This window comes from Semicossyphus pulcher, unplaced genomic scaffold (assembly GCF_022749685.1).
Source record: "Semicossyphus pulcher isolate SPU_LCO1_2020_fin unplaced genomic scaffold, fSemPul1.0.p SCAF_17, whole genome shotgun sequence".
Lineage (NCBI taxonomy): Eukaryota > Metazoa > Chordata > Actinopteri > Labriformes > Labridae > Semicossyphus > Semicossyphus pulcher.
The window spans coordinates 4,508,808-4,652,986 of record NW_027211681.1 but is presented as its reverse complement, the minus strand read 5'-3'; the positions used below and the strand labels follow the sequence as shown (position 1 = coordinate 4,652,986).

The 144,179-nt window shown below is 43.0% G+C and overlaps 1 protein-coding gene across 6 annotated transcripts; it reads right to left on the bottom strand.

The window, feature by feature from the left end:
- Positions 1-29,367: 29,367 nt before the first annotated feature.
- Positions 29,368-118,097, bottom strand: add3a (adducin 3 (gamma) a). 6 transcript variants are annotated; one of them, XM_069665225.1, is made up of 16 exons: positions 118,082-118,097; positions 63,897-64,140; positions 54,175-54,313; positions 53,380-53,531; positions 52,802-52,882; positions 47,757-47,906; positions 47,310-47,453; positions 45,573-45,671; positions 43,644-43,820; positions 41,944-42,195; positions 41,119-41,223; positions 40,648-40,734; positions 39,811-39,834; positions 38,903-39,026; positions 34,815-34,907; positions 29,368-32,313 (listed from the first exon to the last, which is right to left on the bottom strand). In XM_069665225.1, exons 2-16 carry the CDS (start codon positions 64,089-64,091, stop codon positions 32,063-32,065), a joined length of 2,073 nt encoding a protein of 690 aa, XP_069521326.1. In that variant the 5' UTR covers positions 64,092-64,140; positions 118,082-118,097; the 3' UTR covers positions 29,368-32,062. The 6 variants fall into 6 exon arrangements, with proteins under 6 accessions (XP_069521326.1, XP_069521325.1, XP_069521324.1 ...); XM_069665224.1 differs by lacking the exon at positions 118,082-118,097 and adding an exon at positions 103,367-103,637; XM_069665223.1 differs by lacking the exon at positions 118,082-118,097 and adding an exon at positions 70,035-70,412.
- Between the last annotated feature and the right edge of the window lie 26,082 nt (positions 118,098-144,179).

The following is a 144,179-nucleotide window of genomic DNA, read 5'->3' as shown; positions in this document are numbered from 1 at the left end:
TCTGGGATAAGAGTGTCCATTGTTTGTGGCCTCCCCACAGGTCAAACCAGTCCTCTTCACGCTATCATTCCCATTAAGGTAATTAAAAGGCAACACCCATGTCAAAACAAGGACACAAGCTTAGTCATAAAGCAATGGAGACCCTGCCCAGACTTCCTGAGGAGAGGCAGGGACAGAGGTCAAACATTTTAAATAAGACAAGCTCATCACCACAACAACCGGCAGCTCCTCTGTACGTTAAAGAGGGGAAAGGAATGCTAATGTCTCCTTAATGGCAATAAAATGATGGGCTCCAAAAAGCATTGTCTGATTGTCCATTGATCATCAGTAAAAAATGCAGCTGCAAATAACTTGATTATTATTAAGTGGGTTGATCAATTCTCTTTTACAACTGTTATTCGTGACCAAGTAATCTGATTGGATGAGAGGCATTCCATTATAAGAGTATAACGGCACTGGTACCTTTTACTATATGTATCACTCCTCTTAAAGAGTGATACATCTTAAGGAGTTCTGAATACCTAGTTGGCACTTCTGAGTCACACGGGCTAGCAACTGTAAAACAGACTCTTGTTTCATAGGAAGACAAATAGAAACACAGATAACTGAACACAATCCAAAACACAAAGTCTGCAGTTCAGAGCCAGTCAAAAAATGATACTTTTTGGTGTTTACTGACATATGCTGCTTGAAGAGTCGAGGTCGTGCTGTTGCACTGAATATCAGCACGGCTGTGACTTTCTTTTGCACTTTGGCCTTGTGCCTATGACCAAGTCATAGCAGTGCTGATACGGCACGATCTCGAGTGTGATATTACATAATTGGATAACATATTGAGAGTTTGAACTGAAACATGAGGATGTTAAAACTGACAAACTAAATAATGAAGATCATAATGTGATGCTGCAAACAACTGGATTAGTTCTAAAGAGTGACTAGTTTTCATATAAAAACATGATCTAACTGCATTGTGCCTTGGAGAGAATTCAGAGTGTGTTTTGTTGGAGCCATTTTGCATCATCCCTCAGTCAGCATCATCCATTCAGTCTCTGTGGAGTGAGGACATATTAGAGTACCCGGCAAAATGAAACACTCATATCTTCTGAAAGCAGTTACGTAGGGAAGGGAGACACATTGACACAATAAAAATGCTCGGCTATAATGGGTCTCTATCGCCCGTTATTGCTTCCTCTGAAAACTCACTGACATTTTCCTAAATGCCACCGATTTACATCATTCTCTCAGGACCACTCCAGCTGGTGGTGTTCATGGGTAATTAGGCACCGTCCACCACATGCACCTCCGCACTTGGGGAGGTAGAGTGGGATGAAAAGGGAGGAAGTGGGAGTGACTGATATAGGGAGGTAAAGTGGTTTAAAGAAACGCAGAGATAGTTCAGAGAATATCATCAATAAACATGCGTGGCCCTCCAAAGAGAAACCTTTGTCCTTGCAGCGAGGTGGAGAGATTTGAAGAGTGGCCATTCACACCGTGCTGACTTTTTTACAGCCTGGTATTCCTGCCTGTTTAGCTTACCAAAACACCAGAAGCAGCCTTCTGCTTCCCATTCAGCAAGTTGACCTTTTGACCTCAGCTTATGTGGTTTACACAAGGTGACTGAGCAAAACTATGAACTGTTATTGTAACTAAAGGAATTGCAGGTTTTAGAAAAACACACAGAAACATCTCTTGAATGTAAAATACTGTAATGATGTCAATGATAAGATGCTTATTAAACTACATTATAGAAGGTTATTTTCCATGATAGAAAATAGAGCATGTACGTGTCAGCTGCAGGGTAACACCGCCCTAAATCAACCCTCTCTTTTGTTTCGGCCTCTGTCCACTGGTGTGGTTAACAAGACCTGCATCCTTAACCTTTATGTCCTCTCCTCATCAGCCACAATAGGTATTTGTTCTCCATGGGAGGTCAAGCCTGATCACACAAACACTCAATACATGTTCTGCCTGCTGCCTTTACCCTCCCCAGATCAAATACTGTAATGGTTGGCTTACATGTGAAGCAGCCATGGTGGTTCACAGACACATACATACACAAATGTGCAAATCCCAGGGTGAATTGTCCCAGCGACACAACAAATATCTTCCCCAGTGCTTCAGTTAGGTCTTGTTTACAAAACTCGCTGTGCAAACTGACAGCAAGCTAGCACAGGTGCCCGAGCGTAATCGCTGACTGCTCAAAACACTGTCAATCAGATAAGGGGAACACCCGCTCAAGGAAAATGACTGGGTGAGAGTGACAAAGCATTTTTTTGTGGGAGCCTCTTCAACTGACCTCATGTTGACACCGCGGGCTACGCTACTGTCAGTGTGCTTATTTTCCCAAGGGCCTCTGAGCTGTGTGGCTCTCTGCTTTGTCAGGGCTTTCGAGCCAAGATACTAATCTGTCTTCCATCAAGATTGCAGTCAGGCTTCTCTTTTGTTTGGCTCGCACCGTGCGGCTGCTGGGGGAAAGGCTTCCTGGGTATTATCTCCACTCCAGGATATTCTCAGCCCTTCCTTGTGATACAGTATCAAAACAACACATTATACAGCTGCACCCCGCCTTGTTCCTCAAATCAGAGCTGCTGATGCGGCCACTGCTGCACCTCTCAATCTCAATTCTCACTTCCTGTCTGAAACAGTCTCCCCGGTGCATATTTTTAAAGTCACTTCAAAGCGAGAGAAGACCCCCGAAACACTTAGAGCACTTATTCACTCACAAACGTGCTGATGAAATGACGGTGTGGCTGAAACAGAAACCTGTTAGGCGACAGGCTGGAGTTGCCCCTCCCCAGGCAATTGCCCTTTGGCTCTCGGTGACCATTGTTCCTCTCTGTTCCCAGGCACTGACATCTGGTGACAATGGCCCCAGCGGGAAAGAGGAAAGAGAGCCTGCACAAATACATACACACACAAATACATACACACACACATTAGCAAAATTCAGAGAAACAAACAAACTTGGAGGCATAGAACTGAAACAAAAGTGTAGAAATTTAGGAACGCACACAGAAAAGGAGACAAACTACAACTCTGCACGGACAAGCGTTGAAACCAAAATGATAACACAAATAAACACTCACATTTGAAGCGATAACACAAACACTCCCTCAGGCATGGGAGGGGCGAGATACAGAGTGGACCAGACACACACACACACACACACACATACATACACAGGGGTAGTTTTCTTTAAAAAATGCACAGACAAGTCACATGTGAAAATGCTTATTAAGAGTTTAAGGGATCACACAAACCCAGCACACACACACACACACACACACACACACACACACACACACACATGTTCTCACCCAATTAAAGGGGAAAGTTAGACAGACAGTCAGAGTGGGGGAAACACGCACATCCAGCATGTCCTTTCTCTGCTGTCACTGGAACCAGCATTGACACACCAGTGAGAACATTGATTTCTTCGGGTCTCATACTAACCTGTCATTTATCCACGGGGGGCTCAGACTGCTGTCTCTGAAGCCCCCCACCAGCCCTTACCAGCCACCCGCTCTGTACCCTGTGCCTCTGATGTGGGATGCTGCCAAATTAGCTTGGAGGGCCTTGGGGCTGTGTGTCTCCTCTGCAAATTAGAGAGGGAGACCAGAGATGGAGGGTGTGCACAGGACGGAGAGTGAGAGAGAGATTGCAGGTTCAAAGAGCTAATGACCTGCAGAGGAGGGGAGCAGTAATGGGAGTGGGTTGAGAAATAGGACGAGAAAGAGACATGACCTCATCCCTGTCATTAGTTTAGCCTGAACAGGCCAGAGAGTGGGTCAAATTCTCACATACTGGAAGCTGGTGACGCAGTGATGACCAGCTTTCGTAAACCAACAATAGTACAGGTTAACAAAGTGAACCATCCCCCTCTGCGTCACAACTTAATGCAAACTACGTTACATTTTGGGGGGTGCAATCCTTACTCCAGCCAAGTCAAATTCCCTGCAAATTCTGATTCTGTTTGGAGTGACACAGCCAGTATGATAGCTTCCTCAAAGGTCAAAACGGCCAAGACATTTTGCAATATGTCAAACGCTCAATTCCATTTGTCAAACTAGACAAAAGTTGAAGTCCTGTATGTGAAACCTCCACATGGATCTACTTCAAATTTCAATAATTCTCCCAGTCCCAGGGCTGGTTAAGTATTCATAGGATTTATTAAATAATAAAAATTGACTACATATCTAAAATAATAATCCAGTTAATGACGCATTTTCCTTCACCCAGCAGTGGTTGGTCTGCCAGAGAGGGTAGGCGGAGCTAAGCGGCTGTTTTTCCGCTCTCTGCAAGTGTTGCGAGTAAACAGTTATCTACAAGGGACTACAGATGCGAATTAGCTTAAAGCTATAAATTGGTACGGTGCATCAAATGGTGACATTTATGTTTTAAACTGTACATGGTCCCTTTTAAATAAAATACAATAAATAAATAAAATAAATAAACTATGGCTGAACAAACAAAGAAAAGATCGACGACTACAGATACAACTACAAAAATAAGTGAAAATCCAAAGAAAAAAACAAATTCTACGCTCAGATGAAGGCAAACAGTCTAAAAAGGAAAGCGTCCGTCAGCCAGGAAAATCAAGAGTTACAACCGGAGCCAACCGTGTACGTCACACATGCAACACTGTCTGGATATCTGGGAAGTGTGCTCCTGCAATTACCGTTTATCACCATAGGTGTCGCCAAAGAGAACGAAACTGAGATCTTTGAGATTACAACTTTAAAAAGGTACAAAAAAATCCCCCAAAAGCTGGGAATTGAAGTTTTAAACAGAAAGAACTCAAGTGGAAGCAACACAATTGTCAGGGATTATTTTCAGCAGTGGATTAATACACATTTGGTGCTCTATAGAGATTTATAGCAGCAGGACGGTGTACTTTGAACAGACTAAAAATAAACTACATTGCCCATTTACATTGGGCAGTAGAAACCTTTCAGCCACTGTGACCATACAGATAGATTATGTATATGTAATAGTTTTGGGACAATGTGATTGGTCTGAAGCAAAGTGGAATAAACTGTATTACTGTTTGGCTACAAAGACAATTCTTCTTAGTAAGATACATTTGTTTTTTTTCTTTATGAGACTTGATGAGGAAAAGTCTAGAAAATCCTCAAACCTATGCTTCAAATATTTAGCTACATATTTTAGGGTTATGTTTAGTATTTAATTAGGGACATGGCTTCGCATGATCTGACTCTTGGCTCTGAAGTGGATTTTCTGGAATGCTGTCCGCAAAATGTGTCAACCAGAAGTCTTTGGTGTAGCTTCAAATATAATTTACAGTTGTGGTTGCATAGTCTGCGCATTTAAATACCTCCAAGTGCATTTCTTTGTCTTCCATCCTCAGACGAAGCATTAAACACTGCCAACATTAGCTTATCAGAAAACACTAGGTGCTAACACACAAACATGCTTTTGTCCATGACACACACAAACCCAGACAGGATTACACTCCTCTCATCTTTCTAGCTTTGGGCGAGCAGCCTCAGACCTCTGGAGACGCCACGGTGCGATGATTGTATTCACTCAGAGAAGCTGAAGGGAAGGTGAGAAGAGGAGCCAGAGGAGAGGAAGAAAGCAACAAGGAAACAGAGGAGAGGAGAAGCAGGAGTGGAGATGCTGTGGGAATCCTCCCTCTGTCCTTTTCACACCCGCTTCCTGTTGTCACTGCTCCCATTTCCTGTCCCAGAGGAACTCCTCCACTCCTCTGCTCACACATCCCACAATTCTCTCCTTTGTTTATGTGTGTGTCCCCTCCCTGGGCTGACAAACACTTTCATATTTTGGGGGTGAATACCTGTTGTATTTCTGTCTGAATCCATGTGTAAAAGACAGACAACTCTTAGTTTCAGTTTTAGAAAACGTCTCGCTTTGTTCACAAAAGCCTAAGTTATGTTTGACCCTTAACTTTGACCTTTAATGTTTTCTTGTCAAACGGCCTGGACATCCCCTCTCTATCTTATCTTCCCTTTTCTGTTTATTGTTTTCCAGTAACTTCTTCCTTTCACAGTCCTTCACCTTCCTCCCCCCAGGGTCTGTCTGCGATCCTCCTCCTCTGCCTCCCCTCCTTCTCCCCTCTGTGGTTTTCTGTCTGCTCTGTAAGGCGGGCGAGGGGGGGGAGAGCGTGCAGTCTGGCCCGGGATGCTGCCTGCGAGTGGAGCAGTAACCTTTCTTTAGGTCCTTGCTGATTTCATTATTTTCATTATTGGGAGACTTCCACTGTGGCAATCCCATTAGGATAAGACGGGGCCCAGCAGGAGAGGGCGCGCTGCCTGGGGGTGTCGGGTGTGTGGGTGTGTGTATGAGTTTATGGCGTGGGGGTCCTGCAGGGTAGGAGACTAAACTTAAGCATGACTGCATTAACTAAGAGTTTTAGGGGCTCTAAATTGTAAATGTTCAACTTTAATAACTTTTCATGTTTTTATTCATCAAAATGATTAACCTGGATATGTGATCAGTTAGACAGACCTAACATGTAAGCGTTCAGACAGGCAGCACAGGCTGATACATACGTGGAAAGTTGGCTGACAATTCAAAGACTTTCCATAAATGAGCATCACACATTGTGATAGTGCCTAAATACAATAACAAACAGTTGGAAAAGTAGTGCATTAAACACAAGCATTAAACATATAGCCATCACTGTACGTGCCTTTAACATAAGTTTGACCTGGTGTGCTTTGCCTGTATGTGAATATCTTTGCATCTTGTGCTTTAGTCTTACTTAGTTTTACATTGTAAATGAGTACATATCCATAGTGAAACTCAGCTCATACTAAGCTACAGAGGTGACATATTGCTTGTCTAAGCAGTTATTGGTGGCGCAAAGTATGCCAGCTATAGTTATGGAGAAATGCTACAGAGATTGAAACTGATGTTTAAACCTCACAAATGTCAAGCAGCATTTTGAGAAGGCATACAATAAAACCCACCAACATGGCCCGTTGTGAAGCCGCGGCTTTAGCAGATTGACTAATTGACCACCACCAGTTTGGATTTTTGGAGCCAGAAGTTACCCTAAATTAGACATGAGGTTAGAGCTAAAGACGAGCCAGCATAGCAATCGCTAAGCTATCAGCTAACCCAAGCACTAGCTGACTTATTGGAGCTAGCTAGCTAACCCCAACTTACGAAGCTAGCTAGCTGGTAGGGCAAGCTTAATGTCCAAAAGATAATTGTACAATAAACCAAGAAGTAAGGAAAAAAACAGAAGCTATGTGTGAAAGCTCACACTGCACACTGCTTTTGTACACAGAATACAAAAATAAACACATAAATGTCAATCCATAATGAGCTAGCTAGCTTACCGGGACATTGCTATGCCAGAATGTTACAATTAAAAAAGAAAGTTTTTAGCTATTTACACAGTGGTTTATACTTGTACATCTCTATTCTGAATCACAGGTTGCTGTGGTAGAGACTTGCTATCTCATCTATTTGACTTACTACTTACAGACCTTCAAAAGAGCAGGCCTGTAATCTCCCTCATTCTCCTGTTGCGTCTGGGGGAGAACTTACAACGTTATTAATTAAACACAGAGGTACGTGATATAAAGTCATGTCCTGAAAAGCTCAACACAGCTGCTGCCGAACTAGAGGTCTAATCAGGCAGAGTAATTGAAAACACCTGTGTGGGTGTGCAGGACCTTTAATGGAAATAGCAGCTGAGTCCATTACTCCTAGCTACTCTGTGCCGCTGATTAAGCCCTTTATGAGCAGGTGAAGATCAAGTGTGCTTTTATTTAGTTGTTGTCCATGAATCACTGAAGGCTGGCTCAGTGGCTGAAGCACAAATGTGTATTAATAGAGGCTGTGATAACTGCACAGACACTGGTATAATCACTATTAAAGCTAGTCTCTGTAAAAGCCTCTCCATAAGAAGATGACAGACAACAAGGCACAAATACTTAAAAAATACTTATAAAATGTAGGATTATCTAAAATTGATTAGACTGGTCTGAATGTGCGTGCTCAGGTGTGAGTCACATTAAATTAATGCACTCATCTGTGGCCGTATTACATAGTATAGCCCTGGCCTGTTGTCTGATATATCATGAAGGCCCACTTCCAGGAAGTCCTGTTAATAGAATGAATCCTGCATGCCCAAATTTCCTGGCAGTCTTCTCTAATTCTACACTGAAAGAGAGCAATTTCTAGTGTTTTATAAGACAACTGTAGCACTCTAAACGAAAACCAGAAGCAATATTTATGACCATTGTCTTACAAACTATGCTAATCCCTCACTTGGCTTTCATTTACGGCCACAGCCTTTAGCTCACTTGCGTCTGTGATGAGGCTCAGAGGGAGCAGAGGAGCTGATAGCCAGTGAATCATCATGAAAGTGAGGGGGTGTGAACCTCAGCGGCCTCCTTACAACATCATCATCTGGAGCAGAACTCCCGCCCTGCACTCATCACCCTGACAGCTTTAACGCCCCATTTAGCGCCCTTTTTGTGGTATCTGAGTGTGTGTGTGTGTGTCTGTGTGTGTGTGTGTGTTGGAGAGAGAGGGAGAGAGAGGGTCTAGGAGGAGAGTGAAGGGGGTTTGAAGGGCTTAGGGGTCCCTTTTAAATTGAAGGGAATGTGGGCATATATATACTGCATTCATTCATACATATCAGGCATATACTGCATAGCCACACTGCCACACACACACACACACACGGCCACTATAAAGGCCCATATAGTCCAAACAGACCCCTGCCCTCTAAACTCATTACTGCAGCTGCTAAATCCTTGTAAGCCTGATATGTCAGTGTTATTGTCAGCAGTATAAATGACCTTCCTGCCTTGAATTTGGTATTATAGCGTGCATGGGTCATGCAAGTGATGCTCAGAGAAAATGTATGAACAGTGTTTGCTGTGGTGTTAAATCTAAAATCCAATATTTTGCAGAGTCCAACAAAATGTACGAACAGGATCAAAGGGCTGGAGCAGATAAAAGCTCAATAATGAAATTAAGGTTGAGACTGCAACATGCTGTTGGGTATCCTCTTGGTAACCATGGAGATTAAGATCAAGTGTCACCACTACACATGGAAACGCACATCACGGATGTCTATCCTGAAAACAAACATCCTCATGACCTCTGTTCCACCATCAGCCCTACATGGGGGAACCTGAACTCTTAACTAAATCCAAACTTTAAGTAACAATCTCGAAGGTTTTTATGTAAATAAATGTCTGTTAAGTCCCTATGTATCGCCGAATGAAACACAATGATGACTGAGCCTATGGCCCACTGATGAAAGCCTCTACATTTGCAGTATATAGTATTATTACAGACCGGGTGTCTGTGGCGACCTTCGTGGGAAAAATCCCAAGGGGCGCCCAGCAGTGGTTGGCCTGCCAGAGAGGGTAGGCAGAGCTAAGCGGCTGCTTTTCCGGTCTCCGCAGGTGTTGCGAGTAAACAGTGATCTACTACGGCTGAGCAAACAAAGAAAAGGTCGATGACTACAGATACAACTTCAAAAATAAGTGAAAATCCAAAGAAAAATAAACTAATTTGACGCTCAGATGAAGGTAAACAGTCTAAAAAGGAAAACGACTGTCAGCGAGGAAAAACAAGAGGTAAGTAGCTGGGCAGGCAGGCACTGGAGACAGGGATAACAGGTGTAAGTAAAGGTGTCAGGCAGGCAAAAAGGCTAAACTTGAGTTGGACTTGTGGCACATAGACGAACCATGTATGGCACAGCGATGCAGCAGGGACTGACTGTCAGTGCAGGGTTCTTGTAGGAGCTGGTGATAGCTGGATGGCAAGCAGGTGTGTTGATTACAGATCCAGAGCAGGTGTGTTAAAAGTGACAGAGAAAAAACTAGTGCTAGTTTAAACTATTAACTACTGTGGACTGACTAGCTGACAGTAGATTGGCTTCCATTTGCAGAGTTGTGCACGGTGAGACTTTTTATTTGATTGAATTGAACAAACAAAACAGAAGGAATCTTGTCTTAAAGAGTAACAATCTAAAGATTATAGAAAGACAAATGAATCCCAACCAACAGAATATTAAGCGACTGAAATATTAGCATTCTTGTATTCAACTAGCATGTGTTAGCATAGTACAAACCAGGGTCTTTGACTGGCTTCTACAAATGTCTGAGAGGAGCAGCAATAGTGGCTTGCAGGTAACTCATCCTGCTCCTTTAATCTGCTCATATTCATTCATTTAAATAATTATATGCTAACTTCCTATTATAAAAGGTTAGTTTATTTCCTTAAAGTACACTGGGGTCAGCATAAAGTTGAAACTACCTAAGATTCAGGCTCACACTAACCGTACTGCTGTGACATTATCATGAGCTCTACAAGGTAAGCTACTGATATCAGTGACATCAGTTGTAATAGCGAGTTAACTCATCTCACTTTGTCAATTGGACACTAATATCTATTTTCTAAATGACATGAAATCTTTGAGACTTGGACGTCGTTTCTTCCCCCACTGACCCACAGTGGAAACAGGGTGACCTCAGCAGTTGGCTGTTTGTGGGTAAGTAGGTCCAGGACGAGCCTCCAGCGAGGAGGAGGCCCGGCCAAACAAAAGGAGCCAGAGGGAAAGAGTGGAGGAGAGGGTCCTCCAACCTCTACAGCCAAAACTAGGTCTCCCATTCACTGAGACAATGGGGCTGGATGGGGGTGAGCGAGTGAGTGAATGAGAGAGTGAGTGAGGACTTTATGGGCATATTAAGATCGCTGGTGCCAGGGACGCACATGTATAAATGTTTAAGGCGCGTGTACACGTGTGTGCTCCTCTTTCTTTAAGAGGAACCACTTTATATGAACTACACACACACACACACACACACACACACACACACACATACACTCATAAACACTAACCCAACAGAAGGAGCCCTATCACAGGCTAAATATGTCTCCCTACTGAACATCTGTGCTTTATCTAAAGCAAACGCCTCTCTGCTCCATTCTTCTCCCACTCTTATAGCCCCTGAATGGTGATTTGATGTGTATTGTTCGGGCCTCTGGTCATGAACCCTGCTCTGTGATATTTTACTCCCAGGGAGGTTTTTAAAAAGTGGAATGGGCCTTTAGTATCCCATTTCCATGGCTGATTACATGTCAGATGTCACTATTTTCCACTATTTCATCCTTTATGCTTCCCCCGGACATTAAAATGAGTTATGAGTTAAGCTGCGACTGTCACCGAGGAGGCGTTTCTTTCTTTTTTGCCTTTGCAGCATGTTTGAAATTCAAAGGTATAAAATCGTAATCCACTGCTGCTTGAAAACGACTGTGGTGAGAAGTTATTGCTCCGTTGAATAATTCAAACATCATCTTTCAGGGGGGTGTCTGGTTCTTTATTTACCCCCAAAAAAGTCTGGGCAGAGACAATGAGCTACGTGAACAATTTTGGCGAGTCAATCGGCAACTCCCAGGATAACACAGCCGCTCATTGTGTGCCGGTGTGATGGGAGAGACGGAGGAGAAGACAGACGAGAGAAAAGTTGATATTTCATACTGAGTAAGAGGAGGGGCAGCGCTGCAGAAAATGACCCCTCTTCTTTTTTCTTTCCTCCTCAAGATGGAAAGTGATGATGAAAACAGAGAGGGATGAGATCTCCTCCACCTTGCTTTAAAACTTTATTTCTGCCTCTATCCTGCAAGCTCTCCTTCTTGTGTTTGTGTGTGTAAAGGGGTGTGTAGAAAAGAAACGGAGAAGCTCTCCCCCTCCTCAGACAAAGGGCGCAGATGGCTGGCCCTCCTCAGCTTTGGGGTGGGGTGGTGCGAGCAGACGCCTGCGACCGAGCACCGTGCCCTCCCATGGAGTTCATTTCAGTTCCCCACTGAAAGAGACGGCAGACAGGGGGGCCCTGCTTATAACAAGAAGGGCTTAGAGACCCTGAACTAGCCCCCCCTCAACGCCCCGACGCCCCCTCACCACTGGCCCGTGACCCTTGCTCCTCTCGGGGTCACATGCACAGTTACGAAGGTGGGAGGAATGCCAAAGCAGAGGAGTGGGAGAGAACGAGACAGAGAACACAACCTGACTTTTAAAACACGAGGGCTTAACAATTTGTCTAATCTTACACAAAAAGCTGATTATCTTTGTCATCTGGTTATAACAGAGACTAATCATCGCTCTCTTTTTATAATGGTATAAAAGTCTGAAGAAATGGGTAAAACATCTTCTAAGTTTCTCTTCCTCCCTTTCTCCAACAAGTTCCTTATAAATGACTTAGCTGATTTTGAATAAAAGCCTCTATTTTCAACTTCAGTATGATGGAAACAACGGGGGTAGACAAAACATTACAACATAACCCCTTAATATAGAAGACTGTTTGTTCTGAAGTAACTTTATTACGACAATAAATGGCTTTGTGTCACGTTTTGTTGATAACATTTCTCAGCTTTTAAAGAGCTGTAACTGTTAGCAAAAACACACATTAACAGAACTCCGAACATGTTGAATATCATATGATTTGATGAATCAATGTAAAGAAATAGTTTGACATTTTGTGAAATGTGCTAATATATTGCCATGCAGCAAGTTAGATGAGACAAACTACCCTCTTGTTTGTACACTAAATATGAAGCTAGGTGCGGTTAGCTTAATTTAGCTTCCCTGGCCCAGAACTAGTTCCAGATTATAACTCTCTACTAGACAAAAAAAATGCTGCTTCTTCAAATCAGATAACAGATAAGAAGTACAACATACTTATTATTAAGCTTGAGCTAAGCTAACTTTATGACCCTGCTTCCTGTCTTTATGCTCAGCTAAGCTAACCAACAGCTTGCTAGCTTAAACCTCAAGAAAGAAAACAAGCCTGTTAACCAAAATGTTGAGCTTCCATTATATATATGTGATTACATACATCAAAGTGGTAATTTAAAAGAAATTATGATAAATATAGGCTACTTAAAACTTGAAGAGAACAATGTCAAAGGTTGACCGAGCAAAGGCACAACTGCAAAAGGTTAAACACTAAAATGATGATCAGTCCTTGCCATGTTTACCAAATTCTTTTTAACGATGGCGGAGGTGTTTTTTATGTGTACTCATGTTCATGTTAAAATCATCCAGCCTTAATTTGACCCAGAATACTTTTGGTTGCCTTGTTGTTTTTTTAATTGAACCCACTTGAAATAGCTTTATTTTATTTCAGGATAATTCCCAGGTTATCCTAGCATAACACGCTCTGCTGTTTCATCGTGTCTGATTAGCGGTTAGCCGATCCCGCTCATGTTTTGGCTACACACCAAAACATGTAAACATACATCGTCTACTTTCCCTAAGCGGAGTTTGATTAAGGGCAGCGTTCGATGCCGGATAATCTGCAGGTGATTATCTGCGGTAGAGAGGAGGCACATTCATAATTCCTATGTAATACACAGCACTTAGTCCCTTTGACCCAATGACCCACATCCTGTCTTGTAGAAGTGGGAGCCTATATTGTGATACTGAAAGAGCTTACAATGGCTTATCTGGAGGGACCTCGGGCACAGTGAGGCGCTTGTCAGCCCACTCCTGATCCAAGGGGATTGGACCACAATGTGTGCATTATAATGGGCATTGGGATGGATGTGGGCGCCCTGGCAGCTGTCCCATACACTGTACACAAAGTATAGTAGCAGAGTGTGTGTGATAATGGAGGAAGAAAGGGAGGGAGGGGGGACTGTATGCAAGGCTAAGTGTGTGTGTGTAATAAAGACAGAAAAGGCGGGAGAAAATATGGCTTGCCAGTCAAAGGGGGCATGTGTTGTGTAGCATGCATTGTGTATGTGCCTGCGGGCATGTGTGTTAGTGTGTGTGTGAAGTGTGAGGTATAGAGAGAAACACTAAGTCGTGACTGCCTGTGTGGATTGTATGTTTTCTGTGAACATGTCTAAAAGCTTAAGTGTGCATGTGCGGCCCCTCTCTCTCTCTCTCTCTCTCTGTGTGTGTGTGTGTGTGTGTATACATGCATGATGCTTGTTTAAACCATTCCCCGCTGAGGCGAAAGGAGGACATGCACATACATATTAAACATTTATGCATATGTACACCCAGACGCACATGGTTTGCAATTCTGAGTATGCACTATACAGTATTGGGTCTGTGTGTGTGTGTGTGTGTGTGTGTGTGTGTGTGTGTGTGTGCATATGTGTGTGTTTGTTGTAGAGGAATAAAGGACAGATTGTTGTCAAGGCTGTGTCGTGATAATGTTGTGTGTAATCAGAATGAGGTAGTAGAAGTGCAAAAGAAAAGGGTTTGTGTTGCAGTCGAATAGTGTGTGTGTGTTTGTGTGTGTGTGTGTGTGTGTCACAGTGTAGCATTACAGTGAGTAAGGGTGGAGCCCTCGTCACTAGGCTGGTGAATGGAGGTCAGTGTGACTCTTGAATAGTGGAGAAGAGAGAGAAAACATGACAGATGAATAAACAGCTCCTCTTTCTCTCTCTCTCTCTCCCTCACTCTCTATACTCCTCTATTCCCTCCCCCCTTTTGACTCCATATTACCTCAATGTCGAACAACAGTGTTTGAAAGCAGGTTGGGCTGGAACTGCCCTGTAACCAATAACAGAGGCCTGTTAATTTGCTATCCAAAATTCAACACTGCTATTTTTTTAAAAGATGACTTTTTTGGCCTTTTCCTTTTTAGATAGGACAGTAAAGAGTGACAGGAAATATGAGGAGAAGAGTGGGGGGTAGACATGCACCAAAGAGCCATGAGTCGGAGTCGAACCTGTGTCCAGTGCATCAAGGACATTGCATCTGTAAATGGGGCGCCTGCTCTACTCACTCAGCTATACTGGAGGCCCCAACACTGCTGTTTTCAATGGTCAACTGTTAACAGAGGACAAGCAACTGTCTCAACTGGCTCCATTCGATGCAAAGGAGTAGCGGCTCTACTCCAAGCTCCCTCTGGATGTCTGAGCTCCTTACCCGATCTCTAAGGCTGAGCCCAGACACCCTGCGGAGGAAACTCATTTCGGCCGCTCGTATCCGCAATCTCATTCTTTTGGTCACTACCCAAAGCTCATGACCATAGGTGAGGGCTGGAACGTAGATCGACTGGTAAACTGAGAGCTCCGCCTTACGGGTCAGCTCCTGGATCAAGTACGATGCCTGCAATACTGCTGACGCTGCACCTCACTTGTGAACAAGACCCCGAGATACTTGAACTCCTTCAGTTGAGGTGGTTCGGGCATCTGATTAGGATGCCTCCTGGGCACCTCCCTGTGGAAGTTTTCCGGGCACCTCCAATTGGAAGGAGACCCTGGGGCAGACCCAGAGCCTGTTGGAGGGATTATATATACCACCTGGCCTGGAAAGACTTCAGGATCCCCCAGGAGGAGCTGGAAAATATTGCTAGGGAGAGGGACGTCTGGGCTAACTTGCTTAGCCTGCTGCCACTGCGACCCGACCCCCGACAAACAGAAGAAAATGGATCTATCTAGAATTCTAAAATAAAAGATGTAAAAACTAAATGAAAATCGTCTAAAATATTATGAATTACTTCATTCTGGGAACACGAAAACTTAACCCCCCTAAAACAGGAGCAAGCAGGACTCTTGCGACTCGAATTGTATGGAAATGTGAGAGCTGCTTGCAAAACTAGTCATTAAAGTACAGTAGTATATATTTAAACTCTGACCTATACAAGATTAAAAGACTAAAATCTTGAAAGGCAATTTACAAAAACATAATCAATATTCTGCACACTGCTCTATCTTTCAGGTCATCGCAGTGACGTTGTGTGAATGGGTCAACATCTAAAGTGACCTGCGTGTAACGCGCTGCTCAGCTCTGGTATGAAAGAATGAACAGACATTGTGATTGGTTAAATGTGGGATGAAGGCTTGCGCGTGATCCCACATCAAACAGTGTTTTTGTGTGACAGTGGTGCTAGTCTCATCTGCAAATAGAGATGATTTCCCCTGTGGGGAGCGTGAAATTGGGCAAATTCTGCCATGAATGCGATTACAATAAAATCCCCAGCAAATTAATATTACATGAAAATGTCCTATAATACAAATTTTATACCACAAGTTAATCTTTGACCCTTTGCAGTAGAGAACCCATTAACATTATGGCCTATATTCTTCTTATTCATATTAAAATAGTGATGTCAGCAGTGATATTTCTTGCATCACGCGTCTCTCTGTCAGCTCAACGTCAGAGTAATAAACATGCAAATGCAAGGGGGAGGTAAATTGAATCTGATGCATTAATATTCAGTTTTTAGGGTTTGCCTGTCAAAACGAGACAACTAATATCTGAAAAGCAGCGATCCCAAAACTCATTTTGGTCAACCTCTCAAGTTATTACCACCATTATTTGCTTTGGAGGGAAATATCTATGGGCTGTCTTTTAAGTGATGCATTTAAAAACTGCAGCTATTCCAGAATAGTGTAAACCATTTGTCATCTTTCTGTCACTGTCAGTTTTATTTCTTCATCACACTCTGTCATGAAGCGCCTCGCGTTGCATTCAGGAGCTCAGATTCCTCGAAAGCATAAAGATTCAACTGAGCAGAAAGTTGAACCTGATCTGTTTTCTCCCTTCTTTTAGGGGCCTAAAGCGCTTCTTCACTCTTCTGTCTGCTCCACCTTTCCTCCCCTTCATCCCCTCCATCCTCCTCTCACTCTTTTTCCCCTCTTTCGTGCCTCGGCAGAGAGCTGGTCACCAGGGAGTCGCATTTCTGTCTCTCCCTCCTCCCGTCAAAATCCCCCCTACTGTTTTTGTTGTTTGTTGTTGTTGTTACCCTCCAAATCTCTGCTGGCAGACTACGGAGCGAGCGAGCGAGATAGGCAGACAGAAAGAAATAGACTTCTGCCCCCCCCCAAACCTCACCTCACCATCCCCCCTCTGTTGTTGTCGCCCCTCCAAATCTCTACAGGCCGGCTATAGAAAGATGGAGAGAGATAGAGTGGGAGGTTTGGGAGTCTTCTCAACAGGGGGATAGTTCTCAGGGCGGCAGGAAATTACCCATGTTGTTTTTCAGTAATCCTTTTTTAATATCAGGTTTTGGGACTAGGGGTGCGGGGGGGGGGGATAAGGAGGCAGGAGTGGGGAGAGAGAGCGAGGGAGAAGGAGGGAGACAAAAGAGGGATCCAGGCCAGACAAAACGATCGGCAGCTCCCAGGGGGACGATAGGGTTTCTGTGTGTACATAACACACATCTCAAGTGCTGGAAATGAATAGCATTATGAGACTCACACAGTGCGTCTCTGCTGTCCAGTAATACCACTGATATCCACTGAAATGAAAAACATGAAAGAGCTCAAAAGTTTGTTTTCCAACATTTACAAAGCTCCTTTCACAAGGCTTTGGTTCCAACACGACAAACATCTTTGTATGAAATACAGCCCACAACACGTCCAAATAATCCTGCAGGAAAATCCACTCATTGGCTGAAATTTTAATTATTTTTGGCTTTCTATTTTTGGCACTAATATTTGAGACAAAAGCTTTGCATCTGATTGTTTTGCATGATTTGCCAGGAGTGTTAGAAATCCACTATTTCACCAAGTCCACAGAGAAATATCACCCAACTCTGCAGCGTCTCTGAGCTCCAGTTTGCTTTAGCTTCTGTTGGCTCATTGTTTTGGTCCTTTGCAACACAGACTGCTCTTAGTGATACAAAGTTCAATCATTCTGCTAAATTAAAAAAACTGTCTAAAAAACAAGCTGTAAAGGTAAGTCAAACATCTAACAAGTCATGATCTCAATGTTTCTCTCACAAGTTGTTGAAACCAGAGAAGAAGAGAATGAATGATAGGCATAAATGCGTTAGGCAGTCAGAAATATCCCTCAGTGACTGCTAGCATTGTTCCCTGCCTGCTAGATGTTCAAACAGGCGATTGTTAGCTAACACAGTTGCTATAACAACTTTTTTTGTGTGTCTGATGTGTCTTAGGCCTATTGTGTTCATCTTCCCCCAATGCTAACACAAGCTAAAAAGACATAAAACAAGGATTTATGGTCTCTTCATTAAGATAATACACATTCAAAACAACAATCAACAATGTTAAGCTTGCCAATCAATGCATTCATCCCACAGAGAAATATCACCAGTTTTTCGCAGCTTAATGAAACGTTTTAACATCTTTCAGGTCATTGTTTTGGTGTTACAATGTGCGACTTTCTTGAGGAAGCTGTTTTGGTCTAAAAAGCTCAGATAAACCCATGGCATGCTACCTGGTTAGCACACAATGACACACAGACAAAGCTAGCAGCGAGCTTATGTAGGTAAAGGAAAATGTAGGAGTTAAAAAGCAAAATACTATCTGCTTGTGATGCTCCTTTCTGGATATGTTAACAGGAAGCTAACCGCTAACATGCTAACTTCATCAAGTGAAAAATATCACAATATTGTGTTTGTAGTTCGTTGGACTGTCCCAGTGTAGCAGCAAAGGGCAGTTGTAGCTACTTGAACTTCTCAAGACCTTTTTCCTCCGCTCTAAAGAAATGTAGTTCAACTTCCAAAAAGTCAAAACATCCCCTCAAAGGCACACTTCACTCCATACTTCAGGGCTAGATAAGACTGGTCTCGCACTGATAAGGGGGAGACGGATCTGCCTGCATTCTCAGCCATTAATCAGTGTCACTTAGGGAAATCCAAGCCTCCCATTAGCGCTCCATTGTAGAGATAGAGGCTGACACAAAAGAGGAGGATCAGCCCACAACACACAGCTCACAGTAGCCCGGTTGTACTTTATTGACCCCCTTTATAGCAGATGCACCCCTTTCTTAAGGGAGTGAGGCGTCTGTCTTCCACTCCTCCCCCACCTCCTTTCTTTATCGGGGTGTGGCCGAGAGAGGAGAAGAAATAGAAAAAGAATAGAGAGAAAAAAGCAAACCATACAGTGTCTCTATTAAGGCTTTGTGAGCAAAAATGTACACCCTCCTTCCAGGATGCCTCGTGGCAATGGAATTTGGCGCAGGGATGATATATACCCCCAATGCAACACACACACACACACACACACACACACTCCACATGTGTGCATTATTTGTCTAGCAGGAGTCAGACAAAGCTGGGGTTCCTGGGGGTTGGAGTAGGAAGGGAGAAAGGCGTTTTTCACAAAATCCAATTCATCTTATTAACCCTGTGGGCCCTGCCGGTTTCAAATCTCTGCCACCCGACCAGGTGTAGCTTTGACTTCCTGCCTTATCTGATGCGTCCACCTGAAGGCCCGTAATTGGGGGCAGAGCGTGCAACTTTCCCTTAACTTTTCCCCTTCTGATACATCTCACTTAAGTTCAAGAGTTTAGTAAGTTTGTAGTTCAAGAGGTAGTGTCATAGCCTTCAGGGCAGCAGTCTCTGGAATTCTCTATTCAAATATATGCAGGTCTTGTCTAGATGTCTTACTCCAGGCATCGCACTCACCACACAGTAAACACATCCTTAGTGACCTCTTTTGACTTCATTTCATAAGAAGAAAACAAGAGATTTGTCTCAAAAATGTAGCTTCAAAACAATTCTAATTTGGTTGATCTATAGCAATGACTGTATATAAAGATGGACAACGCGTCTCTGTGTCCACTCGTTACTCTCGTCTCCCAAAAATGCAGCCAAAATACCCCCGAAGCGGACGCTGCCATCTTGTGCATTTGGAGCCAGAGTCTGCGCAGGAGAGAAGATGCTGCACGTCAGCGTATTTAAAAGCAGAACAGCGTCTTGTGTTGATCTGGAGCAGACATTCACAGATATGTAAACTTCAATGACTGTAGTGATTGTTTTAGTTATGTCTCCTCTCACCATTCCTCCTCTACTCTGCTGATTCGGAACAGATCGGCTGCAGGAGCCGTATTGGTCAACAGAGCTGTCAATCAAGGTGTAAAACCCCATTTTTATGGCATCAAAAAACAAATTAAAACTCAACATTAGCCCCTTATACACTGCCAGTTCAAGGCAGGATTATTAGGCCTTTTGACTCATGTCCCATCTGTTAACATGGAGGAGGCGGGCTTTATGACCTATACTGCAGTAAGTCAGCAGGGGGCGCTAGAGAGATTTTAGTTTCACTTTTCAGGAGCTGTCATTTCGTCGTTGTTTTGATACAGTCTATGGTTTATAGTATGAAAAACTCAGATATTCTTTGTATGTCTTGGGTGCAGCTCTGCAAGGCTGCAGGTCTGTTGTTCAAAGGGTCACCAGTGCTGTAATCTGGTAAAGCTAGTGGCCCTGTAGAGCTACAGGCTATTACAGCTTGGTTTTAGTGTCTGTCTCACTTGTATTGCAAACAAGATACAAATATAGGCTAAGAACAGAACAGAACAGCATCTTAAAATATGAGTGCAGTCTAAATGATCAAGTATGCATTTAAAGTTTTGGCTGACTTAGACATCCAGCAGTATTTATTTGTGTACATGGCAGGAGGGACAATGCAGAAGCACTGCCAGCAGAGCTCAGTATTTCCTGTTGAGAGGAATTCATTGCTTCATTTGACAACATTTACCCTCAGTAATGATTGCACATCCACAGAAAACCAAGTGAAAATTTTGGTAAAAATTTCAATCTTGGTTGAAATCGGAACTCGACTGCAAGTCCCAGAACACAACTGAACAGATGTGGCTGCTTATGGGCATGTGAAGGTCGATGACTTGAAAAAACAAGTATGAGGTAAATGTAAGCCATGTAAGGATAGATTGTCCCTTCAAATCTTACCAATCCTAAATGAATCTGGCATCAAACCATCCACATCTAGCCTACTTTAACCCACTCCAGTCAGACCCAGCTGTCTGGCCCAGTTTACCCCGAGTTACTGGCTATGACTTCATCCCGTCTTACTGTAACCTGCCTGACAAAACCAGCACTCTGTCAAACCCAGCCTACATCAGCACACCTCAGACCTTGTCTGTCTCTTCCTTCCTGGATCCCTGGTTTCTGGTGATAAGGAGGTTAAAGGGCGCTGTGTGCGTGTTTGTCAGTGTGTGCGCGGCTGACAAGAGACGATAGATCACAATGAGTAGCCATAGTTCTTCCTTCTTCTGCTGAGGAAGCACAAACACGTCCTTCCATCATCCCCTTTGTAGAGTAACATTGATCCCTGACACAGTTTATAGCAGTTTAAACAAATGACCAGGTCAGGCTGATTCAGGTGATGTGACGTTATAATCAGACGCTGACACGTCTACCGAATGACATATGCTGTAATAATGCTCTGTTTAACCAATAAAATCCATCATATCTGGGTTAGTATCACATTAATCCTGTGTTTCTGAAATATTGAGCAGAAGCCCATGCTTGTACTCTATTGAATCCTTCACAGGCCGAGAGGAAATAGGATGCTATTGATCTCCAATGGAGGATTAGATTTCCAATGGCAAAATGATACAGGTCTCATTCTACAGTGGGCGGAGCGTGTGACAGAGTGGCCTATATATAACCCAGAGCAGGGAGTCAATAGCTGGAGGAACAAATGATACTGTGGCTGAAGGCGATCTATGTTTCTAATTCCTCTCAGCGGTCGCTGTGTTTGTCACATGGATCTCTTAATGTAAGAGAGCATGAAGCAGCACTCCATCTGTTTCCAGGGCTGAAGACAGCGGAGCTGCTGCATGGCTTCTGTTAAAGACCCCTTCATGTACATCACTGCTGGTTAGCTCCAACATGTAGCCAGTGTTCCTGTTTGTTAGTTTGGTGGGTTTTGTCTCTCTGTTATTTAGTAGTGCTGGTGCCTTGTAGCTTTGTCTTTGTAGTTTTGGTAGTAAAACACATTTGAAATGCTTTTTAGAGGACACATACTGCAAACATTTAAGTTGTTATTTGATTTTATGCTGTATATTGCTAGCAGCTAGATTGGTATCATTTGTTAGCATCTGCAAGCAGAGCAATTGTGTTGAAATTTCACTAAAGCAAATTGCCTTTAATAATATACTCTTGTTGCATCAAACTTAAGCTCCTTTTAGCTTCCCCGAGTAGTAGTCTGTTAGCTGATTGTTTTGTTTTCCCAGCTAGCAACTTTGCTGTTTTGGTTAGCGCTCATCATTTTCTTTAGCTTTATTTCACAGCAATTCTACACTATGCTACCTGCCCATGACTGAACATTATAAACACAAAGTTAGCGCCTAGCTATTGAACATTTGTAGCATTTAGCTGCTAAAGAAAGATATATCAAAGTTAGCCGAGACCAAAAACAGGGAGAGTGAAAACTGGATTTGGTACTGATTTTAATTTCGAATTTGGAAACATGACTCACACGTTAGCACTGTTTCAATGCACAAGGATTCAATAGAGTACAAGCGTGGGCTTCTGCTCAATATTTCAGAAACACAGGATTAATGTGATACTAACACAGACATGATGGATTTTATTGGTGAAACAGAGCATCATTACAGCATATTTCATTCGGTAGACGTGTTAGTGTCTAATTATAACGTCACACCACCTGAATCTACCTACCTGATCATTTGTTAATACAGCTATAAACTGTGTTAGCGCTCTCCCCTCATAGCTAGAAGGTTGCTGGTTCAATTCCCGGTTTGGAGATAAGGGGCCTTTCAGTGTGGAGTTTGCATGTTCTCCTCGTGCATGTCCTCCGAGTGCCTCCCAGTCCAAAGACATGCTTGTGAGGTTCATTGGGGACTCTAAATTGCCTGTAGGTGTGAGTGTGAGCATCTCTATGTGTCAGCCCTGATTGACGGGCGAGCAGTCCAGAGCGAACCCCGCCTCTCGCCCAGTGACAGCCGGGATTGGCTCCAGCCCCCCGTGGCTCTGAACAGGATAAGCGGTATAGATAATGGATGCATTGACAGACCTTGAACGAATGCTAAAGCATGCTAGCACATTATCAACTTCATTAGGTAATATTGTGTTACTGCCGTTGTGGCCACTAAATCTTTGAGTCTATAAAGAAATAAAACCACTTTCTGGGAGAAGCAGAGTGAAGCAGATTCAATATTGCACATTGAACCAAGTGCAAGTCAAACATCTGAGCATTTTACTGTCCTGTGCTGAACATGTATACGGACACAATATAGTTAAACGAGCGTTCTTACTATTCACTAAACTTGCTGAAACATTCCCTGTTCAGTTAACCACATCAGATCATCAGAAATTCTGCTGCTGTCATTAAATGTTCAGCTCACCTTGTTGACCGCATTAAAACTTTCCTTGACAGATTCATCATAAGCTTGTAACCATCGGGCCATCATCGAGGACTTCAGTGTGTCACCTGCCCTTGAATGTCGGCGCTTAAAAAATGTCTGTCTCTTTAGTTAGTGATGATAAAACACGATAAGATAACGCTGCTCAGCAGATTTTCTTGTCTTGTCCAGCGGCCTTCGCTGAATTTAAGATCTAACAGACCCTAAGCACAAACTGAATATAATACATCTTCAAGGTTTTTATAGAGCAGTTAATCAATAACAGTGAATCCCAAAACAATCACCTTCCACACACACACACACACACACACACACACACACACACACACACACACACACTGACTTGCACTTTTCACCTGCTCACTGATGTAGGACAGGGTCATTAATATAGCAGCAGCCTCATAATTACAGTGTATGACAGTATGATGACCTCATCACAAGACACTTTGAATGGAGCTCTAATTAGTTAGCTAACCTATTACGACTGTTAGCATCTGACTTTATTAGTTCTGTTCATCACAGGCCAGTGGGACCTTTAACATTGGAGCTCATCTGTGCTTGCAGAAAAAGGTCAATAAAGGTCATAGATCACTGAATATCTCACTAAAGCTGCATTGACTAATATTGGTTTTGTTTTGGCCTTTTTTAGGGCAGTGGAGACGCGCTAAACATCATCATCTTTAAGGTTTGTGTTGCAGACATATATTCATTATGGCCACTAAAGTCCTGTATTCTTTTTCCTTTTAGCTCTGTTTTTGGTCTCAACCACCTCCTGAGGGAAATATGTGGCTTCCTGCTTCCCGCTGTGTCTGTGAATATTACAGCAGCTTTAATTTAGCACTATGACAGGCCTTTGTAGCTAAAGGCATAAAGTAGGGTAGCGCATGGATCAAAGTTTTAATCCACAGTGACAGCCCCGTGCTAAAGACATATTAGCTCTTTTACAGAGATCTGCCTTTGTACTTTTACACTGAACCAAACAATGGGACGTAATATTGCTGTCCCAGTGAGTGATTTTAAAGAGCGTTCCACGGTTACTGAAGCAAAACAGGGGAGACTTAAACAAGCGGCTCAAGCTTTAAATACACACACACACACACACACACACACACACACACACACACACAGCGCTGCTCCATCCTGGCATGTCGATGCCGGCTCAGAGGCAGAACAACTTCGCCCCACCATTCTGCTTTTGTCAATTTAACACAGACGGTGAGGCGTAAAAGAGACGTAACAGTACACTCCATGTAAAAGGGGCCATTTGCTCATGGTAATGCACGTTGCATAAACGTTTCTACAGCAAACAGCTTTAGTCATGTGAAATACCACACAACACAAGGAAGGTAAAGAATGGAAGAAGAACAATTTAAGGCCATTTAAATCATGACCTGTTAACAAGTCTTAACTCTTTTCTCTCTCTCACACAGAAGGCATATTGGATGAACAAAATGTAGCACCAGCTTGTTGTGAGGCTGTGTCTGTGGGTGGGTGGTCTCATGGGGTGTGCATTTGGGCTCAGACCTAACTGACCCCGTATGTTGTTTATCAGTCCTTAATTCATCCCAGTGGCATCTGGGCATCACTGCAGTCTCTTATTGGTGGGGTGTCTAGTCGGGTATGTTTGGGTGGGGCTGCTGCTTCTGTGTGTGTGTGTATGTGTGTGCATGGAGGGGTTTGGGGGTAGCCCTGGAAAAAAAAAGAGGCCTATCATGGTTTCCACACTCCCCTAGTGGAGCATCCATCTGGACGCATGTAGGCTCATTGTTTTGACACTCACAGCGTGGTGCTGTCTGGAGAGGAGAGCAGAGCGGAGCACAAGCCTCTCTTCACCTCCTTAAATGTGCTGAACATGATGCGATGGGACGGATCTGTAAGTAATGTATGAGTGTGTGTATCTGTGTGTTGGTTTGTGGACAGGTCGAAAGAAATCGTAGGTGGTCATTTAAGCTCCGAAAACAGAAAACACACACACAAGGAACAGAGAAGTTACAAAAAACACAAGTTCCTATGGGGACACATAATATGGTTGCGGTGTTCATCACTTTTTAGTGTCCCCTAGTAAACTAGCATTTTGCACTGAGCTTTCTGGGCCACCATAAAGGCATAAAATGGCACATGAAAGTAAAAATAAATCCTGTTATTTAATGTTTAGGACTGTATTTTTCTTACTAATTTGATATGTATAGTACCCTTGTAGTCCGAGTAATATTAACCAATCATGTATCAGCAGGCTGCGGCGTATGCAGGGAAAACAGTCTGTGTGGAGAGCAAAAGCAGTCAGAATGTAATCTGCCGTAATGACATCCTGGCTCCCATCAGTGGTCATCTGACAACGATTTTGTCATGAGCTATTCTAGTTTAGTTATGTTGTTTTACTTTGTCACCTTGTCTCTCGTGTTGGTCCACTTCCTGCCTTTGTGTTTCCCGCTTGTTTGATTGTGTGCCCTGCCCTGATTGTTTTCACCTGCCCTTGATTGTCTCACCTGTGTCTGATTAGCCTCACCTCCTAAGTTTATTTAGCCTTTGTGCTCCCCTGTCTGGTTGCTGGTTCATTGTCGTGCTACTCGTGGATTTTTGAGGTCTGTCCATGTGCATCCATCGTGTTAGTTTTCCTCGTAGCTCCTCGTGTTCCCTGGATTTGTTTGTAAGTGTTTTTTGCTCTGCTTTTTGTTTTGCACTTTTGCCTTTTGTTAATTAAACTCATAATATCCAATTCTGCATCTGGGTCCTCAACATTTTGTGAACAATGAACTGTGACAGATTTAGCTTCTTATTAATCTCTATAAACCGACATCTACATGTAAGTTCAGTTTACAAAACGTTCTAGATCAAAAATTTTAACTGAGACAAATTTCCCTGATGCTGTGTCACAAAGCCATTCATTTTTTAGTTTTCCCGACTTCCTTGAATGCACCAGAATTTATCGATCCCACCTCCATTCAACAAACGAGCATTTTAAAAGTATTTTCTTTTACAAATCTGCATCATAATGTAATTTTGGCAAAGATAAGCCTCTGTGTAACTTAGACTCACCAAAACAGATGAACATGATTAAATGAACCAAGAAGTTACATTAATTTTGGTGACATAACTAGAGGGCGAAACTTGCTTCACTTTTGATCTGAACACACGGTCGCTTCTCAAGTTGCTAACTGGACTGTAAACAATGCAGTGCACGGAAAAGGAAGTCTTGACTGGAAGTCTTTCTTGCTAACCGCTGGCTAAACCAGACACACATGACATGTTCACCGTTGTCCCCAGAGGCTATATCGTCATCAGACTACAGCCGATGGGATCTGCGATTGTGGGAGGAGTAATACACGATGAAAGATTAAACTTTATTGATTCCAACATAACTTCCCCTTGGGGATCAATCTCATCTCTTGCATTGTAATTTATCTTCTCCATATACTAGAGGTGAAATAATGAGCAACAAACTGATCAAATTACTTCAATGCTTCAGAGTTTTGGAAAGAGTTGGAGCCTCTCCACAATCATGTAAAATCACAAAGTCACGAGTCACAGCATCGCTCATACAATATTTTATTGTTCATATCAGGAACAAATAAAGTGCTGCATACTGATTTAACATTCACCAACGCCAGGACAGGATTACAGAGTCGTAAATGCTATACGTGGAAGCTAAACCTAGCAGTATGATTAACATAAATGATCCTAGTTAAAGACGAGGAGAGATGGGGAGAAAAGAAGAGGAGGGCAGTCCAGTTTCTCTCATCTCATTCTCTCTTTCACTCCGAGGCGTGTCTCTCGTCGGGCCTCAGTAGAAATAAAGATTTTTAGCATTTGATTTAACATGCTTATATTAGCACATGGATGTCAAAACAAGCTTCCTTTTACTACGATGACAGTCAAGCTACTTTTCCCCAATCATTTGGACACATATATGAAGTCAATAGTCTTGTGTATAAGTGTCCTATAAAATGTTGAATTTGACAGTAGTGGTGGAAGCTAAGTTCAGTGAGAGTAGGCCAAGGTGAGAAAAGGCATCTTTAGTTTGTGTACATTTCTAATCTAGTCTAAAAAGAGACATCGTAAGAAGTGATTGACAGTCCTCAGTGGACACCTCCAGCTGTAATATCTGCAGAAGTTTTGCTTCGTAAACATAAACATTTAAGAGGGGAAAATTAAGGTCAGAGGTCAGGAGGGCTAATTCTACATCAAAGTGTAAATACTCAGTCAATATGCAGACACCAAACAGATTAATCTTACAGGGAAGTTAGCACACATTTTCATGATACAGGTTTTGCATATATTATATTTGCATCTGAGGATGTAAATGCAGTCAAGGCACATTGGCTGCTCATGTGAACACAAAGTGGTTGCTCAGTGTGCGACACAGACGGCGTGTTGTGTGGAGCTGTGACAGGTTTGTACCAGCGTGAGACAGACGTCTCTGTTGTGTCTGAAAGAGTGCACTGAGTTAGTGCGGATGATAAGCAGACTCTTTGGTGGTGCAGTAAACATCTGCAGACACATCAGAGGGACGTCAAACAGAAAGACACACCTTCTCACCTATACAAAAAACCACAACAACACAACCTTTGTTTAACGCTGTGGTTCCTTAAAGGGGAACTCCGGCAATATCACACATTAAAGTCTGTTGACAGGTTTTGGGGCACAATTTTGCATACGTGAAAAAATCTGGGTCGATGACACCTTAGACTAAGTCTGAACATAGGCCCCATGCTTAATCAGTGGTGGAACTATTTGAATGTAAAGTGAATATGCTCGGAATATATTCATCCCCTTATTACAGGACGAAAGACTTGGTCAGGTTTATTTTATTAACATTGTTTTGGGAGAGAAACCTCCAAATAAGAACCAACGATTAGAGAAAGGTCCAAAAAAACTACTTAAAAAACCATTTTCTTTCTTTTCTAACGCCTCATTGTGGAGGTCCATGCTCCCAGGCTTGGCCAGTATGAAAGGATTTATGAGTTTGCAGGTAAACACTATGACATACATTATATACAGCTCCGGAAGAATTTGGAGACCACTGCAAACATGTGTTTTTCTCTGGTTCTTCTATCTATCCATCCAAATCAAATATTCTCATTTAGATCTTTTATGTGCAGAAAATGACGACTGGTTAACATAACAAAGAGTGTTGTGCAAAAAAGATGTTTTTCAGACCTCGAATGATGCAAAGAAAAGTTTAAGTTCATGTTTAAACAAAAAAAAAAAAAGATTTTCACTTATTTTTGAAGTTGTATCTGTAGTCATCGATCTTTTCTTTCTTTGTTCAGCCATAGTAGATTACTGTTTAATCGCAACACTTGCAGAGACCAGAAAAGCACCCGCTTGGCTCCGCCTACCCTCCCTGGCAGACTAACCACTGCTGGGTGATGGAAAACGCGTAACTAACTGGGCACTGCTTGTGACTTTTTCTGCTAAAGTCGCTACCGACAGCCAGTCCATAATAATACTATATACTGCAAATGTAAATGCTTTCATCAGTGGGCCATAGGGTCGATCACCATTGTGTTACCTCATTCGGCAATAGATAGAGACTTAAATATTTATGTGTGTTCATGCATCGTGGCATGCTCTCCACCAGCCGTTCACATTGTTGTTAGGTGACATTATGACGGCTTGTGACCGTCCATCTTCCTCTTGATCACATTCAGCAGGTTCTTAAAAGGGTTCAGATCTGGATTGGGGCAGCCCATGACATGAAGAGAGAGATGCTGATTTAAGGAACATTTGGAGTGGTCTCTTAATTCTTTCCGGAGCTGTAGTATTTCTATAACATCTCTCATATCAAAGAGTACATTTCTGCTACTATTTGCCTTCAGATTTAATATACAGCTTATGTCCTCTGTAAATTCTACCTCTTTATGGCTATAGGGTCGTGAATAAATGCATATTATAATGTGTCAATGAAGTGTCATTGTGCTCTCTCGTCTCCTGACAGCATTTCTGCTCAAGTGCTTTCACGTTTCCTGTGCCTCTGTCATCACTGTCACGCTATCACCCACATTCAGTCAATCTTTGCCATCAATGTGCCATAACTTCCTGATTGAGCTATTCACACAAACAGCACAGTCACTCCTCTACAAACATCCTGAATAAACATTAAAAAGGCACCAGTTACTGTTTATTCCTGCTCATTTCACACTGCATTTCAGCGTAGGTCCGTCTGCTGTAAGCTTGTGAAACTTAATCTAATTCATGATAATGGGATAAAGTAAAATGAGTGTGTATGGATTATGCTGAACTTAAAAACAGTTTGAAGAATGAGGTGATGCACAAACATGAAAGATGAGCTTCCGTTTCTTAAAATACAGTTTTATTTGTGAATGTACACTGATTAGCAATACATCTAAAAGCAACTCCATTAGATAACCATTTATATAGGATTTTCACAGGTCACAAAGTAGCTTGGCTCATTCTGGCATGCCAAAGCAAAAACTCGTTTTTGAAAAAAAAAAAAAAAAAAGGTGGATAGAGAGGCATTAGTAAAGCAAGGTGCAAACAGTCGGAAACAGAGGAGGAGAAAATAAAAAGGATGCGAAGCACATTCAGTTCATCTGGGAGCCGTTTCTGCTCTTAAAATGGTAAATAAAAAAAGCCTAGTGCTCTCTGCAAACTAAACGAGAAAAGAGAGATACTGCGATACAAATGAAGGATGAAAAAAAAAAGAACTTTCCAGGCGGAGAGATGGTATGAAAGAAATAACTGAGTGATAAAAACATGGTGCGTTAGTGTCAGGTTGTCCTTACCCCCGACCCCTCTCTACACTCACACATATGCACTTCCATTTCCAAACTCACACCTCCCTTTCTCCATATCTCAGTTGTGTGACCTCAGCTCTTTTCCCAGAGCCAAAAAGCTATCGTTTAACACAGCTAAAGATGTGTCCCGAAAACCCTCCCCTCCCTCCCTCCCTCCCTCCCTACAAATCCAATACTTCACATTGCTCGCTGGGATATTGGTACATCTGGTTAAACTGCAGGGGGGGAGGATATGTGGCAACCCATCACACTTTGGCTTTGCAGAGTTCAACCGAGGGTCATCTGACGGCTACAACGCGGACGTGTTTCCTGGAGAAACGACACGAGGGGGAGGCTTCAGAAGCTGAAATGATGACCGAGCGATCATATAAAAATATAATGTCCGTGTGACCTCCGTTTGATGTTCCAGTTGCAGGAGGAAATAAATGGCGAATTGAGCAAGGAAGCGTAGCTGTGGATGTAGCTACTGAGAGAAAGTTTGTGGGAGCCTGAGGGGTGTCGATGCAGTCACTGGGGTGTTTAACAGAGGTCTTTTTCGGGTCTGCGACCACAATCGCAAACCCTTGTCTCATCATTAAAAACAATGGAGGAAAAAAAATTACAATATGGCTTTAAAAACACACAAACACACCAAACGAAAGATGTCACCGCTCTGCACTCCACGACCCGTGATTCTCATTTCAGCTGGCGACTGCAGATAGTTTGACGTACTGTATCAGCACTACACTTCCTGTTTTTTTATGTTGAGCTGAGAAGCAGGGATCATTTGTCTCGTTTGACACCAATGAAAGACGATTCTCTCTTTCTTCATTCCTCTCACTTTCTGGGTCCTGACCTTTTGCTCCCACATCATGCCCTTTTTCTTGCTACTTGCACAACTTTAACCAAAATACTTCAAAAATCTCCTTCACCGGTGAAACCACCTGCAACTAAGATGTGTTATATACCACGAGAAAAGTGCAGCACAATAAAATAAAAATATATAGTTAAAAATCTATAGCCAACATATCCAGTTCTCATATATCTGTTATATAGTAAATTTGTGTACTCTGTAAGATTAGAATATCATTGAGCAATCAGGCATCACTACAGGACATAGTCAGCCGTATAAATTCAGTTCTTGCAAAAAGAGAAAACATGCCGAACATCTGTATTCTCTGGAAAAGCTTAGAAATGAGTACAAAACAGAGTCGACTAATACCAAATTTGTGTTCAATAAAAAAAGATCAAATTTCATGAGATGACAAACTAGACGCACACACTGACGCTTCACTAAACTGAGATTGTTTCTTCTTTTCTTCCGCTTAGTTTGGCAAAAAAAAAAGCACTGAGATGAGGAGGAGAAGGTTTGAAAATGCTACATAAATATTCAGAGTGAGTCAGCGGCTCTTTGAGATAACGTCAGCCTTCATCCTCACTGTCTCGTCCAGTTTAGAAACCCTTTAACTCATCTGGAGTTCAAACACAATCAGCTGAAGAGGAGGGTTGCATCGTGAGAGAGCGAGGCGGAGAGGAAACTTCTCTCACAGTAAATAAATCAACACAAACCCTGTGGCTGTTCGTCTCACACCACTTTTCCAGTGACTTCAAATTTCATGCGGCCTCTTGGTTCCCCACGCAGAGTCAGGTGACCAGAATGCAAAAAAACAAAGCCCTAAAAGACCGAGGGAGGAACAAAGGTTTAGGGTGTGCAGTTTTTACAGCACTCAAGTCGCAATCCAATCATTTCATCAAATTGGATTTTGAATCAAGAAATACTCGAGGTGGTTTCAAGTTCTGTTTGCAGCCTGGGAAACGACGCAGGATGAGCCAGTTATTCAGGATCGAAACGGCCTCAAATGACACTTTACGGCTTCCAAGGAGCCCATTTAGAGACATGCATACAGTAGGTGATCAGGTGTGACACCCAACACTCACCCAAGTCACCTTTCATCTGCTGCAACTTTAATTTGAGGACCCACAATCCCCTCCTAAACGTTACAGACACTCTGTCTTTCTGCAGAGGGAGCGACCTCTCTTTTTTCTTACAAACCAATTCTTTAAGTATCTGTTCTTCTGCCTTTTGCACATAAAACCTTTTGTTAAAAAAATCAAATAAAATTATAAACAAAAAACATAAAATGACATTGAAAACGCAGACGAAATAAAAACACAGACATTAAACAGAAAAGGTGGCTGCTGCCCCTCCTCCTCCTCCTTCTTCTTCTTCTTCTTCCTGCCTGCCGCTCTGCTCTCAGGCCTCTGTCTTCTCTTTCTTTTTGTTCTTCTTCAGGAAGGACGGGGTGCGGAACTTCTTCTTCTTCTTGGTGTTGGGCGACTTGGAGGGCGAGCTCTCGGGGGACAGCGCCTCCTCGATCTTCTCGCCGGGCCGCACCGTGATCTCCACGCTCTCCACGCTGGTGGTGAGCTGGCTGACGCGCTTGGACAGCTCCTCGTCCACGTCGCCGTGGCTGTCTTTGCCGTTCATCAGGCCCGTGTGGTTCTCTGAGGGAGGGAGACACAGGTTAGATGAGGACAAGGAACGAGATTAGTCCTGCAGAACACATCCTTTTAACAGCCGACACCTACAACAAACAGATAACCGTATGGCTTCCTATTGACTCACATTAGTGCAAAGTCGAAAGAGTACTTATGTGGAGGAGTGTGAGACACTACAGTCTGCAGTTCAGAGCTAGCATGAAACTGACTGATGTAATCATTGTCTGAATGTTTGTAAAAAGCATAAATGCTGCTATAAATAACATGTTGGGACACACTGACCTCCCATACAACAAAAACAGTCAGAAAATGTGACACTTTGTCAATAAAATTTCTCCCTTTATCCCCCTGAAACAAGAGCAGTAGCTTTAAATATCTGACTCTCATTCCCTTAAATTTTCATATAAAATACATTTGACATGTTTTCATTGACATTATTCTGTCCTCCCCTCCTAATGCAGTAAATGCAAGGCTTTCCTCTCCCCGCTGTTCCAAACACACTAATACCACTTGAACTGTGCTGAACTTCCGCTTCCCACACAGAGACACGCTGTCCCCGTGCTCTACATATTTCATAACACCTCTGCGTAAAACTCCGGTGACCTGATAGCCCAGAGAGTCTGTCCTCCTTTCACCTAAAAAATGAGGCTTTGAGCAGCGGAGTTCACCCACTTCATTAATGACTGTCACATAACAGGCCTGCTGGTGTCGCTTCCCTTTCTCTGAGCTCAAAATGCAGGTAGGGGAATGCAGGGCAGCGGCGTCGTGTTACTTCAACCTGACAACAGCGAAGAATTCTCTGCTTATTTCATATTAGCACCAAAACACACACAGGGGACATTAAAAAGCGTTTTGACCCGGTTTCAACACGACAACTGAATGACCTCATAGAGGTGGCGTCAGAAAGTATGGGTCCCCTGAGAGCACATTCTGTCGTGGGTTAATTGTAGCTCATTGTGTGCTTTTTGCATGTTTGTGCTGGAGGGAAGCTGACAGGAAGTCAATCCCTTAGTGTCATTATTTACAACTTGTAAAGAGGCCGCTGTGATCTTTGTCTCTCTTGGAGGTTCACTAAACAGCTTATAATGAAAGACACAAGACTATTGTGTCGAGAGTTACAAAACTACCAAGTGACAGGGAACAGGTCATGTGACTTCAAAGCATACTTAAGTTACCCATCCGGCAGGTATGTCAGGTTAAACACCACAGGCAAGAAAGGGGTAAAGACTTTCTACTGATGTGAACATGTTGGAATAATTCTACTGCTTGGTGCATTTAAGGACGCTCAGGCATTCAAGAGTGTGCTAGCATCTGTCTTCTTTAAAAAGCCTAGTTTGACATTTTGGGAAAAACACTTACTGCTTTGTAGCGTTCTTGTTATAAGGCAAGCAGGTCGACATCACTCTTATGTAGTGCGTAGCTACCGACGAGGGTATTAGCTTAGCTTAGCATTAAGACACGAATGCCAAATGGTAAGAAAACACTTTTTGTCACCATGAAATATTTACCGTTTGTAACTTTTGTTCCATTTTCTATATTTGTTTTATACAGTTAAACAATGAGATATGACCTTTAATTTCTGTTTTAGAGGTTCAGTCTAAATGCTAAGCTAACCCATCTTGAGCTCTATACTTTAAGGGAGCAATTGGCCCCTGGAAAAAGACACTGTCAGTCAAAGCTGGTGTTCTCTGTAACTGATAGAAGCAATAACATTTGAAATTGGCGCCATGGCCGTGAAGAAAGTCGTACAAACAGCTCGTGGTTCCGCCCATTCTACATTCCTACAACACCCAGAATGCTACTGTGTTCCATTCAAGGACATTGATCGCTGCAGGCAATGGCTCAGAGCGGTACAGAATCCGTAATATGACGAGAACATACCGGTGTATATTCTAGTTCTGTATGGTCTATTGTTTTCTACCATAATGGCATTAGCTCCCTATAATAGCATGATAGGAGTGAGGTTGAAAATCGGCAAACTGGCCCTTTAAGTTCAGTTTGCAAGCCACCTCTGGAATCCTAGATGTCCCTGAATGCACCAAGATGGGCTTTTTGAAACAGTTCATGCAAGGTATTATTATCAGTAATTGTTGTCAATAATAAAAGGGAAGTTTCTCATATTATACTGAGATGAACACAAATCAGTGGCTCTATAAAAAGGTACTAAATTAATCTGTATGTATCCCTGTTTCAAAAATATGCATTTACCCCTTAAATGTCTGTCAGCAGTCGTGTGAAAAGGAAAGTGAGTGCTTTAAAGGGTTGCATCACTTCCTGAGTGTAAGAACAAGTATTTATAACCAACAGCAGAAAGCAGGTTCATTGATTAAGACAGTTAAGCTTTAACAGGAAAATCATTAGAGCAGTGAAAACGTATAGCACAGATCAGTAGCTGCACACGGAGCTCTCAGTTAATTAGATTTTAATTTGCACTCTCATGCAAACACCTGATCTTAAAGACACACAGCGAGGCAGCGAAAGAGTCTCTCTCTCTGGGTGAGTGATACCTTCTTTAGCTGGAGTGCTTTGCGGGGACTGGGTGAGAGACACACACTGAGAGAGAGTGGAGCCGTCGTCGGAGGTTAGCTCGTGCTCTCCATCTGCAGGGAGGGTGAGGAGGGCGGGTCGACGGGGGTGAGGGACGGATGAGAGGATTGCAGGGTGGTGCGGAGGATTGAAGTAGTGGGACGACAGCAGGGGTGAGTGGGATGAGAGGGTGGATGGGGGAGGATTTGGGGATGAAGGGTCAGAGGGGGGTGAGGGAGTGGGAAGGGGGGAGAGATTAGTGGTAACACACATGTTAGAATCAGGCCATGCACAGCTGCCTTTCCACAAAATGTACACAATCCTTGTCTGTTGATCGTCGGGCTGTTTATCTGCTGCTCCTGGAGGCTGAGCGTGCACAGGACATTTAGTACAGTCTGATTATGTTGTGACGGGACAGATGCTCTGAACTGTAACTTTAGGGCTGCCGGTTCGATCCCCAGAGCAGCTTATGAATCAGTGTGCACTCTGCTAGAATAAGGTCATTTATTTGCTCTTATCAATTTTAATTTGTATGAGGGACAAAAACACAATATATCCGTACTTTTTCAGAAATGGACTAATTGATATTAAAAAGCTAAAATATGTTGTCCCAATAATAATTTCTAAACCAACTTTGGTTAAAAATTATGAAAAAAAAGAACTATTAAACCTTTTGTCTGACGCAGCATGGTAACACAGATAATTGATATAAATAAGGCTAAGTGCTGGCTGAAGGCAAACCAGAGCTATTCTCATGTTTAGCTTATTGTACTGTAAATAACTTACTTGTATTGGATTTGTGTAATGTTATATTATGGTTTATACAACAGGTAGTTCCGACAAAGTAATCTGATTGGACAAGAGGCATTCCATAAGTGCTGATATACAGTACATCATCACTGGGACTTTTCACTCTTTGTATCACTCCGCCTCAGCCAGGTGTACATGTTAAAAAACAGCTGATCTGTGGTCACCTGTAGACACAGAGTGCAGGAGAATGTTTGGGTTGCCTGGCAACCAAAGTCTAGTTTCAGTTAAGTTGGTGGAGCAAAAAATAATAATAGGAACTTTAAGCAGCGTCGGCTGAGGGACGGCTACAGCGCCAGTGAAACATTCCAACGGGTTGCCGTAGTGGTAGAAATGTAATGTCACTAAGCAACGATTTGTAACAACGGCTACTTCTGCCTCTTGCGAAAATCACGACAATTTCTCTTAATATTTAAAAAATGTAATAACATCAGTTTCATGCTCTGTATTGGAACTATGTTGAATTGCACCGTCCCTATCAAATAAAATAAAGTAATAAAACACATAAGAACACTGTTTCTCTTGATATTATGAAAATGTTCTTGTTATATTACAGTAGGATTGATATCACCTATATCAACCTCTTGTTACCTTAACCTCAAGTAGACATAAAGGTAAGAGCAGGTTTGCATTTTAAACAATAATCACGGCTGAATAGAGAACCTGGTGTTTTTCTTTTTAAAGTTCCTGTCATCTTTATTTTCTTTATGAACTCATACCTGGCTCTTAACGCATGAAAAATTAACTCATTTTGCATCTCTAACAAGATAGAAATCTGTGTGTTTCAGTAATGTTTCAGTGCAGCTCAGCATCAGAAGCTCTGTTGGTTTGTAACACAGATGAATGAATGACATTCCCATATCGCTTTAACACATTTGTTAGCACATTCAGGGTTACACATTCAGTTGGCTGAGGCGTCACAGTCGGTCACAAGTCATTCATGCACAGCTGCAGCATATAGACGAGGTTGTGCAACAGCCTGCTGTGTGCAGAGAATGTGCTCATGTGTTCTGTTTGTTACAGGCGAGACGCAGATTTAAGGAGTGAAGTAAGTTTGTGTGTTTTAAACATGTATCATGTTGAAAGTGACTCAATGAAAGTGCACCTTACACACACATTAACTTACAGCTACAATATGCAGAATCTGTATCACGGTTTATGTTTAAACATGAATATACAGAGAGGACTGGACACCACCAATCAAAGGCTAAACCTATAAGAGACTGTGTGTGTGTGTGTGTGTGTGTCTGCATCCAGGCTTATATCAGGCCATTACAGACGGTCTCCAGCTTGCATCCAGATTGGCCACCGGGGATTCATGGGGCTGTGGGGGCAGCAGTGTCATAGCAACGGGCTGGGCTCATGTGGCGGGTGTGAAGACCTGCTGTCTGTACGCTCTGCCATCTTAGTCATACCGGCTCCCCATACACGTGCACACGCACACACACACACACACACACACACTGTGACACTTGCACTTTGTTTCATATGCACATAAGAGCATTTGTATGATCCTATAAACATGCATGAACACATGTGCATGCTGATGTACACACACACGCATACAAACACACACATAAATCTGGTCCAACATGGCAGGATGGGGACGAGTGGATGACCCCCCCCCCCCCCCACTATCTGTTCTCTATTGATTTTTTCCACTGCCACTCTGAAAGGCAGCGGGACAGAGGTCTAATATGATTAGCATCGACTATCCTGTCTGTGTGTGTGTGTGTGTGTGTGTCTGTGAACGCAGATGAAGGCAGCAGAGGAGCCCATGGGGAGAAGCCCTCATGTTAAAAGGTATATACTGTAGGTGTGTGTGTTTGTAGGAGATAGAGTGTCTCTCAGGATCACTGCTAAGGCGACAGCTGTGCACATCCTGGATTATAAGGATGTTTATGAACAACAAACCTGCAGAGAGAGACGGAACAAACAGTAATCAATCTGCGAGTCAAGATGTGCGCATGAGGAGAAGAGGGCAGATTTGCAAAAGAAATCCTGATTTAGTTTGAGCTCAGTTTGAAACCAGCTCCAGCTGTTTTAGCCGATTCACAGCGCTGGGAAATGTCAGATGGTGCTTGTTAACAACTTTAACAGGCGTCAGCAGGACAGGCACACATCTGGCTGTGAGGGTCTTGTGCTATCTTCAGTGGAAAGTCTTTTAAACGAAAGAACAAGCTCACGGGACACAGCAGGAAGCAGCCTGACACGAGTTAGAAGGAAGGATCTACAAGATTGAGACTTCACTTTCACGTCAAATCCAATAGATTTTTATGTCATGTGCATGTCAGGGGTAAAAACTAGAGCTGCACTATTGCAATTTACGTGGCTGTTACCTTTGTCTTATAATCTATTAATCAGCGCATAGTAGATCAGCTTATAATCACACAAATGTTTTGTAAACTGATACATCAGATTTGTTTTTGTTTGAGTTGACTAAAAATAACCACACAGCTTATCAAACTGGGTTTGAACTAAATGCTATCAAGCTGATATTTCCTTAATATCGTCTATGCGACAGGCTGTACTGCCAAAATAAAGGGCGTGTATTTGTGAAGATAGCAAAGACGTCCTGCTGCATATTTAAAGTAATAATCTGGAAGGTTTTCATGTAAACAAATGTCTGTTAAGTCACTATCTATCGCTGAATGAGGTCACACAATGGTGATTGAGCCTATGGTCCACTGATGAAAGCCTTCGCGACCGTCAGTGAGGAAAATCAAGAGTTACAACCGGAGCCAACAATGTCTGGATATCTGGGAAGTGTGCTCCTGCAATTACCGTTTATCACCATAGGTGCCGCCAAAGAGAACGAAACTGAGATCTTCGAGATTATCGCTTTAAATCTATAGACAGATTTTGTTGGCTCAAACTAATCTCTTCCCCTGTGCTTTGAAAACGTGGCTTACAGATTGATTATTGATTGATTGTTCCAAACTTGCTCAATAATACTGTTTGTTGTTGAATTCACAGATGGGTTGGACTGTTTGCCGGGGACACTGCAGGACACGTCTTTGGCTCTGAGTACAAGTCACTCTGTGTGTGTGTGTGTGTGTGTGTGTGCCAGTGTGGTCGGTCCATATGCCTCTCAGTGTGAATGGGCTCTTATTGTGTTCACAATCAAGTCAACACACCTTAGAAGATTCCTGAATTTAAAGGCTGCTGTGTATGAGATTACATTTGTTTGTTTAGGTGTGTGCATGTGTGTGTGTGTGTGTGTGTGTGTGTGTGTGTGTGTGTGTGTGTGTGTGTGTCGTACCGCTGAGGCCCAGTGTCCTCTTCTCCACGTTCTTGTGGTACTCCTCCAGGTCCTTCTTTGACAGCTCAGTGAAGGGGTTGGGAGGCAGGGGAGCCATCTGCTCCTCCTCTGTGGGCACGTATGGCTGGGAGGAGACAGGGAGAGGGGTGAGCATGGCATCATACACACATGGGCACACATGCACACACACACACACAGTCAGGAGTCACAAGCACGTACTCTCACACACACACACACACACATACAAACTAACTGGTGTATGCATAAAAGAACAACCACATGCACACAATAGCACCAGATCTCAGCACAACCAATGAAAGAAAACACAATCATGTACTTAAGACACACACACGCACACACAATGCGTCTGAAATGGAAAATCATTCATTACAACATAACAGAGGCCGCTCATATAAAGATGAAAGTGTCGGCCACATCACACAGACTTCCTCTGACCACAGACTCTGCACAGAAACTCTCAACACCAATTAGTCTGAAACCCGAAAATCTTTTTAACAGACAGTGGAAAATAAACACAACATAACAAGACAAATGTAATTAACACTAAGAGCGCCATTATACTTACAAAATGAGTCGCACACATGCTCATAAAACACATTTAAGAACACATCTGCTCAGATTTCTCCGTAACAAATGTCCTGCAAACAAACATGCTCACACAAGAAACAACGAGGAGTGACATTTGGTCTGATGGAAAATAACAAAACTGGTGAGAATGTGTTCAGAAACTGGTGTCAATCTTAAAAACACAACAGTAATTAACACATGCGATGCTTTCTGCTCTGAACAGGCAAAAATGTGTCAAATAAATACACAAGACGCGGATAGTGTCAAATAAAAACACCACTGCAAACTGTGAGGATTAGAAAACACGTGTGGATATTTACCAGGACGTTTATCTGCACCTGATCCTTCAAGACAAAACACCCACCACAAAACCATCAGCGTCAAATGTCTTTGATAATTACACCTTCATCTTTCCCATGTTTCTATTTTACCTTGATAACTTAGAACAAGTATCATCATACGACAGGGTACCTTTTCTTTTTCAAAGTGTGCACGCTTGTCGCCATCTAGTGGTCAAGAGGTGCTATGAAAGTGGCTGAATGTTCGACTGATAAAATCCCTCTGCGTGACTGCAGGGCACCTTCTCCTTGTTTTGTTGCACCTGCGACACATCTTGTTCATCTATCTTTGTTCATGATGTTTTGTAACCTAAGGGTGGCTCGGCCAGTTCTATAAAAGTGCAGTCTGCGAAGCCTCCGGACAACTGAAAACACATTTGATTTCAGGCGTAATAAATATCGGATAATGAGAATGTATGATGTTGATATTTCTTCAGCTCACCGGGATGTTTGAGTGGCTCAGTAAAACATTTAAACTGCATAAGATCCTGCATGTTCATTTTCTGGAGTATTTGCTGTCATGAAACCTAAATGTCTCTGAAATTACACAACTGATTCCAGTTGTATGGCATTCACTTCAAAACTGATAAAAATGGGGTTATTCAGGGATCATATTTAGCAAAAACATTTGTGTTTTTCTTACATCTTTGTCTAAATGGTGACCTGTACGTATGAGATGATGCACAGCTCCAGCAAAGTTTAAGGGGAACATAAACTGTTTGGCAACAGTGTTTGAAAAGAACAAAATCAAGCTGCAGTTCCAGCAAAACAGAGTGAATATAGATTTTTTTCAGAAGGTCTGAACATAAATATTCTCACCCGCCGTGGTGCATCGACAGGGATGCCTGCGAGGTGCTGAGAGCGCGGCCCTGACGTCATCACATCAAACCGGTTCTGCTCTCTGATCTGTGATAAACACACAACAGGAAGTGTTACAGATATAAATAACTGAAACCCCCTAATCATCTCAGGTACAAAACTTCCCCCTTAAATCATTATCAAAACATTATCATTATCAAACAGAAGGCAGCACTACATGTCAGATTTAAAGAATTCAGATTTGATATAACGATATTACAATATTTGAGAATTTGAGGATCAAGACAAAAACTTTCTTAGTTCTTTACTCATCTTAAATTTCGGGTCTTATACGTCAGTCAGCGATCACTTTGAGATTCTCATAATCTCCGTGCTAATATAAGTCATGCAGCACAACAGTGCCTTATGGCGCAGACAACTCAACATTAAGAGAGTCATTCAAGCTGACAGAAAGGAATGAGTTGGACTCACTTTGTTCCTCTTCTGCAGCACCTCACTGGGGTCTGTGTTGAGAGGGACAAACTGATTGGGGTCCTCGATCCGGATCGGGGTTCCTGTCTCTTCCGCCTTCATCCACTGTAGAGAGAGGCAGGTGAGATCAAAATATCAATCATCCTATCTCTGTAGACATATGTCAACACTTTATTGTTGTGACTTTTGCATGCAACCCTGTTTGTATAGCACAGTGTTGTCTCAAGTAGCACCATTAATAATAAAAGTATTTAGTTGTATTTAGTGTTTATTGCAATATATCACAGTAAGACATCTACTCTTGTACCAAGTCGACATATATTTAATGGATTACAAACTTAAGCACAACAAAAACTGTGGGCGTCCACCAGTCAGGTTGGGTCTGATGAAAAACTCTACTGAGTTGTATAATGGAAACTTTTAGTACCAGGTATTTAAAGTCAGAATACTGTAAGATTTATATTTTACTTCTTGAGAACTGTATAAAAGTCTGATGCATTATCAGTCACACAGCTGAATGTCTCAAACATGAGTAACTTCCAGCAGAGCAACTGTAACAAAATCACTGTAATTCTCTCTGCAGCCTGTAGGTGGCGATCTGGTATCAGGTTTGAAACTCTGGGAAACAACATCAAGTCAAAACAAAGCTGTCAACACTAACTGAGGATGGACTAATCGACATGTCAGTTTATGTGTAGCATTAAGACATAAGTTCATATTCACATGTAAAACACATAAACACACTTGTTATCCTTTAAAACATCATTAAAGAGATCTTTAATCCTGCTTCACACACACAGACACACACTGACACGCGCTGCTCACCGTGGTCGTCCGGCTGTTGTAGCGCTCCTCTCCGCCCTCCACGCTGACCTTGGTGTAGCTGTTGGGCGAGTTTAGCCAGCGCGTCTTCTCCCTCTGCTGCCGCTGCTGCAGGAACTTGAAGGGAAGCCGCGTGGCCTCCCCGTCCTCCTCGAACATAAATGCTGTGACCGTGGCCGGGATCTCGACGTCGCTCTTGTGCCTCGGCTTCTCTCGAACAATTGGGTGTCTGTAGGCGTAACCCGTCCTGTAGCCCTGCAGCAGGAAAAAAGCACAACACTGGAATTATAGTCATTTATATGCCAGAAAGAATGAATTAAACCAAATAGAAATCAGTGTGAATGTGATTTTTCCTTTCTGTTAAGCTGTGTGAGCTGCCTTTTGGTCAAATGGAAACAAAGAAGAGTTGTGACCACAGGCTTTCTGGCACCAGAGAGGACAGAGTCAGACACATTTCCTGTCTGACCCTCTCTCTCTCCCTTCTTTTTGCTCTCCTCTTTGTCTCTCACACTCTCTCATTCCTCCCGTCTCTGTCCCTCTATCGCTGAACCCTCTCTTGATCGTTTTTCAGACATTTTTCCAAGCTTGGCTTGACACTGAAGTCCTGTTCTTTTCTGTTTTGCCCCTTTCTATTCATCTCAACTTCACTCCAGGCCCCCTTTTTGTATCCAGAAACTCTCTGCTGGCTGGCATGCTCTTATTTCTGCAACATCCTGCTTCACATGCAGACATACTTAACAAATTAGATCTGCTAACGTCTTTGCATTTGCATACTTCTTGTTAAATGTTATGCAGAGGACCATCCTCTTCGTTATCATTGCAGGGTCTTGTACCGAAACCAAGAGCTTATCTCAGATAAATGTTCTGTTTATGAGGTGTGAGAGAAGAGAGGGATGGTAGGGGAGACACTGAGATGAGCCTTGTGGAGTCTTGATGGACTGAAGCAATGATTCAGGAGGGGAGGAAGAACAAAGGGGGTGTGAGAGCTGAAGAAAGGAGACAGGAATGGTGATGCAAAGAGAAGCTCTGACAGAAAGAAAGAGAGCGAAAACGGTCATCACGATTAACGGCCATGAATAGAAGACTTCAAGGACTGACACAGAAGCACTTTGTGGTGATGCTAAATTATTATTTTTTAATAACTCTGACTCTTTAAAATGCATTCCCTGTTTACCCTCTTCCACTAAATATGCTTATCCCAACACAGCTTTCTCTTTGTGATTGCTGTTTTTAAAGGTAAGGGGGCGCTGTCGTCCCACTCTGTTTACCAGCAGCCACTGCTGAGTATTCTAGCTACCCAGTTCCCCTTTAGTTTATTAGAAAGGACCAGACCTATAAGACAAACAACAGTGGATTTCTCCCATTGAGGAAATGCGTGTTTAAACAACATATGTTACTCATTTATGAAAGACTAAAGGTTGTGTCACTATTGTGTTTTATCAATCACTGACAAAGAGAAGGCCATCAGGCATTCAGCTGGGATGTAGGCTACTATAACTGTAACTACAAAAGTACTGAGACTCAAGGAAGAAAAATTATTCCTCTCATGTAATTTTAATATTTGCCTCTGAGCTTGTTTGTACAAAGACAACACATACAAGGGAAGGTTACTAGTTTATATCAACTCCTTTAATGAGCCTGAGGCGTTATGATTAACAGATGTGTGCTGCACAAATGTTCCCTTCTTGGTGTCTGCGACTCACCAGGTTGTCCAGCATCCTCATCAGAGACTCAAACTCCAGCTCGCCAATTTTCCACTTATACTGGCCGGCCATGTTTACAGCAGCCGCACTGGCCACGGCAAACACTCGTGATTTGTACTTTTCCGGGTCCAGCACTATCAGGTTGTCCACGCCGCCAGCACACGAGATGGCATTCACCTAAAGCACACAGAGGGAGAAGCATGTGAGCGTCTTCTGATGAAACACAATATAAACAGATAGGCCTTTCTATCACAACAGATCTGCAGCGTTAGATCATGCATCTAAAATCAGATACAAAGGATTCCTGATGACTTTCGATGAACAAAAATGCGCTTTTTTTTAAAAATCGAAATGAGATCCCCCCCCAATCTGGAGCTACCAAAGCACCAAGGAATATACGGTACATGACATACGACAAACATGGTCGGGGGATTTATTTATAGAAATTAAGCTGGGCTTTGCAGGATGGATTAATGTTTTCTTTTGCTTGACCGGGGAGAGTCAATCAGGAGATTTGGTGTTCCTGTTACAGTGAGGGACACAACAACATCTCTTAAATCCTCACTCAAGTGACCACAAAGACATGCAAGAAACAGTACAGCAAACAAACACACATGAATCTAACACATAAGACTTTAAACATTGATACATCACAGCATCTCTCATAGCTTTGCCATGTCCCTCACTCTCCCTGTTCTATTTCAAGTGTGTTCCTTTTTAATACATTTTAAACAGGACTTTATTTAACTATTATATACAAATGGAATAACTTAATATTATAAAGTTTAATTGGCAATGTTTAGGTTAGTTTGGTTAAGTTTGGATTCACACTGGTAGCACTTCCAGTGGCAGAATGAAGGTTTCAAACATTTAGCTATTTCAACCACATATTCATGACTTTTAGCTAGCTACATCAACTGTTTATCAAATCACGTTTACCTAAAAACTACAACCATTTATCTTTAACTTTGAGCTAACTATCTCTAGTGTTTAAACTTGATCTTGAAATGGCTCGCTCAACAACTTTAAGTTAGCTACTTCAACTGTCTATCCCAACGTTAAGCTAACCATTTTAACAATTCATTTGTTTTTTTCTACATAACTACTTCAATCATTCACCCATTGGCCTTACATTAAGATACATTTATTTATCCAGTAGCCTTCCTTATGCTAGCCATTTCAAATGTTTACCAGTTCATTCAGCTAACTATTTCAGCTGTTTATCCGTGTTTTAGCTATAGGACATTCAAACCCTTTAGATTTATTTAGCTTACTATTTCAACCATTTATGCATTACTTCTGGCTAACTGAACCAATATTTTAAGCTAGCTATTTCGACTGTTGATCCTTTACAATAAGCTAACCTTTTCAATCCATACTATTAACTATTTCTGCATTAATCTTAGATAAACAAATGGACATTTATCCAATTTAAATTTAAATAAATAGTTTTTAAATTACTTTAGCTACTCCACTTTGTCATCACTAGCCTCCGGACAATTGTAGAAATGCCACTATGAGCACAACATATGTTTGTCTTCTTCTCAGATGTATAATCCCTCTTGCTTGATTTAGACCTCCTGAAACCCCCTCTGACATCTTCCTTTCAGTGTTCTGAAAAAACACCCTCTCTAAAGGCTGCTTTGGACTGACATCAAAAACAACACATCATCTCGGTACTCCCTCATCACACCCCTAATAGCACGGCTGTGACACTGTTTGGCCAACGTTTCCAAAAAGAGATTATGATGAATGGGTTGTTGTTAAAATAGTGAAATCAGGGAAATGTGAAAACTGCAGGGGAGCGATTAGACGTGGAGGGAAAGCTGCCGCCCTGTGGGTCTAACACATGAGCAGAGGACGCTGCTGGAATGTGCTGGGTCCCTAAAACAGCAGCAGGTAGTTAGTTTGTGTGTGTTGTGTGTGTACCTGGATTTCACAGGCATAGTGGGCACTGTAGATGTAGTGAAAGGCCTCTTCGATAGTCTCTCCAAGAGCAACCACACCGTGATTCCTCAACACCAAAACCTGCAACACAAACAGAATCTATGATTAGAAACAGAAGAATAGACAGATGTTTATGTGTCACACCTGCTGTCATTGTGACTGAACGATTATGTGACTGGCCCTTTAATAAATAAATAATCACTAAAACATTTCTGGTTCCATCAACAAGGGTTAGGCCACTGCGTGACGACAGCCAGAGCTGGCATCAGCTCAGCAGTGGAAATTCCCTTAAATTCTCTGATTTTTTTGCCAATTCGTATTCTGTTGATCCCTGATCATTTCAAAGCTGAGTGCAGGACGCCCACACGGGGAAGCACAAGCTGAGGGAGAGAGAAAAGTGAGAAGGCACATAAGGTAACCAAACATCACTGACATTTCAACAGGATGTGCTGAACTCACTGTCTTGCTACAGTTTCCTATTTGAAATACACCACACCCTGATAATTAGCTCATTTCTCTTTCTTGACTTCAGGGACAATAAAACAGCCTTTCCTGAAGCAGGTTAAAAATACCTCTGGATATCTTGTCTGCACATTATTATTGTTCCAAGTTCTCAGAAATGTTCAACTCGTTTTATATTTTCGCCTGCTGTCAGTGTCTGCGTAGAGATTTTGGATCAAAGGAGGTAAACAATTAAAAGAATCGTTGAGATTTTGGGAAATACTTTTTGGTAAATTTCTTCAAGCCGAGTGTCAGAAAAAGATTGTTACCATGCACTACAACTCTACAGTACTGATGGAACTACAGACAGCAACCTCACAGTGACAGAATGATGGCAAAGAAATATTTCTTCACATAATCAAAATTACAATGTGCCTTTTGACCCTCCAAGACAAACAAGATATTGTGTTAATTAATGAGTTTTACAGGTACAGGTTGGCGGATTTTGAAGGCTAACTGTTTCCTCTTGTTTACTGCCTTTGTGCTAAGCTAATCTAACCAGCTGCTAGAGGTCTCAATCTTTACTGACACACTTGTGAGTGGTACCAATCATCTCATCTACAGATTTACAAGAAAGCTTATAAAGCGATTGCTTTAAAGACCACTTCCAGTGAAAGTCCAGTGTTCAACCTTGTAAACATCTCCATGTGGTGTTTTTCATGTGCTACAAGACATATCAGGGACAACATCAGCAGTCATCTCCATGGCTGAGCCTGTCTGCTTTTAAACTGCAGTGTACCAAGGACAGGCTGAACAACACGTTTTCAGATTGGCAGGTTTGAGACGTCACAAACCTAAGGAGCCAATCCCGTTAATGGACGGGGTGATGCTATGCATATCATTATGTGTAACCTATGGCAACCACTTTGGCGATGCACTACTGACTACTAACGTTAACAATACTACTACTAATTACTACATTTCAAGCTAGCTGAGTTTCAATAAGTTGCTACTAAACGATGGCAGAGACGTGTTTTTGCGATGGAGGGCCGGTTGTAAATTTGCATAGTGGGCGGGGACTATGCAGATTGGGGAATTTCTTGGGGGGATTTTTACAAGGTAATTAAATGTATTTTGCAGAAAAACATAGACACTATTTATTATTTCAAGCAGAGCATTTTATATGTCTTAAAACATGACTGGAGCTGGTGTTTAAAAAGATGAGAACTGCCCGGGTGAAAGACTTTACTCAGCGCATAGTTTTCTTGGTTTTTGTACCTTCGTTGTAGGTCCCAGAGCCTTCTGCAGCTCTCTGCGCTCCTCCTGGTCGTCCAGGCTGCCCTGGTAGTTGTAGTAGGCGACATCACCCAGGACCAAAGCTTCCTGGGAAATAGGCAGGATGCCACACTTCATAGATGACACCTAGAAAGCAGAAAAGACAAGCAAGAGATAAGAAGTTTTGACAGGCGTGTAACTGCTTTTTATTCATCTGAATCTCCTGCTGACATTTCTCTCTGATGCATCTGAGTGAAGAATAGTTTGTAACTCATAAACCCTTGTCAAATCCCTGTCTATTTTAATTACACCACTCAACCTCCTTGAAGCAGCTCAAATTCGAACATATTTCTTTCGCTTTCCCTGTCAGGAAGCGCTCCAGGTGTTCTGCAGGTTTTCTCGTTTGTTGCAGGACTGGTTTGGAAACTTTCTTGTGTAACGTGAACTTACAGCAGCCGTGGCAGGAGTGTGCACGTGTATGATGCAGCGGATGTCTGGACGCATGGAGTAGATGGCAGCGTGGGGGCTGAAACCCGCGGGGTCGATTCTCAGATTGGTGGAGCCCTGATCGATCACATCCCCGATGATGTTCAGCTTCACCTGGAGAAACAAGAAGAGATGAAGTCAGTGACCTCTTCACTGCAGGAAGTATAGTTTGTTTTTTTCTTTTTGTGCACAATCAAACACGAGCCAAACAAGCTTTTTGCACACTCGACAGCAGCGTCATTTTGATGGCTCTCCTGAGGAGGTAGGAGAGGAAACACGATGAGGCTGAAGGAGAGCAGAGGGAGACATATTTTAAAACTAACCATGCCCAGATATGAGTAATCAAATATGCCCAGGAACCAAAGCACATAACCAGATCCACCGCCTGACACACAAACACACAGCTGATAAACCGCCAACATGAGCTAAGACGACATAAACACAAGTCAAAATCAATAAGATGATGACAGAAATCACATTATGAACGATTCCTCCTCTCTGTCCGCTCTTCTCCAGGAAATTAAGTATTACCAGGAAACATAATACAGTCGCTGAGTGGACATGACATCCTTTACTATGACAAGTTCATTACCAGCCAGTTAGCAGTCATTAGATTACAGGAGAGGACACAGGAGGGATGGAGGTGGAGACCTGGAGGGAGGAGGATAAACAGAGAACAGAATAGAGACGGATAACCGGACAACAAAACAACGACAGACCGGCTGCAGATGTCAGCCCTCGCTGTCAAACCTGATAACAAACAGAAAACACGGCTTCCTGCAAGTCTTGTACAAACCTGCCTCCACAGTAACCGCATGTTGTTCTGTGATACAAACCAGAACCAACAAGCTCACATTTCTCTTTCCCAAATCAAACTCCAAGAGTGTATTATCACAACAGGAAAGGGCGTCCATCATCCAGTCTTAGGCTAATGAAACCGGATGAATGTGTTCAGGTTCTCATTTATTAACTGACGAGCATGCACTGGACCAGAGATCTTTCTTTGTATGTGCTAGCCAGATCACCGAGCTCCTCGAATGCTTCTCTTTTAAATGTTCCTCATGTGTCCCACACAAGCACCAGTGAGAGAGCTTTCTGCTTTTATGCTCCTACACTATGAAACTCACTGCCTCACGATATCAAAACGACAAGCCCTGTGTAAAGACCCTTCTTTTTAATTTGGAGTCATTTTATTGCCAAAGTTCTTATCATTGTTTTATCTCTTTATCACTTTTTACTGTTTTTAATGTATTGATAACTAACATTTTATTGGTTTTACTGCAGTGATCTTATTTTTATTTTAATTTTCATTTATATCTTTTTAAAATGATCTTTTATTACTTTCTACTTCCTTGTTTTAGTCTTTTAAAACTGTGTTTGTTGTTGTCAATGAGTTGAGTTGGACGACTTTCTTGTGGTAAATTGTGTTTCAGGATTACAAACCAGGGAGGGTTTAGAAAAAGACTATGAGCAGCCTCTGCCACATAACCAGAGCAACAGGCAACCAGGAACCTGAATTAGAAGTAATTGGTGCATCCAAAAAATACCTCTCTGGGAAAATAAAGAGGAAAGGCTTTTCTGTGAAAGTCTTTATGACATGTCGGCGCCTTTCTGTGAACCTTATAACCGACTGAAAAAAAGCCACCCGTTTCCAGGAGGCCTCGCATCTGTAAACATCACAAGATTGAAAGCTTCAGGTACTTTTTTGCTTCAAGTTTGGATCATTTCTATGTGCCTGAATTAAATGTGTTTATGTTCAGTGTTAGATGTGGTGTCTTAACTGTGATTGGAGCTGCTGTGACAGTGTAATTTCTTATAAAGGATTTATATCTGTACCTAGCTAGCTAGTTGGCTAGACAGCTAGCTAGTTAGCTAGCTAGCAAAAACAACCATTATTTTAAATGCTTCCAAAAAAAGATAGACACTTATATTAGGTCTAATTTACATTCACCAGTTTTAAATGTGGTCTGAGTGGCAGTGGTGACACAACCTGTGCAGAGAACATAGTTTAGTAACTGTTTCCTTTCCTTGTGATGCTGTCAGGTTACATCTCTTTCCACTTAAGACTTAGCACATTTATACTGAATCACTTTTAGTTTTGCTTCTGAAAGGTTGTTTTTATTAACTATTAAAACATAAAAAACATATTTTAAAGTATTTCATGTTTCTAAGCTGAATCCAAAAGGCTCTTAAATGTTTAAACCGTATGTAGCTCCCGTTGTTATAATTCCAACATCAGACACTAATGCATTAATGAAGTTAGCCTACACACAAAACAAGTGTGGAACATGTTACATAAATTGTTGGTAGTGGAACAAAAACTAATCTATTGACACACGCTATTGATTAAACAAACAGCAGTGTGAAGTCTACAGCTTGTCGGTCCACTCAAGCTGAAAATCCCGAGACACGTCCTGAGTGCTTCTCTGTCTTTTTACAGCCGTATAGATTTATGGATGGATGACTGTCTATTGATCTTCCACCCAGCAGATTGAAGTGAATGTCGCCAACCGAGCGTAACTAACCACCGCCATCTTTTTCTCCGCACACCCACATTGGCAGCCAGCTGTCAGAGGATCGAACATCGATCGGTTTACACATCACATGTCCGGTACGGGATCAGTTCACCCTGTCACGTCCTTCAGAAAGCTACAGGCTCTACAGCTGCGGGGCCCCTGCCGACAAACATAGCACTTCTAATTATAAAAAGATGCCAAAGGACGTGTGAGAAAGAATCTGAGATGTGACGCACGCGGCTGCATGGAAAGTTGGATAACGAGGAGTCTGTCAAGGAGAGAAGAAGAAGAAGTGTGTGGAGGCTGCTGAAACTTGAACAAGAAATTATTCAAATTAAGCAACTTTACAGCTTGACATCAAACTAAAGTAGAAGATATGTGCTAACTAGAGCCAAACGGACGTAGATGTAACGGACTGTGAATGTTTCTGTTAACTCAGATGACCCTACCTTCATGTCAGAGCTCAAACAGAGGGATTGAGAGGGAGCGGCAGATGGAAACTGACCAAAGCCAACTAAACCCCAGCCTCTCTCTGACGCGCCAGCCTCCACCCAGCTGACCCCGACACAACCGATCACACTCTTTACTCTAACTTCCTCTTAATCAATGTGTTTGCTTCTCTAAACACTTGCTCACAAAACAACAGAGATGAATGGATTAAAAACAAGCCAAGAGAAGAAGAGAGAGATACACAGCATCAAAACATGGCCAGACACATGTTTGTCTCCTTTCAGCATCACGGTCATGGCTATCACTCTCATGCAGACAACCTCAACCAAGATATACTCATGTGGTCCACACATCATCTACAGAGGCTGAATTACAAATGATTTTGCCTCATATTTTAAGACGTAGCCGACATTTTAACCTGCTGTCTTCTGAGATTTGTACTATAAGAATCTGATTCGTTATGAGCTTTAAAACTAAACGTTTCTGCTGAACTTCCGTTCACAAGTTTTTCTTTCAGTTACTCATGTACGTCAAGATTTTTTCTGCTCTTTAATTTGCATCCATAAATATTTCCACTATTTTGTATGCTAGCTTGTCATAGATCACACTGTTAAATTAGCTTTGTTGACTTAGTGACTTTGTGTTTTATGCAGAAAAATGTATCAAATCTGTCTCATGATCCTGAAAATAATAACAGTCCATGAACTCTTAGCTTTCAGGCGCCAGCAGAAAGCAGTGCTACTGGCTGGAGCTAAACTTCTGATGCAGCGCATAAATCCGGCTGCAAACAAGAAATCTGCTCGTCAGCAGCACGGTTAATATAATCCAGCTGTCCACATTGCACAGGTGTGTATGTTTGCACAGGTGTTGAAGATAAAGCTGGAGAGATGTGCAACGAAGCAGAAAAAACAGAGGACAGAAAAAGAACAAAGATTTCATTGAAGTGTTAAAATACTTTGTGCAAACTTTTGAAAATGCAACAAAACATTACAAGAGAATTAAGAGGGTTATGTGGTTTAGTTTTTAAAGACACATAATATGCATCCTGGTTATTAAATAAACCACTTTCACCAGAGAGCATTCGAAGAATTCATCACTTCAGGGCAAGATTGTATTTCTGGGTCAGTTCATGTTATCCATTTTTCATATTCTAAGAGTTGGACCAAAATATTTACACGGCTTTACTCAGAAGCACAAACCGCTGCACAAACAGGACTGCAAGTTATACAGAGCACATGACTTGTGGTGAGCAACCAGTCTTGTTCAGGGAAATATTAATGTTAAAGTACTTTTTGCACATCAGAACTGAACAGTGTTATGTTGTATTGCTTAGCTTCTTCTTTTAATACCACAAATCAGAGTGTTAGATTTTGTTTTTTACACTCTTTTTACATTTTTTTCTTTTCTTTCCAGGTTTTTCTAACAACTCTGAATAAGCAGATCTGAACACTTGTAAGGAAGCCAGAGAGAGAAAGAGGAAAACAGAGACGCAGACAAACAGATGGAAGTAGAAAGTGAATGAGACAGAGTTAAAATGAAAAAACGGGGCTGCCAGCAGATTATTACACACATTATTACAGATCTATTGGCACGGCAGGGCCAGCTCTCTGACAATGTGTACTCTCTGAACTGAAACTAGACGGACAAACAACCACAAACACAATGTTTGCAGAGTTTTTCAGGGACACAGAACAGAGACAAAGAGAGAGAGAGCTTGACAGAGAGGAGAGACAAAGCGGGGCACGTCGTCTTTTGGGACCAAAATAGTGAAATTAATTCATCTACCAATTTCACCCTTTGCACAAGTCAAGGGGGTACATGTTGAATAAAGAAAAGCGGCCATTATAACCTCTGTCATCCAAAGACCAAGACCTTAATACTCTCACACTGAGAATTATACACAAACAAACACACTTACACAGACGCACCAAGAAATATACTCACTGCAACGTAGAGATTTAAAATCCCTATTTTTGCATTACTTTTTTTGCTACTGCTGAAATAATAATAATCACTCTGTCATGTCGTTGGCGTGTTTCTTACCAGGTTTGATGCAGACGCCTCAGCGAAAGACAGCCCTCTGGGGATGATGAGGATGTGGTCTTGCTCTTTACTGACTCGAGCCTAAAACAAGAAAAAGTGAAGTTTCATCAAACTGACCGAAGTCTAATGGTGATTAACGTTTACTTTGTAAAGGCCAAAGTAATAACAAACAATTCTTTTCTTTTCTTTTTAGCTGTGGATATTGAACATCTTTTGGTTTTTGGTACATGTCTGTATCACAAGTCAGATGGGAATCCAGATGGTTAATTACTTAAATATCACTGAATCAAACAGCATATCATATCCATGTATTGCCTTAAAAAAACGTTGCTATGTTTAAAATAAAGTCCTTGTAAACTTGTGAAATCTTTGCATCTTAAAATCCAATGTGAAAATATTGTACATGCTATGAACACGCTATCATAAGGGCACTACACTGGGCATACATGTCACACTTAAAATACAAACAATTGAATAAATTGCGGACAGTAAACAAAGCGCACCATGTAGCAAATAGAGACTGATTGTGGACACAGCCCATTACTGTCAGAACTCATTCGTGCTCTCTTTGATCTTACTGTGATGTAGGAGTTGGCGAAGTGGGCCCAGCTGAACAGGTCCACCAGTCTGTAGAGGCTGGCCAGTTTACAGCGCGTCAGCTTCTCGCCTTTAACCAGCGTGGTGGACTCCAACCCGTACATGTCGTTGATTGGAGTCACCATCCCCAGACCTGAAAAACACAATTATTCGAAAACATAACGAGTATTTCAAACATATTCTCTCCTTTGGTTTAAAGTCGACTATAACAAACTCGATACAGTTTGTGTGGTAGAAGAGATACACAACAGCAGCTCCACTACTGTCCAACATGTCTTTTAACCTAATGATGTGTCTGACACATCTGGCTGCACATCAAACAGTCCTGGTTTCCACGCTGACGTGATGTAAACAGCACTCCAACCTTTAATACTTTGTTTACTGCCGGCGCCTCCTCAGACTCACTCATTATGGGAACATTTTAAGGACGAGCTACACTGAACTGCTATATTGCCTTTGACGTGTAATTCAGCATTAGCTGTGCATTCCAGCGCCGTGATTGGAAGCAGACTTCACATATGGACTCCTGGACAGAATTCACAAAGGACCAAAAACACAGAGAAGTATGTGCAGCTCTTCCGGAGTCTGGGGTTGGGTCGTCTCTGAGAATTTATGCCCTTGAGCACAAAAGGCTCATGTTTGGGTCCCGGGTCTCGACTCCTCCAATCATCATTCTTCAGCGCGGTTAGAAGCACCCTGGGCGAGGGTGGCATGTTCTGATAAATGTCAGTGTCTGGTTCACGGGGATAACAGGCCATAGTGCTGTGGGTACTCACTGAGGGGGGAGGTGTTGAAGCCGGCCACAGAGCTGGCCATGAAGAAGTCAGCGATCTGTCTGAGGGCCAGCAGGCCGGTGGGGTTGTTGCCCTTCCTCTGCTGCTCCTGGATCAGACTCTCCAACTCCTCTTTGAAGGCCTGAGACAAAGGAGGACAGAGAGGAAATAATGAGACACTAAGACGAGGCAATGCCTGAACAAAAACTGTTTACTAAGATGAATATGAAGCCTTTGAGAACTTTAAGTCAACATTGGACACCTCAATCAGGTATTATGCAGCTTAACCAGAGAATAAAAAAGCCTTATGATCATCAGCTGCCGTGATGAAATGTTAAAAAATGAAAAGACAGGGAGAAATGACATGAGCCAGATTAGAGATTAAAAGAGAGGAGTGGGGGATTAGTGCCGACAGGGATGTGAGATTTAAAGGACGTGGGAACATTAGGAACGACCGGAAGAGTGGGAATAAAGGCCCGAAGAACGAGAGAGAGGTGTTAATCACAGATTAGACATGCTCCTTGGGTGTCAATCTCAATTGTCTTCAAAGAGTCTATGAAGCTGGATCTGATTGGCTGGCAATTCGACAAGCTGAGTCAGGATTGGCAGTCTGGATAGCTCACATTGTGATTGGCTGTTGGGTGTGACTGCAAGAGGCGAGTGTGTGTTTAATCCTCATGTTTATACTACAGTCATCTGTTGAATCCACGGACATGCTCTTACAAAACGCCTGATGCACACAGAACTGGATGTGCCATCACATCAAGTACTGACCGATTTCATGCTTTCCTTTAAAAAGAAAGTTCTTCATCATGCGACGGCTCATAAATGTTAAATAAAGCAATCACAAGACTTCTCATTATGCATGAAGATCATAACAGGAAGTGTCAGGGACAGTTTGCATGCCATGATGTTAAAGGCTATGAAGCTCTTACAGACGTGTTTTTGTTTTTGTTCCTGCTTTGGTCCAACCCAGGCTGCAGGGTAGAACAGCAGACAGGCTCATACTGCAGCTGCCTATAATCTTAATAAGGTTGTTAACCCCGCACACTTTCACACTGTCTGACGTCATACAGTTGTGATCAGTACAGGAGTCGTTTGCAGTGTACTTTGAAGAACTTTACAGTGTTATTTTCAATATCAGGACACCTCGACTTGTATCATCTGGCAACATAGCATCAAGCAAAAGCCTTAGTCATTTGTTTACTTGTACAAGCTGTCTGTACTGATTTATGATTTATACACACACACCTTCCAACAGTCTGAAATGTGTATTTTACTGCTGTCATAAAAAGCACAAACTTTTCAAATTGTCTTAAAAAACGTCTCCTGGATGGACTCCAACCCGACCATCTGTTCCATCTGTGCAAAATGATTAACAACAATTGTTTTCCCAAAATGTTTCTGTATGCTTGATTGACCCATACTTCCTTGGATGTCTTACATTAATGGATGGATGTTGACTGTATTTTCCTGATCATTATAATTCTGATTTCTCCATTTGCTCCAAATCTTAGCCGTGTATTTCAACAGTTATCAATTGTTTTTGTCACATGGAGATCAGACGTTTCTTTTGCTGTGTTCTGATTTATTAAAATCACAATGTGTAGTGTGGATCTCCTGCAGGTACATACAGTTTGTGTCTGCCTCTCTTTAGGGTTATGAAGCATTTAAAAGGACATGTACACTATTACTTGTTTTGGTTTAAATTGTTCCAACAGATAGATGTGGTAAAGTCCGGACTGTGAGTCCACTTCAAGTTCCTGGTGGAAAATTAAAGCAGTGATGGAAAGCTTTGGCAGAATCAGCCCAGTCTGAGAGTGAAAATAGGCCATGACACGGTTTCCATGTGGTGACTCCTCCAGCAAGGAGACATCCAATATTCATGCCTTTATTTCATCTCAGTGTTTATTCAACGGTCAACTTTCCCTCCCCCATATCTCTGACACATAACTTCCCCTTGTCTCTGCCCCCCACATCCCATCAAGTCAGCCCATGGGATGCTCCATAAGTGTTACTGTATGTGAAAGAAGTGTGGGTCTGTGGTTTTAAGCCCATGTGGGGGTGTTTTGTCAAAAGTGGAGCACCCCCCCGTGTTCAGGACACACAGTCCCGGAGCACCGCTGGTTCTGAACCCGAGCCAGACATTCCTCCGTCCCTAGAGGCGAGGGTGCTGTGGCAACCGGCCTGTTGCGGATGTCTGACAGTGGTGGGTCAGGGTTTTTGCTTTTAGTTGTTGTGTTGTGGCATTACATTAACATTAAAACCACAGCGCTATAAAGACACGGTTAACCAGAGCCAGAGAACAGACACATGACCGTCAGGCAGAGCCCGTGTTCCTCACTCCACTAGAAAGGTCTTTGTTTTAAGTCTGTGCTGGAAGGTTTGCTAGCTTAACATTGTCAGCTAGCTTCATGTTGTTTTTGTTCAAAATCACTCATTCATTAGTCCCTTCTAACTATCTAGGATGTTCTATGTAGACGACTATATGTTGATAATACGATCATTTGCGAGTTGAAACACTTCTATGAATGATGGAATAAACTGTGCTGAGTGAGTGACTGTTGGTTGTACAAGATTTTTAAGATAAACTCTGGGATACTTAAGTGTGTAATAATTTTTCTAAATGTCTTTAGGGCACTTCAACTTGGGGAACTCGATCTAGGCCCTACAGTAGACTACACAATGAGTAATGAGTGTTTATGGATACAGGCCCTGTCAGCTAGCTAGCTTAACACAGTCAGCTAGCTTAACACAGTCAGCTAGCTTGGCACTGTTAGCTAGGTAGAGAATAAATTTGTTGAATCAATTTCTGACAAACTTTCAATGCACCAGATTCGCAGCTTTCTGGGAACAATCCTGTTAAAAACACCAGAGTGTAACAACACACACATCCACAAACACACACGAACGCTGTAGCAGGCATCTGCTCTTCAATTTGTGTTTGTGTGTTTCCCACAAGATTATTACAGCGGGGATTTGACTTCCATCATCTAAACAGATTAATCCCTGGGCCTAAAGTGGATCCTATCATTAATATTTTGGCAAACCCTCCACATCTGCAGTAATAAAAACATCACACGTCAAGTGTGTTTTTTGGCAGCTGTGTTGAGACTGCTCGACACTGAAAACACCCACAACCCAAAGACAGAAGGTCAAGTTTACTTTTAAGATGGCTTTATATGAGATCATTGCAGCATATGCGCCCCTTGGGTAAAAAATAGAGCAAACACCCGTCCTCTATCATCCAAGATTAAAAGCACTGACAAGCAACCAGGCCTCTCCATTAACTGGACGAAAAAATGTCATCCAATCAGAGAAATGAAGACGTGTTCTCGTGACTGCTCCAAAATGGCAAAAGCTAATCTTTGAAAATGGAACAGCGGCAGTCTTGAGAGTATTAAGTCGACGTGCAGATTGGAGGTCGTCCAACTCTTCAGTGGACGAATAACAGCCTGTCAGCACAGAGAGCAGTAAAACATGGCCACTTACTGAAAGTAACAGGAAGTTGACTTGAAGAAATCAAACCCTGGTTTTTCTCAGGCATTAAAGAGTTTAAATGTTGCACACAAGTAAAAATGTTTTGGCTCTTGCTGAGAAAAAGTCTCTTAGTTGCTTCCACCTGGCAGTCTGGATAGGATATTACATCAGGGCAGATACTTCCTGAAAGCAGCACTTTATTAGACTTCACTATTTTTGGATGGTAAACAAACATACAGTTTCACATGCATAGCTTACATCATGTGAGTCATATTCTGCAAGGGACAATAGAAACGTTTCCTCCTTACAACAGGAAGTTTGTAGTCTTCCAGGAGCGTGACCTCCAGGTACGTTTTCTTTTGTTGTGATTCCCTCGTTTCTGGTTCAGTTATTGTTTCAGATACAGGAGACGCTTACACTTCTCTACGTCATCATGTGGGAAAGGAAGACAAGACTTTTGACGACGTTGTCTAAAGCATGGCCGGTCCTGCACACCTATGATGGTGCACTGAGGTAACTCCTTGTGGTATCAGCGTGACCTCACACACTCTGCTGTTCTTACATGAAATAAAACATTGTTTTTTTTCCAGATTCTTACGACAAACAAATGGCATGAAAACAATCACAACTAACTTATATTAGACAGAGCCTCAATGACGCTGAGCTGAATATCAAGTGTCACTTTTGTTGTGAGTGTTTTTGTGTCATTTTCTGTCGCAGTGTAGGATTACATTCTCACACCTGCAAAACTACATCACAGTTCACCTGGACTCCAAGCTCAAATTCCTCTAACCTCAAATGGGGGAAAAAAAACTCCCCCAGGAACATACATGCAGATATAGATTAAAGACAAAGACACAAAGATACAGGCACACATTCTTAAACGCACACCAACCAGGTGAGGTCTGTAATTTCAGTCACAGCCTCCCCAATTATATCAGCACAGTGCAGCTCTTTTAAGCTGCCGTCGTGACATTATTACAAAGTAGCGCCTGCCTGCAAGCTTGCCAGTTCTATTGATTCCCCCCCCATCCCTCCTCAAAAGTGTGCGTCAGTGAAATTGCTCCCCGACTCCAGCTGCAACGTCTCCCTACTCTGAATAAACTCTGTGCCCTTTTTCTTCACGGATGAACTTGCTCACCCAGAACGATAGAAAGTGCAGGAAAATCTGATGAAAGAAATGTCTGAAGGTGTGCGTGTTTTATGAGTGTGGATCCACACGGTGTGTTAATACGGGAGTCTCTTTATCTCCCTTTCCAGATCCACAGACCATTTAGATGTTTGTCCCTAAATTGTGTAACGCTACTTTACTCCATCTAACTAGCTGGAATCATTTTTATGTAAGGTCATATGAAACCAGGGATTGCTGTAGCACTGAAGCCCAGTCAGAGGCTGTCGTGACTGGATGAATCCGACCGACTGTTTTGGTTTTATAACAGTGGATTGATGACATCGACATGGGAGCTTTATTTAATGTGGACTTGTCACGTCATGTCTGATACCCAACTGGCTTAATAAGGTCAGTGTTGGCACTGGTACTGATGCTGAACATTGAACTGTTGCATCACTAGGTGCAGACACGCTTGTGTGCCAGTTTCAGCAAGAGAGAAAAAAAACATTTAATTTGCTTGGTGACTAAAAGTAGATTTCAGTAACCAGAGGGAGAAAGTGTCGGGAAGCTAACAATCTGAGCACGCAGGGGATTGTTTTGACGTCTGGCCCGTCCTTTTGAGGTTACACATGAGCTAAAGTGGACTTAGTACCGTTTCAGTATGTTCCCTTCTAATCCTAAGGGCACCGCTCCACTGCTGGAGGTTTCTTTCAGTTCAGCACCCAAGAGATGTTGTGAAATGCCAAACCGAAACGCAGCCGCCGCGACGTGACTCCGAGGGGAGAGGCGGTGGTTTTAAAAAGAGTCTCTGGAGTTCAACCACTAATGCACGATTGAAAGAGACCTTGAGGACTTTAAAACATCCTAGGGAGCAGCTGTGACATTTGCCTCACACAGGGGGGGGTTCTCTGCAGAGCATGCCAAAGCACCATAAATTATCCACTTGTGCTTTTTGGCAAAAGGGGGGGAAGAGGAGAAAATTAAGTTCCTCTGAAACCCACGGGACTCGTGCAAATCAGGAGTAAATTTAACACTTGGCATCAGTTAATCATTTCGACGAGCGAGCTGAGCCACGAGATCTGTAGAGGGGAGAAGTGGGAAACCTAATAGCAGAGGAGAACGCCAACCAAAATTCAATTTCATGTGATTTCATTTCAAGCTTCTGAGAGCTTTTGACCTCTTGACTTTTTGGGTCACAAATAGAGTCACGGCAGCCTAGTTCCCAGCAGCTAGAGAGCAACGCAGAGAGGCTTAACCGCAGCCTTCACATTTAAATTGATATCATGATTTACCAAACATGACATCAGAAGACTTTACAGACAAAATCTGTTACTTGTGTTTGAAAAACGCACCCCAGCGTGCCTCACAAACCACCTCGGGGCGAATATCATTCCTCGCGTGTCACACATAACACTCCTTATGTTAACCATCTTTACCACACTTTTCTCCTCTTACTTCCATCCTCATGCAACTTTATAGTCAAGCAAATCCAGTTGTATTAACAGTAAAGCAGATCCACATTAAGTGCAGGAAGGGAAACATGTTCTCCCATAATCTTATAGCAGCAAGAAATTACTTCTTCTTCTACACATGTGGAAGCGTTTTAAATGTCACTAACTGTATCAAAAATCTTGACGATGTTGTTGCTCCAATTTCTGCAGAACATATAAAATCACATTCAGCTTCCAGGTTTAAAATCTGATGAATATTTAAGCCTGTGTCACTACTACGAATGCATCCAGAGACACATCAATGCATGCATTATCCTCACCCTCCCTTTCATCTCTCCCTCTCTGTTGCCCTAGTTTCCCTCTATGCATATTGTTGTTGCATACAGATAATGCAAGCAGCCTGGCGGGACTACAGAAGAGGGTAAATAAAGGGACTGAAATGGTTCAAGGTCCAGCTGCAGCCTTCTAAAGGTAAACACGTCTGCATGAATGAGGTGGGCGGATGGAGTCAGCTGAGTTGACTCCGTCCCGCCTGGTCTATATTGGTCCGACTTTAAATACAACCTGCCATCTGAGCGCTAGAAACATGTAATCTGGAGCCGCCGCTAGTCCCATAACAGTGGAATGAAAACAAACAGAGAGAGAGAGAGAGAGAGAGAGAGAGAGAGCAGGAGGGAGGAAGAAAAAAGAGAGAGGCACATGTGTGGACAAAGATGGAGGAAAAAATGATGAGAAAGAAAAAGAGAGGGATGCGCACACATGTGCATGGCCAGCTGGAGATACACACTTGTTGTTGTTATTGTTGTTGTTGTGTAATATGAGTAAAACCAGCCCTGAGAGGCCGGCTGTCCTGATGTCAGGGCTGCTAACGCTCTGCGGCCCACAGAGAGCCACCTGTTACTGCTGAATAAGAGCGGGTTGGCTCGCGTTCAAAACCACATCAAGCAGGAATATCATACATCACACTGTGTGACCGCAAGTGTAACACACATGCAGACACACACAAACAGTGTGACGTAGTGCTCAATAATGGCAGTGGGTAATTTATGACCGGCAGCTGGAGACGTGATCGTTATCACAGGTGATCACAAATAGCCTTTACTATTCAAACATGAGATGGTATCAAACGGAAGGAGGGGGATAAATGTAATACTGGCACGTTGTTACCTTATAAAGTTCTTATGGTGAATGTAAAGTGTAACAGCACCTTCTTACACATGCAGCAGAGAAACAGCAACATCAGTATTTATTTTGTAATCTTGTTTCTAGCCACCAGATGAATGTGAGTCCCATATTCATTATCCTTTTAGCTCTGCTTTTGGTCCCCACCAACGTTCAGTTTTTCTGATGTTTTGTGCAGAGCAGGTAGTGAACACTTGCCACAGCTGCCTGCTAACACAGGAAATGAGACTGATGAGAGCATTGGGTGTGAACCACTACAGTAAAATGATGGTTTTAAATATTTTCTTTTTTTAGAACAGACTGAAAATGTTTTGGAGGACTGCTGCTCGTATTATTCTGCTTTCTTGATTTTACCGGTGTTTTCAGGCTTGGTGTTTGCATGTGGAGTCTGATTCATGAGGCTCAAAAGCCAGCTCTGTCTCACTGACTGTCTCTACCTTTAATTCAACACAACAACTCACTGCTGATAAGGATGAACTGGAGGTGACCGTGCCAGACACACCTCATAAAAATACCAGAGATGGTCGGCAGCAGATGCTATCAGAACTCCCAAAAGAGCTCAGTGCAGGTCCCTTAAATGTACTCACTCATTTGGTCACCCCTAACTGCACTTGTGGTCCTCCATCACGCACACAGACACATTTACAGACACACACAAGGTATCATGTGGAAGCCTGCATCAGCAGCGACATGCTGCTGCCCTTCCAGACATCTGGCACAAAACACAGCGTGCCAAGAAAACCACACTGGGCATGTGCAGAATGCGGATCACATTAAAGGCCTAAATAGAACGAGCCAAACCACAGCAGCCATGATCCAGTATCATTCACACACTGAACTGGGAACATTCATTCATGAAATTCACTGCCTATGCCAGGTCAAACCTTACCCTTTCCCTTTGCCTCGCAGAAATCTGTCCCTGCTGACTCTGAAGCCTTCAAAGTGTATTTGTCACTTCAAAGTAATCCAAAGTACAAACGCATACAGACACACAAACACACCTTGCGTCTCCAGATGTAAGACCCCATTGTAAACCTTTGGGAGCACTTCAGTCAGAGGCCAGCCTTGAGTCAACAGTGCAGAGTAAATATTCCTCATACTGTGTGGGCTGAACTGAAAGGCAGAGAAGTGGTTGTAAAATCTCCACACAAGGTGACGCAACAGTTCAAAGGGCGCAACACAAACACACACAGGTCAGCACTGTGTCGTCTTTATTGGAGCCCATGAGCTTGACTTTGTCTGCGGGTTAATGACAAGGTGAGGTGGACTGTTATTACAGAGGGGAGGTGTTTGGTTCTAGACAGGGATGTAAAGCATCCAGGGTGGTAAAGGAAAGAGTCTTCCATAAAGCATGGAGTCTATCCAACAGATCTAACAAAACTATGTCATGTGGAGTTGATCTTGGACTCTCTTTAAACTGCTCCGTGTCTAATCACAATCTTTGCACTACATTTTAATCAGAGGTTGCAGTCAAATAAAGGCCGACAGCAAAGATACGATAACCCAATACTGTGTCTGTTTACTACCGTGTCTACTTCCATCTGTGGTCCCAAAGGGGCTCAAACATTAACTGCACCTCCAGCACTTCAGTCAGGTTTGGCTGGTGGAGCAACAGTAATTCCAAAGAATTCAGACCTCCAAGGAAAGAAAATCAAACCACAACATTGAGCGAGTTGGCTGAAGAACGCCCTGCCCTCACAGTTTTGTTTACTTCAGCAGAACCTGACCCAACACAAGGCGCTGGCCTGAAGGGCACTTGGAGAGCAGCAAGCCTGAGTGAGGGTGTGGTAGCTGCTGGTTATATTAGGGTTTAAGAAGGCCGCTGACTGCTGTGATTCTGCGGCCAGTTTCACAACATTGGTACAAGAACAAACACCACAGCACATGTCATGCTCATACTGGTGAAACTCTCTTACAAACCACTTGATTGGGGAATAACAACTGACAGAAAAAGAAAAGAGGAACTGATTACGCAAAATATGAGTCAGTGAGGTGAAAAGTTTGTTGGTTGCAGCAAGTTCTTCTTTAGGACAAACGACGCATTTATTCTCTTGCTCAAACCTACAGGGAATGTACAGATGCCAGAGTTTGGGAATCCAGAGTACCCAAAGAAAACCAACAGAAAGGCCAGAGACAATTGTTGGATTCAAACCCAAGACCTTCATGCTGTGAGGTAACTCTGCTAAGCAAAACATTCTCAACTCCGCTGGATGGTGTCTCTTCTGAGGACCTACAGGCTTAGTAAGATCTTGGATGAAAGTGCTGTATCAGTGATGACCAGATCTGCCTTTTGGGAATCTCTAAGCCCCGTGTAATGAACCTGGGCCACCTGTTTCCATTATTTTCGCAGGTTACCAAAATTGGAAACCTAAAATTGAGACGTTTCCATTAATTAACCCCATTCTGTAAGAAGCAAGAAGAATTGTGCCATGCCTTCGTGTTTCATTCAGATTCCCTGAATGTTTCCTATTCATGTCCCTATGTCCCTATTTTTAACTTACCGGGCTCTGTAAGATCTGTGTGACACGCTTCTTCTGCTCCAGAACGTTGAAGTCCTGCCGGAGGTCAGGCGACATGTTCCTGGCCCTGATGTACTCCGGATCGTTGACGTCGACCCGGTCGAAGTAGCGCTCCTTGGTCCCTCCAGTGGGCGGGGGAGGGGTTGTCACCACCCCCTGATGGCTGTCCGCACTCATCCTGCTTCACCTCACTCGCTCGCTCTATGGCTGCCACTCAGAGTCTCACCTGAGAAGAAGAGAACAGAGATATGGACATATTAGAATGCAAATCATTATTTGACAGAGACGAGGAAATACACGCCAAAACGGAACTCATGATTTAAGGCATTTTATAGCTCGACCCTGTTTTTGGAAGGGAGTTGGGTGCAGCTCTTTGGTTTACTGCGGATAACAAACTCCTTCACTGTCTAGACAGCACTACTTTTCCATACACAAATAGATTCACAACTGCACGTAGGCATTAGTCAGGTCACAATGACACACCGCCAAACAAAGCGCATGAGGAGGACAGGAGCCGGTTTGTTTCAACATCCAGGCCTTGACTGGTGAGGTGGTTTACTCCCACCGTTCATTCTCAGGTCATCTGGCAGGACAACAAGCATTTACGCAGGATACACAGGAACTGTTAGAGTAAAAGCAACAAGCGCGACCGACCCTCTCAAATCATTGTTATCATGCCAAGGGACAAATCCAGTACAGGCAAAGGGAACTGCATCTGAAAATACTGTTACTGTATGTACAGTAGGTGAAAGAGTTGAGATTGGGATGCAAGATTAATTTAATAGAAATCTGGGAATAAAACAAAAGGCAACTTAAGGGTTAACAAGTGGAACTCACAGGACACGGACAAATCATATAAAACTGCATTTTCCAGGATCCTTTGCAACACGGCCGCTGTTGTGCTAGCAAAGGATAAGCTGGTAGTGTATTAGGGAGAGGCGGGGCTTAAGGCAGCTCTACCAGATGGTGTCTTGGCTTGACCGACAGAGCAATGAAAGAGAGCAAGAAAGAGTTTCAGAAAAGCATCCCGCTGCTCTGTGTCTTAAAAAGCCCAGTGGTCATCAGACAGCAGGAAGATCAAAATGGAGAGTTTATTCTGCCAGAAGTGACTCTTTCTCCTCTTTCAGCCTCCTCTTAAGTCTGCATGAGGGAAAGAGGGGGCTCATGAGGTGATTTGGTCTGCGCATGCCGCTAAGCTACTAACTGAGGTCAAATGCCACTTAAAAAGATGGTTGAGATTAGTGGAAGGAAAACCAGCTCAGTGCACAGAAGACTCGAACTCAGACAAAACAAACAGTGAGCGTAAGGAAATCCTTAGAAGTTGATGAACATGCTGTGGTATTTCTTCACTCATAACCACACATATTCACAAGACAACCACTATTTTAAGGCTGGGCAACTATAGAACTTCCACTGTTCCAATTTATATACAACAGAAACCAGCAAAAACAATCAACACGTTCTTTTCAAAGGACTGTCTTCCCTATGAAACATTGAGTCGCTGATAGCATTTGTTTCATGTTATTCAATAAAATACCTCAACAGGTGATGTTATAAGAATGCACTTATTACTGCAATTATTAATATTTCAGACTTAAGACATAAAGTGCCACTTCCTCTGCTGTTTGAAACTGTGCCTGGTATCACTGACCGTGAACTCCTCTATGCGGATGATATTCTTATTTATGTATGTGTTCCCTTGGTTTCCCCATTACTGCAGAAACAACTATTCTTCCCTATTTGGCTACTACTGCACATTTTATACATTTGGCAGGAAATATTACAAAAAGAAACTTTTACCCCAAATTTTAGAATGTTTGCCCAAAAATCTATGTAACCTATAAAGCAGAGACTCTTCAGGAACACAGACCACCTCTTGCTCTGTACCTGATCAAACTACAAAATCTGTGATTTTTATTGTGGAAACGAACAAAAGCAGCACAAAAAAAATCCTCTTTAATTGAAGGCAGCTGGGCAGCGCAGAGTTATGTAACCTGACATTGAATTTATCCTCCCGAATAACTCCTGCCTGCCCTGGTGTATTTACTGAGTAGGAGTGCACAGGAAAGGCTGGGATTAACCTGGAAAGCTATGGGTTTGTTTTGGGGGTAGAATTGAGATATAAAAATGAAAGGGTAATTTAAAAAAGAAAACAAGGATTTATGGTACAAAGTAAATGAAAAGCAGTGTGTACAAACAGCTACAATGCTGAGAAAGACATCTGAGACAGTAAATGCCTGAAATTTGCTGAATGATTGGAATTCTGAGCGTCTAAATGCAACAGCTGAAGCCTCACCAAAATAAAGTAACACCCCCCTCTCCAAGCTCTAAACCCCTGCCTCCCCCCCTCGCTCTACTCACACACCAGTACACTATCACATCCCTGCTTGGTCACAAGACACACAACTCTAGCAGCACCCAGCATGAGCTTCCACCCTCCCTCCCTGTGTCTCTGTCAATAGATCATTGTCCCCGTCCCTCACCCCCTCCGCCTGGTCTCATCCAGAGAGATCGACGGTTGGGAGGTTTGGGAGGGCGACGAGGGGAGCGTCGGTAGTGGTTGTGTGTGTGTGTGTGTGTGTGTGTGTGTGTGTGTGTGTGCGCGCGTGAAAGTGTGCACAATTAATCTGAGAAAAACTGAAATCTGATCCTCACATTACAGCGTTTAAGTTTATAATATAGATTTCACGCTCCACAGCAGACACGCTCTTGTGATGAACACTTGTTGAATGAACACTGAAGTTTCACAACAATGCCAGAACTTTAGGTTGAGTTCAATGACTGACTGGAAATTTGAGACACAACTGGCCTTTAAAGAAACAGCATACGAGGACAGAGCTGTAATCGATTGAAGCTCCATTAATGTGAGGCAGATAGACGAGGAAGACTGTGTTTACTGAAGGTCGCTAGACTGCGACCGCAGCCCGAGGCAAGGTGACCGCAACCTCTCACCCCGTGACCTTTGGTGACCTTTACCGCCCTCCCTCCCCCCTCACTCACGTTCAGCAGCCCTGCAGACAGAAGCCGTCTCCATCAGTGGGCGAGTTACCCATGAAAACATCTCCATCTATAAAGAATGATTTTAATAGAGCTATAAACCTAATGGCTGCTATAAACCTGCTGTGCTTAACATGTTTTTGGTTACTAGGAGTTACATAATGAACGGTGTGATGAAAGGCCCTAATCTTAACAATAGGCTGTTAGTGCAGGAGAGGGAGAGATTTACAACACTGCAGGTTTATTTCATGTTTCAAACCGAACTGGGCGGCAAAATGGATGCATTTAATGACAGTTAGATTAAACTACGTATGATTAATGCAGCAACGATAACGGACAATTCTTTGTCTAATTGTCAATTATGTCTAAAAATTACTTGTCTGACTAATGATCAATTTACTTTCACACAGGACAAAGAAAAATAACAAACCCTTTTAAAAAATAACCAATGAACTACAGTAAAATTCGGTGTATGACAGATTTTTAATAAATTTTTTTCATCTAAATAATGGGCTGCGTAGGATTTACTGGTGCAACAAATATACCAGTATTAAATGCAGAGAGAGGTATGTTATTGTGTTGATTTTACAAAGACGATGGCGCCTAAAGCTAGCTAAAGCTTTGTCATGGACATTAGCAGTCATGATCGCCAGTACAGCCGCCACCCTCACAACAATCGCACCGGTAGCTAGTAGGATTACAAACCCGACGTGGTGAAAACAGGTGGTTGGCTTTAACTTGTGTTTCAAATGAAAATCAATTGAAATAGTGTTGAAATAACTTGTGCAGCAGACTGTCTGTCCTACTGACTGTAGGAGTAATCCATTTGCTTTTTTATTTTTGATTGCTCAACAAATAAATTAATACAAAAAGTTTCAGCTTTATGTTCTGCAGCAAGTAGCTGTGACATAATTCTGTCCTCACAATCATATCGTATTTATGTGCTACCATTAACGATGCTGACTGTTCAAAAATGTTTATATTCTTTGTTTTTTTAAAGCTCCTTAAACATGCTTAAGTGGTGGTTTTTAACAAAAAATGTCATCCTGCTTTCTTCAACAGTCATTTGTATCACTCACTTTAAATGTTTGCCCTGGAAAATGTAAACAAAGGCCGCGTGCAGTTAATTGTTCGTCTGACACCTACCCCCCCCCCGCCAGCAGTTTAAGGTATTAAAAATAACTACATAGAAATAATCAGTCTTGTCGCTGATGGTCTGGTTTGCTTTTTTAGCTCATTTTGAGTAATTCAATTTCAGTCTGTTTCATAACCAGGTAAAGATTACTTTTTTGGCTTTTGCTTTTATGTGTAGGACAGCTGAAGAGAGACAGGAAATGTGGGGAGGAGAGAGTGGGGTGTGACACGCGCCAAATGATCGGCAGACCGGGAGTCCAACCTGCGATCAGTGCGTCGAGGACTGTAGCCTCTGTACATGGGGCGTCTGCTCTACCAAATAAGCTGAAGCACTGCCCCGTGTTTACGTGCTTTAGGTGAAAAAATATGCTAAATTAATAAATTAAAAAAAGGGCTGCAACCACTTAATTACTATTTTAGTATTCTGTCTAACGTCTAATCAAATAATCTACACTTTGCTGCAGCTCTATAAACAAGTTATCACACATCACATTTTAACAAGCTTAACATGCACCTGTCTTTATTTACACATGATCTTAATTCACTGCACAAAAATTAGAAGAATAGAATTAGTTTCTGACTTCATTTCTAGTATGGGAAACTCATGGTATATCTCAAAGACAGAGTGCTCACCCGTAATGCCTCAGTGGTCTCCTGACATTTAAAGCTGGAGCAGAGCCATCAATTTAGGCGACACACAACTCTCCATCTCCATCTGATGACAGCCGGCCAGTCAGGAAACCTACATGTATACACGTATCTGTCGCCCAATCTCTCTGTCTGGTCCCGTCTCTTTGGACTGCTACATCTTTCTCCACCTCTCTCCATCTGTCCATCATTCTCTCTCTGACTTTATCTCTCTCTCTTGACCTTCTCATTTTGTGTCCTTTAAAAGTCTAAATAATGCTGGTTAATATTAGAGCCAGGATAACACCCACCTCCCCATCCACCCACCCACACCTCGTATCTTTATCTTGCCAGGGGGGAAGCTTCAAAGTGTGGCTGCTTGAGTTGCTGCCCCTAAAAATAGACACACAGCCTTTTGGGTTGTGTTACAACCCCATCGGCAACAATACCAGGAAAGAATCCGTACGTCGGCTAATTATATCCACACACACTGTAAATGGCACATGGAGCACACACACACACACACACACAAACAACTCTGCACACAAGTGACCTGCAGAGTAAAAGGCACCTCATGCGCGCACACATACACAAACAGAGGAGTAGGTGTGTCTCAACATGCCTGCATGACAGACCCAGCAGTGAAACTGGAGGACGGCGTGTGAGCTAAGTGCTCAGCAGCTTACAGATCCTGCAGCAGATTTACTATGACCGAGACAAACTCGTCTTCTGAGCCCACAAACGTGCCAGCAGTCGCTGTTTCTGTCTGAATGTGACACGTGCAGAGGCTGCTTGTAGTTTGGGGTTTCTTGTGCAACCAGATTTCAGAGTAGTATTTGTTTTTTTTGCAGGTTGCAACACAATCAAAAGTTGTTGGATTCCTTGTTGCAAACATGACCTCTAAATCACTATGACATATATTCCAGTGATTTTTCTGGCTGCATTGACCATAAAATTGTGTCCACTGTCAAAGAGCCTCTGTGGTTGTACACATGAGAGATAATAGCCACAGCTAATCTTCTCTGCTGCTCACACTCACTGCACTGTTACTGCCAAGCGTGTTTATAGTGCAGGAGTGTGTGTGTGTGATTGTGTGTGTGCCCGAGCAGCCATACTAACATGGAATTCCCCTAAAACTACAAATCGGTTTTGGGGGTGGTAATCTTTGGACTCATGCTTCAGCAGCCGGTGGGAACACAAACACACAATGCAAGCTGGATTATGAAAAGAGATGAATGGATGTGTTGAAAAGAAATGAGGGTATATTCATATGTAGGTCAGAGGCAATAAAATCAAAACGTCCAACCAGGTGTGATGACACAAGACGCCAGCACATACACAAATAAGCCAAGTCCAACCAACCTTTGTGTTTCCTCCTCGGTCAGTGAATGGGAGAGAACAGGCAGTGGTAGTAGGCGGCCGAGGCAAAACACATGTCTCTCTGCTGCTCGCTGTCTGCGCTCAAATTCCAACACTGAGTCCCAGAGAGTAAGCCGGGGGAAAGACGAGAGAGAGAGAAAGAGCGCGGTGTGAACGACAGAAAGTGAGAGTCAGGCTGCAATCAGAAAACCGGTCTGTCCACTCGTCCGTCCAGATCTCCCATATAGATGCTGAGCGGTGGAGCGGCCAGCACACAGCAGATTCTCCCAGGTTCCGGCGGGCTCTGCTGCTCGGCTGCCCCGGCGTTCACCAGAGAGAGAACTATCAACAGCTGTGAGTGTGTATGTGAGAGGATATGTGTGTGTGTGCGAATGAGGGTGTGTGTTTGTGTGGAAAAGAAGCTAAAGGGACCACGTGATGCGGGCTTAATCCCCCCGCCCACTGGGTAGGAGCACACGCACACACACACACACACACACACACACACACACATACACACACTAACACAGATTCAGGCAAACACACAAGTACAGTCTGCTCGACCAATCACAGCTCAGGCTCACACACTAATCACTCCTCCTCCTCCCTCGCCTGCTCTCTCTCTCTCTCTCTCTCTCTGTCTAGTCATCTCTTTTCTTCTCTCTCTCTTTTCTTTGATCCATTCACTTTCTGCTCTCTCTCTCCCACATTCCACAATCCCCTCCCCTCTTTCTCTCTCTCACCCTTCCTCTCTTTATGTCCCTCATTCACCAGCCCGCCACCCCGTCCGTCTGCACTGGCGGTGTAACTACGGCCCAACAACCTGCTGCTGCAAAAGACTGCACAGCCTTTTTTCACATGGAGCCACTTCAGCGTCTCAGAATCAAAGGTATCCGTCTCTTCGCTGAACAGAAAGAGCAAAGGCAAAGTCAGAGGACACCATTACAACTAAGACTTTAAAATGAAAACATGACAGTTTAATGATTCAGGTCACGTCCCAGGTGACAGGTCAGGGTAACAGCTGTTTGTGATTCAGTGTTTGCCTGAAGCAAAGCTGCATTAAAAACCTGAGCCATTTATTCCCATCCATGTTTCTGGTGATATTTGTCCCCTACAACGCTGCTACAGTTCTGAACAACTTATTTCGTGTGTTGCTGCAGAACACTCCCAAAAGACGCTCCACAAACCGCCCAGTTGAAGCCGGTTTTTGTGAATTGAATGATGGTCGAGTCTTCGGTTCTATCCTTACAAATACTTTGAGTTTAATGACAGACCTTTTTAAAGCTAATAAATACAAAATAACATGAGACAGAATAAAATGGACGGTAATTGTGTTCATTGTAATGTTTTACAGCAGAAAATTAAACCATGAATAATTAATTTGGACTTCAACATTCTGTATATGTCACGGTATGGTAACACTGATTTGCCCCACTTGCCCAGACGACATGTTTAAATCAACGACATACTGATTTGTGTGGTCGTCCTTTGGCCCTCATGAAACTTGGCTTTAGAGACAGAGAACTGTATGATCATATGGGTAAAAAAAACAGAGACATCTGTGAATGAGGATTCATATCTGCAGAAGAAAAACAAACAAGGCCAACAGCCAGATGTCAGCAACCTGTCAGCCAAGTCATAAGTGATGCTGTTTGATTTTCACAGTGTTGAGCTTCACCTCAGCTGCTGTGCAAATATACATGTGGATTACCAACGCATACTATGTGCCGCTTGTTCAGATTGGTTTAGATTTAACACTGAAAGAAGAGATTCTACGCACATGTGATGCATGAAAGGGTTGCAGACTCTTTAATTTAAGCCATTTAATAACATCTGAATGTGTCTAATATCCAGGAAGTACCCTCTTAATACCCTGGCTTAGTGTGAGAAACAGACAAACTGCCTCAGTGGGATTAATTTTTAACTTGTCTTGTATCGCTGTGTCACTATCTCACTCTGGCTGGAGACTCTGTCATAAAACCTTGCTTAAACTAATGCCAGGAGGTCTGCAGCTTTGAGTGTGCAAAGTTTTGACGGAGAGCTTTTGAGTAATAAAGAGTTCACTGTGACTGCCGTCGACTGATAACTATGAAGTTCACAAGAAGTTTTTGTTTAGGCTCCTGGGAGAGAAACTGTAGAAACACTGTGGTTACACACACCCAAACAAAGAGCAGCCATGTCAACTAAACACCATTTAAAACCACAGTTAGCAGCCAAAATACTGTCAGATGATACAATAGTGTTCATCGGTGAAACAAATGAAACATTTTTTTGTATTGTAAAGAAGGATTTGCTGCAAATTAAGTTTTAGTTTTAACACAACAAAAGTCTGATCACATTCATCACCGCAGTGACCTCTCACATGTGCACTCTTATATGTGAATACACACACTGTTCTGGGCTTATCTTTACACTAGAGGAGGAAGATTGTGAACACACCGAGAGATGAGGCGGGACAACAGTACTGTGGGCACACATGCACACACATGCACACGCACACACACACAGACAGACAAACACACACTGTGTTTTGCATTCCTCAGGCACTGCTGGGTGCTGCTGGCCATGTTAAACAGGCGGCTCTCTCTGAATGGCATCACATGCATGTGGAGGAAATCAATGGAGCGTTTGCTCGGGGGGCTGCAGCTGGTTCAAACACAAAAATAAGAGCTTTGCAGTCTGCACATGACCGACTGTCTTATACAACAGATGCTGTACTTTACTAACAACAATAAAGTGCTGTGTTGGGAATTACTTACTATAAACAATTCTTTATATATCATGTATTTTTATTTTATCTTTTTGACATTGCAATCGTACCCTGCAGCATCCTCCTAAAGATAGCTTAGAATTGAACTGTTGAAGTTCAGTATAAATTCTGCAGGGTTTCATCCTCATGTGGAGAAACACTGAAGCAGAAATGAAGAAGCGATGGAGTGAGACTGCAGATTTTAAGTCCGACCAAACGCTGACAGAGCAGATCTCACTGATTAGTTTCCACAATTTGGGTGGAAAGAGGCTGGTCAGTCAAATCTGCAGCGTTACTGATTGATTGGAAATCAGCAGGTGCACGCCACATCTTTGTACATCCTTCCCAAAAGTCCCCCACAGATCATGATTCAAAGCTAAATATTACATTTTTCCTGATTGCGACCTCAGATAAATATTGACACTGAAGAGATTTCTTGTGATGCTGCACATTTTTTTTCAGCATCTCTGCACCGTGTGCTCACAGTGTCCTCATCTGCAGTGCAGTCACTGTGCCAAGTACACACTGGCATAGAGAGGAGACTGATCTCCCCCAACACCACCTCCCTCCTCTTCCTCCTCCTGGATGCCTGTGCATCACTCAGCATTTTATACACAGCTCCCCTCACACACACAAGCAAACACACACATCATCCTCAGCTGCCATTGCCAGGCCTGCCTAAGAGAAACAGACACATCTAAACACACACAAACACACACACGCACATGCACACAACCCAGCATAACACTGAAGGCTGCCACTGCTAGATAGACTGTAAACACTCGGAAATAATGTTGTGCTTGTTCGTGGAGATGTTCCAATACCATTCCTCCTTCCTGATACCGATTTTAATACCTGAATATTGGCCGATACACCTCCATACTAGTGCGATAAAATGAATGCATAATATTGATGGATAAACACTTTGCTTGCTGACATTTTGCTAACTTTGACATGATAATTTACCTGGAAACAGCTGACAGCTTTTGGGGCTAATGGGTTATGGTATATATTGGTGCACTGACTGGCATAAGGTGGTTTTCGACAGCAGAAACTTTCCCCAGGAACTAGGGAACCTTTTGAGGAACTCAGGAACTCACTGAAAGCAGGAGCCAGGGTCTAAATTTAGTTCCTTGGTAATTGATTTACCCCTGAAAAGTCCCTGCTCGGGGGGGTAGCACTTTCAGGGACCTGCAGTGCTGATCGTTTCTGGTTGGTTGAGATCTCGCAGCGTTTTATCTCACCCGCCATATTTAAAAGACTGCAGCTGCAAGCTCACTGTTATCATCGTGCTTCAGGGTTGTTTATCTCCGCGCTTTGAGATGGAGTCAGAGAAGAAAGCCAACGACAGGTGGACCGACGACGAGGTGCAGGCCTTGCAGAGCATTTATGCGGAAGAGGATGTCCCGTTTTATGGTGTCATCTTTGTTGTATGGCTTCATCTTCTTCTTACAGCCACCTACTGGACTGGCGGTGTAGTGCAGTTACTTTTATTGCTTCTCCAGACATCATTGGCCTGATTTGCATCATCTTCCCAGGGACTTTAGGCTGCTGTGGAAATGCAGACAACAATGGGCCACAGGAAGCATTTAGGTCCTTGATGAGAAGTTCCCAGAACTAAAAGTTCCTGGTCCTGTTGGTCAAAAAGCACCTATTCTGGTCGGTACATAATATTGCATTTGAGGCTGTATCGGCAGCCAATACTGATACTGGCATTGGTATCGGAACATCTCTAGCTGTACTATGGATTGAGTGACACCAGTGTGTTATAGCATTCATCAAGATTGTACGGTTATTAAAGCCTGTGGTAAGACAACGATCATCTGCAAATAAAAAACCTATTCATCCTAACTGCCAAATAAGAAACACGAAAATGTTACACAGACTTAACTGCATCTTCCGTTTGCATTGTAAGGAGGCAAAAAAGACTAAAGCAAAGTGAAGCCATTAAACTGGGGCAGCCCCAGTACAGTGTCCCAGTAGCTCTGTCTCACCAGTTGGTAACAGCAGGTCTGTCTCTTAATGCTGGCTAATCATGACCTTGTGGAAACCCAAATGACTGTTATTGCTTTATGTGACTCATGTGACACATTACAGACAAGGATAGACTAAACCCAGGCGGTCGGATGTGTGCTTGATACGCCGCCGTCTCCATGCAGCCGTCATCAAGCCTCATGATAAGCAAGTCCTTTGATATAAGTAATCCCATGTTTCTGTCAGAGTCACCCCCTCCTCGACCCCTGTGATAATATTCGGAGAAAAACATAACAACAGAGGGGAAGACCTGAGCGTCTGCAGGGCTAAATGCACGCTGGTATCCACTTACACCCAAAGATCTACCATCAGCGGTCTGTCAGCATCTCCCAGCAAACGCCCAGCAGTAACAGGAGAGCAGCGAGGGGCACGTTCATCGACGCTAACCGTTCAGGAATGTACAAACACTCGGGATCATTACTGGGACCTGTGAGAACAGAAGAAAAAGGCGAGCGGCGTTGGAGACCCCACGGTGGGAAGCTGACAGATGTGGTAATGCTTAAGAAAATAAAAGTCATGCAGTTAATGGGTGTGAGGGAACCCCGCAGACACAGGAGAGGCATTTCTTCACAGAGCTTATTTTGACTTGTTTGACTTCAAACGCCATTCGCCCACATGACAGGAAGGTCAAGTCGATTCCAGGGGGATGGTATGAAGCCACGTGACGACCTTTAAAATAACTCATGGTAACAGCTTGTCGGTTCGTATAGAAAATCACGTTTGCATCATGAGTCCACCTGCGGGAGAGATTCAGGAACACGCAAGCCTACAAAACAGATTCAGATGTCTGTGAAGGAGGACGTCGACTTTACCTGGATGTCATTACCGGGCATTCAAATAAAACCTGCACCGGACTGAAAAGGAAGGAGCTGCTGCTTCATGTACTCACAAGGCCATAAAGTAGGATTAAGGAAGTCCAGTTTAACCACTGTTCATATACTGTAAATCAATAAATTAAAGACTTATCAGACTTCAAAACACTTCAGCAGTTCATAAAACCACCATTTTGCAACTCTGAAAAGTTGTCATGTTGACAATCATTTATCCTCCATCTCTGTGATCGCAAGGTTTACAATACAATTACCCTGCTGGCCATAAAAGTATCCCCCCTGAAGGTGCACTCGAGCGTATTCAATTGGCCAATACAGTCGCAGTGGGATGATGTCATGTTGCATATTTGTTGGATGACCTTACACGTTGTCGCCCGAGGCCTCTGTGTGAACACGTCGGTCTCACTGATATGAGACAAACACATTCTGCAAACTGTAGACGGTAGAATCAGAGGACAGTACCTTGTTCAAAGAATCAATATGATTACAAACTAAGGTTGTCAAAGTTATCGGTACTTCGATACTTTTTGATGTACGTGTGCGAAAACGAAACGATACCAGTACAATACAATTCAACAGTAGCGGAAGGTACCAAAGCTTTGAAAAAAACACATCAACGAGCAGTTTTCAACCCAAATCTGCTGCGAGTGAGAGAGAGAGAGAGAGGGAGCCATGGTCGAGCAACATAGACAGGAAGGGAAGGGAAGACAGCGAGCGCCATTAAAGAGTAACTGCACACTTAAACATGTTTTTTGAGCTGTAATCTAAATTATATTGCTGTACTGTGATGAAACGCAATGCTGCTGTTAATATTGACAATTTATAAAAATCAGCATTTCATGGGTCGGAAATGGCTCAAACACGGTATCTATGGTTTTAAATCAGCCCTGGACCTCGCCAGCCGATGGTGACGTAGAGACGACCGTTTGGGACAAAGTTACATCATGAAATGTATAAAAAAAATAATGAGAGGGAGTCTGTGAAACCGCGCTCTTTTTCAAATATATCCTGATCGAGACACATCACTTACTAGAGTTGAGTTATTTTAGCTATAGCACACTGTACATGAGCCTTCTCGCTAACGTTACGTTACCACTCAGAGACTGCGCCCATTCTCTCTTCAGAATAAGAAATAACTGTAACAGGCTGCACGTGTGGTTGGCGCATGCGCACTTGCATTGCCCCGGCTCTGACAGCAGGCATTAGAGGGGCTGGAGCCAACGGCCTGAACTGATAGGGCTCAGGACCACCACGGTCCTCCACCACACTAAAGTGCTCTTCAGGGGACTCTGGAGGGGAAAAGTCCTCCACCTCAAAAGATGGGTTCTCTGTGGCATATGTGCCCTGTGACTCTGTGTCGCTCTCCATTTTTCTCTGGCCAGGAGAGGGGACGTCACTGAGCTGCTTGACACACCCACCCCCCTCTCAGCCCCTTACCCACTTTGAGCATTTTTCTTAATTGTGCAGTGGGTGGAGTTATGGTCAGACCTGTGGGTGCAGTTACACTTTAATGAAAACAAAGCGGTGAAAGAGAAAAGTAACGGTGTGGACACACTGAAAGCGAACTCACAAAACGGTGTTATACTGTTAAGCATAAGACCTTGTGGGGAGCTGACTGGACTGAAGAGACTCCTCTATTCACACCAACTAGTGACCAGCGAGGCTTGGCGGAGGCTGGTTGCGTGCATCATGTCGGCACCGATTTTTGGTACTTAAGAGTTCTTTTTTTGTTACTGTGGACTTGAAACAGGTATCGAGTATCATTTATTTTTTACTAGCGTCACATTAAAGTTTAAAATTCTGGTATCGTGACAACCCTCGTACAAACATCCACTTTTAACTGTTTCCCGCCTTCTCTGGGGCAAACTAAGCTAGCTCAAAAAAAGCGAATGTTCTGTAGCTAACATTTCAAATAACAGCAACACCAAAAACGTGGTCAAGCACAGTCCTGCATTAAGTGCAGGTGTGTCCAATGCGAATTCACGAGTCAGTTCACCAGAAAGGGAACACGTCTGCAGCTAACCGTCAGTTGCTATGAGATGATCCTGTACTGAGGGAGCAGACACCGTGGGAAAACAAACAGACCTCATATGTCCCGGCATTCAGCCGACCTTCTTATCTAGAGCGTCTATGGGTTTGCAGAAGAATACAGTGAACTTTTTCTCTTGCAAACGTGCTCCAGTGCAAATAAAGCAGGTGGAACAAAACCTTTATGTTCCTGCACTGTTCATAAAAACAGAAAACGGGATAAACATGAAATAAGCAGGTTTCAGAGCCTCTTTGTGTTCCCGTCAGCAGCCTCTCTGGTTGACAGCGTGGTGCTTGTTACACTGGTCTGGTCCTGATCATTTTTTATCCCCACAGGGCTGAAAAAACAAGTTCAATATTGTCACCTGGTGTACTGACACAAACACACAAAGCACACACAGACGACCTGTAAAGCTGTCACTCGTCGGTTTATCCGACTCTTAACAGCTTGTCTAGTTTTACGCGGGTATGGGAGTGATCCTAAGTAGCCTCTAATCCCTGTTTGAGGGGTAAAGAGGCATTTAGAGAGCGGCTAATGTTTAACGCACTGAGACGTGTTCACATTCACTTCCTGGAGCGCTCAATGGGAACAATGCTGTCACTGTCTGAGCAGCTGTGATACTTAGCACAGAGAAGAGGCACACACATACACATACACAGACACCATAACAGGGATGAACTGAAGCGTGACGAGGGGAGTCTGCCTCAAAGTTCAGGTAGAGAGATAACAAGGCAGAGGAGAGAGAGCAAAGGAACAAAGTGTTTGAGGAGAGGAGTCATTGTAATCCTTCATTTCCTCTGTTGACGGAGATGAAACGAGGCCTGGAAGCGACAATGGGAAGTCACCACCCAGTCGTCACCTCGGTCAAAGGTGCTACTCCAGATTACGCTGAACCAAAAGGACTTCAGTGATAGATTGAGAGGGAAATGCAGTGTTTGTCTGCAGGAAATGTGGAGCACAAATAGGACCCAAAGTTAACTATAACTCACATGTTAAAGCTCAGGATGGAAACATGACGTAATAATATTGACCAATAATTTGTATTCTGTGTTTCCTGCCTTGTCACATGTATTGCCACACAGTTTGATGCTCTTATTTTGAAGCCTGCAAATTATACGTGCTTTGCAGAATTAAAAATACTTTATGTGACATCACCCTGCACAACATCGGGGACAGCGTGATCCGTATCCGGGGGGTTGCCTTCGGGGCCTTCGGGGCCTTCCACTACCCCTACCCTAAACCCTGACCCTGCTGGGGGACATGGGTTTCTGTTGGGGGGCTTTCTGGTGGGGGGCCCTGGGGGTAAACTCCTCCGACTAGCTATTACAATTTAAATGTTTTTCCATATTGATGTATTATGTGAAGCACTTTGTGTTACATTTTTTTTGTATGAAAAGTGCTATACAAATAAAGTCTGATTGATTGATTGATCTGCATAAACAACAGAACTAATGAACAGTTTAGGTGCTGCTGGTAATTAAAGTGACGGGAGTTAGCCCCGAAGCTAGCTACAGCTTCGGCCCTGGAGCAGAACAACAATAAGTCTCCCCCTGCGCTTTCTGACTACGGTCGGCACGCTATTATCGCCATCTGTTGGAGGCACACTACTTTCAACATGACAGCATTCTGGGACTCTGGATAACAGAGTACTGTTTTGTTCGTGGGCAAGCGTTATCTGCTGCGCTTCAATTATGAATTTGATTGCATCATTACAGTTCAAACTATTAATATTTCACCAGGTATAAAAAATATCAAAATTTGATTGAAAAGTGACAGCCCTATTAGTAACATCACAGGACGTGCGATATTGAAGCAAATTAAGTGAAACATGTCAAGCTGCTACTTTATTGTTGCTCGGTGCAAATTGAAAACTCGCCAGTTTCTCGTTTTCCACGACTAATCTACACGAAAAGCCCGTCTGATACCACATTAGTGCAGCTCATCATCAGAGCACAGATGGAACACCGAGTGTCACCTGCCTGTAAACTGTTAACAAGCACGCAACGCTGCTGCCGTCACAGGCAGACACAGGTGGCTTATAAGTGAGACTATTCCTGTTATCAGCGGCACCTCGCCCCGGTGCTTGCTAATGAACTCAACTGAACTAATGTTGTGGCTACATAAACGGACCGTTAAGGGAGCCGATTCGCTGCAGAGTGTTTGCTTTTAGCGGCTACGCCCGCAGCACACACGGCATGGGGATGTGTGTGCCGACACGAAGCAGGAGGCCTGAGTTTTCTAAAAGTCACTGAGCTGATCACGCTGATTAAACAAACATTTGAACACAGTTAGAAATGGTGGATGACATGCCGCACAAGTAACACAACTCTGTATTTATTTTATTAGGAAACGTGACACTCCACCTAAACTCTCTACTTTTTCAAGTGTGGTAAAAGAAGGAGAGGGGTTTTGTTTTATTAGAGGAAAATAGACTTAATAAGTCCCAAATAATAAAATGTGTGATTGTTAATATGGACATGAAAACACACTACGTTTAACTGGTATAAATCCTATATTTTTTTAGGTCACATTAAATATCGCAGAACGAAACAATATCGCAATGTTAGTTTCTTCCAATACCGACTTCCGTTTGTCTCCTAGAGTCACCAGGTGAGCAGCACTGTTTGCTAATTTTGTCTGCTAACTAATAAAGCTTGTATTTTCTTGTTCTTCATGTGAAGAGTAGGTCACAAAATGGATTTAGACAAGTGTTAAATTCTAATAAAGGCAGGTTTAGTTTCCTGACAAACATGAAGAATGGAATTCGGTGGATTCTGTAGCAAAAGGTAGCTTAACGTTTCACACACACTTCAGTGCTTTAGCGTATCTTTAAGAAAGGCTGGTGGGAGTGGCAGTGAAACTTACATTCCATAACTTGGAATATCTTCGGAGTCTAAATGTCCAAATGATTTAATGTGGATTCAAGGTCTGTTTACAAAAGCTGTTATGAAGTACAGGGTTGGGTTTGCTGCAGTGCTCACTCAGGTGTACTGTAACGTCTTTATCTGTGCTGTGATCGCATGTAGGCGCCCGTCACCCATTCTAAACAGAGCTCTGCGTACCTGTGGGTGCCGTCACTCCCAAAGCAATCACAGATAGCTAGAGCAGATCAGATAACCTCACACAGACACACACATGAACCTTTTTTACTCCCTGTTGACATGAGAATGACATTCATACCTCAGGTCAACAGAAGAGGAGCACATTATAATGTCACTTCCTGTTGTTTTAAATACAGGCTTCGATAAATTCATGTGTTAAATGTGTTTTAAAGGGAAGGAGAAAAGATCTACAAGAAGCCAAAAGGACCAAAATTAACACAAAATGTCAAAGAAATTTGTAGTTTTTGTCCAAAATGGCCAGATACACTTTGAAGCAGGAGCTCAAACCGTAAAAGAGTGTGGGACGGCTTACAAGTTGAAAGAAGACGTTAGGCCTTCAATTTTGAAGCTAATGAGAACTGAGTCTATCACACAGTCCACACTTGGCAGACTCTCGCCCGACTCTTCAATGAAACGGGGACATGAAAGCAGAAGAACTGCGACTCACACGAACTTTCGGCAGACAAAAAGGTGCTTTGTAGCTTCACGTCCCACACGGGCCAATTCCTCTGAATCAAAGCCGTGGAAGGAGGGAATCGCCCGCTTTTATCTTCGCCACTGAACGCCGCCGTGCGTATTATGAAGAAAGCCAGTGACCTTCAAACCTGCTAAATGTGTGTGCGTGCATGTCTCTGTGTGTACACATGTCCTAACCCTTTGTGTGTGCCAATACTGACAACACAGTACTTAGCATCAGTCAATGCCATTTAGCAGTGAGTGGTATATTTGATGTCTAATGTTTAATTAGCCTTTTAAAAGCACTGGTCATGTTGTGGGTTTTTTAAGTGGTGTGTCGTATAAAGCATGGAGTTCTTGTAAAAAGCTGAAACAAGGACGTGAGAAAATTATTTTTGTGTTAAGCTACTGAAAGCTTTATTTTTCTCCCTCAAGGTCATTAGGGCAGCTGGCACAACAAAGCTTCATCCGCTTATTAAAAATGACTAACTAGGATTTATATGCATATAAAATATTAATATGATTGTTTTTCTATGTGAATTCATTATACTGTTATATTGAAGTGTTTACAGTAATCAGTTAATGCTCATTAAATGCAAGTAACTGAGATAATCTTAAGGTATCGGCAAAACTCTTCAAATAAGCTAACTCATTCTTAGCTTCTAAGTGCTTTTAATTAGCTTGGATCAAATATTTGGACAACAAGATTTTATAAAAACAATATGAGCTCAATGAGATTCCATTAAAAGTTAATGTGTGTCAAGGAATTGTCACCCAGCTTTTGTTTTATGTATATGGTTTCATGTCTGCAGCTGTATAAAGCGACAGTAAGGAGACATTTAGCTTAGCGTAGCAAGCAACTGCTAGCCTGGCTCTAGCCATAACACATTTCACTTCATATTATCGCTTATAAAAAAAAGGGTAAGAGAGACAATTTGTGGTTCTTCTTTTCTTAGTTTTAGAGGCATTGTGGGCATTTTATTAATGTTTGGACAGCGCCACGCTAGCCGTTTCCCCTGCATACAGTCTTTATGCTAAGCTAGGCTAACGTGACGGATGTATGTGGTGACGCTGGATCCGTTCACAGAGAATCCACAGGTTTAAACTTATATATATAGATCCCGATATCATAAGGACATTTTAATAACTCAGTTGTACTACTTGTAGTACAAAGCTGAACACAGTTCATTTATTATTGTTACATAAATTGGGGTTAAGTGATTCTGACATTAACATTTAAACAATTATGGGCAATTTAAAAAGGATTACACTAATAAACAGAGTAAAATGTGGGAATTGATTCTGATGCACAGACACACGTACACACACACCGGACACTAATCACCCTGTAATTACAGGTGCTAATAACAGAGCCATAGAGACACTTTAACAGAACCCTGTTGCTTTAACCACACAAACACAAACAATCCGTCTGTGTGTGTCTCAGCTGCTAACTGCTACCGTATGTGCTCTCTGCCAGACTCTGGCTTTACAGTCAGGCAGGGGCTCCGAGCTGCTCCATGGCTACACAACACAATGCACTTTTATAGGAGCGCTGTGCGCTGAATTAGCTTCGGTGTGAATCACTTGACATTTTCTCAAAGCTCTTACTTACATGAATGCCTGGCTGAGAAACTCGTGTTTATTCTTTGAAGACGACTCTGTTTGTTTCTTTAATTATTCCCTGATGGTTTCTGCAAACAAAAGTTTACAGCGGGTTTCAGGCTCCCTGGTTAACATTCAAATCGCAAGTTAGCGCTCATGTAGGCCTCAGCTCTGCCGGCACTACTTACCACTGAGGAACAGGCTTGGCTGAGTTTTCCTCAAAGGCACCACAGCATTGGCTGTTATAGAAACGTACATGTTCAAGAGTGCAGTGCATGTGTGACAGGAGCTTAAGTCGCACTGAATCTAAAATCACTCCCTCCAAGCTCCCCCTTCGACTCCACTGGTGACCATCTGGTACAAAAATATGACAGTGATTTATATATTGAGCCGTGCAATAAAGCAGCATTTTCCATGAACAAAAACAGCAATCTATCTTTTTTCTATGAGCAGAGAAGTTGTGCAGAGGAACCTTTTCTAACTTTTTCACATTTGCAAAAACCCCTGGAGAGATTTCTTTCTGTGCTGCTGTAGCTTAAATAGATCTCCTGCAGTAGAGGACAAGAATACACTTCTGTCCTGGATTTCCAACAGATGAGGGACATTGTTTTTTTTTGCTATCTCAGGGGGGAAAGCTGTAGAATGAAAAACTGGGAAGTGTCACTATTACAGTAACAATAGATATTTCATACTGGAATAAAAAGTGTGATTTTGAATGTTGGGGAATAAATTCATCTGGAGAACGCACTAAATAATGAAAGTCATTTGTCACTGGTGCCCCGTAACCGACAACTGAAAACAAAGAACCCTAAGCTAGGAGGCAAGATTGTTGTACTGTCACGTTTAGTGGTTCATTTCAAAGGCAGGTGGTTTCTGCACCAGTCCTCTCCACACAGCCCTCTCTGTAACAAGTGAAAACACACTTTGTTTGAACCTACATTAGGGAAGAGATAAACAAATTATCCATTCAGAACAGTGATAGCTTGGGGGCAACTAGCACGGCTTTCTCTGCTATGTTGGTTATAATGCCTCACTCGCTTAAACAACCATTCAAAATTGAGGGAGGGCTGTACGGTGGTGCAGTGGTTAGCACTGTCACCTCATAGCTAGGAGGTTCCCAGTTCGAATCCAGGTTTGGACTTTTAGTGGGCCTCTCTGTGTGGAGTTTTTCAGTCCGCGATCAGTCCAGGGTGTACCCAGCCTCTCGCCCAATCACAGCTGGGATAGGCTCCAGCCCCCCATGACCCTGAACAGGATAGGATAAGCGGTATAGATAATGGATGGATTGATGAATGGATGGAAAACTGACCGAGTCAAATCAGTTATTTATCTAATCATTCCAAGATCAAATGTCTGCAATTTGAAATCAGACTCGAACGGTTGCATATAATTGGATCATTTGTCATGTGCATCCAGATAAACAGATTTATTTTCTCTGCTTCATCAGACACAGTCGCACAGAAGTGGTAGGGATTGAAATTGGCATTGAAAGCAGCAGCATGCACTGAGGCAGTGTTTCTCGATGTGCCCTTGAACAGTGATACAGCATTTTCGTGGAAGCCCACAGTCACATGGTCGATCAATAATCAGGCCTTTAATAAACAAGTACGTTTATGCTTTCAGGGGGAAACAGATCTTTGAGCAATGAAGAAGAAATTCCTCCCTCGGAGAAAAGCAGCATTCTTTTCCACACGGAAAAATACTTCTTACCGCTGACTTAACTCTCAGCTATAATACATGCACATCAACAGTTGGGCTGTTTTCCATATTTTCACACAGTCTGAGATTAGCAGCTGAGGAACGTCAAGTGATAAGGTTGGAGTGGGAGCGGTTTGGTTACAACATGAAACACAGCACAAACAGTTTATGAAGTTGGAGGGTTCACCGTCAGTTCATGAATTCTCTTTGCCCTTTCCCAAAGAGACGTCTGATGCAGAATCCCATTCGAATAAATCTAATTATGCACTTATGTGCTGCATTAAATCAAATTATCGAGCAATCTCACATTATTCTGTCGTCAAATGGAGTTGTACAATTGTTTCTGAACATTCGGGTCCCATGACTCGTCTGTGGTCAATCAACGAGGCACAACACTGAGGGGGCGTCGGCCAGAGAGCTGGTTTGTGTGTGTATGCGTGTGTGGGGGGAATATCCATTACACAATCCGAGGAAGCAGACGGATTCGATATGTCAGGGTCTGTGTCTGGATGAGGTCATTACGCATGAAGCAGCGCTGCAGCCCCAGCACAAAGACACGCATAATACACACAGGGCACACAGACTGTCACACACTCGCATGAGTTTCCATAGCAACTCCAAACAAACAGAGCGCGCATTTGGTGACCCCACCCCGGCAGAAATGAGGGAGAAACCGAGACAGCGGGCAAAAGCAGACACGAAAGTAAGATAGAATGCTTCTCGATGTCGTATTAACAGCAGAGACGCTTAAATAAGATCACACACATTGAAGAAAACCTCCAACATATGCAAGTGTTTCACACTGCCTGTAAACTCCTAATGCCTAAACTAGCATTTGCATTCCTTAAATCCTTAACAAACCCAACAGCTTCATTTCTAACTCCGGACTCTCTTGTTTAGTCACTTGGAACGACTTGATTTCACAAGAAGACAGAGGAAATTGTGAAATAGCCTCATCCCACCACTATCCCCAGGGCCTCTTAAGTTGTTCCACCCCACAGGTCGGAGCCTTAACACGGAGGGACCACACAGACAACCGGAGAACCTCCACAAAAGGCCTTTTTTTAATTCACGTCAGAGCTCCAGGACCAGAAAAGGGAACAAGCCAACAATAGGCAAAGGTTGTTGAGGCTTAAAAGCTTCCAAGGTCAATCCAGGTTGAAGACGCCCACATCCGCACATTAAAGGACACTGACATTTAGCTGTTGAAGAAACCTTTGGCCACTTGGACTTTTGGCATTTTCATTCGTTTCTATCTAGATGAAAGTGACTCTGCTGTGGCTGGTGTAGGGTTATGGGTTAGATTTCACTAAAGCAGTGTATGTACCAGGCTTTGAAGATGACGGAACCTTATGCTTTGTGGTTGTATGAATAGAGCAGACATTAACAAGGCTATTCACTGGGTTGATAATAACGTAATTTTAAGTTAAAGCCTCTAGAAATTTGGATTGGAAAAGTAAAAGTGCATTACAATCTGATGTGCAGCCCTTAACAGTCTGTTTGAGTTGTATGAGTCAGAATCAGAGGAGGAAGCAGGAGCCCAGCCATATGAGAACATTCATTTCCATTGACTAATGGTGAGTTTCAGAATGCTATGTTATCCATATCATAGTTAGCTGATACACATGCAACGTTTGGCCCCCATTTGAGGTTGACACTCAACAACTGTGGCCGTAAGTAATGACCCACAGCCATATTAACCGTCCTGTGGTTGATGCTAACGCTGGGTGTAAACAGCTGAAGAGCCGACGTGCCCAAAGAGCCAAACCCATTATCAGTAAAGTTAAAGTTAAATGACAAAGAGGAGTTAAAATAGTTTCTTATACTTTTTAACTTCGCTAAATGGATTATGGTTTCCAGTGGCTTTAAAAGAAACTACTGGTAGCATCACACGGCCAATGTTAATGTTCATTATATGAATGAACACAGCTGTATATTACCGTAAAGATACGCCACTTACAAGATTTTGTCACTACCATATACCTTAAAGCAATACGTTTTACCAAGAGGCTGAAAGGTATGTCTGAGAAGGTTCTCAGTCATCCAGCTCATGGTAATTATAAGCTCAACTAACAACTCAACCAAGTCCAGTTGCCTTTTGGATTACGCTTAGAAGCTGAAAGGTAGCTGCCGTCCTACCAGGGTGAACAGTGAAATATAGCAGAGATGTAGAACTCATGTTCCCCATAACAAAACTCAATTGACCAATCAAGTTAGTAGGCGTTCACGTTTACAACGGACATCTAGCTGATTACTGGACGGAGCTGAGCAGGTCCAGCAGCTTTGACATTCGAAGTGAAGGATGGAGGAACAGACAGTGGTGTCCAAAAGCTGCTCTCTCTCTCTTGGCAACACTTTCTGGACCACAGTGTGGACCCATGTGGACTCTGGATCAAGTGGGTGGTCTTCACAGGCTGGAATCCGACCAGGCCTCTTTGATGAGCTCTTATTTGAAAAGATATCCCAGCATGTCTCTTCCACAACAGGAAAGGAAACAAGCAGAGTTTTTCTCAGTGAGTCACTGTCACTGAGCTGTGCCGTGACCCCCTCTATCACGTCTGACCGCTCAATGACACGCTGTCAGAGCCGGGGGGAAAGAGCCTCCAGTGTTTGCAAGCCAGCCCCTCCATGTTTCCGGGCCTGTCAGGCCTGAACCTCGGGGGTTGCGACACAAATCCATACAAAGCATCCATCATGGAAAGGAAAGTGGCAGCAACCGATGCTGATGACAACCAGAAGGTCAGGCGTCTTGCTGCCAAGGCCCCTGGGGTCCTTCCTCGCCTCGTCAACTATTCATTCAACGAGCTCACTGTCATGGAGGGTCCAGCAAACATGGCCAAGGACAGAAGAGATCCAGCTTTGACGAGGGCAGAAGTCCATTTAGCATCTTTTACAGGAATTATTACTGCTGAATATACCAGATTTTAAACAGCATATTTGATGATTTGATCAGCAGAAATTTAGCAAATCTGAAAAGACATCATTCACGTAGTTCATCTCATGAACTAGAATTACTTCCTAATGGTTTTGCACCCAACAACCAGAAAACAGTTTATACCCGAGTCCATGTTTCTGCCAAAACTTGAGTTCATTCCCTCCAGGTGTCCTGAGCTTTCACATTCACAAGAATGGGATGGTTGGACGGACATCCTGGAAACATAATGCCTTGGGCCGAAGCCAGTGCGGAGGCCTAAAAATCCCACACGTTCTCTTTCCTATGTCCTGTTATAAATTGTGATCAATTCTGGGTCGGTTGGCTGGAAAAAACAAGGAATATAAAGCCATCTTCAGGTGCGTCAATATGTGGCCACACTCAACTATTCTCTACTAACGGTTTTACTGAATGATTATTGGAGAAAACAAGCGTCAGCTCCAACTTAAAACAGAGGAATACTAACACTTCCATCCATCCATGCATTATCTATACCGCTTATCAAGTTCAGGGTCACAGAGGGGTTGGCACCTATAACGGCTGTCATCGGGCGAGAGGCGGGGTCAGTCATATGGCTGACACACTGGGAGAACATGCAAACTCCACACAGAGAGGCCCCCTACGTCTGAATCTGGATTAGAACAAGGAACCTTCTAGCTGGGAGGCAACAGCGCAAACCACTTTAACAGTTCAATTTCTTGTTTATTAACACAGAGATGAAAAGCATTGCACTGTCTCGGTCTTCTGCAACTGCTCTATTGGACATTTAACCACACCCAACAATGAACACATCTAAGTTCTGCCTGAAGCCAACAGAAAGATGCTTTTCGGATGCCAGGCCCTCAACATGAGGTCAGAGATCTTATTAAGAGGCTCTAGTGAAATTAAGGCCCCATTTCCTCCCATTTGCGGTCGTGTAATTATTCTATTTATCCTTTTTCATATCTATCTCCTTATCACTGTTATTTCATGGTTGTCCTGCAGAGTTTCAGTGCCTCTCTTGCTCTCTGACAGTCACACATATTCATGTGTGTGTGTGTGTGTGTGTGTGAGAAGGAAGGACAAGCTTCCTGTCAGGATGTGGGGTCCGGCAGGGGGACAGCGGCACTAAGCCAGAAGTCACAACTTTCTGCTGAAAGCAAGCATGTTAGAGTGTGTGTGTGTGTGTGGGTGTGTTAATGTGTGTGTCCTTGTGGTTTATGCATTCATGTGCAATTGTCCGCGTCCTGATTGCTCTGACCACTGAGCCAGCAGACTTCATTTCAGTCATTTCATCAACGGTAGGAAATTCTTCCCCAAACATCAAAGGGGTTTGTGGCTCATACAGTAGCCGAGCCTTCATTCATAAATTCCCAAACAGCAGAGCTCCTGGTGAACGTGAGTATGGCCAATTATCAGCATATCTCCTGCCCTGCGATCATAATAGGGGCTTCACTGGTCCATACAGACTCGAGATAATTAGACCACCAAGGAGGAGAAAAATACTCCAGAGCAGGGGCCTCAGAGATGCCCTTTCTTCCTCTCCTCCGGCCTCTCGTCCCTTTCTACTCCCACCATTCATCTCCTTTGATGCCTTTTCTGTCTGCTTTCTGTCCTCCTTTCACCATTTTTCACACTTGTTTTCCTTTCTCCCTTTCTACCAAGCAAAATGTACCAAGAAATTAAACGTTTAAGTACGTGAGAAGGACACGCCAAGCAGTTAAGGGAGTCTTTGTTGTTAAATACAACAGCATTACAATTTTCTCAGAACCAATATTATTAGTCAGCGTCTATGGCTGTCGAGAATAAGAGAAAATGCAACCTTCCCATTATCACATGATATCTCAGCAGATTCTTTTGTACTTTAAGACCTGAGAAACAAAAAGTGGCACGAAGACCAATGGCCACAATAGACACGTAACATTTTTACAAGGGTTGCAACTCTGTGCATTTTAAAGAAATGGGAGTGAACATACTATACACAAACATACCACCACACATGTAGAAATGACGTCATATTCATTGTGGCTGACTGTCGTTCTGTTTCTTTGCATGTTTGTACAAGCAGGTCCAGCTGTTTCCTTCACGTTCCCACTTACTCACCAGTGACACACACACACAAGCTCCCATCCCTCCCAGTCAGGAAGAGCTTAAAGGATACCCAAAAAGAAGCAGCTTATCCTTGTGTCAACGCATTGTTCCTGACAACCAGTGTACACACACGGTATGACTCACGGCCACCACGGAGACCTAGTGATGCAATCAGGAAGGAAAACCTTGAAGCGAGTGACAATCGCCACAGCTGAGTGCTAACGTAGATGTTCTGTTAAAGTGCAGTTTCCCTTGAAGTCGCTGGATCCTGCACCTGAGAAGTTTTGACTGGATTGAAGTGATTAAGAAGAGATTAAATAGCGGTATGTGTTACTTGGTTAGAAGGAATTTAAGCGAATATAATTTACTTTGAAGAAGGCCGCTTGCTGGTCCTGTCTCACCTCCACTGAGGCTCCTTATTTTGGCCCCTGATTTGAGTTTTCTGGCTCCAATGGTGGTCAAGATGTCGGAAAGCAGCAAAAACCAAATCCAGGTTGACTCTATTTTTTTCAAAGCCTTATGAGTGATGTCACAGACGTTAATATTTATGTCTGCAGAGCAAGCCTTTCAGTAAACAAACACCAGGTCTTTGTGGTGAAGCTAGGAGCTTAACACCATATTTTTCACAGCAAAGCAAATGTTTTACATTGTCAAGATGAATGATGCAGCACGGCTCTGTTCGTGCAGAAAGCTAAACACTCCAGAGTGCTGACTCAACATATTCACCTGGTTTGTTTCGTCTCAAATGCTGCCACTCTTTTTATCTTTCTGGCATCTTGACAGGAGCAACTTTAGATTTTCCACTGCCGACTCGCAGCGTGCCTGCACCACCATCACACGTGTCACAGTCACCCTGAGACACAATGAGAACATACCAGAGGATCCAGTGACAGATATCTTAAAGCCACTGTAGACAGCGAGACCTTTAAAAAGGCAGAACAAAGAGCAAAGCAGGCAAAGGAAGGATTACACAACCGACCAAGGATCATAAAGCACAAGGGATTATCTTTTCAACCTTCAAGCTTAGATGTCTGATCATTTTCTTGCTGGGATAAAGATCACTCAGACGATAATCGAGGAAAACTGCTGCAGGCTAATGGTTAGGAGGAAGTACAGTGTGTCCCTGTGCATCAGCGTCAACTCTTATTGGCTCAACTCGCTTGTCTGAATTTTTCCTGTCTGAACATTTTGAGACAAATCAGGATACATTGGGGTACAAAACCATTTATTTAAGATAAAGGCTATTTAGGGCCAAGCTTTAATTCAATCCATTAACATCAATTAAGCTCAAACTCTTGTATGTATTCAGATATGATCGGATTCCTGTGCCTTTAAGGTATGGCCAAAGTTCTGCATCAACAACACATTCATTCAGTCACACTAAATGACTTGTTGGAGCAGTGAGAGCTAAGCAACCATGACTTCAAACAGAATAGTTCAAGGACACATCATCAGTAAGACAGTCTCGTTCTTTTAGCCTCAGTATGCCTCAAAGGGTGTTGGATGTTTTGTCCAACCACGTCTACAAGCATAATGTTTATATCATTTCAGAATGGCCTAACTCAAGGGCAAGGATATAACTCTACTGTCACAGCTTCATCTTGGCTTGATCCTTCTAGCTTCCCCTATCAATCTCCAAGAGCTCTTTTCTGAAGGTCTTTGCAGCCTTGACATGATGGCTGATCCAACTGGTGTAATAAAGCATACATCACACAGTCTTCTCCAAGACCTTAATGGTGTCAAACTGTTAAACACAAACATGGTTGTGTAGGGACTATAAGACGAGAGCTTAAGAGAGGATTTCATCGACTACCTACTTCAAACACCTGGACAAAGAGTCAAATTTGCTGTGTCAGAGAATTCAGGCTTTGGGCAAGATGTTTCAAACAGCATAACAAGGTCACAAAGATAAGTAAACTTTAAAAACCATGGGGAATCCAAGGATATCATGGTCAAACCTTAAAAGGACCAACTTGTATTTTGGACTACACTAAGACTGCTTGATGTTTGACTGTATGATGACTAAAATCTTTAGCAGGTGGGGATGATCTTTGAATACAAATCCAAGATGGAGTTAAGCATACTAATTCGTTGATGAAGGTGGTCAACCTCAGCTAACTCTTGACATTTGCCTTCCAGTAATAACTTACAAAAGCCATCCATCCATTATGTATGGCTTCTTATCCTGCTCAGGGTCGCGGGGGGCTGGAGCCAATCCCAGCTGTCATTTGGCGAGAGGCCAGTCAATCTGTTTTTCAGTCATTCACAGGGCAGACACGTAGAGACAGACAATCACGCACACATTCACACCTATGGGCAACTGTTTAGAGTCACCAATGAACCTAACGAGCATGTCTTTGTACTGTGGGAGGATAAGTCCAAACTGGGATTTGAACCAGGAACTTTGTTGCTGTGAGGCGGTGGTGCTGTGGTGTCGCCTCCCAGGTAACCCTTAATTTACAATATATACCACTGTAAATTCCAAACATCTCTATTAAAGTCTTTGGTATATAGGAATGGATCTGACCCAAGGTACTGATGTCATGCCAGCAGAAAGGCCATGTGATGATTTAAATTGGCATCACAGACTTGTAATTGAACACTTGGATCTCTGTTAAACGTCTCAGGGAGGGAACATAAAGGCAGGAGGGAGATACACATTCTCATGTTGCATCTCAATTAGCCACCGACTTATCGGCGAGTCAGCTAAATGCCGGGATCACCCTCAGGGTCCACATTGCAGTGTAAGTACATATTAGCCTGATCAAACACAGGGAAGTAGAGAGAGGAGGAAAAGAGGGATGGAGAGAGACCTCAGAGAAGGCCTGTTGTCTGGTGGAGCAACAGCAGCAAGAAAGATCGCTTCGATACATTTTTCAGCTGCGCGAGGCGATACCGCAGCTATGCACCGAGAAATTCCACAACTTCCTTCTTCCTCCTTCTGGGCTGACAGCATCATCCTCATCCCTCATCCCCTCCCTCCTGTGGTGTCCTGAGAGTTTCCTCATCCATTAACATTGCTTATTAGATAAAAATCTACAGTAAGATGAAGGGATGGGAGGCACAGCACAGCAGTTGGCCTGACTCTTGGTTTTCCCTGCGATTAAGCTGCTGTCAGATCAGGTGGTAAACGGAAAATCTTCAGTGGAAAGAAAAAGAGAATTGAATATCTTTAAAGTTGAAAAAGTGACTCGACTCGGTTTACAAGGTGCCTGATGGAGCAGACAGACCTGTCATTTCTGCTTCTGGCTCCCACACACACAGTAGTGGAGTACGGTATCAGTTCCACTCTGCACCATTATCCCTTTCAAGTCTTCCCTTCTGTTTAACCAATCAGAAAGTACGCCCACCGTTGCAGCAGGATCTGGTGTTTAAAGACGAGTATGAAGGGATCTTTTCCACATTTGAAATGAAGGCGAGGAAGATTTATGAATAGTTGGTGGGCGATACTAAGCATGGCTGCGTCTTTCACATGGAGGAACTTACTCGTCACAGAAAATGAGACACCATCTGAGGTCTCTTATTAACAGCCGACAAAGCTGGATGGCTTTAACAGAGGATGGTGTGGTGGAACGACCAGCGAGGGGAAAGGATCTGATGGTCTCATTAGCTGCTTCAGAAGCTAATTTTACGGATTTCTCTATAAAATTGAAAGTCCATGACTGAACAAGCAACATTTAAAGTTAAGGAAATTGACATTCTTTATTATGTTTTAATAAAGGGATCCAGGGAAGTGTTCTTGTAAGTTACTTTGATTGTTTTCTGCAGTGTCTTATAAATCTAACACCCCGCAACTGTCATCAGATACTTTTCTTCAAATAAAACGCACTCAACCTTATCGCTGTTGAAGCGCTAATAAGTTTTACAGACTGACTGATTCACTGCTGTTAGCATTGGAATCAACAACTACCTAACTGTGCTGATAAACTCTATTCTGAAGCAGCTACTCGGGTGATACAGCCATCTTTTTTATAGTAGAAGCCACAAGTATGATCACAAACTGTGTTCCCACATAATTCTTTTCCAAAACGCTAACACTAACTCTCCTGTGCAGTGAAACCATTAACCAGAAGTCACGCTCATAACTCACGTTGCATGGGGCCTGGAATAAGATGGATTTGCTTCCTATACAAGTCTTCCACTGTCTTTCTCTGCTGAAGAAGCCGCTTTCCCACTGGCCAAAATACCTACTAACACCCGCTAACTCACGGCTTTTTTTTAATGGGAAAGGTTACAATCGGCATTTAGACCCGGGTCAAATGACTCTGCAGTAGACACAGATAATAATCGCCTCAGCTCTGATCGGCAATGATGGGAACACAATACCTGTGTCAACACGCTAATCTCCGCCCCCTTTTCCGGCATGATGCCATGCTCCACCTGTAACTTCTGTGACTCCTTGTCATCTACAAATTCCGCCCGTCTCCATCCGAGTAGCCCTCGAACGTCGCTCCAAATTTGTCAGCGCCCAGTTTGATACACAGATTGAATGAGTATGAGTAGAATGAATGAATAAGTAGAGACAATAAAGACCTAAGCACCATTACATCTTCACTGTTTACTAACCCTGGAAAGGAGCATACTTCACTGGCAATGGGAACGGAAACAATCGGCATTTATAAGTGGATCTTCCGGAGTCTGAAAAAACCTGTGTCAACATGCTAAATTTAGGTGGGAAAGGGGTGAGTTTCCATCTGATTTTCTAACCAATACAAGATTAGAAACGCTGGATGAACACGACATATTTAATAACCAAATACTTGTGAAAAATCTTTTTTCAACTTTCACTTTATGACTTTTTAAAGTTTGTCTTAACTTCACCTGACACTTGGACAAAATGTAGCTTAAATCTTCTATTACTTTCTCCTCTGAGTCCTCCCTCCTCTTCCTCTCTCTCGCCTTCAGTCTGTGTGTGAACCCATCCGTCTCTAATCCTCTTCCGGTACGGCTCACTGAAACCCCAGCGTTCATTTGTCCCACTCTTCCTTGTGCGTCCAATAGAGGGAGTCTGCATCTCATCCCTCTTTCCATTCATCCCTCCATCCTCTATTTCCTTCTTTTAAATACTTCCGCACTTCCTCTATTGGTCTGACTGTTTCACTCCTCCCCTCATCTGTCTTTCATCTCCTTCGTCCTCCATCAGGTCCTTCTCTCTCTCTCTCACTCTGTCCGCTGTCCTTCTTGCAAAGAGAAGGACAGCGCGGCGTCCTGGCAGCTCTCCATCCTCCCTGCCTGGGCGGAAAAATAAACAAGAGTCCACATGTTCCCGAGGAATTTTAATGACTTCCATAACTCCGGCTTCTTTACCTGCCAAACCCCAGGCAGCAGTGGACGGAGTGAATGAGCATGTTTAGCGGCACTGATGACGAGCTTTGTGAGCCTGAGCCAAGTAGAGTCCTTTGAAGAGAGGAGCAGCTTTGAGAGAGGCTGGAGGTTTGTCAAGTGAGAGGCCATATTGACAAATCTATGTGCAAATAAATTGTAGATTAAAGATGTCAACCTTTAATGCCCCATCATGTTGGGTAGTGTGTTGGTGCCTTACGAAGTGATCAGTGCAGCCTCCCTAGCCTGTTCTTATTCCTAAGTCTTCAAATACTGGCAATTAGTTGCAACCCTGTCTGGTCAACCAGAATCCCAAGGTAGTCATTACCCTAGTTTTGACCTAACTCTGATGTAAACCCACTGTCGGCAATATATCAGAGCAACTGGGACTAATGCACTGACCCATTAGCTTGTATTGGTACTTGGGAGCAGAGCCAAAGACCATCTCTGTCCTTGGCTGAGCTGTGTCAATACGCTAACATGATAGATTTGTTGTCATCTGTGAGGCGATATAATCACAAATACGTAGAGGGTGACCGTATACGAAAGTTGACTTAGGTGACTCTTTCCCAGTACTTGATAATCTCTGGTGTTAGTGCACATTTAATTGTTTATAAGGGCTTTTATAGGAGAGATAAAGAGCTGGAAGCTTCAGAGATTGGGGTCCAGAAAAAGCTCTCTGTCAGGTGAGAAAATCCTTGCTGGGAGTGTGTTTTTAATGGGGCCATGACCCACAGACTGTTAGGTCAAACTCCTGTGACCTGACAAGAGAGCAGACGACGGGTTGATAGAGTTCTCTGTCGAGGGCCGGGGCAGGGCAATAAATCTGTGGGATTACTTGTCAGTCTAAATATTGAGACTGTTAAAGAAATAGAGAACCAAAAGAAGAGCCAGTTTATGGATAAAATTGTTCAGAAGTAAACGGGTTATTGAAAACTATGCTGATATGTTTCCTGACCCAAAATTGAACCCAAATTGTTAGGGTACTTGTCGTACTCCTTGGTTCCCTACAATGATTCATGCACCATCAGGGCTTCATCACATCTGTACATTTCTCTCTGTACTGGCCTTTTCTTCACCTTCATTAGCAGCACATTACGAAATCAGACAATGTGTTTTATTACAGATGTGTCAGCGGTGGGGAACACCCAGCCCTCTGGCAGGACCACAGTTTAGATTTCTGATCTCCTCAGTTATGTTTTTCTTTCCTCTCGACCCGGGACCAGCTGCAGAGGAAATGACAACACACGGGGAAAACAACAGAGATTGATAACATCTCCTCCCACCTACTCCTGCTCCCCAACTTTCTCGCTTATTTTCCCCCTTCATGTATCCAAAACTGGTCTTTTTTTTCTGTAGATATGGCTGGTAATACATCCCTCCCTTCTTCTCAATCAGCACCTCTAGTCGTTTCATCTACACGCTGGTGACCCCTGACCCGTGAAAAACATACGTCACTCTGATTTGAACAAACTGAGGAGGCTCACACACTTGCAGATTTAGTTTCTTTCCTCCTGGCCCTCCTTGGACCCGGTCCTCTCTAATGCTCGAGGAATCTGGGCTGTGTTCTCAGACTTCATACCCGCAATGATTAGCAGGCCCCTGAGCATAGAAGCACTGAACTCCCTAAAACTTGGTAGAGCTTTATGGTTTAACACAATCAAGGGATTGTTGGGATGTTTATGATCTCAGATCCCAGAAACTACATGCTGATCAGTAAACTCTCGCCAAGAGGGAACAAACATAAAGATCATAAGCATATTAAAAAAGCATATTTTCCAGTAAGCCTGATTGGGAGTATCAAGATGAGAAGGTACAATGATCGCACCAACTAGCCATATTTTAGCTGCAATCCAGTTTATAAGAAACAAGAAGGCGGCTGATTCTGCAGCAGAGGCGTGAGTTCAAGATTAACACGATTCACTGCAAAAGAAAGAGGTTAAATGTTGGAATTTAAAACATGGACGATCTCTGACACTCATTTTTCTTTCCCTTTAGAGAGATCTTTGAATGTCCGATGATTTGGACTACGTTCATCCAGTAGAAACTCAACGATCCATTCGTTTAAGCTGAGGGCAGATGAGGGCGGACCATTGAAATATAATGCCTCCATTTTGCACTAATAAGCCCAGTAAGTACTTCGTACTAACACTAAACCTCCTGAGCTTTCACCTTCTAGCTTATCTTGACCTGCTTGGGTTAACCCTATAAAACAACGCAATAAATCCTGTGGAGGGTAAAACACAGTAATGAACTCTGCCGTGCCAGTTTGTTCCAAATTTCCCCCAAAATTCATCACAGCCTCTTGAACAAACTCTCTACAACAATGCTTCTGATGTACGGTCCAACACCTGTTTGCACTTGGAGGCTTGGAGGAGACTCTGATTATTAGAAAGTTTGTGGTAAACAGTCTCTGCTTTAGTAACGAGGTTTGGTTACAGCCAAACATGAAACCACAGTTGGGTCCAGCACTGCTTCACTCTGATGTAATTCCCTTGATGGGAGGTGTGGGACGTCATTGGAGTCCCTCCTTACTGAGCCCTACTCGCATATCCTATTCTGGACGGGAGAAACCCCATCCTGACTTCATAAATGACATCCAGGTTTTGGTTAAGAAGGAGGAAAGAAAAAAAGGAAGTAAGAGGAGCAGATTTAGGAGGAAATTTGAAGGCGGTGTGCCCAGTATCCTCACCACCAGAGACAATATTCGCCAGGACAGAAAAGCTTCCCACTGACCGATGAAGTCATTCTTTTAGGTCTTTAAAAGCAATGTTTTGCACAGTTCTGCAGTGCATTTAAGGGATGTTCTGCGAGTTTGTCCATGTGTATTTTTTCAGCTTTGTTGCTATGATTCTGTACAAAGTGACGAGGCCAGGATAAGTAAAGCAATTCTCTCCATCCTCCGTGCTCCACACCTCCTTTTAAATCCCTCAACCTGCCACAAATCACACAACACAGAACTGCAAATCCCTGCAGATCAATGTCACACCCGCAACAAAGCAACAACTCCTCAAAAAAAGTTCTCACTTTTCTTTGTAGTTCTCACTTTCCTGTCAGAGTTTAAAGTGAAGGCTTTCCCTTTTCTGTGTTTATTCCTTAACAAGTAGAATGTCAGAAGTCTTTTCTACTCAAGTTTTTACCCTACAGAATCGAGAAATCTAGCACCTAGTATCTTGCATTTGTTGGCCATTATAGCGGGTATTAAACATTACAATAAAAAAACTCATAAAAACACCTTTAAAACAGTTATTACCACATCTACCAAAAATTGAGTATGGCTTCAGTTTGTTGTTGTTGCTTGCATTAGTAGTAGACCTGCTTTAGCCTCTTTCCAGACATGCACTGCAACCTAGAACATGTCCGGACGTTACCCAAAAGAGCTGTATGTGACAACCCAAATGTTGTTGAACTGGACATATACATTGATACATCGATCTGTTATAACATTACGATCACCTGCCTAATACTGTGTATGACCTCTTTTTGCCACCAAAACAGCGCTGACCCATCGAGGCATGGACTCCACTAGAGCTCTAAAGGTCTGCAAGGTTGGGCCTCCATAGATCAGACTTGTTTGTCCATCACATCCCACAGATGCTCGATTGGATTGAGATCTGATTAATTGGGAGGCCAAGTCAACACCTTGAACTCGTCGTTTTCCTCAAACCATCCCTGAACCATCTCTGCAGTGTGGCAGGGCGCAGTATCCCGCTGAAAGAGGACACTGACTTTAGGGAATACTGTTTACATGAAGGGGTGTACTTGGTCTGCAACAATGTTTAGGTAGGTGTTTTGTGTCGAAGTAACATTCACAAGAATGGCAGGACCCAAGGTTTCCCAGGAGAACATTGCCCAAAGCATCGCACTGCCTCAGCCGGCTTGCCTTCTCCCCATCGTGCATCCTGGTAACATGTCTTCCCCAGGTAAGGGACGGACACACACCTGGCCATCCATATTCACTCCCCCTGTGTATCAATGAGCCTTGGTCGCCCACGAACCTGTCGCCGGTTTATTGGTTTTCCTTCCTTGGACCACTTTTGGTAGGTACTGTCGACTACAGACCGGGAACACCCCACAAGAGCTGCACTTTAGGAGATGCTCTGACCCAGTCATCTAGCCATTACAAGCGTCAAATTGTGGTGCTACTGCTTCCAACACATCAGCTTCGAGGACAAAATGTTCACTTGCTGCTTAACATATTCCACCCACTGACTACTATACCAAAGCAACAATCTTTACAGACAAGTTCTTCTCCACCTTCAGCTCTACCCAGCAGGTATTCCCAGTAGCTTAAATCACACCTGACACCGACAATCTACTGCTGTGCTTTATGTCTTGAGGGCAACTACTGACAATGTCTCGACCTATTTCTATCTTGTCTTTTGGAGTTCAATGAGAACGGCTTAACTCATGCTAATAAAGGTTTGATGCCAGGTTTATACAAAACAAAAACCCTGAAATCCCCCCCTTCCAACTGCTGATAATCCCTGTGACTCAGCACTAGTCTGTATAATCAGAGCCAAGACAGGCAGGGAGGCTGTCCTTGGAAAAAGGAGACTGAACAGAAACAAAAACAAAGATGCTTTATCTGCAGAAAAATGTTAATCATGCATCTCAGGTCAGAGTGGAGCACAGTGAAGGAGTTATATTTGCAGATGATGGAACCAAAGTAACCAACCTGCACCCAAAAGGAGCTTGAGCACAATGGAAAGTAAATATTGGTCGTAACTGTGGGGGAGAACCGTCCTGCTGCATCGTGTCCCAAAGGCCTGAGTCATCTGCTGGTTTGGGTGATTATTTCCCAATATCTCATTCACTGGAAACTTTTACTCGCAGTTTATGGCAGCATTTAGTGAATGACCTAATCCTGAGCATTACTTAGAAAAATTACTGAAATATTATTTGGTCCTATGAGGCAAGTTGTTTACCGGAACAACAGTTCATGAGCACCTTCAGTAAGTTTCACAGGTGCAAATTCATTCTACTCTTACGACTGTGACATCCATGTTTAGTGACAAGTCATGAGAGACATGTGAGCAGGTTCTCCCTCTCAGTGAAGACAGGTTCAGAGAAGCTTTTCCCATGAACTCTGACCCCGTCTATAAAAAGTGTTGGGAGAAGTTCAAACTGTTATTGGTTTCACCCGACGAGCCTCAGGTCACCGCGGTCAAGGCCGACTGGGAGCGAGAGGTTAGAGGGCCTAACCACTGCTGGGCAAAGAGGAGAGTCAGACAGTTGGCCGTTTAACTGATCATTTCATCCAGGGGAACACACAATGGATGTAGTGAGTACAGTTCTTCTCTCCCTGTCTCGCCCTATCCTACATAAATCCCAAATTAACTGCAGTAGAAGGACTGATCCGTACTAAATCAAACAATTACCCTTTTGAGGCGTTTCCAAGAATCTGATTGAGCAACACGTCTGTACCATGATTAAACCGTCTGTGGGAGAGGACAGCTATGAGACAATCAGCTTATGTCAACAAAACAGGAGATACGAATTTATGTCTGAGGGACATTGAGGATCAGTCAGCCTCGTTTGTGGGAGGATAAAACTTTAACAACCTTTGTTTTTCTAAATAAAAATCACCTTGACTGTTAAACATCTTCCATTCTGGCACCGCTGCTTCAAAGACGGTACGCTCTTGCTCTGTTTAGTGCAGAGAAGTCTGATCACAGAGATTTGGGCCTGTTCGTGTGCACCTGCAAAGTGTGCAGCCTTTTGTCAAAGCTCACATCTAAGCCCCTCAGTGGGACCTCGCCCAAGCACATTTGGTTTAACTTAGAGCTGGGCTGCAGAGTTCAATCAGACCTGAATCACGATCATCAGAAAGGACAAGAAACAGCGCAGAGATTTCATCAGTAAGAATCTTTAGTCGCTGTGCCAATGAGTGACGCTACACAGGGTTTATTGAGTGTTCACTTTTATACAAACAATTAAGCACAAATTCAAGCTCAGAAATATGTACAGTTTACACACACACACACACCGGACACACACATACACACATAAACGACACGTACACACGCACTGCGGTTGGGTATAGCTTTCTTGAGGACTAAATTAAACGCAGCAGACTCGGACAGCTGGAAACCATGCTGTATGACATAATCTGAGGCAGACTAGCCAAGCTATTTAACACCAACAACACACACACACACACACACACACACTAACAGAGCCCTATTACGTAAACCATCGATTTACAACACAAGCTAGAAAGAAAAGCAACACCCATTTCATGGACAATAAGAGAACTTCTTCCTGTGTCTTTGTAAGGCACACACTCATTCATGCACACACACACACACACACACACACACACACACGGTCTATCATCCTTCCCAAAGTGGAAACATAAGGAGAGGAACTGGAGAGGTACTTGGGTCACTGGGGTTGATTGAGACACAGAGACGATACTTCACCTCCTCGGCCTCAGCATGGGGGGAAACGTTACCTACTTTTAAAAATGATATCAAACTCCACGTCCTCAGTCAAAGTGCAGTAAGTCACATGTAATGGTAAGAAATCTGTCTTCATTTACCACAAAGATATATCACAAAGCCTTGACCCCAAGGCATGGCGGTGTTGAATTCAGCTGCAGGGTCGCCTCAGGGAGAGGAAATCAAGGCCGGCACGACTGCAAATCATTCGGCCTGAAGCAGCAATATTTTCTAAGAAATCCCAGCACACACAGTCGGTCCTGAAACAGTGAGAAGACCTGAGAGAAGGGCCAGAAGATGAAGACCAAACAAAGCCCATCAAAAGGGTCCTGTTATATTGCTTCTCAGCAAAAGAGCTGCAAGCAAATATTTAAATAGACGTTTCAGGATTCATTTGAGGAGCGAGGCCGTCACTATGGCAGCCGGTGCCAGAGAAGCAGGATGTGTGCATAGATTACACGTCTCCTCTGCAGAGTTTAATCTCACTGCAGAATCTATACCACACTTTGGTATAACGGCACCTGAAATCGCCATCCACACTTTGTTTCTTTATCTACAATTTTCAAAGTAAAGCTTTTCAAAGTAAAATCTAATGTCCATATAATCGTTGAATGTCTTCATACGTACTTCAGAGAGGTGGACAGGGGAGGGAAGTGTGTGTAAAACGTGCAACCTTTCTGCCTTCAGGAGGCAGCCGCACGGACGCAGGTGTGAATCCATCACACTTCATTATTTCAGCACTGAAGAGACTAACCTGACAGCACGTCAGAGATGATTTGCCCGCAGCTGGGAAAATATTTCATCTGTGCTTGTCAGGAGGAATTGCTACATGACAGCGAGCGAGACAACCCAAACATCCCTGTTTCTAATACAGACATGTCCACACTTAAGCTGTGTAAATATAGATTCTAAATGTCATTTTGAAGCACTGCTAGCTCATTAATGTTGAGAGCGCAGGTTTATTTTATTGCACTGCAGGATGGACAGCAGACGCAGACATTTTGCTGCAAAATTGGGATGAAATGGGGTTTAGATTTCTGTGCTACTTCTTCTGTAGAGCTTTAGGAACAAAGGGAATACAAGTATAAAAGCTCCCTAACCTTGAGGCATGGAATGCAAATCGGCAATCATGCAAATCGCGTCTGGTGGTGCATCAAATCTGAATAAAGTGAGGCCGCTGAATGCAGTAAAATCGGAGCTTGCAGACCAATAAAAGAATTAAACCACAGACTTTCCCATCACCAGGCATGAAAGGGGGCCTTTCAGAGGAACACCCAGAAAACAACAGCCAGAAATAGAAGCGAGCAGCTCCTCGTGGCGTCTTATCGCAGCTCTGTCAATGGTAAACAGACACCTATGAAAAGACAGTTCAACTAAAGCACTTGACTGTATCGCTCCTCCTCTCCCTCAGGGTGGGGAAGAGCGGGATAAGAGCCACAGCACACAAGGAAAAATCCTGGACTTTTAAGACAACTTTTATACCACGACTAAATACAGGTCCCAGCTCGTCTCTTATCAATGCAGAAAACCCAGCTCTCTTTATAAGTGCTAGCAGATGAAGCCACCCCACCACCACCACCCCACTCAGCATGCTGACACTTGAGAGGGCGGCACCTCTCCTCTGCACACAGAGAATCGTCTCAGGCCCATTCACAGCTCCCCGCTCTATTCTTCTCTGTAGTAAAAGCTGTGTGAAAGGAAAGAGGAGGGCCTCGGCAAGTTCACTTAAAATGAGGCAACGAAAGCAGAAAGTTCTTTAGTAACAAGCTCAAAGTTTCTCACCTAGTCTGAACTTCTGTGCACAGCATATAGAAGAAATAAAGTGCAGAGAAAATGCCTCAAAACTGAGACTGTATATGCGATTATCACAGATCCATGTTGTGCCTCTTGGTGCTGTCAGCTCTAGGAAATCTCACCACTGCACAGAGGCAATGAGAGCAGACAGCAGTGAGATAGCAGCTCTGATGAGGGAGAACACTGCCTCTATTATATAAGACAGACTCACTTACACACGTACAAACACAGGCAACAATAAGCTAGCATGGTAAAGAAACTGCACCACAAACCTGCTGCACAGCCAGTCAGAGTTGCTGCTCCGAGTCCTCCTCTTTACAAGGCGGTAGTGATCCACCTGCACTGCAGCGAGTCCTCAGCCTGTACTGCTCGCTCGCTCTCTCCCTCTCTCTCTCTTTAACACGCCTCTCCCTCTCCCATTGTAGCTGAATGCAGTGTAAAAACTGTTGCGCCGGCTGCCCTCCTTCCCTCTTGCTCCTCCTCCTACAGTATCTCCTTTTTTTTCTCCTTCGTTTCTCTTCCTTCTCCGGCTAAATCAGAAGCTTCACTGCGGGGAGCAACACTGACAGAAAACACACAACTTATCTGCTGCTCGAGCTGCAGACGACTGGCCAGCATGCAGAGGGGGTGGTGGGGGGTTGAAGAGGGGAAAGGGGGAGGGTCAAACCTGATTTAAATTCACACACACACACAAACAGGAGCGAGATGACAGGGTCCTCTCCCCTCAGGGTGCTGCAGTGATCTTTTGTGAGACAGACCTTCAAAGATTTTCCTTTTTCAAACGTTGTTATTCACTGCCTCAGAGCTGAGGTCAGAGGTAACAATCAGAGTGAAATGAAAAGTGAAAACACATTGCATTCATTCCCTCCACCTTTATTCTTTTATCATTTCAGCTTCCCTTTTCATGAACCTCCACTTTCATTTCAGATCAAACTTTGAATTTTAATTTCTCCCGTCTTTCACTGTTGCTAAAAAACTTTTCTTTCAGCGAAGCTTGAGAAGAGAACCTTCCCCTACTTTCCCTCCACTAAAAGGTCCCTCCCTCCACCATTACTCCAAGACATCCAGAACTTTCCCTGATAGCAGCTTAACAACCTCCTCATGTGAGGAATCTGCCTCCTCACAAAAGGAGCTCAGAGGAGAATTCCACCAACAGAAAGAACAGAGGTGTTGGTATTCAGAAGCTGGGAAATTAGCATAAAACGACTCTGAATATCTTGAAGGGTTATTGTGCACTTTTTATCTTTTAGAAAACCTGAGCAACCAGCAATACTCATTTATTTAAAGGTAGAGTTCAACATTTTGGAAAACTAAAGAGGTATGATGCAACAGCAAGCAGACCGTTAGCTTAGCTTAGCATAAAAAAACATGTAGCCAGAATGAAGAGAAGGTACACCCAAAACAGAGAATAGCTGTTTCTACACTTTGGCTTTTGTATAGATACAAAAACAAATAAAAGTCTTCATGCTAAGCTAAGCTAACTTGTTGCTTGCTGCTGCTTTTTACATCCTAATTCCGCCAAAGCTCTGTGACGAAGATTCTCCATCATGCCACCTTTGCTATTTTACATTGCTCTAATAATTGCTGACGTAAAGACGCCCCTGTGCCGCATCACTGCGTTGAGGCAGCGAAAGATGCGCAACATGTAAACAAAAGAGCTTGTGCTTCACATATACACACACACAGTGCTGTCCCATCCCACCGGCTCTGCTGTTTACAGTGACAACATTTCGCATCTGTCACTTCCTCCAACGCCGGCTCAGAGGCGGAACCACTTCGCCCCACTATTACATAGAATCCTGCATTGAACTGGTAGTGTAAAAGTGGCTTATGAAGACATGAGAGTGGTATCAATCCTCACTCATTCTTGCCAAAAATGTCATCAACATTTTTTTCTAGGCCTACATGTTGTAGGAGTCAGAGGGGACGATGGATTTAGGCAGCTTTACGAGGACACACAGAGTTCATCGGTTTAAGTGTTGTCACAAAAAGTCAATTTGTTAGTTTGGAAGATATAAAAAGAGGCTCGGGGAATGACATTAAATTAGCATGTGAAAGGCTCACTCAATGGCTTCACACTGACCGGGCTGTCCACGCAGAGTTCACATTAGGAGTCATCCTCACTTTTCATCATTCACTTCTGTCCTTCCCTCCTTCCATGTCCCCTTACAAACCTTTCTGCGTGAAGCACTCTCATCACAGAAACACAAAGCATGTGCGCAGTAGAGGCTTTCATGGGCATCATTTCATCACTGTGTTTTCAGCTGCTGCTGGGATGATTGATATTGAGGAAAATCCTTTTCCAAGAGGCCTCAGATTTCTCAGAACTCTGCTTAGGAGAATTAAAACGGGCCTCGGCTGACATTTATCCTCCGTCCTGTAGAGGCAAATTACTGGTGTGTGATATTCATAGTCGGTCAGAGAAACAAACTAATCTAAGATGAATTTTTAAAAGTGCTTCCAAGAAGACGCTTCCATTTAGAGTAAAAGCCCGGCTTTATTGCTGACTAGCACAGAGAGGAGGCAGGCAGTAATTATAGGAAGCAAAAATACATTCTACTACCATGTCTGCACAGAAAGCAAGCGAGCCAGCTGAGCCTGAATCAATTCAGAATCAATTATTCAAGCTAAGAGAGGAGGATTATGGGGAGACACACTCAGACTGAGCTACTGTATACCCAGCTGTCAATCTGTGAGTGGCTGGGATTCCCTGCTCGCTCTGCCGCTCTGTGCGGTGAGCGCGGTTTCATGTTTGTCAAACTCGTCTGGGACGAGAGGATCAATCCTCGTCAGGGCTGAGAGCAGAGAATCTCCCTCAATGGAAACTATTTAGTCGTGGTGTATTTAAGTAGCGCTGGAATAAACAGCGCCCTCAGTGTTGTCAGGAACAATTTGTAGTTGACAGATAATAGCTCGTGTTTGGAGAGAAGTCTCTTTTATCGTCCTGTAGTGTCCTTATACACATTCATCTGGATGGTTAGATGCTTCAGATACTTACGTCTTTATTAGAGGGCTGCGTGACCTGGCAAAAAGCATGATGATGATTTATTGATATTCATAATGATACGTAGTTTGAGGAGTATTCTGATGATTCTTTTGTTAAACTTTAAAATATAGCTGATTAAGTGGGACGTTGTCGTTCCCCGTATTTTAAAGCTGGATTATTCTTTTCTAAGCTAAGATGATGAAACACTTTATAAAGCAGTTTCACATTAAAAATGAGTAGCCCCTTTCACACTGCCAGTTCCAGGCGGGATTATGACATCTCTATAACGTTCCGTCTTCTATGTAAAACGCACGATGGAGGAATGGTGGGACGAGCCGGCAATCGGAGGTAGTAACAGGTGAAACAGTGTCAGTGTAAACGGCGGAGCTCGCGTACGTCTTGCTCCTGCAACGCCGGAACGCTATGCGAACGGCGTTGCTTGGTCCAATGTAAAGTGGCAAAGGCTGCATGACGGCGCAGATTCGTTACAGCGCTGAGGCGGAACCGCAGTGTAAAAACAGCTAATGTCTCTTTAACGCTCCTGTGAGGACGCAACATGTTCAGGGTCATGCAGCTAACTTTGGTTCTTGGAGTTCATCTTGTTTCATAAGTTTTCCTTCAGTATTCATCATTCATGAGGTTTTTAAGCTTCTCTTGAAAAAAAGAACTGTTAAAACTTTAAATAAAGAAGTTTCAAGTTAAAATATGTCCTATACTCCTTAACCTTTAGCATCCATATGCCACTAAGATCCATATATTGTTGTATGTTACATTTTGCTCACCAATTTCTTAATGGAGGATCAGGTTTGTCAACCTTCACATGGTCATTGTTGCACCTATGGCCCCTTTCGTTGTTGTTTACAGAAAACAGGAAACGAAGAGGCAATAGGTGCACTGCACTGTGTTCTAGCATAATACTGCAGACTAACTGTGCATGTCGGCTGTGTGGCAGGCGGTTTGATCTATCCATAAAGTAAAGATGTGCTAAGTTTACCACTATCATCAGTGTAAATGTTGTTGTGATCCCATATATTCTTCCACTTCTTAAGAAGCATATAAAACATAAGAAGCAGCACCACATTCACTCTGTCCGTCTCCCTGTAGCTCTCTCACTCTGTGCATACCTGTCCCAGAATAAACCTCGCCCTCTGGCCTCCCGCAGCACAGCCCCAGCTGGATGTCTGCTCCAACATGAGCACATATCTGAGTGAAATGAGCAGCGGCCTGTTAGACTCCATCGGTTTAAAAAAGGATGCATGTATAGATTATTTATGAGCGGGACTGTAACTTTCTACGACACGTCCTTTAAGAAGAGGAAGGAGGAGGATGGAGATGTGCACTTTGCACATGGCAGATGGTGCGCGCTCACTGTACGTTAATAAGCACTCATTGGAGAGTAATGACACAGCTCAAGTGGAGAAGGACGAGTTCTGAAGTGAGAATTAAGTTGTAAATCTACAAAAGTTGGTAATTACATGGTATTTCAACACTTCATGTCAGAGTCATAGACTATAAATAATCAATCAACTCTAAATTGCTCATCTGTCAGCATTCAACTCTCCTGACATAACATCACTCAACTCAGCACTGCAGAGAGCTGTGTTCAGATGATGCTTCTGCATCTCAGACACAACTTGCAGATCAGAACAGCAGCAGAATAGACTAAAGAACAACCCCCACCTCTATTTTAATTTGTCCCATTACTCGATTCTTGCAGTTCTTTCCACTGTGACGTGACGAATATGCAGCTTTCTACTAATAAAAAACATCTAAGGTCACAGCAGTGGAGGAACAAGCCACAGAAATGCATAAAACACTACCGTTTTCACTTGTCAGTATCTATTCTTCTGAAAGAGAACAACATGTACCGAATGTGATCGAGAGGCTAACAAAAAACATCTCTGCCCAGAATCCAACTCAGTGCATGCACAGTGAATAAGCCCTGATTCCTCCTGCAGACAGAAGAGGGTAGAGAGGCAGCATAACTGCTGACTCAAATCCCCTGAATAAGACCAGAGTCGTGCTAACATTCACCTGCAGCGGCCTGTTGGCCTGCGTCCAGCAGTGGAAACAATGTCTGTGAGGAGTAGAGAGAAGTTACTAAATCATTTTTGTAAAGAATAAAGAGCGATACACCAATCAGCCATACCATTATGACCACTGACAGGTCGAGCGAAACACATTGATTATCTCGTTACAATGGCGCCTGTCAGCGGGTCGGATACGTGAGGCTGCAAGTGAACAGTTTGTCCTCGAAGTTGAAAAAATGGGCAAGAAAAATGGGCAATGTGAGCCACTTTGACAAGGGCCAAATTGTGATGGCTAGACAACTGGGTCAGAGCATCTCCAACACTGCAGCTCTTGTGGGGTGTTCCAGGTCTGCAGGGGTCAGTAACTCCTAAAGTGGTCCAAGGAAGGAAAACCGGTGAACCAGCGACAGGTTCATGGGCGGCCAAGGCTCACTGACGTGTGAGGGGAGCAAAGGCATGCCAGGTCAGGGTGCCTATGCTGACGCCTGTCCACCACTGAAAGCGCCTACAATGGGCATGTGAGCATCAGAACTGGACCACGGAGCGATGGAAGAAGGTCTGATGAATCGTGTGCGTTGCTCACCTGGGGAAGACATGATACCAGGATGCACCATGGGAAGAAGGCAAGCCGGCGGAGGCAGTGTGATGCTTTGTGCAATGTTCTCCTGGGAAACCTTGGGTCCTGCCATTCATGTGGATGTTACTTTGACACGTACCACCTACCTAAACATTGTTGCAGACCAAGTGCACCCCTTCATGTAAACAGTATCCCTAAAGTCAGTTGCCTCTTTCAGCAGGATACTGCGCCCTGCCACACTGCAGGGATGGTTCAGGAATGGTTTGAGGAACACAACGAGTTCACGGTGTTGACTTGGCCTCCAAATTCCCCAGATCTCAAACCAATCGAGCAACTGTGGGATGTGCTGGACAAACAAGTCTGATTCAACTTACTGGACGTAAAGGATCTGCTGCGTCTTGGTGCCAGATACCTCAGCACACCTTCAGAGGTCTAGTGGAGTCTCGTCGGGTCAGGGCTATTTTGGCGGCCAAATGGAGTCCTACACAATATTAGGCAGGTATTGTGTCTGACTTAGTAATGAAGGCCCTATATAGCAACAAACAGCATGGGCTGAGACCTGTAATCACTTCAGAGAGAAAAGTGCAACTGTGTTATGTATTATTTATGTGTTATTTATTAAAATCCTTCAGGAGTCTATAAGGTTTTTTTTGTTTCCTAGCTTGACCTTAAATCAATAATGCATGAGTACATGTCTTTGTGCCCCAAGCGCACGGCTTTATGAACCATCCACACTTATTACTCCTGGTCATCTGCAGAACTGAGTGGACTGCAGTCCTGAAGCGACCCCCCCTCCCAGTGAGGGGTGCAGAGACTCTTGGCCTATGTGAAATGCGGAGGAGGGGGGGGGCTCTCTTTAATTTGCCATGCTGACTGTAACACCATGTGACAGAGGTAAACTTGGTGTTTCAGCTAATGAGTCCATGTCTGGCCCAAGGTCAGGAGGTGCTCATTACGGTGACAACGCACACTGTGACTTAAACTTCACCGTGTGACACTCAGAACATGTCCGCAGGTCCGAGTTTACATTTAATAATACAAGTCTTTAAATAGCAATGAGTGCATGTTCTTTAAAACAGACCAGCTGGAAGAAAATAAAAACACGTTTCATAATAATGATGTCAAGTTGAGCAAAAACATAAAAGTCATCTACCTGGAACAGGTTGTAGGAATATGAACATTCAAGCTAATCTCACAGTGTGGTCCAGAGAGAGCTGTTAAGACATGAAGGAAATCTCAAACACATCCAAGAGTGTGTGTGCGCGTCTGTTTGAGTGTGTGTGTGTTTGTGTATGAGCCCCTCGTCGACAGGAGGCCTGAGCTTTAAGTCTCGCCGGCTCCAGTGGAGACAGCGAGGGAGAGATCCAGACAAACACAGCTCGCTGCCAAGCATCGTTACTTACAACACCCACTCCTCCCCACAGCACATTTCCACTGCCGGCTGCCAGACTCAGTAATGATGATATTTGATAAAAACAAGCTCCTATAAAAATAAGTTAGATCTCTCATGCCGAGCAAATGAAATCAATTTGGGATGAGCTCTTGGGAAGAAAGGAGGTTTGGACTATTTCAGAGTGTTTTAATGCATGAGGACAGAATGACTCAAGAGTAGGAATAATGTGGGCCCATTGTGAGTAATGATGTGTAATGGCAGATGTCACTACCTTCTAAATATAATAAGAGTTGTTTATGTGCAGCTGGTAAAATTTTATAATGCACTTTTAATGACAGCAGTATTAACTCTTCGATATATCGGTATATTTGGATCTCAGTGGAGATAGCAAATCATCTGTAGTGTTTGAGATTCTGCTCAGTGTTTTTGTTACGTGAGGTTTCCCATTAAAGAAAGAGTGAAGTTAACTAACTTAAGTTGCCTGACACAAGACGCCAGCTGGCCTAAAAAAAGAAGACGTTTGCTAATGTTGCTAATGCTAATGCTTCTACCCAGAGGCCTCCTGTTCACAAAGACAGCTCTAACATAAAAAAAAGAAGATCCACTAAAAAACAAGTGAATAAACTCAGAACTTCAAGGCTCAATCGTCGTCCAAACACACAAAAACAAGTATTTCAGAGTGATTTTTCTTCCTTTACGACTGACCTGAGCTCTGTCAGGTCAGGTCAGACTGGAGCTGCAGACTGCTGAGCTGGAACGCTCCCGTCTCCTCGTCCTCCCTTTACTGCAAGTCCATTTTCTCCTCTAGTGTCATGAGGAGGCTCTAATGAATCAGCCTATTGAGCGGGGCAGAACTGTGTGCAGGCTTTGACGCTGCCAAAGTGTGTGTCTGTGTGTGTGAGAATGAAAGAGAAAGTGTGTGTGTTGCGATCCAACTTCCCCAGCCTCCCCAGAACACAAAGCTGTCGTTTGTGGCCTCTCAGCACTACAAAAGCCCCACAGGCCACCAGAGCTGAGAGTGAATGTGTGTGTATAAGTGTGTTTTTCACTGTAGGACCATATGGATGAATATATATGTTCTTATACCATATGTGTTTGACTATAGATGTATGTTTATGAGCAAAACAATCAGCTGCAGCTCTTTCATGTAAATATTTTTTACACGTGTGTGCATGTGTTTCTATACGTGGTCACAATGAGGCCAAAAACACCCAGCATGCATTCCACTGGGATGCGCCTAATGATTACAAGACACATCATGTGGCCTAGAACCAGAGTCACACACGAACTGCACCACCGAACCATGGCACAGAGTCAGACGGCCATAAAGCTAAAAGACATACGACCACAGCAACACAACCAGAGCGCTCCCTTAGATCTTAACACAACTAACAACTGGGGCCAACAAATCACATCAAATATGGCTGTAAGACGCAAACCACATACAGTGCATACACATGAGGCAGAGATGCAAACACACACAAACCAAACTCCTCCTCTGGATGCTGTCAGGACTGATGAGTCACCGTGGAGACAGATGTTATTTATCAGGGAAACACCCCGATTGTAATTAAAACAGTTTGTAAAGACAAATCAGCGTGTGTCAGTGGAGGGAGCCTCTTTGGTTTATATCTGTGTTTATCACAAGTGTGTGTTTGTGTGTGTGTGTGTGTGTGTGTGTGTGTATGTGTTTCTCCAGGCTTTAAGAGTGAGCAGTAGGACTTTCCTACATCTATCTCTGTCTATGAAGTCATCTTTCTCTCAGTAACTAAATCAAACTAAGAAAACAAAATGGTTAAAATGTTACTTTTAATGGGGAAATTAGTGCGTTTAATACCTCCAAATCAATATAATGGACACAAAGTACATGTCAAACAAGAATAAACGTGCAACAAGCTCTCAAGCTGGAGGGCTGGGCTGAACATGAATATCCCTGTCAGATGCGCCGGCCTGTTTTGATTTACACCAAAGACTCTCCCTTAAAGTCCAACAATTATATCCCTTTTATTGTTTCCACCCTCCGTTAAATCCATCACTCTTTGGGATGCCTGCAGTCTTTTTATGTTTCTGTTTCGCTGCCTGTACCCGCTGACAGCTGTGAAAATGTGCATAATTCAAAACCTCCTTTGTCCTGCTGATTCTCCCAATAATCTCCAAACTGGAGGCAGCTTAGCGTGAGTGTTGACTTGTCTTTGACTGAGAAGTAAGTGAGAGGTAAAGACTTACAGAATAGCTTGAACTGATCATCAACTCAATCCACTTTTCAGGGATATAGTGGAGTTCTGGGTGAGTCCAAAAGCATCAATTTGTCGCTTCAAATTATACTGTTAATCTACACGGTCCAAGGAATGCACGATTAAGCTGACTTCTTTGAGGACAGGTATGAGGATGCATTGAGGTCCGATGGCTCAGGCCACGCCTGGAGGTTGTCTGAGAGGTCATACTCTGTAAGCAGTGTGTACACTAGTGTGTCCTGGGCCACATTTAAGGACCGCTTCTTTGTAGTCAGGGCAACAGTGATGATGTCTTTGAGAGTCAGATCACTCAGCTGTCATTCTTGACTGATGTTATGCTTCTCCACCATGTCCCAAGAGACTCTTTGGGTTTAAATATTTGTTGTCATTCCAAGCATATCAATGAGTGCACAGAAGACGAGAGAAGCAAGCAAGACGGTGACTGTAGGCAAAATGTGACCCACCAGCAGTTCATAATAGTTTAGTTTATCTACTGATGTTTTATGTGTTCATGTTGATTTGCATGTAGAATGGATATTAGATGTGGTCACTGGAGACGCTTTCTAAATCTTTTAAATCAAGGCTGAAGACTCGCCTGTTCAGAGCTGCCTTTTATTAAATTATTTTAATACATTTATTTAAATTTTTCATAACTGCACTGTAACTTTTATTGTATTATATTCTATAACTGTCTTTTTATATTAAGCTTCTGTTTTAGCCGTTTATATTTTATCTTCACTTTGCTTTGTCTTGTTTTATGATGTGTTTCTTTGCTTTTGTTGTTTTAGTAAAGCACTTTGAATTGTCTTGTAGCTGAAATGTGATATATAAGTAAACTCGCCTTGCCTAATGCCAGGTATAAACAGCCACAGTCAAAGCTGTGTACTGAAATGGAATCACCCAGGATGCATTTAAATATCAGGTGTAAACAGGTACTGGGGTTTAAATAGAAAAGCATCAATTAGAAAACCAAAAAGTGCAGTTTGGAGACTAAATGGGTTTCGTCCATGGGTCTGCCTCTCCATCAGATTGTCATGTATTAAAAAACTAAACAAATGTGAAAATGACGTGTTAGCACATTTACTGAACTATCATATACTGATTTTGAATCATTATAATCAATCAACATGTCCTGTATTTGGCTTGTGGAATTTGTCGAGGTTTCTCACTATGTTACATAACACTGAGCTATGTCTGAAAAGGGTTGATCACATTGACACAAATCAAATTAGTTCACCTCTAACTGAATTTAAATGACGTTTGTTTCAACTGGCAAACACATTTTAATCATTACAGACGCCTGCTGAATCGACCAAACTCCTCTAGAGTGTGTGTTTACATAGAGACGGTGATGTGGGTAGCTGGTGTGTGTGGTCTGGACGAGTTGGGAGATAGGAGCAGCTGTGATGGCGTCCAGATGACTACAGAGGAGACACTATCTCAGGTCACATATTCCTTCTGTAAAAAATGACATTAACAACCAGGGACATGACAAAAGCTGGGCGAGGCTGCCAGGACCAGACAGCATGCTGAGACAGTCGGCAAAGTGAGAAGAGGAGCAGATTTTAAATGAGGGCGAAGGGAGAGGCTGACGTCCCTTTACTGCCCTGCTGAGCAGAGGACAGGTTGTCTTACTGAAGTGAACAGAGGAGAGGACAGAGAGAGAGAATGGGAGAAGAGGGGAGAGGGAAGCAGGAAGATAACAGGTGACAAACAGCCACAGAAAGAAAAAACAAGTGTTACATGTACTTGAAGCAGAAAACAAGACAGAAAGCAGAGACAAGAAAACGATTAATGAGCCAAGGATACTCAGAGAAAGAACATGACAGATGATTTGACCTTAACTTCCCCGCTCCTGTAAATGGTTGAGCAGTCAGGTGCTTTTATATCTCTACTCTCTTCCTTTGTATTTTTCTCTTAGCCCTTAAATTGTCTCCTCAGCCTTCCTTGTTCAGCAGACACCCTCTTAACCTCAGGAATGCCTGATCCTTTCTTTCTTCTATCTGCCCTCGTCGTGTCTAACCTTGTTACACGAACACCTTGACTACATAAAGCGATGCCAAGCGTTTGTCTCTTTTACTTTCATTGTCTCTTTAGTCATGCAAGAAGGGTTAGCAGGGAGTCAGCAAGAGAGAAAGAGACCAATTACTGAGCAATATTTTTATAGTAACAATGGATGTGCCATGGCTCTGCGTGTAACCAATCAGCAGTGAAAGCTGTGCATGCAGCTCAGTGCTCACACACATGACGGAGAGGAGAAAAAGTTCATTTCTTTGCAAATTGTATTTAACTTTGTTTTATTTACTTTATAAAACTTCAGGAAGTTATTTATTTATTTATTAAAATTTTCAGTTAACTTTATAAGAGATGCTGCTGACCCTGCGAACACCTGCACTTTTTGTTTGTTTGTTTAATAAACATATGCTTAAAGGCATTTAAACAAAGTGTTGGAGTTTGTATTATTCAATATTTTGATGCCAATATTTTCACTTTTACTGCAAATGAATATCGGCTCCAAATATCGGTTATCGGCCTCCTTGACTACTAATAATCGATATCGGCCCTGAAAAAACCATATCGGTCTATCTCTAATGTGTACTGTCAAGTGGTTCCTGATAAACCAAAAGAAAGTTAAAAGTTACCTTGTTTTGACCTTTACCTAAAAGTTTTCACTGAGGTTGTTTCAGTGGAAAAACTGCGACAAATGCTACAACACTACCACTACTACTACTACTACTACTACTACTACTACTACTACTACTACTACTATTACAACAAATGCGGCACGCTACCTGTGCAACACTAAACAGAAGATACACATGCCTAGCCGTTTAACATAGTGTAGCACTTCGCAGCTAAAGAGCCAGATACTTCCCTCAGGAGTTGGTGGAGACCAAAAACAAAGATAAAAGGAGTTTGGACTAAAATTCTGGTTCGATACAAAATGCATGCGTATTGTGCACTCGGGACGGGAATCGCAGGGTAACTCATGATACGATACGTGGCCCATGATAACATAGTAATATCACGATACAGCGATAATTGATATATCGCTGTCCCACCTGTATTGTGCACTGTCTGCGTAATGTTCAGAACATCAACTTTAAAAGGTGATAGTTCTTTTACAGCTTGATATGCTGCCTCCAAGTGGCTAAAGAGGGTCTAAACAGGTCTAAAGAATAAAAAAAGGGTGAGGGATTGACTTTACTTTAATCTTCATTATTCCTGGATGATGTTAACATGGAAAAGGCCAAGATGCTGCTATCAGCGCAGGATAAACTGAATCACACAGAGAGAGCTATGAAACTCATTACGGGATAACACCAACAGCTGTTAATCCACTTTCTATTGTGGTGTAATTTATAAATGGAGCATTAGGAGCTTAGACAGATGGCTGAGCTGTTGTTTGCAGTCGAAATGGAAAAAATGTCCAAATGAAAAAGCTGTCGGCTCCACTGGGAGGGCTGTGAAAGAGTCAGTGATGATAATAACACTGAATAAGCTTGTGGGAGAGAATTGTGACATTTTTCTGTAGCAAGTTTAGATCAGTTATAACATCTGAACACACTCTGTGAGCCGTTTTGATATATGTTACCAATAGCAACAATTACAGACACAGAGGAACATGTTTGTGTGCGGATAAAAACAAGTACCAGATGAATCTTCGTGCCACATAAGAGTTCCCTGCAGAGAACTTAATTAAGGGGCTAATTTGAGTCTACACATGGCTTCTTCTGCTAACTGCCTCTGTGTCCTGATGAAATGTATATGTGCATGTGTTTTGGCAGGACATGCAAATTCCCAATCATGCTGTGTGCCATACCATACAACATACCGATCTAAATATAAAGCACAGTATCGTCAGCATGTAGCCACATGCGCAATCAGAGACACACTAAAAGAGTCTTGAACACAACTAAAGCTCTCAGCAGCTATGTCTGTTGAGGGTTCAAATGGTCGCATGAAGGGATAAAGAATCCAGATATGAGGACAACTGTCGCCTGGCTCGGTCTGCAAAGGCACTCCGAGAAGTACTGGACACATAACGAGACACGTCAGCAAGCAGGGCTGCTTTGTTGTTGTGTTTTTTTTCCTCTGACCTCGCAGGCCATGGACGTGGGAGATATGCCAAACTGGGACAAAGAGGATGAGAGAGAGAGATGCTCCAAAGTGTCTGACAGAGAAAGAGAGAGTGGGAGGGTAAGATAAGACTGAGACAGTGAGGCGGAGAGACAAGAGAGGTAAAGAGACACAGAGTGAGAAAGGACAACTAGAGAGAGAGGACCTTGACTCGTCAGCTGAAGATTAATCACACTTGGATCCAATAAAACAGGAACGCTTGATGGTCCAACTGGTGCTGTCCTCAAAGCAATTGATGCAATGGATGATGCATACCTCACTTTGTCATTTACTTACTGCATAATGCCCTCTCTCTAAACAATGATATAATGATCATCTCTTGGATGCACCTTTAAATACACTGCTTAGAATCAGAGATGCTGCACAGAAGCAGGACAGGTTGTAAGGCACTTGGCAGGTTATTGTGACGGGATTTCCCAACAAATGAAGCATTAAAATGTGTTAACCTAAAACATCTTTACCCTAAAAGTGCTGTGAGCCAGTGTCTTATGTCTGTTGACAGTGAAATATTAAACCTATGTAGAGGTTTCTGTCACATGAGAACCTGTTGTTTGCTTCTGATGCTTGCTCATAATTTGGTTACCAATTTATAAGTACACAAACTGACACTGCCGACACACACAGCAGAGAATAACCGAAAACAGGACAGACGGGACAGGTAAGACAGAGTTTGTCTAGATTTTTTCACCCCTCTTTTAAGCATGAGGGGGAAGAAGAAAGAACAACAACAAAGAAAAGAGCAGAAAAGGGACTAATGTAGCAGCTCGTGCTTGTGCAGCCACGTGCTACCAAAGCTATTTAATTCTCAAATCCTGAATGCTGATAAGGACTAAAACAGGTGTTCTTCTACGAAAGAGCTGGTGCGGCTGACTGAAAGCAAGTTTGAAGAGGCTTGGCTTTGAAGATGTTGGAAAGTGTGCTTTAACAGCCCAAACTTTCCAATACAATGCCTCTTGCTTTGGCTTAAGCTGCCATGACGTTGGTGGTGGCACTTGCCATGCTTTGCCATCAATAGGAGATAATCTGCAGAAGTATAATTAACTAGAACTCACATCCAAAGTGCGCATAAACTGGTTCAAATTCCCATTCTTGGTCTTTCCGTGAGCTCTTGACATCAGGCAACTTTCAAAATAAAAGAGTGCCAGAAAGTTTTGACAATGTCAGAAAAATATTTAAATGGCCCCCAACAATGAGTCATGTAATGAATGTTAGGAAGAACTCAATTATTTGACACAACTCAATGAGCAAGCCAAGATCTGAAAAGGATTAATGAAAGGCCTGTCACTAATTGCTTTAAAGGATAACTTCCAACCCAGTAAAATGTCTGTCCAGAAGCCGTTTTTAAGCTCCCCGCTGACCAAAGCCGTGTCATTAACTCAAGGCTCTCCAAAAACCATTCCTCTCCATTTACCTTCTGTGTCCTTGAGAAAACCAAAGAGGAGGGCGGAGGCGTTTGGGCGAAAGACCAAAACATCAACACTGCATTTCAGACTTTTTCCCCACTTTTATTTCCCATCAATTGTGAGCGTTATGGTGTAAAATAACCCTGAAAACACAGCAGCGCTGTTGATGCAGTCAACAGGTGTGCAGGAGCTGAAATGGTGCGTGTTGATGCAGAAATTCTTACCTCTCAGGGGGCTGCTTGAGTTAACGTCTCGCCAACTAGGACAAAAACAGACACAAACACATTATTACTTTCTGCATCAGAGTCTTGTGGGAGCGGCTGCAGCTTTCCACTAAAACTCAGAGCCGTATGATGTGTCTGAGGCGAAGACATCTGCCACAATTAGCAGGAGACACATTTCTTTGCTTTAAATATTATTTACTCATTGTGTGCTTTGTGAAGTCTGTAATGTCGGGATACAAAAACACAAATTAGTGAGGAATGAGAGAATAAAAACCTGGAATTAAAGAAAGACGGCTCCCACAGTAAAGCCTACTTCAGAGCCTGAATCCAAAAACCTTCCAATAATCTTTGAGAACCCAGCATGCTTTGTAATTTCAGAGCGTATAAAATACATGCACATTCTTAGCCAAAACAAGATATTAGCTGTTAGCAAAAAACTTGTGGACTTGTGTTAAGAGTTGTTTCAACCAAATTCTTCACAAGAACGCCGCAAATGCTCTTCTTCTTCTCCCGTCGTAGCTCACTTGCTGCCCATGTACCTTTGTTTGCACTGGTGAGTGCTCACGTGAGAGTTCAAGCCTCGCTGTGTGTGTGTTCTCGGCCACAGCGGTCAGAAGTTTCCACTTCAGAGAGCGGGCTTTGCCTCCGTACTGCACTGGTGGCCATGCCGAGCTGCAGGGGGCCTGAGGGACCCGGTCTGCCCTTGATAGTCATCAATGTCATCTGCACAAACACCAACTGTGTCAACACGAGGGGGCACGGCCCACTGTTGGACAATACAAGAGCTATTGATAGCATGCGAGATGTGTTATTGCTGAGGGCGCTGCGCCTGCATTCCTTGATAATCATAATTGGCTTCTGGGAATTTTGGGATTGGCTGAAAATAACACATGAAAAAATATTCTACGTCTGTGTTTTAATGAATTTAGGAACATGTGTTGGAGAAAAATCCCCTCAACCATGAGGGATAAAGTGATTAAGCTCCAAATGACTAACATGAGCTCATTCAGCAAAACAACTAAAGTTGAATCTTGCATGAGTTGATGCAGTAAAATGATGTACCTGCAGGCACAGCGAGTAGAAGCGTTGTGCGAGACCCCTGAAAAGTGAAAAAGCCCAGATGCTGCAGCAGTTGTAGAAACAGACTTCCGTCCAGGTTGGCTGAATGAACAAAGAATGGAAACCACCTGCTGCATCTGGTTAGGATGTTTTCATTGTAGCGGAGGTGGAAAAATGATTTTTCCTTCACTTCTCGAGTGTGGAATGACAATGAGAAGTGTGAGAAGCATGAAGCTCGCTGACAGCAGGTCTGCACTGTTTCATACCTTACATTTGTCAGCCATATAAAAGCATTAGGAGGCCTGCAGCTCACTCAGCCTGTTAGGGAATGCCTGGTAGACAAATCCAGGGATTCATTTTAGTGCCAACACACTTCTGCTGGACCACAGACTCTACTCAGATCTCAGCTCCGTTATTTCTGCACCCACAACCTATTTAGACGTAGTTTCTTGTAACCTGATATCAAGACGGAGCCTGGATCAAGTTGAGACGGTCTGTAGTTCAAACCTGGCATCAGCATCAGAGTCTCGATTTCGGATGCGTCTCAATTGACCACTTGCAGGATGCCGTTAGCTTCGGAGGTACAGCAGGTTATCCACTTGTTGCAGGCCCTGGCTAAAGCAGGCCGTGTCAAAGGGTCCTTGAACTAGACAGTGAATCCAAAATGCCTTTGATGCCTAGGCCTCTTTCTCTTTTTTTTTCTGTTGGTTCTACCATCCACTGTTGAACCAGAAGACGGTGTTAAAAGACGAACATAGTTCATTTAGGGTCTCGGCACTAGAAGTTGACAGCTTGGTCCCGAGCACCATCCCAATCAATCAAGTAAACAATCAATTTGTATAAAGTGCTAAATCATAACAACAGTTATGTCATGACACTTAACATGAGAGACCATCCATTAATGCACCAATGAGCAGGCAAACACATTGAGCAGAACCAGACTTATTAGTGGACAGCCATCTGCCCACGACCAACCGGGCCGAGAGAGTCCAATAAGGGCAACACCTGATATTTGGCTAAATTGCTTTAAATTCATAGCAGAACATTTGTGAAGGAACAACTTGAAGGTTAAAGTAAGCAACTCTCTCATGACGGCTGTTTAAGGACGGAAGTATACGTGAAATACGTCAGTGAAGAAGCTACTTTTACTTCATGACAAAAATGTTTGAAAAATGAAAATGCTTTGCCTGTTTGCTTGTGAATTTCACATCTCTTTAAGGTGACCCCCAGCCACAGACACTGGGGTTAAACAGCAATTTAAAGCCACATTAATGTTTTACTGTTAATCTGGGCTTTCCACTCTAGCAATAAAGCATTAGAGAACCGCAGCTATGGCACAGTCATTACCTCTAACCCGAGGGCCAAGCAGTCAGCGACATCAATAAGTATCACATAAATGAATTCCTCTTCAAGTCATTACTGAAGCCGGGCACTGCACTAGACATCCTAATTATTTTGTCTTCTGGTGAGATGCAGAGCGACAAGCAAAAGCAGCACAGTTACATAACAGCCATTTCTGCTGACCGCTGCGGCGGCCTCAGTGACTGCCCGGCCACACAGCATGGCCCCCTTCGGCCTCATTATATAAAATCCAGAGAAACTCTATTTTTAACTAATCATAGCGTTAGCCATGTTTTTAGGGAAGGTGAGGTCACTTAAAAGCGACGGAAAGCCCCTCCAGGCCTCAAGAAGTGGCTCCAGGTGAGATCTAACCACTTTATTGAAATCAAAGCTCAAGGATGAGAAGAGAGTCAACTTTGCTTTGTGTCTTGTTAGTTGTGCCACAGTTACACAACAACCCAAACATCTCATTAATCTGATTCTGTCAGGCCGGTTTAGAGAGGCGACGTGAGAGCTTCAGTGTCCAGTTTGTTCAGCCCTGTCACTCTGTGATGCTGAGGTGGTCGGAGAGGTATGAGGGGGATGACAGGTGATCCTTCCGCTGCTTTTCAGCTGATTCGTGTCATTTGTGACTTTGAAATTAAATGAGGATAAATGAGTGAGGTGAGGAGGCAGCTAGAGGAAAAGTTAAGATAGGGAGGCTGAGGTTACATCAGAGCAGAAGACAATTTCCCTGAAATGAGAGCCAAAACAATCTCGCTGAGCCTCAAGCAAAAGCAGGCATGTGTGAGAATGTATCGTCACATCGGTCCAGAACAGATGGCAGATACGACAGTCTGTCAGGATTGTGTTCACTCAGTGGGAAACACCAGCAGATGATATTTTTTAAATATTGTTCAGGTGTGAAAATCAACCTAGTTATCAAAATGATCCCACATGGACATGAAAACATCTCCCCATGAGAGGTTAATAAGGAAAACGCTGCACACAGGTGATGGCATGCATGCTTTTCATGTTCCCAAAACGCCTCTGACAATTAGATGAAATTAGTTTGGTAAAGCAAGACTGAACAGAGGTGGAACGTTTTAGCTGACAGGTCAAATGTGAGTAGAGACTTCATTTTTTTCATTTTCATACCGCCAAAACAGCCCTGACCTGTCAAGGCATGGACTCCACTAGACCTCTGAAGGTGTGCTGAGGGATCTGGCACCAAGACGTTAGCAGCAGATCCTTTAAGTCCTGTAAGTTGCGAGGTGGGGCCTCCATGGATCGGACTTGTTTGTCCAACACATCCCACAGATGCTCAATTGGTTTGAGATCTGGGGGATTCAGAGGCTAAGTCAACACCTTCAACTTGTTGTTGTGTTCCTCAAACCATTCCTGAACCATCTCTGCAGTGTGGCAGGGCGCATCATCCTGCTGTAAGAGGCCACTGACTTTAGGGAATACCGTTTCCATGAAGGGGTGTACTTGGTCTGCAACAATGTTTAGGTAGGTGGTTCGTGTCAAAGTAACATCCACATGAATGTCAGGACCGAACGTTTCCCAGCAGAACATTGCCCAAAGCATCGCACCGCCTCCGCCGGCTCGCCTTCTTCCCATAGTGCATCCTGGTGCCATGTCTTCCCCAGGTAAGTGACACACATGCACCCGGCCTGCCACATGATGTAAAAGAAAATGTGATTCATCAGACCAGGCTTCCTTCTTCCATCACTCCGTGGTCCAGTTCTGATGCTCAAATGCCCATTGTAGGCACTTTCAGTGGTGGACAGGGGTCAGCATGGGCACTCTGACCTGTCTTTGCAGCCCCATACGTAACTGCGATGCACAGTGTGTTCTGACATCTTTCTATGAGAACCAGCATCAACTTTTTCAGCAATTTGTGTTGGATGGGATGACACTGGCCAGCCTTCGCTCCCCATGCACATCAATGAGCCTTGGCCGCCTGAGACCCTGGTGTTTAAAGTCACGTTTATGCCCCTTTTTCTACTTGTGCCGCTGCAGAAACTAGGCTATTGTCTCTGCAAATTGACTGCACAGCTGTTGGAAGCCCCAGGTGTCAGGTCAAATTCTGGGATCTTGTCTTGCAATAATTTTGCCAGAGAGAACAACAGCAGTACTCTGACAGACAGGTCACCAATACTCCAAGAGAATAAACACAGCTGCTCACTTCTGGATCACTGGACGCAAGCACTCACAAATACACGCAGTATGCATGAGCAAACATGCAGACAGCCTCATAGTGCATGTGTGAATATCAAGTTTGGGCTCCGGCACACATACAAGGGATGGATGTGTACAATAAAAACCAGTTCAATACAATCACTCTCCTTTGTACATCATACTGAGGTCATTTGTGTAAAGATAATGGTTCTTTCTCTTAACGTGTGCCTTCATCAAAAAAGTGTTTCCTTCAAACTGCAGACTCATTTCACAGGGGTGATCCCATCCCATAAACAGACACAAAGCCATTTAAGCTCTGTGGCCATATTCCAGATTTACCAACTCTCTAACAGTTGGGTTTACTCACACACAGCTTTGATAATCCATTTGGGATGATCACCCAGAAACGACAAACCCACACAGGCTGCAGAGAAACACTGGTGCAGAATTGTGGGACGATACAATAAGACAGCATCATCATACTTCATATAAAACAGTAGAGATAATCAGACAAAGGGAACTAAGAACAGATTAAATCAAATACCCTCCAGTGGTTCAGGTTTTTTATTGTTCGGACGTGATGACAAAGTCCCTCCTCTCAGGTTGGTCTGCGCTCAGTCCTGGCACCCTGCCCCTCTCCACAAAGCCTTTCTGAACACATCACACAAGCAGCTGAATTAACAGGAAGAGAGCCTCGCTGAAGGATGAGTTCAGGCAGAGTACATGTCATGACACGCCTGGACACAGCCCCATTAAACACTCTGCTGTGTTTTCATTTGTTTTAGTCATAATAACTGTTTATAAATGTGATACACTGTTGATCCAAGCAGGAAACACTCCACTCCAGGGAGGTGATGGGTCGTACTCAGTCGTTTAGTGGCAGATGCAAATTCACTGCTTTGCTCAAAGACTGGGTCAGTGGTTGACGGTCTGATATCTGCCATGACGAATGCAACAAGATTGTAATGGTAATAACTACTTAGTACTTATTGTTTTTAAAAAAGTCTTGACATTCATATTAAGCCACTAATATAAGGTGTGTCAGAGTAAAAGGTCACTTAGTAACATGTTGAAAGAAAATTAGCTAGCTATCATCCCGTAGCTAGCCAGGCAGCTACCAAAGCTAAAGAAACTCTTTTAGAAATACATATCAATGTAACCAACACGCTGGCTTTAGAAAAATTCTGGCAAATGAATAAGTCAAATGCTAGATTTACTAAACTTAACGTATTAATATAGACCACTGATATTCAACGATTGCTCTGGCAAGTTTAAGCTGCATTTTCCAAGTATTAAAGCTGCAGTAGGTAACATTATAAAAACTAACTTTATGTCATATTTGCTCAAACTGTCACTTTAAACATGCAGTAGTACATCAGAGAGATAATCAGTGAAGAAGTCCTGTTCCTCTGGCTCCTCCTACTGCTCCTGATGGCATTTGTAAGAATCAAACGCTCCCAAACACAACAACCAATCAGAGCCGAGCAGTCTCTCAGGCTGCTGTCAATCACACGCTGCGCAGCACCACTCCTCCTTGCATGTTTACACGGTCAAGCTCAATTTCTACGGCGTGCACAGCGTCAGCCGGTTTGTGTCCACAAAGGCTTAAAAACAACCACAAGGAATGAAAAACTGCCCATCCCTCTATTGCCAACTGGGCTTATACTACAAAGAGCGTTACACCGAAGAAGTTGCTGTGGTTACTAGCCGGCGCGCATGATCGAGCCTCCTCTGCAGGGGGCTTTGGAGGCAGGACTGAGCGCCGCGGAGAGAGAGGGGGAGGGACCTGGAGGTTGTAATCTTTCAAACTGTGAAGCAAAGTCCGCTCTCTTCTCCATCTTACCTACTGCAGCTTTAAGACTCTTAGAAGGCCACAGTAATCAGGGATATCTGTACAGACACATGTTGATTTAAGTTAAACCTTGACATCATCTCTAAAAGTTCCCCTGAACATAAACCATGTTTAAACCTAACAATTACCCCCACAACTGTAACTCTCGCACTAAATCTTACCTCTAGCCTTGACATAACTTAGAATTAACCTTGTCAACAGAAAGGATCACATAGTGTCTCATTCAATGTGCCCGAAAGGCAAAGGTGGACTTTTTGCCTAACTTTTTGCCCAAAGATAACAAAACATGTGTAACCTTTAATTGTTGTTTTTACACTCAGGTTTTTGTATAAATGTAACTAACAAAATAAATCATGTTATTAAGTGAACCCTTTAGGTGCTGAGAGAGGGATTTCTTAACCCTCGGAAGGAGCCAGGCTTGCTGTTCCTGATTTCCCTTGGAGTCTGACTGTGAAATCTTTGGTTCCTACATTTATCACTCTAATGCACATTTAATAGTATAGACCAGTTTAGACTCCCACTGCAGTAATGTTATGAATAACACCAACATCATTCAGAGTTTGCGTCACAGGAGTTACAAAGATATGCAGATAAACTCAGAATGTTACGTTCACAATACATGAAAGAAAAACGTATTCTGTCATCAATCGCTAACCATAAGATCCTTCTCTTTCATTTTAGGAACATTTTGGACTTGTAAAACCTGACACACACACACACACACACACACACACACACACACACACACACACACAGCGCCAGGCCTATTTGTCATCTTTTCCCCTTATTGTCGTGTCCCAGAGGCCATGCAGCACATTTTTCCGGAACACCAGCATCAGGCTCAAACTGATGACATCATCCTCAGGACACCCCCACCACAGGCTCTTTCACAACAACATAGATGACATCACTGTTCAAGTTATCCATAACAATTGCTCCTGAAGAGCACATTGTGTAACTGGCCCATAAAGAGCACAGAAACATGTTATGAGGAGATCACATGACCTTGTTGTGTTTGTGTGACTTCCCCCCCGCAGCGTATCAGTGACCGTCCTGCACGAGCAGAACAAAAGATGGTCCTATCCTGTGATTTCCTCTGCTGAGGTGAAGGAAATATAGTCTTCCCATACTGCACATCCTGCGCCAAGAGTCCGAGACATGTGACACGACACCACGCACATCTGACGGGGTATCTGTCCCCGAGTCGGACCAGATACATCCTCAGTGGAAACTGTGAGTGCGTGGGCAGCGATCCATCAGGAGGGGGGCTGATAAGTGGAAAGTGTATTTGTCATGAGAATCTGGAATAACATATATAAGGTAAATGTAATTAAATAAAGAAGCCAGCCTATTTTAAAGTACTGGCAAATGCTTACTTCTGTTCTTGATCATGTCAGGGTGGATCTCTGTTCAAAGGAAGGGCTGTGTTGCCATATTAATGCACAGGATGTCATGCAACATCACTCCTTGAGTAACAGATAGAGAGATCTGGGTGTGACAGGGTGCAAGCTGCTATCAGGTGATCATCTTGCTCATGTCTGCTCAGCAGTTTCTCCTCTGCAATGACTCTGTTAATAAAGTCTGAGCTGGAGAGGGTGACTGATGGAGACAGATGGAGAAGATCTGCACTGAACCTGCTCTGTAACACAACACACAGATGCATGCTGTACGTCTTTCTCAAGGGTTATTTTTTCATCATTTCGCGATACATTCTGAAGAAGCCAGGATTTACAAGTGTAATATTAGGGCCGACAAAATCATACAGTGTTTCTATGCATACACACACATCCTCTAACTGCAGGAAAAGACACATTAAGAGTCACTGTGAAAAAAAAAGAGCAGCTAAGTTCAGACAAATCCAAAGGGAGCTCGGTTGGTTGCGCTTCAGAATGTTAACACTCCAAACACAAAAACACACTAATTTGTGTACTATGCACACAAACAAACACACACTGCACATGCCCAGGGGGGCTTCTGAGCAGAATGCAACATGCGTCACTAATGACATCGGCCTGCAGCAGAGGAGAAGCAGCCGCGTCAACAGTACAGTGAGAAGACTTACTGTTCCTGTACGTACAGTAGAGGTTTGTCTTGCAGAAACATTGACCTGAATACAACACAGAGCTGAGGTCACAGCTTCATTAATGTAGTGTAGTTTTTACATTACTCACAATTAGGATCAGATTAGTTTAATTTGTGTAGCATTATGCGCTCATGTGAGCTGTGTGCAGGGAAAAGGTGATAATGATTCTGGGCAGACCAGCACCAGAGGGACTTGTCTCCATTTTGGTAAGGGTGCACGCCAGGATGCAGCAACGTGCCTGGGCACACAGATATGTAACTTTGCTCATGCTTTGGGAGTGTAACACCAATCTATCATTGTAATAATCCAAGCTGCAATTGTTTATAGTTACTTAAAGGGATGGTTCGGTTTGTTTGAAGTGGGGTTGTGTGAGGTGCTTCTCAATAGTAAGTGAGGCTGGCTCCAGAAAACAAGAAATAACATTACAGCAGGTGGGAAAATGGCAATTTTTACAGCAGAAACAAAACATGTTTACATCCTGGGACAAAAAATGGTTTTATTATAAATAGCCAATCTCATTGTTCGAGATAACTGTACGGCGGTGAATCTTTGTATAACATGTCCGTTTTAATTATATTAAGCCTTAAATCATAGGGGCCGGCTCACTTGATTGACAGGTGGATCCTGCTGGCTGTCTGCTAGACGTCAACACAGACACAGACACTGAGCTTAACTTCACCTGTTTGTGTTGTTGGAGACTTTTGGGGATTTTTTCATCCAAAGTTTGGACAAATAATCTCTCTGGGATTTATGGAACTTTATGGCTGTGCAAGAAGTCTGAGCTCCAGCTTTTCGGTGAGTTAAATGCTAGTGTTACTGTATTGATAACTATTTTTTAGCACTAAATAGCAGGTGTACTGTGCTCACAATAGCTGGCTTATTAGCCTGTTCAGTGTTTAGCAAACATTTATGTATTATTCGTTGGCCAGTAAATACGAGTCAGAAGTGGTTGGCTTTTCCCCAGAGAGATTACAGCGGACCCACTGCTATCTCAACAGGCGAGTGAGCAGCGATAAAGCAGTGAAGCATATAGCCTAGCTTCTTAGCAGTATCTGGCTGATTCATGCCCGCCCATAGTCCTCAGCCATAGGCTTCAGCTTGCTCGCGCTCCCCCTCTTTGCCCGTCTCTGGATTAGCTGGCTCTGACATTTCCAATATGGCGACCCCCAGCGCCGACGCAATTCAGGCTTTAAAACGCTTCTTCAGAAACCAATGGGTGACGTCACTAAACTACGTCCATTATTTATACAGTGTATGCATGCAGCGCACGGTATTGGATCAGCTGTTTAGGTCAGCGGTTTGTAGAAGAGACAACAAACAAAAGAAAAAACAATATTATAGAAATGACAAAGAACCGTTCAGGGTGGACAGAGATGCCCATGCACAGGATATTGTTTTCCTATGCATGGGCGCCTTTATTACACCATAGCATTCTGAAAATAAAACACAAAGACAGAGTAGAAGGGCCGAATAGAGAGGGAACTCTATAAAGGCGGCAGTAGAGCCGCCTTTAGGTAGTAAAAGAGCAGGCAGCATGGGACGCAGGTGTGATGTTCTGAGGTATTTTATGTGTGCGACCCTACAGCTGTTAGCAGCTAACTAAGAAAAAATTATTTGTGAATTAAGGAGGCAATGGGGTTCAGGAGCTCCCGCCATGTAATGGATGGTGAAGGACTATTATTGTTATTATTATTATTATTATTATTTAGAAAGCAATGTAGCAGTCAGAAGAAGATGTTATATGTCAGACAAACAGGCACACACAGTGGTGTTAAACATCACCCCTTTAATACCCTCATACTGTGTAAAATCACACAATGGCGCAGCAACATGCCGGGGATGTTTGGTTCAGTGTAAAAAGCAAAGGCCTTCTTTACAGCGGTATTGCAGAATCTTTGTATAAACTACACACACACAAACTAAACACGTTGTATCTGACACAAACTCTTTAGACAAGAAATACCCAAGCAATATTCAAGGTATTCAGTAATACAATATCACTAAGAAAGAACATTCAAAGCAAACACTGTGACCATGAGTAAACTTGGATGCAGGGTGCCCCGAGTTGTATTTTTGGACACGTACACAAGGATGAAAGGTCATATCGGCAAATGTAACTGAATAAACACAAACAGGAGCCACATGAGAGTCCTGTTTGTGATCCAGCAGGGGAAGAAATAAACTGCAGCAGATTAGCACCACGGTGGTCCCGGAGATCCAGTGTCAACCACACGCATAGCTCACGTTCCACCAGCAGCACCAACATAGCAGCGATGTACTGTACCTTTAAATATTCCCTATCACCATGGCAGGCTCTGTCAATATGCCAGAACACGCTCATGTAACACACAAGTCTTTGACGGGGGATCTCTGGGAAGCACTGCTGCAGAACTATTGAGTGTTTGGTATCTCAGGAGCCATCACAATCAAAACAACAGTAACCACCTCTGATTGGCTGCCATGTAAACGTCAACACTGTGTTGCTGCAGGCCATGTCTCGTTGCACTCTGTTACACCACTCATCCAAACAAAGCACACTAAAATCAATTAAAACCATGGTAAAAACAACAACAAAAACACCATAACAAAACATTAAGAGCACACGGGGCAGTGCTGACTCAGCGTTTCAGCTGAGGTGGCAGCGAGGATGAGAATCATCATCTAACACACGAGCTGACCCAGTTACCAGGAGGACCGCACAGAGCGTACCCACAACACCAGGATCCCGCAGGCAGCTACGCTCAGTGCTGCCAACAGAGATTTGTAACTGGGTGTGCGATGATACAATACCATGGTGTGTGTGTGTGTGTGTGTGTGTGTGTGTGTGTCCACAAACAGGAACAAGGCATGGGTGTGCCTGCTGAAACAGAGGCAGATGATGTGGTAAATGTAGATGGCGATAGAGCATGTTTCCTGAACAGGCCAACAAAAGTTCATATAGAGATACAAAGACACGTTTCACTAACTGGACTTAGTTGTGATGAATGTAGTGCTGCAAAAATAAGTTCATTAATGGAATGAAAAACTATTTTGATAGTTGAAGTCATATTTAAAGCATCATTGTCAATTGTTGAGGGTTCCAGGCTTTAACCATGAGGAGAACTGGAGGCTTTTAGGGCTGCCGTGAGCATTTTCAGCGTCTTTTTAACTGACGCAAGGTTTTTAAAGTGCTTTTCTTCTGCGTCATGACGTCAGTCGTTTTTGGCTCAAGTCGTTAGTCAACTGAGCAGTTCCAGTCAACGCAGCGCAGTTTTACAAAACGGCGGTGGCAGAAGCAAAGTCGGACTCTGTTGCAGCAGGGTCCAACCCGGAACGTTTCCAAAGGCCCAAGGCTGACACGGGAGAAAGTATGGGAGTACTTCAAATTATGACGAAACAAAAAGGTGGTTTGTACCTGAAGAGAAAACACACAGGCGCTATTGCCAGAGAAGGCAAAACCACCGAGACTGTTGTCTATTAGAGCTTTTTAATATCCCTTGTCCTCGTAGCAGTTTAATGCACTCATAAAGCCTTAACAGATTCATTGAATCAGTGTTTGAGAAAATGTTGTGTTTATTTTATTTCTGCCATCATGTTGCACATTTCTTTGTGTTGGGAATGCTATAGCTTGAATAGTTGTGTAATAATTTAGGAAAATTAATCGTTAAGATTACTTGACTTATCACTAAAATAGTCGATAGATTAACCAATAGAAAAATAGTCATTAGTGGCGGCCCAAGAGGCTTTTGTCCTTTTTCTGGTAACATTATATTTTATTGCATTTTTGTGGGCTGAAGACTGTTAGTGAAACAAAACAAGGCCTTTAATAGCTGCAGCCATATGAACTTCTTTTATTTATGGATCTCTATCCCAAACATAATTTAATCACTCCAATACTCGAGACAGTTAAATAATGTCTCTTACATGACATTATTTCCAAAGAACAATGATATCTACCAAGAATTTCAACCAACCAATCAGCTAACAGCCACATGAAAGGAAAGCTGGTGGTCAGTAAACACAGAAGGTAACCCAGGTGACAAGTTCTTCATCTTATGTTATCCCTAGAACAGTAGACTACTAAAATCAACATGTTGTCCATGGTGGGTAAAACTCCAGTGATTCTTACTTTGAATTAACGCCGCACACCGGCATGATCGTCTCACAGAAGGTCAGTTACACAGTGATATATATCCATGACTAAATGTGGTGCACCGAGTAAAAGTCACTGAGAGGGAACAAAGCAGACCATCTGAGCTGAATGTCAGGAGCTGAAACTGTGTGTGTGTGTGTGTGTTTTTGTGTGTGTGTGTGTGTGTGTGTGTGTGTGTGTGTGTGTGTGTGTGTGTGTGTGTGTGTGTACACAAGAGTTATGTTGCACAGCAGGACTTTTATAGCAGGGTAATAAAACTGCACAGAAACATGGCTCAATAGAGAAAAAAGAAGATCAGGCAGTGTTACGAATATGGATATGGTGCACGCGTGCACACACACACACACACACACACACACAAGCAATGCGAGCTTTCCATCACGTTCAGAAATAGTGACAGTGCATCCTTTCCAGATCCCCACACAGCCGGGGGATCAACACCCATAATGAAAGCATGCACAGAAGCACCTCACGTGGCCAGGCACGCACCCACACACACACACAGACACACACACACACACACACTCACGCAGCTTTTAATGAACCTCACATGCACACTGTGAGGGATGGATTCACGTTGACTAATGAACACAAACCCAAATGTCTGCTCTTTCAAGTATTTCTCCTTTGCCAGTAAATATTCAGAATGACAGTCAGTTAATTGAGCAGATTTGGTGACCTGGAAGATTTCTCATCTCATTTCCATATTAATGCAGACCCTCAGGGCACAGGGCCCCCCCTCTTTCCCCTAAACAGTGGCAGCAGACTCACTCTCATGACTGGCGAGCAGCCCGGGCAACATACATAACAAGTCAGTGCCACTATCTGCTCACTGTGTCAGCCTTTCATTGATCATAAGCAGTAAAATCCACATTAATAATTAATGATTTAATATGTATTCAAGACTTTATGGGTTTAGAATTACTGGATTGCTCTGTTTAAATAATCATGAATACCTGATCTAAGGACACCAGGTCCTTGGTATTTCCATCAGACAGAATTGAGGATTTTCAGCTCACATCTGCTTAAGTTCAAAAACTGGATTATAATATAAAATCTACTTTATTAAGTCTCATCATTCCTGAAGACTCCAGATGAATAAAAGCCCAATTATGAACATTCCCGTGTCAGCTTCAGACTGTCATGATCTCAGACATTCATAAGGTGACGACGACGGGCATCAAAAAGGAGCCGCTGTCTAGTCCAAAAACTCATTTGGCCCAAAACTTGGCACCTCTCCTTCTCCCATGGTCAGAGGCTGACCCTGTCGCTACGGTAACCTCACTGTAATATCTACGCACACAGCTCCTCGCTGCACGGGAAGACCCACCGCTGGCCGGGGCTGAAAGCAGGCCAGCGACTCTCCCCTCACACACGCTCAGAGTAAGGCCTGTGTAAACACAAACAAATTATGACTGCAATGCAAAATAGACACACTTGTACTATCAACATCGCATTAGTGACGGCATATGGTCGTACAGTCTCCCCAAACTGGACAGAAGTCAGCTGTTCACCACGACAGGCCGGATGCTTTCAGTAATTCTTCCACCCACAGCTGTATAATAAGGTTATTGTAACCGCGCCCCGCTGCGATGTCTGGCAACCAAACAACTGTGGGATCTAAACACTGGGCCCACACATGTAACACATCAAACAGCACCGGGCTGTGGACGCGCAACAGCATGAAACAAGAGACTGTTCAGCTTCTCTGGACTCCTTCAGTCAGATCGGCAGTGCAGCTACATGATGCATCATACAACCATATTATCAAGACCTTCGTAGTCACACAATCATTAGTAGACAATAAGAACTGAAATATTTCCAACTCAACCAACAGGTACGCAACAGGTAATAGCAAACAGTACAACAATCTCTTATCTTCAACATACTGTAAAGAGTTTCTAAGTGGTCATTATATGAAACTGACTAAAATGAATACTGATTACAACCTCAGGACTCCTAACAGCAACTGCTAAAACAGCTTATTAAAATTAACGAAATCATCCCCATAGAAATGCTGTAAATATCAGAATGGCTCCTAACAAGGTCAAAGTTCAACTGTGATGAAGTTTGGTCTGCTGTTGTGCTATTGACCCATTGCAACCCTAACAGTAGGGCTGGGTTTAAAATAATTTATATTTCCAACTCGAATTAATTCTCATTTGAATGACCCAATATCGACTCATGAATCTCAAGATCGATCTTTAAAAATATGTGTATGATCACTCACGTTTCTGAGCGCCCCTGAACGCAGCACAACTCAGCAGATCCCCCCGAAACAGGGCAGTGAGGGAGACACGCCCGGGCTTGTTTACTGCAGCTACTACAGAGACATCAGTGATCGCTGACGGACTCTTTTCGCAGCAGCTACAGTGTGTTAGCTCACCTGCTACATCAGGTCACCAGATCCCTACAAATAGTCCCTACATCAGTAAGCTGCATTAAACACTTTCTTGGGACATAGACGTATTCTCCTTATTGCCAAAGGTTAGCTTCATATAAACAGTACAGACATGACACACTTCTCCTGTAACTCTTCCCAAATGTTCAATAATTCCTTTAAAGCGCAGTAGGGTTGGATTTTTCTAATATTTTGGTTAATGAAATGTTATTCCTGTTATGTTCCTGATCTGCTCTTATTGGGTGTAACACACACACGTACACACGCGCTGAAGTGCTCAGGCACGGTGTATAATCCTGTCCAACTCAGCAGGCCTCGACCCGGTCCGACCAAACCCAGAGCTTTGCACTGAAATGAGCCAAATGAATGACAGATGAGGTAAAAACCCAGAGAGAGACAAGAAAATCCAACATAATAAAATGAAGCCAGCTTGTGTGCAAACACACACGTCCTCTAACAAAGGAAAAACATTGGAGTCCAAGACTCAATCAATTTGCAGAGCAGAGGGAGAGCGGAGCCACATGTTTCTGATAAGTCCTCTAGCAGAGCAGGGTGAGGTAATGATGAAGTCATCTGTGTCCTCTGGACAGGTTCAAACTCACTGGGCCGTGCGCGTTTATGGCTTCAGGCTCACCAACACACACACACACATGCTTTCTATTTTTGTGGGGTGCTAAGTAGTAAAACAAATGTAGAAAAACATTTGATGTGAGTTTGCAGTAGGTATCGACCAGAAATAACAACAGGAGCTGCAACATGTGTGCACCTCATCCTTGTCTACACACCTGTCACGGAGAGAGCTCCTGTGTTAGACACAATAAAACTACATCCATCGTCTTCTTTTCCTCTCCTCGGTCTTCCGTTCCAAAATAACATTCCCGAGCAATCAAGTCTCACGATGGACACGCCTCATCAACAGGCCCTGCAGCCTGCACCCGCTCTGTTATTAATCTATTAGTCCATTCCCTCGCCACAGTGGACACTTTACTTCCTGTGTCCCAGCATGTTTTTTCAGATTAGCTGAGCTCGATCGTGCCTCGGCTTTATTACCAAACTGTTCATTAGTGCAGAGAACATAAACAAGAGAGAACAGGTCAGACTGAGAGAAGCTGCAGATGTGTTGAGACCAAAGATTTCCCTCTGCTCAGCGCTAACGAAACATTATTCTGCAAGCACACTAAAGGTCAACACTAAAAGCCTTATACAAAAACAATATTGACATGTAGAAGACTAAATTAAGATTTGCTGGTGCAATATTTTGACATTGTTACACCGGTCAGATGTGTTATTTGCAAATAACAAACAAATGTCAGTAACTTCCCTCAGTGAGCTCGCAGTTGCTGGAGACTTTAGGCTGCATGGGACATGAATTGCGTCTCAATTCAGAGGCTGCATCCTTCGAAGGATGCGGGCTGCAAATGACTCATCCTTCATAGCCTGTGGAGACCGCTCAGGTCAACCTGAAATAGGGCTCTAACAATAATGTCCTGTCAGTGTCACCAGCTGTTCCCGCCCTTACCCTTGCGTCACCAAAATGGAGCTCCTGATGCCTAGCGACAGGTAGCTAACTGGCTAACTAGCTATCATAACTAACTTAACCTGTTATTCTTAAGATAATCTGATTCAAGGCCCCTGTTGTTGTTTAAAACATTTGTATCGCTACCTATTTGATTGAGTTGAAACCAAAAACGTTTACATTTAAAAAGGTGAATTCCACGCCCGCCATCTCGATTGAATTGGCACGCAATGAATCACACTGGGCCGCGAAGGATGCACCCGATGGATCCTTAGTGGCCCGGGAAAGCAGGATGCATTTGTCGGCCACATCTGAGGAAGCCTTTGAAATGGGACAGCCTTTGACTCGCCGCTGTGACACAATTGGCCATCAAAAATCATTCTTCAAAAGACGCGGCCCCTGAGTTGGGACACAGTACAGTTGTTGTCAATAATTGTGGTTGTTTAAAAGAAGATTTAATGCTTTGGAAGTAGGGGATATTCCTCTTTAACTCCAGTAAGAATAGCAACAAGAGTGGGAAACCTCTCAGTCTCTCCTCCCTAGAGTCTAAAGTAACTGCATTATTCAAGACCTTACGAAACACTCGGAGCAAAACACCAGAGAAAATGGAGTTCACATCAGAGAGGATGTGTGGAGGAGGAGGAGGGAAAGTAAATATGGAGTATGTTTGCATTTTTTATCTACTTCGTCATTGGCTCTGAGTTAAATATCTCACTTATAGAAGGGTTTTGTCAGGGGCCCCCTTCCATCAGAGAGAATCAGAGAACGAGGGGAATACCGTTTTGGATTTCAGGTCCATATGGTGAACATTCACAGAGAGCCCTGCGGATCAAAATAAAAGAAAGGGGGAAAAAAATCAACAGAGATGAAAAATCAAGTACATCAGACGACAGGCCTTTTGGAGACTGTTATCATATTTGTCTGGGATCTTTTTCAGTTCACACGGCTCCGGCTTTGGTGTGGAAACGGATCTCCTCAGGGAGTCATTACAGGTTGAGAAATATCTGAGAGCCAGAGGTGCTGAGGAGATGCTCACGGGTAACATGCGATTTGAGGAGCGGGAGAGCAGGGGGGCTGTTTTGCGAGACTTTTGATCTGCAGAACCTGAGGGCATGACAAGAGGGAAAGAGAGTCGGGGGAGAAAATATCTAAACGAAGGATGAAAAGGCGGGAAGCTGAGAGGAGGGGAGAAGCATGGAAGGAGCTGCATGCACGCATAGAGAAACCCAGGTGCTCGCCATTCAGCAGTTGTATTTTCAATTACTTAGAGGTTTTACAAGCCTGCAGGATAAAGAGTCAACCAGCAGAAAGGATGGAAAAAAAGATTCCCTCTTTAACTTAACAAAAGCTTAAGAACAGAGGGAAAATCTTATAACCCCAGTAATAATATTGCACTGATGACACAGATATTTGCTCTCCTACATGCCCACTAACTTTTTCTAAATACTTGCAAATAACAATATATAACTATAACTGCTACCCAGAAGTGAGTTAGGGCTGGGTGTTTTGAGAAGAAAGAAGAGGACAAAGGAGGAAGAGGAGGAAGACAAACTTGATCTACAGCAAGGACAATCAGCAGAACTGTCCAAACATCTTGAATGTCCCTTATTCATGCAGCACAGTCCCTGAGGAGGCATGTATGAAGTGTTGGATCACTCTGCTCTTAAAGCTGCAGTAAGCAACATTATTAAAAGTATAAACTACTATAACTAACTATGACTTTTGGTCATATTTGCTCGTCACAGTCCAACAACAACCAATCAGAGCTGAGTAGTCTCTCAGGCTGCTGTCAATCAATCGCTGCGCAGCACCACTCCTCCGCGCATGCTCACGCGGTCAAGCTCACTTTCTTCAGCGTGCGCAGCGTCAGCCGGTTTGTGTGCACAAAGGCTTAAAAACAACCACCAGGAATGAAAAAACTTTCCATCCATCCACTGCCAATTAGGCTTACACTACAAAAATCATTAAACTGAAGAAGAGAAATGAGGAAAAGCAAGCTAAAAATAAAAGCAAGTAACATTAGCTTGTTCCCAATGTGGCTGCTGTTCAGCGTTGTTTCATCTGGCTCCTTTAGTTGCTGTGGTTACTAGCCTGCGCAGACATGTCCTCCTCTGCAGGGAGGGCTTTGGAGGCAGGACTGAGCGCCGCGGAGAGAGAGGGGGAGGGACCTGGAGGTTGTAATCTTTCAAACTTTGAAGCAAAGTCCGCTCTCTTCTCCATCTTACCTACTGCAGCTTTAAACCCACTTTATTTGCTACCGACAGCGCATGTGATCATGCTGAGCTACCTGGAGAAATGGCAAAGTCAGAGGTAGATTATCAATGACACTTAGGGAACCACCAGAGTTGTGATAACAACTGTTCATGCTTGCGATGCAGATTTCAAAGTAATGAGTTATATTCTGAGAATATGCGCACTTCATCGAGACAACACATACCCCTTTTCCACCAACGGGAACCTGGTTGTAGTTCACGGCTGGTGCTCGTGCTGGTTCTGAGCTGGTTCAACTGGAAAACCAACTCGGAACCAGTTTGTTTTTCCTCCCACTGGAGTCCGTGGAAGAGCACGTCATGACCTCACTCTCTACGTGACCGCTTCTCACAGCAGCAACTTTCCCTCACAAAAACAAAAATGGCGGACTACATGACATGTTTGCCGGCAAGGGCAGCGGAAGGCGGAAATGGAGTCGGAGCAAGAGTTGGAGCGCGAAATTGAAAATGGAGATAAAAACATAACTCACCATTATCAGTAGAGCTCTGAAAGTGTAACGAGTCCCATCGACTCCAGAGTGACCGCCACCAAGTTTAAAGCCCAGGTGAGTCGGCACACCGGTCATCGAGCACCAAACTGCAAAAGACAGCTACGTCTCCTTGGCCGACCACAGCTTCCTCTTTGTATCCATAACCTTCCTTGTAGCTGAATTTATAAAAATGGACACTATCGTTTGGTCTCTTTGGTCACGGCAACCTCGCCTCTCGCATCTGACGTAAACGGTTCGTGGTCCTAGACCAGCATATAGTTGGGGCCGCTCTGGAACCTGTTTACCTGCCCGAGAGCCGGTTCGTTCCTAGTCGAAACACAAAAAACTGGTTCGCAATTGAGCACCGGCCCGGAACCGGAACAAAACTTGTTTAAGTAGCATTTTAACATGGTTGTTGTTTTGCTTTTGCGTTGTGTAGGACTTAAAGATATCTTACTTTAGAGGCTTGTAGTGGATGTAACAAAATAAGGCCACAATGACTCCCTATTATCTGCAGGTAGATGCACTGTAGCCGACCCTGACCTTTGACCTTTTGTAATAAAAAGGGCACTGCAAAACCAAGGCATATTTGAATATGAACATACATCATTTTAGAAAGCATGACAGCTAATATAATATGTACTTTCAAGAGATAATACTTTGTGACGGAATAACCCAGTGTTTTTTAACAAAAGAAGGTGTCTCTAAAATAACTTATACAACAATAAATCACATAGCAGACTGTTTGGGACGTGTTGTGGAGGACTAAGCACTCAAAGTAAACAATACTGCAGCTGTTTGAACGTGCCAGAAATTCTCCGTAGGCTAATATAGCATGGATAGCACGTTTTCACAAGCTAATGGACAACAACGTTATTAGGTGGCAGCATATAACACATAAAATTATTTAAAGATAATGTGTTCATTGAAACGCCGGTGACGGCTATAAGCAAGCAAGGTTGACAAAACTATGAAACAAGGCATTCCATAAATTGTAACTAAAATGACAAAACATATCAGTGAAAGCTTAAAAAAAATACCTTTTAAAGAAGATCGACAGGTCTCAGGTCAGGAGCTGACAGCCGTCCTACAGGAACACACACGTCCCGGACCTTTTTCTGATTCGCGGTTTGAAAATCAAAGGTTCCGCTCAGACGCGGAGCACTTTCACTGACGTACACTCAGTGGTGATGGGACTCACCAGGCTCTCTGCGGGCGGTGCAGGCTGCACACATGCTGTGTAGATCCGATGTGCCGGCTAAAGCGGAAACACTGGCGCACAATTTGGCAGGAAGTGAACTTTCATTCAGCGAAAAGGGCGACGCACTTTTTCGCAAATCACTTGCTGTGAGACGGCGCACACGTGATTCAGGCGGGCTGCTGTTGAGGTGTATTATTTATGTTCGACCCAATTCAGATAGAAGGTGTACAAACTGTTTTAAACTGGGAATATATTTCACAATAAAGGCTTTAAACCGTGTAATTTGACAAAATATGTGGGCTACACTTTTAATCCTGTGTATTATTCACAACATGCTGCGTGCGAGTCTGAGAGACAGTATACTTTATAGTGGATTATTGTATACAGCATGCCCACCATCTACCAGTCATTTTATGCAGTGTCTATTCATTGTAAGTTATATCCACTGCATTGTTAATGTGACCATCTATTCTAAAGCATTGACATATGAAAGTATTGTAATTTTAAGGGAAGTTCTGTATGTCTTTGTGCAAAATGAAAAAGAATAGATTGGGGAGCTGACAGCAGTTTATCGTCCAAGAAAATAGCGAACACGACTCCTGGAAATATAGAGCACTGCTGCCATCTAGTGGCTTGCAAGCTGCTGGAGTACAACTTGTAGATAAGGGCCACTCATACACAAATATGGCATATGTGAGTGCATATGCAGGATAAGCACTCAACTTTGAAAAAGATAAGTATCATGATACTTCTTATTTGTTTGTTTGTTTTGTCTGTGTAAAGTTGTCATCAATGTAAAGTTGTGGCTCTTGTGTAAAGTTGCTTAGAGTGAAGAGAAATAGCCCACAACCTGCAGAGAAAAGAAATGCATCCATGCTCGGAAGCTGTTTGACCTTATTGCAGAACAGTTTTTGTGTATGACAATGAACCGTAATAAATGTTTTTCAGTGTATTTCAGTGTAATAAATAAGATTGAAATGTAATAATGTTTGTATTTTTTTTTATAACAGTCTGCTTTATCATCTTGTATGAATGAGCAAATATGAAAGCCTGTATTGCTGATATGATATGTAAGATTTTAACACATTTAATTTGGGAGCCACACATTCAATCAAATTTATACATGCCGACAAGAAAAATGTACATAATAACTCATATTTGGGCAAGCTACTTACTAAATGTAGTTAGCTAAGCTAACAGTTACCCTACATTAAATGTAGCATCACTACACTGAAGCTACTCTTCAGAGAAATGACGCAAGCTTTAGAGCTAGTTTTACTACTACTTATAATTAAGGTTTAGTGATTCAGGTTTATCAAAATTACATGGTTTTAAACGTTGGCAAATCACCAAGACAACATTTTTGACCCAGACAGTTTGTTTTTACATGCTTGTTATGCTTAGAAATGATGGGAGCGTCCTGAAAGTAGCTTAAATGACAGAAAGTGTGCACAGCTGCCCAGAAACAGGAGGTGGCTCTCCATGCCTCACTTTCCCCTAACCCAAACATCTCAGCTTTTCTGCTCTTGCCTCAGTTTCTGTGCATCTCTTCTCTCATCTATGTTCTGTGGTTTGCTGTTGATTAGTTGCTAACTGGTGCTTGCAGACTACACTGTTGATGGTTAGGGGTTTGGGGTAACTTAGTAAGGGTTGGTTGTGTTAGCTTATTCACTGGAAATCACCTGAGTGAGTGCACCTCTGATATGGTAAAAGCTTGTTTTAGAGTGAGCTATTAAAGTAAGAACATTGATTTTATGGACTAAACTATAGAGTTAACTCCTTTAGAAAATCAAAATATTAAGCATTGCTTTGATCACCTCATTTCAAAAATGTTTAAATGGCATCGTTGTGTTTTCGCTGTGTGTGTGACAGGAGGGGGGATGCATTACTCAGAAAGTGACAAATTCAGCTCTGCTTCGTCAGGCATCCACTACATAACCCTTTCTCTGGTTACCATTTACAAATTGGCAGTAATAAGATACTGCAACATTGTTGGTTGAGTTAAAGGCGTTCTCAAGTTACAAAAGTCGACAAAACATGAGGAACAGTTCGTAAAAGCCAAGAACTCTCAATGCACTGAGGCAGAAAGGCATAATAATCAGACAGACAGCAGGATGTTGGCCAAAAGAAAGGTCTTCTGGCAGGTTGCATTGATGTAGGAAACATATCATGCGGAAAAAAGGGGAAAAAATTAGGTCAGAAAACAAAGAATAAAGTACAATAGGAAGGTAGGAAATCTAGGGCACAAGTTCACATCGACTATCTTTCAAAATCAGGCTGCTAACTTCCTTAAACTGGGACAGATATCTGATATAAGATATTAGTGACCTAGAAAGGAGGGGTTGCCTCATTGGAGGCATCTGGTGGACAGGTGGATGAATTAAAGGAAGAGGGTGCAGGACGCACAACGTGGAGGTAAAATAACCTCTGAGGAATACTGCACGTATACACTTTCCTTCACTCTGGGAACCTAGGAGTGAATGGGTAGTGTCTTTAAAAAAAACCTCAACAGCTAGATGCATTATTTTAATTACTGAATGAGGGAGAGAGGCGGGATGTCATATTCTGTTCTGTTTTTAGTTATTATTATCAATCGAGAACATGTGATAGTCTTCTTGACTACAAAACAGGGGGGTGCATAATTGGCAGATCAAGAAAAATGCTGCCAGATAATGCATCCACCTATTAAGTCCCTCTTACAGACTGTTCAGGGTCAACAACTAGTTACCAGCTTATTCTGTGGACTGTTTTTAGTAAACATTAAGTAGTTCCACATGTAAAATCTGGTCTGAAAGAGGAGGGGATGGGGACTTTTCACTGTGTATCCCTCTGCCTCAGCCAGGTGTTCTGAATACTGTTAATTAATGTTACAGCAGACCGTGTATGTCTACAATGATCAAGCTGGTACCTCTGAATCACACAGCAGACTCTTATTTCACTATAATAATAATCAAATACTGTACTATAGTATACTATAATAATAATAATCAATATCTGATGATCTGTGGTCACCTGTTGACACAGAGTGCAGGATAACGATTGGTTGCTTGCCAACTAAAGTCCAGTTTCAGTTAAGTTGTGGAACTAGTCGAGTTGGCGGAGCAAAAAGTAATCTGTTGTTGATTGTTACTGTTTACTACTATCTGCGGCTTATACATCTGTTGTATAAAAGCACTCACATAACGCTCGGGGTGGCGGCGTTGTACTGAATATCTGCACTGCTGTGATTCGGTCATAGGCACGAGGCAACATCCCTCCCTCTCATGTGATATTGCTTAGTGAAACTGTACATTGCCCTAGATTGCATTCCAATAAGGGGTGCACACCCCCACGAAGTGCCTGCATTTTCCAGCAGCTATGCTTTTCCCGGCATATAACACAACAGGTGTGTTTCAATCAACAGTGACAATCAGGTCAGCATACTTGAGAACCCGTCGTGCAGGAAGATGACGGTAAATGTTAAAACTCTAATACTTCTGTGCTCTTCATCTGACTCTCATTCAAGCTGAGTGCAGGTTTTACCGGCAGCTCCAACCTCAGATGCACCCTGTCCACCTGCTGCTCTTCGTGCATCACTCCCTCAACCTGTATGACCTGAACTGTGACTGTGAGCATTACTATTTACTGGAATCTGGAGTCTTTTTTGAGTCAAAGCAAAATATAATACTTAAATAACACATTGCAGGTAAGAGTTTTGTTTTGTATCAAATTTGATACATCTGGCATTTCTGACTTGCAATTCACTGGTTACGTTATGTGTGTTTTATCACATAAAAGCATACAAATGTACTTCATAGAGCTAATATAGCCACCCCACAATTTTAACCCCTTAAACTCGGATATTTCTTTAAATTCTCCCTCTTATAGAGAAAACTATTTTATATTGTACAACAATGTTATATTTGTGAAAATCAATTTGAAACTAGAAGAAAGAGAGCCAATCACTCATCCATTATTGTGATAAAGCAGGTTGCATGTAAAAAACAAAACAATATAAGGTTGGTGGATTTAATAGTTGTCCCTTAGTAATATTGAAGTCATGTGCAGCAGATAATTGGGTCACCTATAGGATGGATTCAAGCGACCTAGAAAGGCCCTCTAGCCAGCCAACCGCACCTAACTAGTTATAATTACATGCCAAATATTTGTATTTAACATATTAGTATATCATTGTCTGACTTGACACTTATCTGGCATAGGTTTTGTATCACTGTTTCTTTATAACGTCATTTGGCAAAGTAAAGGTAACCTGGCTCAATGATCTGGTCTTGTGACAACCAGGATGTCGCCAGCGAGTTTAATGCTCCTGATCCCTGTAAATAAAAAGTTGTACTTGAAAACAGTTGAGAACTACTGTTCTTTAATGTTATGCTTGTTCATCATTAAACTTCAACATGTAAGAGTTTTCAAATTAAGATTTTAAAGCTTGAATAATTAAACTACCTTCGAAGAGGCCGTTTTTTTGAACTGTTTATCAGCAGATTCCAGGTCAGATTTTCATGAAAGAATTAAATCCGGATCCAACAAACAAACCCGCAGTGAGAGAAATCTGGACTCTCTGGGTGTCCTTATGGTTACAGCAGTGTTTCCCAAACCTTTTGCTTGTGAACAGAGACGCAACAGTACTGTCTGCTGTGCTTTTATTTTGCATGTGTTAAGTTTGTTATATAAAAGGCTGTCAGAACAGTTAATCACCTATCACGGCTCTCAGTGTTCATCTGCCTTAAGATCCTCTATTGTTTTACTATTTACGCCATGTGATGTGCTCATCACCTGTACCTAGTTGGGTGAGTCATTTTGAGTAAAGAAACATCAATTGTTTCTGTGGAACAAAGCAGTGTTTCTGCAGAATGAGGCACTCATCCGGTTTATGGTGTAAGAAGAAGAAGAAGAAGAAGAAGAAGAAGAAGTTTTTTTTCCATGTTTAGAAGCCAACAAAATAATTTTCATTTTAAGGAAAATATTATATACAGAGCGCTTACCGGATCTAGATTGATACGATAGACAATGTTGTATTGCGGCACTTCCGCTTCCCTTGGTAGGGACCAAGTTTTAAGCCTTGAGTCTGTTGTAAATTGCTCTGCAAATCAATATTTGATTTTATTCAAAGAAATTTGACAAAGAAACAGAAATAAAATGGAAAGGAAACATATTAGCAGCAGCTCTACACCTGGAAAGGATTAGCCTCTCCACCAATATTATGTTTGACAAAGTTGATATCATAAGTCCCGATAGGGGTCCACAGTCCTATTAATAATAACACAGTCCAGTCCTGCTCTATTTTAAGTGTCCTGAGATTAACTGATTGTAACCCAGTTTACAGACTGATTTATTGATCGATAAGGGCTCACCTAGTGTTTTGTAATTCCGTCATTACCTTTCTATGTTTTTCTTGGCATCACTTGCAAACATTCAGGACATCTTTGTCAGGATGCCAGTGATCTTAATGATCCTGAAGTTCATTGTTTGACATGTGATGGCAGTGTGATATGGAAAAAATCCTGCCCTACAATAACACTAGAACATTGTTTTTTTGTGATTTTCTCGGGTCAATTTCAGGGGAATCCTAAAGAGTAAACATCATGTTTGCCTCGTGTGACTGCGGTAAAA

Excerpts from the sequence above, each read along its gene's own strand:
- add3a (XM_069665225.1), bottom strand. The coding sequence starts at position 64,091 with ATGAGTGCGGACAGCCATCAGGGGGTGGTGACAACCCCTCCCCCGCCC. Across the intron at positions 53,532-54,174 it reads CTTCAACACCTCCCCCCTCA|GTCTGGGGATGGTGACTCCA; the intron begins GTGAGTACCCAC and ends TGTGTTTTTCAG. Across the intron at positions 39,835-40,647 it reads CTGTCGATGCACCACGGCGG|GATCAGGTGCAGATAAACGT; the intron begins GTGAGAATATTT and ends TTTGTCTTGAAG.